At 39.1% G+C, this 125,406-nt stretch overlaps 1 protein-coding gene and 1 long non-coding RNA gene across 8 annotated transcripts; both read left to right on the forward strand.

The window, feature by feature from the left end:
* The first annotated feature begins 30,362 nt into the window (after window positions 1-30,362).
* LOC138922181 (uncharacterized) lies at window positions 30,363-108,079 on the forward strand. 7 transcript variants are annotated; one of them, XM_070259014.1, is made up of 11 exons: window positions 30,363-30,584; window positions 31,494-31,646; window positions 32,523-32,655; window positions 37,547-37,637; window positions 38,411-38,496; window positions 98,272-98,467; window positions 99,659-99,716; window positions 101,753-101,852; window positions 105,209-106,499; window positions 106,711-106,867; window positions 107,033-108,079. In XM_070259014.1, the coding sequence occupies exons 2-9, from the start codon at window positions 31,638-31,640 to the stop codon at window positions 105,238-105,240; spliced, it is 705 nt and encodes a 234-aa protein (XP_070115115.1). In that variant the 5' UTR covers window positions 30,363-30,584; window positions 31,494-31,637; the 3' UTR covers window positions 105,241-106,499; window positions 106,711-106,867; window positions 107,033-108,079. The 7 variants fall into 7 exon arrangements, with proteins under 7 accessions (XP_070115115.1, XP_070115114.1, XP_070115109.1 ...); XM_070259010.1 differs by adding an exon at window positions 32,109-32,286 and having other exon boundaries at window positions 30,389-30,584; window positions 105,851-106,867; XM_070259013.1 differs by having other exon boundaries at window positions 105,209-106,867.
* LOC138922182 (uncharacterized) lies at window positions 33,706-35,526 on the forward strand. Its single transcript, XR_011435258.1, has 3 exons — window positions 33,706-33,847; window positions 35,172-35,246; window positions 35,463-35,526. It is a non-coding gene; the product is annotated as an uncharacterized lncRNA (long non-coding RNA).
* Window positions 108,080-125,406: the final 17,327 nt, after the last annotated feature.

The following is a 125,406-nucleotide window of genomic DNA, read 5'->3' on the forward strand; positions in this document are numbered from 1 at the left end:
GCTGCCGTTCCCCGGAGGGACAGGGAGCCTCCCAGCGTGGCCGGCGCGGCCAGTCTTCCTCAGCAAAAAGAGGAGGATTGGCGGCAGATGTTAGCTCAGGTCTAATCTTCCTCAAAATAAATAAATAATTACAGAGATAGATCAAGGATAGTTGTTTTCCGAATAAAATTTTTATACCATTGCACCAAGTGTTTACATAAACCCAACTTATCCTAAGAATCTTGCATCTGATTGCCCTAGGCTTCTCTAGGAGAATCTTCAAACAAGCTTCCTAAATTATAATCTTAATCTAAATCATCACCTAAATTTTTTTATCCTAATTAACACACATCAACATTCTAGCTAATTTATAATATGAAACATTGTGAATAGTTGAATAATCCTGCTTAAAACCCTTAAATGACTTCTCATTGCTCTTAGAATAAAGACAAAAGTCTTAGCTATGGCCTTCCTCTCCTTCTCAGCCTTATTCCACACCCCCTGCTCCCTCAGCCCACCCACTTCAGCCACATTTGCCTCCTCACACTTCCTGTAAAGCATCAAGCTCCCGCTTGCCTCGGGCCTTTCTTCCTGCAGTTCCGTTTAGCTGGAACGCTGGCCTTCCCAGGCCCACTCTCCCACCCACACTCCTAACTGGTGTGCCTCAGGCCTCAGGTCACACATCCTTTCCTAGAGCCTTCCTGACTCTGCAACCTGAGTCAGCTGCCTCTTGCCCCGCCTCATGGCAACGTGTTCTTTTACTTCAGAGTGCTCATCAAAGTTGTAAACACATATTTTTTGTGAGTTTTTACAAATTAACATCTGTTTCCCCCCACTCTCACTATGATTTATATGCTCCATGAGGGCAGGAATGTGTCTGTTTTGTCCTCCATGGTAACTCCACCACCTAACACACTGCCTTGCACACAGTAGGCATACTGTAAATGTCTGTTCATGAATGAATGAAGTTATTCTGAAATCATCATTTCAGCCCAACTCCAATTTTCTCTACTATTGCTGGTGATAAATGAAACACATTAATGTGCCTTTGAATCCCAGATAACAATAAAAAAAAAAGAAGTCAAAGAATAGCTCACCCATTGGTTAGTTGAAAATTGATTTTACTAACAGATGGAAAACATCAAAGGCCATTCAGATGCTTTTACTTTTTTTTTTTTTACATCTTTGCTCATCTTCTCTTAAGATTATATTTTCATTACAAAGGGAAATTCTTTGCAAGAGCAAACATCTTTTCAAAATGAGTGTCCTGTGTCCATTTTTCTACTAAGATATTTGTCTTTACTTCTACAGTGTAAAAGGTTTTTAATATATTAAGGCTATCATTCCAGTTGTAAAGATATTTCCCATCTTGTCATTTACCTTTCTATTGTTTACAATGCTTTGAAATATAAGGAGCTTTATTTGATTTCATTTTTGTTGTTTATATTTTCTTTTTATAAGGCGAATTCTATCTTTTCCTTCAAAATTTGTGCTGTTTATGTCATGCTTAGAATGGGCAAGTAAGCTTTTTATTCCTCCATGCACAGCAGAATCTGCAATGCACCCAGGGTACTTTTCTCCAGCTATTTTTCCCACCACCCCCAAGACAATGTAGAGTATAACTCATTCATTTACTCATTCCTCTATTTATAACTTTGTCATTTATTCGGCACCAGGAACCTGGAAAACTGACACAATGCCTATCTTCATGGAGCCTGTAGTGAGAAGAACCAATCATAAATATACTACAAATAGACAAATGTCATTAACAAAAGCATACGCGTACAGTATTAATTCCTGTGGTGAACTTGCTGATTGTAAAGTCACGCTTAAGGGGCTGAGGGCCCTTCTATAATGGAAGGAATTGCCATTCTCGGGTTGGCCCTCCCTTTTCCAGAGTTCACTACTTCCACCATGTTGATCTCTTGTCACGTCCACCCCAAATCACAAGCCCATCTCCACCACTCAAGTTATTTAACCTTTTTGTACCTCGATTTTCTCATCAGTAAAATAGATATACTTATCACACCTAATCTATAGGTCATTTTAAGGATTACAGGAGCTAATATACATGAAGCGCTTAGAAGAGTGCCTGGTACATAGTAAGCACCCAATAGAAGTGAATTACTATTAGTTGAAGGGCGTGAATAGATACAATAAGTTTATAGGCAACTCATAAATACAGAGCAGGGTATGATAAGACCCTGCCTGACAGAAGACCTTATGAGGATTCTGAGGAGGAGGCAATCGTACCTGGTTAGAGGGATCAGGAAGGCCTCGTGAAGGGGGGATGGGGCATTTGGGATGGCAGGGTTTGGACGTGCAGAAAAAGGGGGGTAGGACTGGGGGTATAGACTTCCAGAAGGAAGGAATGGCACTCATTCTGTTTGCTCACTGTGTTTCAAAAAGAGGAAAGCTTAGAGGACTAGCAGGAGGGAAAGCAGGATTGGTCCCATGGCACTGTATTTCGAAGAGCTTTGAATAATAAGTTTATATTACTTCATTGGTCATACAGAGAGGCTGGCAGTTTTCGAAAGGGGAACAGTAGCAAGATCGGAATCCGGTTACTAGAATGTGATTAAATCTACTCAAATCCATCATGGTAATAGGAAACGTTTCCTCAGAACTTACACATTGTATTTGCACACCCATGTTCATAGCAGCACTATTGACCAGAGCCAAGAGGTGGAAGCAACCCGCATGTCCATTGACGAATGAAGGGACAAATAAAATGTGGTCTATACATAACACGATGGGATATTATTCAGCTTTAAAAAGAAAGGAAATACTGTCACATGCTGCGACATGGATGAACCTGGAGGACGTTACACTAAGTGGAATAAGCCAGTCACAGAAAGACAAACACTGTATGATTCCACTTACACTATGCGGTATCTCGAGTAGTCAAATTCCTAGAAACATAAAGTAGAATGGTGATTGTCAGGGGCTGTGGGAGGGGTTAATGGGGAGTTGTTCTTTAATGGGTATAGTGTGTCAACTTTGCAAGGTGGAAAAGTTCTGGAGATTCGTTGCACAACAATGTAAACATTCTCAACCTAATGAACTGAACGCTTAAAAATAGTTAAGCTGGTAAATTGTATGTTTTTTACCAGAATAATAAAAATAAAACGTAGATTTGCTGCTGGTGACTTCAGCTTTTGCCACTAATAAGCTGATTTGGAGTCCTTTTTGAAAGAAGAGTCAGCCTTATCAACGTTCATTTAGGAATCAATAGTGTCAGGTGCCTCTTTTCCCCAGTCGTCCTTTGAAACGGGCTCATCACAGCTGGACTTGGTGGCCCCACAGTCACAGTCCTAGGGAAGGTGAGCGCAAACCAATGCGACTTTAGTGCCAGAGTATCTAGAATGACATTAAGAAACAGTAGGTCTCAGAGGTTGGGACAGCCACAACGTGAAGTGACTGCATTTAGGACACATGCTGAAATCCTGGGTACACTTCTGGGCGGAGAAGTTGTGAGCAGACATAAAGTAAGTGTGCTTGCTGGGTGAGACCCAGTTGGAAGTTGAAGAAAAGACCTGATTGCAGTGATTATGTGCCTGAATCTAATTTTAAAATATCCTGAACCTTACAACAGAAAAATCCTGTGGTTTGGTAGCTTAAGAGGGGAGCACATTTTTATTTGAGATTCATCCTGTTGACCTTAAAAATAAAACAGCCAATTATTTTACCTTCAAAACAAGTTTACTTGGGAATAGCCAAAGACTAGCAATTCAGGTTATGCATGCTGTGGGAATCACGGCAAATCCAATGAACAAGGGAGAGGGACGTTATTTTATAAAGAAAAAGGAGAAATTTGGGAGGGGTTGTTTTGCAGGAAAGTCCATTGGAGAAAAGCAAGCATTCAACGATGGTTTCTCATGCTGAGTGTTGTTGGGGTAGCCAATTTCTGTTTTGGATACAAGGCACATTTCTTCCTGTAATTAACGAGTCTTTCCTTTTAACGACTTCCGTTGGGCTCTGTAATTGACTATCTTTCCTGTAATTTAGGTCCAGTGGTGTTCCTGGGGGCTCACCCTTCTGGCCTCCTGACTCCATTTTCAATGAGGGTTTCCCTTATCAATCTTCACAGTCCCAAAGAGTTACAGATACTGAACAATAAAGCCTCCTCGTCATTCACACAGATAATTCTCACCGGGGATGAGGGCAAGGAGGAGAGAAAAGAACACTTATGAGAATTAGATCCGAGGAAGAGGGAGATGTAGTTTGACCAAGCATATTGTTCAAGCTCCCTTTTTAAATGAAATGTGAATGTAACAGGTTGAGTTAAAAAGAAGTAGATCCTTTTACAAAGAATTGTTTTTTATGTTTTGCTCTTGTAGCCTTGAGAACAAAACAACAAAGTGAAAAGGTAACTTCCCTCCTCCTCTCTTGGGGAGGAAGAGCCTCCAGACCTCGGGCTCTGGGCCTCTGGGTCCCTCACACAGGAGGGCACTGACAGCTCTTCAGTGCTGGGAGCTTATTCCACAGACCACCCCGGCGGTGGTTTGGAAGGTCTGTGCCTGTGGAGAGAAGGGGCCTGGAATGGGGGTGGGACAGAGAGTTTTCAGAGAGGTGGAGCACCAAGGGGTAGGACCCTAGCACCCTGGGGCGGGGGGTGCTGTGTGAATTCCTGAGGATGGAGCACCAGGTTCATGACCTTGGGAGCCCAGGCCAGGCTCAGAGGTCCAAGCTGGGGACAGAGGGAGTGGATGCCACGTCAGGATCGTCTGCTGCCTCAGGGTGCAGCCAAGAGTGAGCTGACCTGGGCCCAAAGCCGGGTGAGCAAGCCCTGCTTCTCTTGCATTCGGGGTTCCTTAAGACCCTGGTTGACAGCGCTGCTCTACAACAGTCATAATCCCCAAGCACGCACTTTCAGAGACCCCATCTTACATCATATAAAAGGTACTGAAATGCACCTGTGTCCCACATTAAATAAAATTTTTGTCCAAAACATTTTTTTGAGTTTTCATAATTTTGCTTCCGAGATTTTTCTATGCCTAACTCATTTAATTTATGTTTGGCTCTAATTTCTGAGGAAAATATTGTGTGTATTGTAAAAATTTGTTTTTTTAAGTTTTTTTATTTTCTCTTTTTCTCCCCAAAGCCCCCCGGTACATAGTTGTGTATATTTAGTTGTGGGTCCTTCTAGTTGTGGCATGTGGGATGCCGCCTCAGCATGGCCTGATGAGTGGTGCCATGTCCACGCCCAGGATTCGAACTGGTGAAACCCTGGGCCACCGAAGCAGACTGTGTGAACTTAACCACTCGGCCACAGGGCTGGCCCCTAAAAATTTTTTTGAACTGTTTTCAAATTTGACAGTTTGTCTTGTTGTTTTTTTGAGAAAGATTGGCCCTGAGCTAACATCTGTGTCAATCCCCCTCTATTTTATATGTGGGACGCCTGCCGCAGCGTGGCTTGACATCGGTCCTAGGTCTGCACCCGGGATGTGAACCTCGGGCCTCCAAGGTGGAGCACACAAACCCAATGGCTCTGACACCGGGCCAGTCCCTGTGGCAGTTTTTTAATACTAAATTTAATTACTAATAAATAGGCAACAATAGAACATTTTCCAAAGTTTAATTAAGCATCGATTAATTGTGATTTGGCTAGTTTTTTTGAAATGAGTGGCCTTTTCTCATCTTCAGGTCTAAGAGATTCTCATAGGCCCTGAAAAGCTCATGGGTCCTGGCACTCTGACTCTAGGGTCTACTCGATAAAGTATTCCTGGATGTGTCGCAGGAAAAGGGAAGGGGCTAGAAGGATGACCAACATTCCATCTATTACCAGCCTTGTTGAGTGGAAAGCTGAAATCGCATTTAATTTAGGATGTTCAAGAAATGCAGTATTTCTTGTCTCCAGTGTCGTGGAAGGATCCATGCCTGAGACACACACTGAAGAGAGTAGCTACAGGGGGCACAGCTGTAAAAGTTTGGGAAGCCCTGACCTGGTCAGTCTTACTCCAAGGGTCTTCAGGCAGTACCTAAAAAAGGTGCTGACTGGGAGGGGCTGGCTGTCCTGATGGCCCATGTGAGGTGCCCATACATCAAACTCACCCACTAGTTCCCAAACTGTTTTGAATAGTTGCACGAATTTTGAAGTTATTAGCCTCCAAGAGTAAATATCTCTCTCTATTTTGGTGATGAAGATTAGCCCTGAGCTAACGCCTGCTGCCAATCCTCCCCTTTTTGCTGAGGAAGAGTGGCCCTGAGCTAACATCTGTGCCCATCTCCCTCTATTTTCTATGTGGGATGCCTGCCGCAGCATGGCTTGACAAGCTGTGTGTAGATCAGCTCCCCGGATTCGAACCGGCAAATGCCAGGCTTCCAAAGGGGAGCACACGAACTTAAACCATGCGCCACCGGGCCGGGCCCCAAGAGTAAATATTTTTAAGGACAAAACTCACTTAGCTGGATGTTTGCTAGTGTGTTTAATTTAATTTTATGTTATGCTTATTGCTTGTGTGCTTGTGGTACATAGGTTAAAATGCTGATTTACAAGAGGATATTTTAATTTAGCAAGCTGGCTGTGGTATAAAGTTTTAATTTTCTTTAAAAAATGTAAATTTGCATACCACATAAAATCAAGTGGTGGTTCTGTCTAGCAGCAAGGAAGTAAACTCGAGAGTCTTGTTTGTCCAGATTGATGTATTGTGTCTTGATGACCTGCTCTACTTGGCACCAACACTTTCCCCCTGTGTGTGTTAGTCTCTGCTCTCAGCATGTGATGCTTCTTTGTAAGAGAAAATGATATACTGTCTTACCCCAGGTCCTCTAGAAAACAGAGCCTGAGGCACAACTAATGTGCAAACGCGATACCAGGAAGCAAGAGCAAGGGGAAGGCGTGCTCAGTCACGCCATTCGGCTCTCAAGCAGCTGTATGGGAACCTTACTTCTCAGAACAGTTCGTGGGAGGGAGGGCAGGGAGAAAGGAGAAGTATTCATTTTTCTGCTTCTTCACATTTACTCTCTCTCAGTGGTCAAAGTTAGCCCCAAGGGGCACTCACTTCTGCATTCTTCCTAATTGTTTCCTGGCCCTCTGGGCAGCTGTTGGACACACCAAAGCCTTTGTCAGCAGAAGGGCCTTCCTCTGAGTGAGCTATAGGTCGAGGGAGAGCCAGCAAGATGAGGGCAAGACCCAGGGACACTCCTGCCTGCCTACCTGCAGCCTCAGGACTTGCCTGGTCAAACCAGCACGTGTCAGGAATGCTAGGCAGGTCCTGAGGTGTGTCATGCCTCAGTCGTGACCGTGAGGCCCCAAGGGAGCAGATGAGAGGGATACGGGGTGAGGCCTGAGGTGAGGTGCTAATGAGTTGTTCTGTGAGCACAAGGGACTGGGAGCAACTGCTGCAGAGAGCCCAGCTGGCACCCTGGCGGAGTGCTGTAAGCCCTACTTCCGAGGTGAGCTTGTTGAGAGCCTCCCTCCAAAAATGATCCAGACCTTCTCTCTAAGCCGTAAGAACAAGGTCCATGGCAAGCAACCTTCCCAGAGGGCCATCGGTAGCATTGAGCAGAAAGGCATCTTAGAGGAAAAGTGGGAAGGTTCATAACTAAGTCTAGCACTTACTCCACTAGAAAATAAGTAGAGATCCTTGCAAGGCAGGACAGGTATGTCCCACAAAACATCTTCCCTGGGAGGATGCCTCTTGATTTCAGTGGTTTTTAATATATTTACAAGGTTGTGCAATCATTACCACTATCTATTTCCAGAAGATTTTTGTCATCCCAAGAGAAACCCCATATACGTTAGCAGTCAGCCTCATTGGCCCTTCCTCCAGGCCTGTGAACCACTAATCTAATCTATTTCTGTCTCTTTGTTTGCCTATTCTGGACATTCCATATAAATGGAGTCATACAATGTGTAGCCTTTGGCATGTGGCTTCTTTCACTTAGCATATTTTCAAGGACTATCTGTGTTGTAACATGTATCAGTATTTCATTCCTTTTCATGGCTGTCTAAGATTCCACTGTTCATATATAACACATTTTGTTTATCCTTTGATCAGCTGATAGACATTTTGTTTGTTTCCACTTTTTGATACTTCTTGATTTTTAATGCTCAATTCCATACAATGTCATATCTCTTGAAATAATGTTTTCAGCAATATTTATATAGAACGATTTATATTTCTATCCTGAAAACTTAATACATTTTAAACAAAAGGAAGAAGGAGAAAAGTCATGATTTATATTCTAAATAAAATTGGTAGAATCACACATAGATATTTTGAAAAGTGTGTTGAGTGTCAATGAAGGGGATGTCCATCTGGGACGTTGCTGGAGCTAAGAAAGAGATCAAAACATCATAGTCATCCACAGTGCATAAAGTTTGTGGTTAAATATTTGGTTTAGTTTCCTCAAAAGCAGAAAATAGAGACAAGGATCCGAGTTTAAATATCTTATTTGGTTAAGGATCTGGGAAACACCGGTAAGGTAGTCAGTGTTGGACACATGCCTCAGAGTTACTCCACCAGGAGAGAGGGAGCAGTGGTCTTTAGCCACCCACTCTGTCAGTCATTGGGTGAGAACTGCTCCCAGGGGGCGTTATTGGAGACATTTCGACCCTGTGACAAAGTCCTAGTCCGGGGACTGTGAGCTCAGTGGACTGTGAAGCCCTCAGGCGGAGTCTCAGGTGCTGGCAGCCGGAACTCAGCAGCTGCAGGAAAGGCCCGGGCCACAGACAGGGTCCGCTGCTGCGTGAGTCAGGCTCTCCAGAGAAGCGGAACCGGAAGAACCAACACGTGAAGGGAGTAGAGGAGATCTACTGCAGGAACTGGCTCACGCACTTCCGGAGGCTGAGTCGTCCCACCACCTGCCATCTGCAAGCTGGAGAGCCAGAGAGCCAGCAGAGCCGGTGGTGTCCTTCAGCCTGAGGCCTGAGGCCTGGGACCAGCCCAGTCGGCCAGTGTCATGCCCGGAGTCTGAAGGCCGAGAACCAGGAGCTCTGAGCTGAGGGCAGAAGATGGACATCCTCGCTCAAGAAGGGGGGTGGGGGACGGCCCGGTGGCTGCTGCAGGGGTCAAGTTCGCCCTCTCGGCTTTGGCGCCTGGGGTTCTCTGGGTCAGATCCCAGGCTCGGACCTACGCACTGCTCATCGCGCCATGCTGTGACAGGCGTCCTACATATAAAATAGAGGAAGACGGGCACAGGTCTTAGCTCAGGGCCAGTCTTCCTCAGCAAAAAGAGGAGGATTGGCGGCAGATGTTAGCTCAGGGCTAATATTCCTCAGAGAAAAAAAAGAAGAGAGAGAGGGCATTCATCATTCCTCCACCGTTTTGTGCCTTTGGGGCCCTCAGTGGATTGGATGGTGCCCACACACATTAGTGAGGGCCATCACTTTACGTAGTCTACTCAAGCAAAAGCTAATTTCTTCAGGAACACCCTTGCAGACACACCCAGAAACAATGTTTTACCTGCTGTCTGGGTATCCCTTGGGCCAGTCAAATTGACACATAAAATGAACCATCACAGCAACATAGGACGTGGAAACTGTTCACATTGCTGCATACGAAGCAATCATTAATACAAGAATAAGCCTGTTAATTTTTTGGTGATCCGAAAGTCACAATTTGAGACATTTACATTTTAACATGAACATTGTTTATTACATTTGGGCTTTTCACTGTGTAGTGTTGCATTTTAGGAAAAGCTTAAGCATTGACGCGTAGCCGTTACAGTTTTTTCCTTTCAAAACAATGGCAAAAAGGACCGGTTGTGTTTGTGGCATTTAACACTGGATTTTCAGGACTGGCGTACTCATGTTCAGAGGGAGACGCCTATTTATAAGCAAATGCTATATTCTAGGTCAGATCTCATTCTGGAAAAAGACACCATCCACGTGCACCTTAGTAGGTGGCAAGTGCTTCACTGAAGAGCCTGCGAGGAGCTGTCAGCGAGGAGCAGAGCTGAGGGCGGAGGGGGCGTGGCTGGGGGCGGGGCGTGGGTGTGCTTCCCACGCTCCCCGCAGTGTAGTCACAGCACCCTCTTTATTGAGCTACCCTTCACTAGCGGACATCTAAACTTGTCTTTTCCTGAAACGTCCCTGGAACCACGCTCACATGACCACGGGAACTGTTTACCAAACAACTTTGTCCCATGAACTTTTACAATAAATCAGAGATGAAGACACAGCAATTTATCAGCTACTGAGTAACGTTGTAACAAATCCTTAGTAAGCCATTTATGAAAGATCTTTCCCAACAATGCATTCATAAAATAAACATCAAAACAGGAGATATTTTTCTTTTTCCCATGGTCTCAAACCCTTGTACCAATGCGGAACACGTGAAGGACGTGTCCCACCCTCACTAGCTGCCGGCTGCCCGGCAGCGCTTCCCCCGAGGCCGCAGGGCCCACGGCGTGAGGACATCTCGAGTTGGCGGAGGGGCTCCGCGGGTGATCCAGTTACCTCCTCTGTGGCCACGAGACCGCGCCTCTCCGCCGTCACCCGCGGCGCAACTGACGGAGGGCCCCGCGCTGAGCTCCATCGCCGGGCTTGCGGGGAGGCTGGTCCCAGCCAACGAGCGAGGGCTGCAGGGACGCCGGGCACCACGACGGGCCGGGCCTGGAGACAGGCCTGCTCCAGCGCGGGACGCGGCTCCGGGACTCTGGCGGCCGCGCTGAAGCTCCCTCAGGCTGTGGGCGCCCTGGGACGGCTGCCCAGCCTTCCTCCCGGCTCCTTCCCTCAGTCAGACCCGCAGCAGTTGGACGGGCCCCCAGCTCGTCTGCCTTTCTCCCCGTTTTCTCTCACACAGATGTTTCCCCTAATAAAATCCTTTGCCTTCTAATCCCATCTTGGAGGCTGATTCTCAGCAGACCCAGAATAACACACTTTCTTAGTTTAGAACCACTGAATTAGATTCTCTTTACCCAGAATTTCTGGCTCTGCCTCCGAAATAGAAAGCTTATAATACTCAGTTGTGCGTGTTCCTCCAAATCGTCCTCTAGCCAGGTGGCTGCTTTTCTGTGAAGTCACCTGCTACTGTTTACAAGTTGCCCTCAAAATAAACTCTTCCAGACTTAACTCCTCGGCTTTGATTCCGCTAATTAGTAATTTTCTAAATGGTGCCCTATCCACAAAACCTTAAAAATGAATAAATAAAAGCAATTGTTTTCCTTTATATTTCAATTTTCAAATTAAGATAATCAAAAACGTCTATTTTTCTGTTACTGTTTTGTTCCTTTGTGATTTTTTTAAAAAAACAAAAATATTTCTGAGTTCTGAAACACTGTTCACTGACGTGGTTATTCTCAAGTTTTACTGGGTTCAGGGACCCAGCACTTGCCCCAGAAAAAGACTTAGACATGCAAAATTTTCACAAAAACCCTACACCAAGGGTCTTTCTAGGCTAAGGAACATTTCAGAATGTCCTCGTTGCTGCTCTGAATTTAATGTATTTTGCTTCCTACTCTGAGCTACTTTTGAAAAGGAAAAGTTAAATTTGTTGTTCATGCTGATTCTTTGGAATTCATGTATAAGTCAATGGAACACATAAATGTAAGATTATATAACTTATATTTAACTCAGATGACCATTTTTTCACATAATCTTCCTGTCTGAAGCAGAGAGTTTATGGAGGAAAGTGCAGAAGATAATGTGGGACTATGGAATGCAGGTTCTGGAGACAGACTTCCTAGGTTTGAATTCCACATTGCCATTCCTTACATATAACAAGCACTCTCCCACCTCAGGGCCTTTGCACTTGCTGTACCTTCTTCCTGGAAACCCCTTTTCTCAAATATTTACATGGCTGATTCACTCACTTCTTCAGGTCATTTCTCAAGTGTGACCTTATCAGAGAGACCTTCCTTATGGGCGCCACTCTCCATCAGTCTCTACCCTGACTCTGCTTTATATTTCTTCATAGAACTTGTCACCACCTGACATATCATCTATTTGTTTCTTTACTGTCCATGTCCTCTTGAAAGGATACAAAGCTCCATGTAAGGAAGGATTTTGCACAAACATACACACACATACCCATCAACCCCATTCTAGAACAATGCCTTACACAGGGTAGGTGCTCAATAAATATTTGTTAAATAAATTGTAGAACCTTAAAATAATGTACATTTTGGGATGTTTGCACAGAACAAAGACTACTTCTAATATAATAGTCTAAATTGCTTTTAACTAATAGTGCTATTCGTCTTTTAATGAGATAGATAAATGACCTTTTAAAGCAGATACTTTGGTCTGCAAAAACATAGTATGGAAGTACATATTGATTTAGTCATCTCGAGATTCCAATAAAACTTCCTTCAGTAAATGTATGTGAAAGCTCACAAATAATTATAACTAATGCTTAAATGGTGCTTACTGCTTTAAATGGTCTACCTATGTTAGTTCGCTAAGTCTTTTAACAGCCCTGTGATACAGACAGTGATCCCCAGGTTACAGATAAAGAAGCCCAGGCATGGAAAGCTTGTAATCTACCCAAGATCACCTTGTTAACCAGTGGCAGAGCTGGGATTCAGGCAGTCAAGTCTGGATGCAAGCTCTTAACCACTACCTTATACGGTCTTTCTAGAACATGAAAGAGAAAACTGGAATTAATGGTCAGGGAAATGTCTATGTTTCCATTGTTTGTACTTCCTACTTACAGTGTGAACATAGCACTGCCGTGGTTATTTAAAGTGCTCAAATTGTCTTTTCTAAAACTCGAAGAAAAAAACCCAAAAGGTTAATTGCTTGAACAACCATCCCACACCACTAGTAAAGCACAATCCTTGGCCGCCTCTTTCCTGCCCCTCCTGAGCAGCTTGTTTCTACACACATTGCACCGCACTGAGTTTTCAACATCACCCTTGCAGTTCAGCCCGGGAATATGTTTTCATACCAAAGGCAGTTAGCTTGTAGAATGGTTTTCTGAGAGACAGTAGCAAAGTTGTTATAGTTTTGGGCTTGGAGAGCATTACCTGTCTAGGAATGTTCCTGAGGGGAGACGGCCCCGGGCCGGCCAATCCTGGGAGCACAGCTTCTCCTTCCTAGTCTGTGCTGCCCTGGTCCTTTGAGGGCATCAGGGTCCTTTCTGAAGGAGATATCACATTTTTTACTGATTCCAGATGTCCAATGAATTTGAGAACTGCATTTAGTCTGATCTATAATTTTGTACTGTATGCTGGAATTTTTGCCAAATCAATCTGAGAAAATAAGTTGGCAGTATTTCCAGTTTCAAAAGCAGGTGTGAAATGAATTTAAGCTTTGCAGGATGGTGAGGACCTAGGCCAGGCTCTTGATGACCACGGCTTACCACCGAGGACCGTGTGCCGGGAAGCTGTGCAGACACAGGCTGTGGATTGCAGGTGCCTCTGCAAAGACCTAGTTGTGCATCCGGCCAGTTCTGCTTCATTTTCTGATGCAAATGGCAGCTGTGCCAGTAAGTGTCTATGGATTTGACTGAGTTGCACTGTGTTCTTTTTTTATACTCATAATTTTGGATTTCAGAAAAGTGAAGGTGTTGAAAAGAGTTCACAGATTTTAAAACTTTACATTAACATTTTTAAAGAGCATAGAGTTTGACATTTCTCCTGAAGCAGCTGCTTCATCACTATTGATTGCCTTGACTTCCAGTTCTAGAAATAAACAGAAGTTCTATCTCACAAATGTTCAAACTAGGACTTAGCAGAGGCTCACGGACAACTAAGTCTATTCTCAGTTCCCCAAGAGCTCACCAAACCTCGTGCTTTATTCGTAATCCATGGGCCTAGCATTATTGGCTCTCTCTATCTCACATTCTTTTGAGAATAAGTAGAATATAAATAAATTCCAAACACATTTTTAAAAAGTCCCTTTGTATTATAACCCTCATCCATGCAGTGGACGCTTCATGATTGGGTCCCAGTATTTCATTTCTCCCTTCTAACCTCCACTTTCCTTTTAGGGACCCATGAGGTTCTCGGAATACTGTTTCTATCCTCAGCCCCTAAGATAGAGCAGGTGACACAGGCTAAGTCAATGACTCAGTCAGAGTCTGAGGGGTGGGATGTGGAAATGGGAGGCTTGAAACAAGAGCAAATGTTTTGCTACCATGAAGAAAGCCAACCTGAAGAAGAAGCCAGTACACGGGGCAGACAGAGTTGAGAAGATGAGGCGGGAAAAAAGCCAGAGTACTGATGACATGAAGAAACTCTAGCTCAAACCCCCTGAAGCCTGCCTCCCTCTGGACTTCTCATTTACATGAGCCAATGAATTGCTTTTATTGTTTAGATCTGAACTGTGGCTTCTGTTACTTGCAATTTAAAACTTTCTAATAATAGTCTTTTGCAAGGTATAAACTGGTACACAGAGGCAGTTTCTTAATACTGGAACTCTATCTGCCCCACTTTATGGACTAGGATGCTTTTGGCTGCAACCGCAGTGGCTTAACCAATGAGATCCAGGACCTCCATGCTGTACGACGTGGAGAGTTCTCCCCGGAGTCATGCAACACAGTGGCTCTGATGAGGCTGTTTATAACACCACTCAACAAGAAGTTCAGAAGCAGGCCTGCTCTAGGCTTGGTTAATGTGCAGCTCGAGAAGTCTTTAAAGACCTGGATCCTTCAGCTTTCCACTCTGCATCCTCAGTGGCTTGGCTTGGTTCCTCGTAGCCCCAAGACACCTGACAAGGAGGAGATATTTTCCTCAGAAGTGCCCCAAAGACTTTGACTCATATCTCATTGACCAGGACTGGGTCACCTACCTACACAAAAGCAAAAATAGATGGGGTTGGGCAAATCATAATCTATATTTTTGGGCTCAGGATGGATCCCACTTCCCTGTGTACACTGCCGTTTGATAATCTGAAAAGAATTAGCGTTCTTAACATGGCTGCATTGGCAACTAACAGTGTTTGCCATATCCACCAAGGATGTCATCAAAAATATCTGTTACAAACCTTTTTATGTTCTACCTTGAGAGAAATATTTTTATCAAAATGTTGAAAGCACAATCATACAGTGGAAATAAAAAAGTGATTTCCAAATCCAATTTTTTATGTCTGTTTTATTGTATGTCAATTTTACCTCAATAAAGCTATTAAAATATCTGTTATTAGTAGTGGTATCACAACTGTTATGCTTGACCCATATTTTAATACTAAAACACAAAGTCCCTGGACCTGGGTGAATTCAACATCAAAGATATTAAAAGAAGAGGACGCTCAATTAATCTGTTGTGTAGCAAGATCTTTCAGATGTAGAAGCTACTATCCTCTCCATACCCTCTCTTGAGGAAAATAAGCTGAGAGCCACACAGGAGTTAAAATATTTGTTTCATATGCCTGTGATTCAAGATATATTATTGCAAAACCTAGTTATATTTTTGAGACTAGAAGCAAAGTTTAACCAACAACAACTTAAGAAATGACAAAATGAAGAAACAGAAAAAACTAGATAGGTAAGGAAAAGGAAATTGAACTAAAGAAAAAGGAAAATAGACAAGGGGAGTAATAAAAATATTTTTCAAAAATTACATATGCCTGGCTATCGTTAAAAAACCACCCAAATATAAGTGATATCTATGTTTTCAGAGATATTGCTATTCGTATAATACTCATTTCTTTTGAGTTTTTCAGTATCATCAGTCTCTCGCTATAGAATTACATTTGCTATGCCATATTATTTATTCTGTATTAAATTGCTCTGGCAATAATCAAAGACATGCTGTGGGTTTCTGTAACGTTCTGACCTATGGTTCTCCTTCAGTCCTCTTACTTTGATTAGTATGGTAGTTCTCCTGCTACCCTAGAATGGATTCCAGAAATGGAGAAATTGGCTTTGGCTTAATATTTATTACTTCCACTTTTCTTATAATAAGCTCTTAGGCCCCACTTATTTCAACATACATCTCCTGCCTTTTCATTGTTTTGTTGTTTATAATGTCATTGGCAAACACTGCGGGGGGAAAAACAGCTCTAACATAGAGAAATTCTGTCTGTAATTATCATGGTAGATAGTGGTAACAATTGTATCATGGCTTCTCTTTGTTTAATATAATTCAGCTTATATTTGTTAATCAAACGCTTAGTGACAATATGTTGTAAATTGCTGCTTCTGAGATGCATCATTTTCTAGTGTCACATCCTCTACATCTCTCTCTCCTTGACCGGGCTTAAATTGACACACATTTCTTTGTGTCCACATGTACTGGATGGATTCCAAAGCTGCAGCTGCAGAAATCTCAGGTGAATTGTCAATGACATTTTAAATTGGTGCTTCAACTGGAAAAATCTCAGATGGTGGTTGTGATAGGCAGCCTCTAAAACAGCTCCCAGCAATCCCCTCCTTCTGGTGTTCATGAGCTTGTGCAGGCCCTCCCCTGGAGCGTGGGCTGGACCAGTGCTCCCTTCTAATAGATAGTGTACGGCAAAAGTAAGTGATGGGATGTCGCCCCTGAGATAAGGTTACAAAAAGACTGTGGCTTCCATCTTGGGCTTTCCCTCTGAGGGAAGCCAGCTGCCGTGTTGTGAGTCCCCAGTGGAGAGGCCCACGTGGCAAAGAGCTGAGGGAGGCCCCCAGCCCCCAGCCAGCAGGTAACTGCAGCACCTCAGTCCAACAACCCCTGAGGAACCGAATCCTGCTGAGAACCACGTGAGTGAGCCTGGGGGTGAATCCTCACCCAGTCAAGGCTTCAGATATCACCCTGACTGCAACTGGAGCCCCAGGCACCCTGCTAGGCTGCACCCAGACCTCTGACCCACAGGAACAGTGAGGTAACAAATGTTTCATGTTTTCAGTCTCTAAATTCTGAAGTAACTTGTTAAGCAAGAATTGATAACTAATATAGTGGCCAATTTAGTCCTTTTTTCCCCCAAAGACTGAATTGAGAATATTGTAAAATGGACTGTTAGCTCTGAAAAAACAAGAGCGGTTCAAGATTACCAGCTGACTTCTTGAAGTAGCCCCACTCCCTCTGTTTCAATGGTGAGGTGGGGAGTGCGGGGCGGGACCTCCTCTACCACCATATAATCTGTCCATAATCAGTATTTGTTAAATATATTAGGGTCCATTTTTCATTGCCTCTTTTGCAAAATAGGTTTGAGGCAGTTTATATTAAAGAGCATAAACACAATACAATTAACATTGCAATAGGAAATCAAGGCCAGGAGAAGAAGACTGCATTGCATCTACCGAGGGTGATGGTGGGAGGCAGAACGATGGCCCCCAAAGATGCCCACATCCCTAATCCCTAGATCCTGTGAGTGTGTTATGTTAGATGGCAATGGGGAGTCAAGTTTGCAGATGGAATTAGATGTGCTGAAAGCTGACCTTAAAATAAGGAGATTATCCTGGATCATCTGGGTGGGCCCGGAGTAATCCCAAGAGCCCTTAAATGGGGAACGGGAAGAACCAGAGACTTGGCGTCAGGAGAAAGAATTGACCGGCCACTGCCGGCTTTGAAGATGGAAGGGGCCCAAGCAAGGGAGTGACCTTTTTCTAAGTTTTCAGACCCTTGTCATTTTATCTGGTCATCAGACGAAAAGATTTCAGGGGCAAGTAGGCACCAAGGCAGGCTAATAATTTCAAGCGACTTCAAGCCTCTGCTCTGTCAGTATTGACTCACCGTTTACGTAGAGAGGCTGAGAGTAGTGTGCAGGAAGGGCCCTGCTCTGAGAAGTTCAGCTTAGGCTGCAAATCTGCAAGTCCCACACACTCGGGGAAACAGAAGCCCCATCACAAACACACCGCACAGACCTACACATCTTAGAAGGAGTTTAGCCATGATTTGCTGCTTCTTGAGCAAGCCGCCTTGGAGACGGGTATCCCCCACCCATCACTGTAGAAAAGTGTTCTGACCCATCCCCTTCCCCTGTCTTTCTCCACTGCAGCCACGCTGGCCTCGTTCCTGTTCCTAAATGCCCCTGCAAGCTCCTGCCTCCTGGCCTTTGTGTTTCTGTTTCCTCTTTCTGGTATGTTCTTCCCCATTGCTCCCTCACCCTTTTCAGATCTCTGCTGAAAGTCACCTTGACAGAAAAGCCTTCCCTCTCCATCCTGTGTAGAGTGCTCCTCCCCTGTCACTGTCCCCTTAATCTGCTTTCCTCTCCTTCGTAGCCACTGTCACTGCCTGACATTTTCTATAGTGATTCTGCACCGTCTCATCCCCCACTAGAATGTGGTCTCCACAAGGGCAGGGTTCTGGCTTTCTGATCACTCTTCATCCCCAGCATCCAGGACAATTCTAGGTGTACAGAAAGCACACAGTGAGTATTTAATGAACAAGTGAATGAATGCTTTCTAACCACCTATAGTCATATCCCCCAGAGAAGTTTCCATAAATGGACTTTTCTCCATCTTGCTTCATTTTCACTGCTGTCTATGCCATCCAGTGATGCGGGGAGTTCTCTGGCACCTGGGACGCTCCTTGTAGGCCCCGTCCTTGACTGGACTCTGTGAATCCACAAATTTGACCTGTATATGCTCGTTAGAGGGTCAGTAACATCTGTTCTATTCACCTAGAACTTACTTATCCCAAGTCGAATCTAGATCTCTAATAAATAACAGATCTTAGTGCATTGTTTTCAAACTTGTTTTAGCCCCAATCCCTTTGTTCAAAGGAGGAGCAGAAGTCTAACACGTAAAACTAAATAAAGCAGCTATGCTCATTCCTGCTCCAAACTCACCCCTCCACACCTAAAACTCCCCAGGGGGCTCCACACCTCCCTGCTCTTCTGAGACCACACAGCAGAAGACATCCGTCTCCAGGCATATGTTATTCCTGGGGATCCCTCAGTTCAGGGGTCAATAACAAGGTCTCCTGAGCACTGTATACTCTGAGCATTTTTTTACCACTTTACTACCATCGGAGTCATGGGAATATGTCTAAAGAGTAAGAATTTAGGGAGTTCCACCATCTCTTTCTTTCGGCAGACATGTCCCTTTGGTCTGTGTAATCCAGGGTCTGCTAGTCCTTTCTCAGATTCCACAACATCTTCCCAAAGGTTTAAGATGTTTAAATCCCGGCAACGTTAATGAGACAATATCGTTAATGAAATGGAGGGAAAGCCCTACATAGTCTACTTTTTTCTGTTACAAAAGTCATATACGGTCATTGTAAAAGTTCTCTCAAATACAGAAATGAATGAGATAGACGTGCCCCCCGGCGTCGGGCTGCGGCACAGCTGCAGTAACATCTCCCCTCTCTTCCCTTCCGTCACCTGTGCCCCGTGTGCTCCTGTGTGCAGGAAGTCCAGGGCCTCCTTCCTGAGGCTCCCTCTCCTTCTTCCCCCTATCTGGCCAAGAACCCCGGGCTCACTCAGGCAGAAGTACCAGGCCTGCTGCTTCCAAACAGGACAGTGTCACCAGTCAATAGCTGATCCCTTTCTTGGCTGATTTTCTTGTGTTGCTTCCACTCAGGATTGCTGTGAAAGTGGTGGTCTGCTGCCCTTGCTGAGCCACACTTGACAACGTCACCAGGGTCCCTGTATCCCTCCTCAGCACTGTGAACATTCACCATACACACGCGGCTGAATGTGGCCACTCAGACAGGGAGGAAGACTCAGGCAGGAGCTGCTCCACAGAGGAGTCCTCCTCTGGAGCCCACAGACCCCGGAATTTCACTATAATTTGTTTCTGTGAAATGATATGTATTCAATTTTGTGCTTTTAAAAATGTTATTCTGAGAAAGTGTTCATAGGTTTCACCAGGCTATCTAAAGAGTGCATGGCACAAAAATGGTTAAGAACCCCTTGGAGAATGACAATTCTCATGCTCAAAGTTCTGTATTCTCAGCCACCCATCACATATAATACGTAAAAAGTAAAAGTCTCTTGCAATCCTGGTCTTCATTGTCTCCCCTAAGCCTGGTTCTCCTCTTGAATTTCCTAATAAATTTGAGATTCTTCCTTGAGCCCTCAAATGCCAACCGCTGTGGATTTTCCCTCCTAAGTATTTCTTGAATCCATCTACTCCTCACCTTCCACGGCTACCGTGCTGGGCCACCATTCTTCTCTTCCCAGGAGCATTGCCATGGCCTCCCGGCAAGTCCACTGCTCCCCTACTAGTGCCCATTCCTGCTCCTGAACTCCTGACATTTGAGCAGACACCCAAAGAAGGTGAGGGAGCAAGTTAAACAGATGATGGGAAATCTGGTAGGAGGATCGCGTCCAGGCAAAATGAATGGCAGGTGCACGAACTCTGAGAAGGGAGTGTGCCCAGGGATTGGAAGCCAGTATGAAAGGAAAGGAATGAGTGTGTCAGGGTGAATGGTAAGAAGGTGGGGGACAGTGCACAGATCAACTAGGGCATTCTAAGTCACTGTAAAGACTTTGGCATTTACTCAGAATAAGATGGAAGCCATTGGAAGGCTCTCGGCAAGGAAATAATATGACTTGACTTCCGGTTTTTGTGTTGACAATGGACTGCAGATGAGCTAGGGTGAAATCAAGGAGACCAGTCTGGATTGCAGTAATCCAGGGACCCACGGTGGGAACAGAAGTGGTCAGATTCTGTATATATTTTGAAGATAGAGCCCACAGGATGTGCTGATGGGTTAAGTGTGGGTGAGAGAGAGAGAGAACAGTCAAATATGATTCCTAGGTTTTTTCCCTGTGCACCTGGTAAAATGGAGTTGCCATTTACTGAGATATTAACCTATCAATAATGATGCCTATCTTTCTAGATTCATTTTTTCAATGCACAGAGAAAAATAGGTTTATTTTACAAAAATAGGATCAACTTGCTTTAAAAAGTCACACTTATAAGAGTAACACATCCTCCGGGTAGAAATTCAAACAGGAGAGACGGGACTACATTGAAAAGTGAAGTACTCCCCATCTCACATTTCCACACACTAGACACAGTCACTTTTAAGATTTCTTTTTGTATCTTTTCAGAAAAAAATTTTTGCATATACAAATATTTATGTATGTTCTTTTTCATATTAATAAGATGATACTATTCGTAACATTTTTTATACTTGATTATTTTTATATCATTTATAGATCTACCTCTTCATTCTTAATCTTCGCACAATATGCCACTGCGTGCATGTACAATTATCCCTTACCTAGATAGGTATTTTAGATTAACGACTTTCTTTTTTAAATGCCTCTACTGTCTCAGCCAGGTGATCAAGAACAACATCAACAGTGATAAATCATGTTAATAGCATGCACACTTGATATGATATGTTCAAAGTGACATTTTACCTCTGTGGTCTTCCTCCCCAAACTTATAACTGCAGTCTAACCATGAGAAAAATGTCATACAAATTCCAATAGAGGGGTATCCTACAAATTGCTTAACCAGTACTCCTCCAAACTGTCAAGATAAGCAAAAACAGGGTAAGTCTGAGAAACTGTCATATCCAAGAAGAGTCTAAGGAGATATGGCAAGTAAATATAACATAATATCCTGGATGAGACCCTAGAACAAACAAAGACATTAGGTAAAAAACAAGAAAAAAAAATCTATGTGAGATGATGGACATTAGCTGAACCTGTTGTGGAAATCATTTTACAGTATTTGTAAATCAAACCATCATGCCATATACCTTAAACGTACGTGGGGTTGTATGTCAATTATTTCTCAATAAAGAAATAATACTTTTTTCTCTGGAAAATAACTAAGGAAATCTGAGTACATTACAGACTTTAGTTACTAATAATGTATCAATATTGGTTCATTAATTGTAACAAATGTACTAATGTAAGATCTTCATAATAGGGGAACCTGAGTGCGGGGGTTTATGGGAACTCTCTGTGCTATCTTCTCAACTTCTCTGCAAGTCTAAAACTGTTCTAAAAAATAAAGTCTGGCAAAAAAGGCAAATTTCATAGAGAGAACTTGTGTATATCTTTATATATATTTAGAAAAGTGGAATGCTGAGTTAAAGCATTTCTGCATTTAAATTTTTGATAGTGACAAACTGCCCTACTGTTTACTCTCCTGCCAGCCAGATATGAGTGCAACTTGTTCTTTTCCTCTTAGTAATGTTTAGTAGCCTATGTTGTTAGTTCTAATGGTTACGTACTCTCTTCTATGGATATAGCTTAATTCATTTAACCAATCCCCTGTCATAAAATGTAAGCTGTTTCTGATGCTGCAGTATACATCTTTGTTCATCTTTACACATGATGCTTACTTAGGATTAACTCCTCTAAGTGGAATTGCTGAATTCAAGGCCTTACACATTAAAAAATCTCCACACATATTAACTCTAGAAAACCTCTAGAAAAGCTGTGCCGATTGACATTGCTACCAACAAAGTCTGTTTCCTCACATGCTCACCAACGTGACTTTTCATCTTTGCCAACCTAACAGGAAAAAGAAAAAGGTATCTCACTCTAATTTACGTTCCTTTGATTGTTCCTGAGTCTGAGGTCTTTTCAAACGCTTGTTGGTCATTTGCATTTCTTCTTAGAGTTGTCTTTTCTTGTCCTTTGCTCATTTATCTATCAAGTAGGTTATCTTTTTCATAATTTATTTGCAAAGGCTCTTTGTGCGTTATGAATATTAACTTTATTTCCTGTCATATATGCCTAAGTATTTTCCTCAATTTTGCATTTTAGCTGTTTTTGGTGTCTTTTGATGCACTCGCTGTCAATCTTTTTTTACAATTTCTGGTTTTGGTACATGCTAACAAAACTTCTTCCCTTCAAAGACTATATTTTCTCCTATTACTTCAATGTTTTCCCTTTTACATATAAACATTTCACATTCCTCATAATTATTTTAATGTATGGTATGAAGTAGGAATATGTACATACTCCTGTATTATATTATATATATTTCAAATGGCTATTCAATTAACATATATTGAACGATCTGTGTATTCTCCCCTTGACTGGAAATATGGAAATACACTATCTTCATCATATCATTAATCAATTAGTATGCATAGAATCTCTACATTTCACTTTATTTATTGATTCCTGGATGAGTACCACACTATTTAATAACTGTAATTGATGACATGACCATATGTTTTGATATTGTGTAGGGCAAGTCTCCTATGACTAATCTTCATCTTCAAAATATTCATGGTGATTTTAAGTAATTTATTCTCCCAGAGGAACTTTAGAATGCATTTTTCATCTCTTCTCCACACCCACCCAGACTCTTTTTGAGGTTTGGATTAGGAGTGCATTGAATTTATTAGGGAGAATTGTTATTGAAACTCCTCATTCAGGAATATGACATATTTCTCAAATTATTCAAGTCTTCTTTTAAATTCAATATATTAGTGTCAGATATTCCTTGGTAAGTTTATTCTACTTATTTTATAGGTTATTATTGTAAGTAGAGTTTCCTTCCAGTATACTTTCTTACCAATTATAGCTAAAGAAAAGCTATTGCATAAATGAGATTGGTCTGCGTGTGTGTGTGTGTGTGTGTGTGTGTGTGTTTGCGAGTGTGTATGTGGTGGTGGTGGTGTTGTGATTCTAAACTTCATCAAGTTTCGTATTAATGTTATGCCAGCCTTGAATGTTATGTGAGTTTACCACTGTTGGCTTGCCTATAATCTCTGCTTAGTCCATATGACCATGATGTATATGCTAATATTTTTAAAATATTCATCTTATATCTGGATATCTGATCTTTCCATCGTTCTGATATATTTTTAAGTTGACTATCCTGGGATTCCTAGGTCTATATCTAGAATATATCATTGCAAATAATAGTTTTGCTTTTCCTTTCTGATACTATGCTTTTTATTTTTCTTTTGCATTGACTAGAACATTCAACAGAATGATAAAAAATAGCAAAAATGATAGTGTAAAAGATGATATGAATCGAACTATGTTAAAATAGAGCTAAGGGCAGGCCCCATGGCCGAGTGGTTAAGTTTGCACGCTCTGCTCCCGTGGCCCAGGGTTTTGCTGTTTCGGATCCTGGGCGTGGACATGACATCACTCATCAAGCCATGCTGAGGCAGCATCCCACATGCCACAACTAGAAGGACCCACAACTAAAAATACACAACTATGTACCGGGGGGCTTTGGGGAGAAAAAGGAAAAATAAAATCTTTAAAACAGAGCCAGAGCAGCCATTTCAGAGGAATTGCCTTGCATGTCTTGTTTTCTTTATCTTCCAAACTAGACCAAACCATCAACATTCCAAGAAGTCACTAACAAACAGAATATCTTGTTTATTACGACTCATGAAATTGGACTCTGCTGATGACTGAATCACTAAACAATCAACGAAGTACGAGTCTAGCCTTTTTGCCTGATGGCTGAACCTCAAGCCAATCTATGAAGGACATCCCAACCTCACCTCATCTAGTGTCACTTAACCCTCTTGATACAACTCACCTCAGCTTCCTCCATTTTTCCTATGAAAATCCTAAGCCCCTCTCCTGTAATTGGGACACTATTTGGGTTTCTACCTGAATCTGTCCTCCCCAATTGCAATTCCTTGATCCCAAATAAACACTTTGCCTCTTAAACTGGTTTTTGTTTTTGTAGGTTGAAATAGAAACCCGTGCCTAATTTCTAATCTTAACAGAAATAGGTCTAAGTCTGGTATTTCACTCTTAAGTACAATGTGTGCTATTGATTTCTGGAACATAATTTTGATATTATTAAGGTAGTTGTCTTTTTCTCCTAGTTTACCATCAGGAATTAATATTTAATTTTATGGAATTTACTTTTTCATCTATAGTGATGATGATTTCATATTCCCCCTTTAATTTGTTAATGTATAGTAACTGATTCTATAATATTGAAGCAATCTTGCTTTCCCTTGAGCATCCTCACTTTTGCTGCTGGGCTCCTGGCTGACCAGTACTCACTCTGCCCCTCATCTAGTGGTGTATATTGTTACCTCCCCACCAACAGTGTCTGCTTGGACCAATAAAAATACGCGATCGATGCACTTCAGTCCACAGGCATTATATTACCTGACTGAAAAAGATGAGTTCTTGGGGCTGGCCCTGTGGCCGAGTGGTTAAGTTCGCGTCATCCGCTTCGGCGGCCCAGGGTTTCGCCTGTTAGAATCCTGGGTGTGGACATGGCACCGCTTACCGGGCCATGCTGAGGCAGCGTCCCACATGCCACAACTAGAAGGACCCACAACTAAAATAAATAAATAGAAAAATGCATTTGATATTCTGCAAACCTGAATGATTGGTTATCTGAAAATGTCTTAGACAGATGATGTGTGTGTTTGAACAAGATAGTTAGTTCAGTTGTTCCCTTTTTAATTATAGCATATATAAAAATCAGGTCTAGCTTGTTTATTCCAGACTTCATGGTAATCTGTTTTTATAAAAGTTAGTTTGAAGTTTATGAGAATATAAAATCTTAACTCTTAAGTCTTTGTTGTTTGAGAAAGTGTTTCTGAGCCAGCCCTGATGGCCTAGTGGTTAAAGTTTGGTGCATTCGGCTATAGCAGCCCAGGTTCAGTTCCTGGGCACGGAACCACAACACTTGTCTGTCAGTAGCCATGCTGTGGCAGCAGCTCATGTAGAGGGCCTTAGAAGGACCTACAACTGGGATATACAACTATGGACAGGGGCTTTGGGGAGGAAAAGAAGAAAAAGGGAGATTGGCAGCAGATGTTGGTGCATCTTTCCCCGCAAAAAAAACCAACAAGAAACAAGAAAATGTTTCTATCAAGGAGAAAAAGAACAGAAAATCTGCTATCACTCTCTCATGCTACTGTCATCCTTTTGTAACTTTGGAAGTAGAACTATGTGATTGTGCTCATACTCTTCTAATTTTCTGTATCATCTCCTGTTAATTTTATTAGTGTTTCATGCCTTTAATTTGCCACTAAAATAAGATGTGTATGTGTCGATTCATTTTTATAATGGAAAGTAATTGAGCATGTATTACTTAAAGATGTTTTTATAAAAGTTAGTTTGAAGTTTATGAGAATATAAAATCATGCATATTTTAGCATACTAAATACTATAACATATTGGGAAGCTGTCATAAGGCATACATTTTAAATAACACTTTTGCATAAATTCACTTGATAGAGCAAATCTCAATAGACACTGTGATGATTCCCCTTTTCCCTAAATCATTAGGCTGATGGTATCTTGAATCATTATATTCAAATATGAAAACACACTTTAATAAATAATTGTACTTAGAACAATATAACATCTATACATCATATAGCAGAGAATTCATAGAAACTTTTTTCCTCCCAGTTTGTTTACCATAGAAATCAAATAAAAAGTGAATTAAGCATGTATTTCTTCTTATGCCACAGTGCTCCCTAGGTGCCACTTATAAAATAGGTGACATATAGAGATTCAATGTCAATTCTTTATGTCTACATGATGCTGAAAGTGACTTCAGAATTTATTTTTACCGTAATGCTAAAGTCAACCAATATAAAAAAGAAAGCTCTCTGTAGCTTGTAGTTCACATACTTTTTCTTTATGGATGACTGTTGTTGTTTCTGGAACCCTGGGTCTTTTGGGAATGCAAGGATATTAACAATTTGGTGAATGTGACCTTGATAATAAGGCCAAGTTGCATACTTGGGCTCCTTGCCACTTTAGTGATTTTCCCGGTACCTGGCAGTATCAGAGGTTTTCATTACTGTACCTTCATGGCTCCATTATCCTTTACTGTCACAGGGCAGTTGCAGGAGCACCTTGGAATCAGATGGTGCCCTGCATGTCACAAAGTGATGGTGTTAGAGGTGGGGCCTTTGGGATGCGATTAGGTCAGCAAGGTGAAGCCCTCATAAATAGGATTAGTGCCTTTATAAAAGAGACCCCAGAGGACTCCCTTGCCCTTTCTGCCATGTGGAGACACAGTGAGAAGTTGGCTGCCTATGAACCAGGGAGCGGGCCCTCATCAGACACCGAATCTTCCCGGCACCTTGATCTTCAACTTCCCAGCCTCCAGAACTATGTGAAATAAATTTCCACTGTTTATAAGCTAGCTGATCTGTGGTATTTTTGTTGCAGCAGCCTGAATGGACTAAGACAGTGGTCTTAGGCTGACGGAGCTAGGACAATTTGGAGTCTGCTGAGGTTTGACTTACACCCTCGCTGCAGTGAATTAGGACCTTCCGTTTGGCAGTAATGTACATATCTGAGGCCTCTTGAGGCCCCCTGTCCCTGATTACATGGATTTTGCAGTGCATCCGCATTCTGATGATCTCTTTGACCCCGATGTCATGCTTATTGTCTCCTGGGGTTTGGGGAATCTGATCAGACTTCGGAGTCCTCTGGTGAATTTGGCTTTAAGTCCCATCTCCTATCTTGTGCCTGCCCGCCCACCATCTTCTATTGTCGGTGAAAACTTTCCTCAGTCTTTGTGTATGAGAAGTCGGCTTGGGGAGAGACCTTCTGTCCACCCACGTTGCCTTCTAACCCCACGTTTCTCAGGTTAGCAGTCAGGCGGTCTAACGTTAGGGTTAAAGCCCGAGGCAGACATGGAGTGGTTTGCGTTTGATAGAGCATCAGGCGGCTTTCCATGGGGCTGTCAGCGGACGGACTTGTGCTACCTGCTGGCGCAGCTGCAGCCCGGAATCGTAGTGGCCGCTCTGGGGAACTTTGAAATGAACAGGACTTTCACTGGAGAGGCGCCTTAGAAGAACACACCAACAGAAAAACAGCAGACAAACCCTCAAGAGGAGAGCCTCTGTGTCCTTCGTCTAAAAGAGACCACTTTGTTTAGGTAGACCACTCACCTTTCATGTCATTCTTAAGGGCTTTTTCACTGTGTGGCTAACATTTCAACTTTCTCTTCTCCGTGAAGAGGAAGGCAATCAGCCTTTTCCAGGGGTACTTTCACGGTAGTAGTATCAAACTCAGTAACCGAGGAGGCCCATCAGACAGGGGCTTTAATGCCTTAGCAGCCTCTGTAGGCAAACCAAAGCCTAGGCCTGTAGCGCCCCGGGGCTGAGAGTTGCGACCTCAAACCCTCGGGCCCCAGCCACCCACCAGGCTTCCCAAAGAGGGCGCCCGCGGAAGCCACAGCCCGCCGAGTGATCGCCTTGCTTGGCCTCTGCCTCTTCTCTACAAAGTCTTCCCCTGGCTCCCGCTGGTGGGCTGTTCCTGACCACTTCCCATTTGGTGCTGCCAGATTTCAACCCATTTTTGCTCAAAGTCAAAAATTTTAATATGCCTCAATTTATCTTTTAATGGTATAAAGCTGGCTCTAGCTCACCTTTTTTCCTATTTCTCTTTTTCCTCTCACTTGAAAATTTTTAAAGATGAATTCAGAAAAAAATAATTTTGTCATATGTGCAATCTAGGACTATCTGGTGCAAATGAATATCCAAAATGGCTAAGAGAAAAAAGCCAATAAACTATTTGTGCTGCTTTTGCATAAAATGTGGACGAGCGAATTTAAATAATAGCCTTTGCTATTATGGTTATAAGCAGAAAGGTTTTAAGATAAAAGAGGAGCTTTTAAATATGATTTAATGATTATGAATATAAGGTTTATAAAGTATTTTTAAAAAAGGTTTATGAAATATTTCCGGTAAGTGGATGAATTGGAGCAAACGAATGAATATTTCTTTAAATCAACTATATGTCTTCTCCAGGTTTTATTATTTAAAATTAATGCTAATAAAATATTCTAGCTTATATAAAACTAAGGTTGAACTTCTCATGATTTAAATTTTCTAACTTTCCTATATTCATCTTATAGGTCAAATAAGTTATCACTGACTCACCAATTATGTAAGGTTACAAAATATAAAATGGTGTTTAAATAAAGCTGTAATACAGATATCCTTTAAAGGGGTTTTGACATTATGAAATTGTAATTCTATTAATTATAAGGACCAAATGTGTTAGCTAAAATTGTAATTATTCAAATCCTCAGGTAACTTCTCAAGACCTTAGAAAACGTGCAATTAGCCCTTAGATACTTGCATAATTTATAAGTGAATAATGGTACAAAGCTTTGGTCACTAAGGATAGTTTCAATGTATCTTTATTCTTATACATTTATAAAGTGACTGGATTAAAAGAATATGCAAATGTTTTGGATGATACCATATATGTGTATTTTGCCATTGTAAAACTTAACAGAGGTACCATATAATGTGTACACATAAGAATTTAGCTAGAGACTTCTTGGTTTTTTGTCTTTTAGTTTCCTCTGTGGAGAAAATAGTTGATCCCTTTGGTTAAAAGTGATTAATAAAAATAAGATATAATTTGTGTAATAATTACGGAAAAATATGAAAATATACACACATAGAAGATAATGAGTATGAATTTTTCCTCAAGGAAACTGTTAAAGTGGTAATTTCAGTGTAATAGATGTACTGTTTTATATGTACTATTAAATAATTATATCTTAAAATTTTATTACCATTTACATAATTATGTGTTTATATATTTTAAACAAATACATATAAAGGCTTCTAAGACAATCTTCGAAAGTCTATAAATGAAAAAGTTTATTTAATGGTATATTCAGTGTTAACGGATTTACTCATCAAAGAAGCTTAATCTTTTTTTGTAAATTAATATATGGATGATATACAAAAAGTAAATTCGAAATTCATTACTGAGTCTCTGGTTTTACTTGTCCCTTGTAATTTCCTCTGATTTCTATTTATTCGATCTCGTTCATTCCACAAATATCATTGAGCACCTAGCCCACGCAGGGCGACACAGCGATCCACAGCCCAGTCACTGTTCTCACGGCATTGACCTCACTGGGAAAGGAGACAGCGCTCAGGTGTGTGAGACGTCTGGTCTGAGAAGCGCTCTGCAGAGCGAAGCCACACGAGAAGAGCGACGGGGAGGAGCTCGCGGGCGCGGAAGAGCCGGGCCTGGAGCACCCCGTTGAGCGGCCGCCTGCACGGAGGGAAAGCGCGGGCAGGAGCGGCCGGGCGGGGCGGGGGTCAGGGGGCAGGGGGCCGGGGCGGGAGAGGCGGGCTGGCGCGCGGCCCCGACCCCCGGCGAGGGGTTAAGGCACGCGCTGCCAGGAGACGGCGCGCTCACAGCGACTGAGTGCGGCACCGGCTGCGGTTTATGAGATGAAGACGACTGCAGAAGACGGTGCTGGGAGGGAGATCAGACGCTCCGTTTCGGACATAGTAAGTTCGCGATGCCTCCAAGTGGAATCGTCAAGGAGGCTGTCTTCCATATGAACTGGCCCTAAAACGCCTAACACCGAAGAACGACGGAACGTTCGAGATGAGAAAAAGCACTTGTAATTGATAGTTCAGTCATCATTTTTCCACATTCTTTTCAGGTCGTGTCCTGTAGATAAGTATTTTTTCATATCTGTGATGGTAGCATAGATGACAACTGCTCTTTTTGTCACTTAAATTCTGTTAAAAAACGTTTCTCCAGGTTGCTACAGTTGGCACCACATCCCAAAAGGCTGCAGCGCTCTGGGAGCGTGCAAGGCTGGATGAGCTCGGTGAAGCGACTGCAGCTCCTCTTCCTCGTCGGCAGAGGGCGCCCGGGCAGCGGAGGGCGCTGCTCGGCCCTGAGATCCGGGAGCTCCTCCCTCTTTCCCTTCGTCCCTCCGCGCTCGCGTCCTTCGCCCCGGAAGTGCTCTTCAGGCGCTGCTGGCCGGCGTGACTTTGAAGGTCTCCCGCCGCGGTGCCGGTTGCTGAGCATCCCGGAGCCGCGGACCCTGCGCGCCCGTTCTGCGCCGGCCATGAGGCTGCTGGGGACGGCCGCGGCCCTGGGGCGCGGGCTCCCGCGGGTCCCCGCCGCGCTGGGCTGGCAGGGGAGGCAGGTAGAGTGCCCGGGGAGCGGGGCCGAGCCCGGACTGTCCCCTGGCCGCGTGGCCCTCGGAGCGGCCCGGGCCCCTCTCCCTGTCCGTGCCGGCCGCGGGGCGCGCCCGGGGGGCTGGCGTCGGGTGGCGGTGGCCCGCTGTGCCCGGGCCTGGCGCGCGCGGCTCGCAGGCTTCCCTGGGTTTACTCTGGAGGCGCCCGGCGCCAGGGTTCCCATTAGTTTTACCCGCCGCTTCCAAGTTGTGCTTCCCTCTGCCCACAAGTGACCGCAGTGCACTTGGATGTGCAGCCCTGTGGGCAGTGGTTTACATTGTGTCTTAATTCCATAAAATGCAGGATTCTGCCCTGTCCCCCCCGCCCCGCCCCGAGTAAAATAAAGTTTAAAAAAAAGGCGTTAACTTTGTGTAGAAGGAATTGGAAACCTTTTGTGGGCTGCGTTAGAGCTGTCGGTACCACCGCGTGAAGCACGGAAGTCCTCGGACGGCCTTGCTAGCTGTGAACGAGACTAAGGGGGAAGGGGAAACAGCAGAACTTAAGCTGAAAACTCTAGTTCCTAGTAAAGTAGTTGTTAGGATCTATCTTTCTGATTTTATTATCCCCAGTGTATACTTTCAAACCTATAACATTTGATAAAAGTAGTTGTCCCCTTTTAATTAATTATATAATTAATGCGAGCATCTTTTTCTGATTGGTTGATTATGTATTTGTTTTCAGGCTGTGTCTTCTCTGCTCTCCCCTGCAGCCTTCCCTTTGGTAGCGGGAGTTGCGGTGGAGACGTGCCCTCTTTTGCCTTTCCAAGCTGTGTCGTATGGTGTTTTGTGTCCGTTGAGTTTCTCTGGAGGAGCGATGTCCGCTGAACCCATGCTCTCTCTTAGAAAAGGTGCACTGAATTGATCGCTCTTACTTTTCAGGTTAATTGGAAGGTCTGCCGATGGTGTTCGTCAGGGGTGATTCCCAACGAGAAAATACGAAATATTGGAATCTCAGCTCACACTGATTCTGGGAAAACCACATTGACAGCACGGGTGCTTTAGTACACCGGCAGGATTGCAAAGATGCATGAGGTGTGTGGTTGTGGTGGGCTCCAGAGTAGTTAGAGCTTGGTTTTACTTGTTTTGTAGTTAATGGTTTGATAAACTTCACAAAACTTGAAAGGTTAAAAGAATGGTAACCGTGGATCTTTAGTCAGTCATATCACACAGAGGATTGCTCAAGTTGGCCTGAAATGTTGCTCTCAGGAATCCGTCTAGACCATCACTGTGGGTATCCTGAGTAGATTGTCTTTTAAGAGTGTTGTCAATATGATGTACCCTTCAACAGCCATTAAAATAGTATATACATAATTTTTAATGTTGTTTAGAGATGTTTATAATGTTAAGTGGAAAAAATGGTTTTAAATAATATATAGTATGAGCTTGAGTTAAATACATATAGCAGAAAAAAATTTTTTTAAATCTTGAAACTCTCTTGAAGAAATTATTATATCATTGAGTGACTTAACTTTCCATTTAAAAATATTTCTTCAGATAAAAGATCGTCTTGTTAAATCATACGCTTTAAAAGCTGAATCCTTCCCACCTGGGCCTCAGACTCTACATGCAGCAGAGCAGGGCAGAACCCGTTCTCTGAACATCTGCTCCTGGACTAACACGAGGCTGGTGGGCAGGAGCGGGGCAGAGGGAGCAACAATGGCTCTCAGACCAGGTGATTGCTCTGTGGGAGCCCTTGCTGGGAGCAGCAGTGAAAAGAGGGTTAGACAGTTCACAGAGGGTAAAACCTATTACCAGTTTTCTATTTCAAGAGATGATCTGGTTTGGTGATTAGGCTTCTTTGGAAATTGCCCAGTTAACCATCTGTGTTCTAGTTCCACCTCAGTAAAGACTTCTTTCCTTCTTGGAATATAGGGACAGAGAAATCTGAATCACTGTGCTTGTGTTTAGGTGAAAGGTAAAGATGGCATTGGTGCTGTCATGGATTCCATGGAACTAGAGAGACAAAGAGGAATCACTGTTCAGTCAGCGGCCACCTATACCGTGTGGAAGGATGTCAACATCAACATTATAGATACTCCTGGTAAGCTGAGTTCTTGGTTTTGTTGCAGCTTATTTTGGCAAAAGCCCATTTAGTTCTTTTCTATTCTATGACCCAGCTCATTGTTGAGTATCAAATAATACTCTAAAGTGTGACTGTGAATTTCCTATTAGAGAAATCTGACTTGGGACCTAGAGCATTTCGTCCTTATGTAGTTTCCTTGAAAAATAGTGCAAATAATTTGTGACTGGGAAGGTTCTCACGTTTTATGTGTTGTAGCTGATCCAAAGGTGCCCATGTCCTGGTATCTTTTTGAAGTGATTTGGGGCTCTGGACCTTATGCTGGGTGAATGGTATGAGTGATTTAAGAAATCCACATTCTAGGGGCCGGCCCCGTGGCCAAGTGGTTAAGTTCGCATGCTCTTCAGCAGCCTGGGATTTTGCCGGTTTGAATCCTGGGCGTGGACATGGCACCGCTCATAGGGCCATGCCGAGGCGGCATCCCACATGCCACAACTAGAAGGACCCACAACTAGAATATATATACAACTATGTACTGGGGGGCGTTGGGGAGAAAGAGGAAAAATAGAATCTTTAAAAAAGAAAAAAGAAATCCACATTCTAATTAGAAGACTTATGTCGTGAAAGATAAGAAACTTTTAATTTTGCATGTTATAAAAAAATCAGACCGCTCTTTAAGACTTTCCCACACTTCTTTGTCTCATTTAGGGCACGTGGACTTCACAATAGAAGTTGAAAGGGTCCTGAGAGTGTTGGATGGTGCAGTCCTTGTTCTCTGTGCTGTCGGAGGGGTGCAGTGCCAGACCATGACTGTTAATCGTCAGTGTGCTAATGTGCTAGTTATTGAATTAAGTTTGTTGTGGGTGCCTTCAGTCAATTCTGACTCTAGCGACCCTATGTACAGCAGACTGGAACCCTGCCTGATCTTTTTGTGCCATCCTCTCACCTTCCTTCACTGTATCAGACAAGGCTCTGGTGTTATTCATAGGGTTCTAATGACCAGTTCTTTTGGAAGTGGGTGGCCAGTCTTTCTTCCTAGTCTATCTCATTCTAGAAGCTCTGCTGAAGCCTGTCCCCCATGGGTGACCCTGCTGATATTTGAAACACTGGTGGCATAGCTTTCAGCATCACAGCAGCATGCAGTCACCACAGTACGACAACCAAGAGGCAGGTGGTGTGGTTCCCTGACTGGGAAAGGAACCTGGCCTTAACGGTAAGAGCACAGACTCATAACCAATAGATTGAGCAAAGCACTTTTACTGTACTCTCAAATTTAATTTACAGCAAATTCTTTTCTTTGTTTGTTTTCTGAGGAAGATGCACCCTGAGCGAACATCTGTTGCCAATCTTCCTTTTTTCTTTTTATGTGAGCTGCCATCATAGCATGGCCGCTAACAGACAAGTGGTATAGGTCTGTGCCTGGCACCCGAACCCGGGCTGCCAAAGCACAGTGCGTCAAACTTAACCGGTAGGCCACCAGGGCTGACCCTACAGAAAATTCTGATGAGAAGCACTGCACCCCAATTTTACAGTTAAAAAATGCAGCACTGAGAAAGTAAATGACTTGTCCAATTTTACAATTTTTGCAGAAATTCAAATCTAGGTTTATGTGGTCATAAAGCAGATCTTACAATGTCCTCACCTCAATTCCCTCTTATTTTCAGGTATTCTTTGAAGAAAAATTCAAATAAAAGTAAAATATAACATTTTAAACATAAAATAGAGCTTTTCTTACATTGTTCTCTGACTATTTAAATAATAAATTATCCTAAATTAAAGTTTTCAGAAAGGGTTATGATAAACTTGAAATAAAAGACATTGTGATAAAACTGTTTTATGACAATTAATCTAGATTTTGTGTGGCACTGGAACTTTATTTTCTTCTATAAAATTTTTATTTTTGTTTCTCCTTGTCATTTTTTTCTATTAAAATCCAGAAAATGTTGGGCTTCACAAAGTTATTGGCGTCTTAATTTGATCAAAAGCATTTTATTTTTTAATATCAACTATATAGTTTTCAAAACAGGATCTAAACAAAGTCATTTTAGAAATTTGTGAGGAATAGAGACGCAGTACTATGATCTCTGAAATTGGGCCACAATTTTAATTTTTCAAAGCACTTAGTTTTTAAAATAAAATAAAATCACTTAGTTTTTATTTTGGGTAAAATAAAAGGCTCCATAGATATTTCTACTCCTCAGGCAGGGGAGAAAAACACTAGTAAACTTTATAATAGTTATAGCAAAAATATTGTTTCTGTAACAAATGAATGGCTTCATTTTCTCAAACTCTAAATACATTGTACGGCCATCAGAAGTAACCTAAGAGAGTTAAATGCAAATATCATTTTAAATATAGCACTTATTGAAAGGACTGTACTTACAGTGTGCCTTTTATACCTATAAATCAAGGGAAACTAAAATCTTCTTGACTATCATTATATTTTTAATGTTAGTAGGAGAGGAACTGATGTGATTAACATATTCAGGCAAGGCCAAATTGAACTTTAAAACTTCTGTTTTATATTTTTATTCAAGTTTGTTCCAACCTTTATAAACTGTCAGCAAATGAGCAAAATAATGAAGATCTGAGGAGTCACAGGGTGTTCTGCAGTGAGTAAAATACTGACCTGGTGATCCACACAGTTTCTCTCACTGACACTTCTACTGCGGGTAGGATCCCATCCAGTTATGTAACACTCTCTGCCTGATCTGTGCCTAATGCACAAGCACACGTAATATACTCGTGGGGAGGATACAGTAAAAAAAGAAGACTGATGATGCGTGATATATAGGGGGAAATTACAAGAATCAATGTTTTTGAATTAGGACAATAGAGCTTGAGCTCAAATGGAGGGTTTGATGATGGATTGAAGAGTGAAGACATTGCGGCAGGTGAGAAGGCAGATTCATGGATACAGATACAGGTAGAATTGCAGAGGTGAACTTTGAGGTTCTGATTTACTTCTGTGATTTTTAAAAAGCAGCCCAGGTGATATAGTGAAAAATCATTGTTGAGAACTATTCTAGGGTCAGCCTATGGGAGGAGAGCCTGAGATTGGAATTAGAGGAGAGTGTCAAGGAATTGAAAAAACAAGCATTGGCTGAACTATTGCTATCTCTAGAAGTTAAGATAGGATTTGTGGTAGGGAGGTAAACAGTGACCCCTGTGCTGGGAAGAGCTGCCATTGTCGGAAGGCAAGAGCTTCAAAGGTGCTAAAATCCCCTCAACAGGCTTAGCTTCACTTCACAATTTCAGTCCAATCCTTGCCTCAGTCTAGGTGATAAGTTTTGAAATTGTCTTCACATTACAATAACTTATGGAACATTAAAATAATAAAAACAAAAAGCTAGTGCCGGGTCTCCCCTTGCTTGAGATGCTATTAATTGATCTGATACGGGGTTCAGTCTAGGTATTTTTAAAAGATCCCCATGTGGTTCTAAAGTGCTGCAGGATAGAAAACCCGGCTCTGGGTGAAGGAAATATAAAGCATCAGAAGCACGTTAGTTAAAACAAAACGAAACAGAGAAAGATTTTCGCTGGTTCTTCTGTCATTTTCCGCAGTCACATGCCCACCCTAGTAATCAGAAAATAAAGCATCTATGACCCCTCTCTCCTTCCCTGAATTTCTCGCCTCTTGCCCTCTTCCTCCACCCCTCCTGCTCCTTTTACTGGATGCTATTGCCAACCCCCACTGCAGAGCACATTATGAATAACTTTTAGATTATTGTGAAGCATTCTCGTACCCACGTTTTTGCCTCCCCCCACCTCCTTCCTTCCTTTTTTTCTTCCTTCGTTCTATGGGCTTCAGGAAAATGCCTCAGTTTAAGATATACTTTAATTCAAATTTTCAGGAACACTAAATTAGACTGCAAAGCTCTGAACATGTGCTCTTTTTCAATACTTCTGTCCCTTTTTGGACTAAAAGCATATATCACCCAGCACTCTGAGCCTAATTCTTCTGTCTGGACCTCCTCACTGCATCCTGAGCACTTGACTTGGCGTACAGCTCTCTAATTCAACCTGAAGAAATCAAATTGGCTTACACTTACATATATGTCACATTTTTCAAGCATTCATTTTAAAAATAAATTTATTCTACTTAAGTGTATTTTGTTTGACATAAAGCTTTGATTATTGTATTTGAATAAGGATCACACCCTCAAATATTAAAAGAAAATTTTCATTGAAAACCTCTTTTAAAATATTTAACACTAAAAAATTTGCTTGATTCTTTTCATGGTGCAGTTACCACAGTGAAAATGTGTGAAAACTCAACATTTTAGTTACTGTTTGAGTTTGCAATACCTCCTTGTCCAGTTTGATGAAATGAGTGTTTCATGGAGAATCCACAGCAAGAACGATAAAAATGTCCTTACCCTTCCCACATAAGCTAACATCAAGAAGAGTTTTCAAATATTCCCTCTATGCCATGGAAACACCTAGAGCAAGATCGCTCAAGCTGTGCTGTTTATCTATTTTCACTAGGGCTTTCATTTGATCTTCAGAGAAAGGGGAGGAAGGCTGTGGCATATCACTGGCCCACATTCCCACCTCTAACCAGAGAACCAGAGCTAGTGCAGGGCCACGTGACATTTATTGAATCTACACTTAACATTTTGTTCTTGAGTAAAGAGTTTGGCTATTACAAAATTTTTCTTTTAAAAGTAGAAAATCACTAACTAGAGGCAGATAAGATAGCAAATTGTGAAGAGTCTGCTGAGTACATTGATTATAGACCTGTGTGTGCGTGTGTGTGTGTGTGTGTGTGTGTGTGTGTGTGTGGTCCTAAGTTATTAAGATTTTGTCATGAATTCTAGGAACATTTCGGGCTCCACACAGCATAGGCATTGGTCATCACCCTCCTTACAAATTATACACTTAGAAATTGTTCTCTCTGTTTATCCTGAAGAAAAGCAGAAGGATGAGCCTATCCATGAAGGGAAGACAGGAAAAAAGATCGAATGCTTTAATCACAGTGTTATCTTGGGGAATTGCTCCAGGTACTTATTTCCTCATAAAGTATCTTTTAATGGAAAGCAACAGGAAAACAACTGATATCTGGTAGTGGATACTGCCGTGAATGATGCATGTATTTCTACTTTTGAGAGAAATGCTGATGATCCAAATAAGTACTATTAGTCCTCAAAATAGAAAACAAAATCTTGTCATGGAATTTTGAAACGTTGTTGAGTCTATTATTCTGACAATAAATGGAACTGATTTTTACAGCAGATATAAAGTTAATATAAAGTTAATATTCTCTTAATAGAGAATATTAAGCTGGAAACTTAAAGCAGCCACCAGAGCTTCAGATGTTTGAGGGAAAAAATAGCTCAAATCCTCCACTTTTTTTATCTGTAGACAGCAGTATTTGTATTTAAGAAAAGAAGAGCTTCTACATTATTGAAACACTTCTGGAAGGGGAAATTTCTCTAAATGTTTTTGTCTAAGATTATTGTTATTTATAAGTTGTACTCCAGTCTAATCATAAAGAAGACTTGAAGTCCACATTAATTTTTCAGTATCCAGCAGACACTTGAAGACATGTGATTTTCCTTGTGAAACTAAGTAAAAGATTGGCCTAGAGTGGAAAAAATCCTTCTGTGATAAAAATAATATAGAAAGGCTGAATAAAAAGTGAAATATTATGGCGGTCATGATTCTAAACAATGGCATCAAGAATCATAGAAACGCAGGAAATACAGACCCATCATTTTCAGGTTCAGATATTTACAAGTGACTCTGCAGGTCATTGATATGTGGCTATTTTTAGTTTCTTAGGAGGCTTCTGGATGGGAATGAACAACTGGGCTACGGAGGTAGACAACTCAGTTGCTGACCAGCCACCTCACAAAGCATGTAAGCATGATTTTCTCCTTCGTTTCTGCCTTTGCTAAACGTATTGTGATTAGGCTTACATGGCATTTCTTAGTGCAAATGGAATGAAAAAGAAATCCAAGTGAAGGGCTGTTTACACTAGTGATGAAGGGTTAGAATTGGAATCTTTTATGCGAAGTCGAATAAATTGAAGCGCAAGAGTTGAACTGTGGGGCAGTTTATGCGTATGTTTATATGCATATGTATAATTTTAGACAGTGCCCCAATAAACATAACACTCTTCCTCAATGCATAGATAAAAACGGATGTAAGATGGCTGACTCATTCATTTGATTTCAGGAGATGTTCACAGGAAAGTTGAGACTCTCATGAGACATAATAATTCTGGGTAAAATCAAACTTCCAGGTATTGATTACATGAAGGAGCTGATATTTAGGGCACATAAGCTTGAAAGCACTGATATGAATATACCCTTGCTCAGGAATTACAAGAAAAAACAACTTTATGTGCATAAGGATAAGTTAAGAGAAGAAGAATCATTCTCTGACCACATATTAGAGAGAAATATTCTAATCTAGCAAAGAATCTCTAGAGAGAAGTATAATAAGACATAATACCCTACATATACTGGATGACAAAACCTTCTGAAACATGCACATCTAAGGAAAAACAAGTCAAGGGTACTGATCAGTTTATGGGCAATGGGCCAAAAATTTAAATAGAAAGAAGTTTACTGTATTATTCTACAAACTATAGGTCATTAAGGGATGAAGAATAGGGACCTGTTATATGCTGGATATAATAAAATAAATGATTAGCTGAAAGTACAAAGTGCAAAGTTTCTGTTTTCCTTTAATTGCTTTGGGATCGCAGCAAAGAACAGATATGGTACAGGGTCAGGTGTAAGTCACTTGTGCATCTTAATGTTGCGATGTTTATTTTCCCCTTATAATGTCATATACTTTCAGCCTCTTGACCAAGATACAATACATACATTCAACAGGATCACATTTAGTCTTTGAATATACTGAGTGTGATGTGGGAAGATATTGAATGGAAATTCATAATAAAGAACCATTAGATCAAGGGAGGTCTAAAACATTAAATAATTTTGAAGAGCTCTGTGGAAAGAAAGGAAATTATTTCAAAGGATAACCTCTTAAAAATAAAATACTATATTTCTAAGTGAGCAGATGGTAAAATTATTGAGTACAATGCTTAAACTGAGTTGAAAAAGCTGATTCAAAGGCCACCAAGGAGGAGCTGCTGGCATATCCAGGAAATGGGGTTAAATTTGTCAAAAAAGACAAAACTGCAATTTCAAGAATTAGGAGAAGGTATTTGGGAATCTTTAAAACGTAGTAAACATTTTTTATGCAGTATGCTGTTAACCAGCAGACCATCCAGTTGTGATTTGCTAAGAAAAACAAGCAAACAGAACTTTGAGATCATATCTTTTTCTGATTCCTCTAAAAGTTGCCAATCATAATGCTCTTAAAAATAAAATTTACCTCTTTGTATATGGCTATTTCCATAAATCACTCATAGCCTCCTCTTCAACCGTCTCCCAAATATTTTCCACCAACTAATTCACTTACACAGGATGATGCAGTCACTTATTAGAATGCCAAGAGGAGATTTGATTCATCCTGCTATTTATCCTTTTTTTTGCAATTTTTCATCAACTTCAGCTATATTTACTGTAAGATCCATTAGGACAAAGAGGTTACTTATTTTTATCACTGGAGTATCCCAAGCACAACATCCTAACACAGACTCCAACACAGAATAAATATTCAAAGAATCTCCCTGGATAAATGAAGTCATAGGTACATAAATATGCATTAAATGCAGACATTATTCTCTTTTTTCTTTATTCTCAATTTCAGCATTATCAACAATGTGATTGTCATGCTTCAGTTTAATGAGCTGAAGAAATATATGGCTCATGCCAGTGCATTGAAGAGTATTAATACCATACTGAGAGATGTAAAAGACTGACGTATCCATTCTCGATAAGTATGAACTGAATAGCCCCTAGTCTCATATGAAAGATAATATAAGCATCAGTTTAATTTCAGAAGCCCATGTATGTGGGTGCATGTATTTGTGTGTATACATATTTATGCAGTGAATTTTTTGAAGGCTAATGTGACTTACAGTATTTAAGATTTTGTTTTTAACAGAAAGATGCTGCAATATTAAGATAAAGAAAAATCAATTTAAAATATCTACATTGAGCTTATGTTTCTAGTAATGTGGCAGAGTAAGTATATGAAAGATCCATACTCCTCAAAACAATTGAAAATTCAGACAACAGATAAAAATCACTTTTTAATGAATGGGTGATATAGACAAAATATTAAAGAATCCCCTCTCTGCACCTCCACTCCAAAAAAAGAGAAACTGCAAAAAAAATCCAGAGAAGTAAACAAATATTGCTTCAATAAGCTAGTGGTTCCGGTGGGAATATCCACCGATCAACTGTGACCAAAGGCTTTGGTTTCTATAGCCACTTCAGAGGCAAGGGAGCCTGCAGACCAAACAAGATGAGATATTTAGATTAGTGAACCAAGCCCCAAAATAAACTTGAGACCATGGAGATCTAAACCCTCAATGAAATGGTGAACTAGGGGGAAAAATCTATCTTACAAGAGAAGACAGGTTTTCCTGCTAAGTCACCAACAGCTACTAACTACTGCTGATCTATGATCTACTTCATATGCCCTCCTTGCCTCTCTGGCCGTTAATTTTGTAATGTGACAAGACTCAGTAGTTTGACTCCTTTATTTTCCATCCATATTAATTTCCTTGTGGCATCATCCTGTCTGATAAATTACATTATATATAATATAAAAGATATCATATATAGGTGTATATAGTGTGTGTGTAAAATATATATATAATGATTATTAGAATTGACTTTCAAAATTATATTTTATGCTGTTCTTTTCATGTTGTTGATTTCTGTATAATTACTTTTCAGATTAAAAAGCACCACATTACTATTTGTGTTTTATTTAGTCTCTCCTACATAATGCTGCAGTTTACCTTTATTTCCATTATTATTACATATTTGTGTCTCTTCTGCTGGTGTTTGCATCACAAGAGCAGTATCAAGCCTACTGTTATTCACCAGTGTCCACGGCACACAATAAAAGTTCAATACCATTTTAAAAAATAAATACAGGAATATAAGGAGGATAGTAACCCTGCGTCCACTTGATTAGAATTTGTACCTTCCAAATTATATAAACTCATCTACATCCAGAGAGGAGGGTGTAGAGTTTTTCTTTGACTCCTACTGGATAGTTCTCTGCACCTTAACCTTTTTATTTGCTCTGAGATCCTGGACCACTCAAGTACAGAAGATAAGACTCCACCTTTTTACTCTACTTTGTAAGTTTATCAGTTCTGTGAAGCAAAACACACAGAAAGGCCTAGCAAGTGACTAACCTAAAAGGAAAAAAGAAACCTACATATTGATAAAAGTAAGCAACAGCAAATCCATCCGACCATTTACATTTTCAAATATTGTTCATCTACATTTTAATTTTTATGTTTGTTTTTACTGCAGTAACATTGGGTTATAACATTATATAACTTTCAGATGTATATCGTCACGTATTTCGGATTCTGTGTAGGTTATATCACGTTCACTACCCAAAGACTAATTACAAGTCATCACCACACCCATGTGCCTAATCATCCTTTTCATCCTCCCCCCTCCCCTTCCCCTCTGGTAACCACCAATCCAATCTCTGTCTCTATGTATTTGTTTGTCGTTGTTTTTATCTTCTACTATGAGTGAGATCACGTGGTATTTGACTTTCTCTCTCTGACTTATTTCACTCAGTATAATACCGTCAAGGTCCATCCATGTTGTCACAAATGGCCAGATTTCATCATTTCTTATGGCTGAGTAGTGTTCCATTGTGTATGTACACCACATCTTCTTTATCCATTCGTCCCTTGATGGGCACCTAGGTTGCTTCCAAGTCTTGGCCATTATGAATAATGCTGTGATGAATGTAAGGGTGCATATATCTTTATGCGTTAGTGTCTTCAAGTTCTTTGGATAAATACCCAGCAGAGGAACAGCTGGATCATATGGTAGATCTATTCTTAATTTTCTGAGGAAATTCCATACCATTTTCCCACAGTGACTGCACCAGTTTGCACTCCCACGAGCAGTGTACAAGGATTCCCTTCTCTCCATATCCTCTCCAACACTTGTTATTTCCTGTCTTGTTAATTATAGCCATTCTGCTATACTATACTATAATTAGTATACTGTACTATACTATAATCAGATGATATCTAATTGTAGTATTGATTTGCATTTCCCTGATAGTTAATGATGTTGAACATGTTTTCATGTGCCTGTTGGCCATCTGTATATCTTCCTTAGGGAAATCTCTGTTCAGATCTTTTGCCCATGTTTTAATTGGGTGGTTATTTTTGTTGTTGTTGAGATGTATGAGTTCTTTGTATATATTGGATGTTAACCCCTTATCCAACATGTGGTTTGCAAATATCTTCTCCCAATTGTTAGGTTGTCCTTTTGTTTTGTTGATGGTTTCCTTTGCTGTGCAGAAGCATTTTAGTTTGATGTAGTCCCATTTGTTTACTTTTTCTTTTGCTTCCCTTGCCCAGTCTGATGTGGTACTTGAAAATATGATGCTAAGACCGATGTCAAAAAGCATGCTGCCTATGATTTCCCTTGTCAGAAATTAGCTCTCCATATATTTGTGGGTTTATTTCTGAGCCCTTGATTCTCTTCCATTGATCTGTGTGTCTGTTTTTGTGCCGGTACCATGCTGTTTTGGTTACTATAGCTTTGTAGTATATTGTGAAATCAGGGAGTGTGATACATCCAGCTTTCTTCTTTTCCCTCAGGATTCCTTTGGCAATTCATAGTGTTTTGTTGTTCCATATAAATTTTACGATTCTTTGTTCTATTTCTGTGAAAAATGTTTTTGGAACTTTGATCAGGATTGCTTTCAATCTATAGATTGCTTTAGGAAGTATGGACATTTTAACTATATTAATTCTTCGAATCCAAGAGCACGGAATATCTTTCCATTTCTTTGTGTCTTCTTCAATTTCCTTCAACAATGCTCTATAGTTTTTGGTGTACAGATCTTTCACCTCTTTGTTTAAGTTTATTCCTAGGTATTTTATTCTTTTTGTCGTAATTGTAAATGGGATTGTATTCTTAATTTCTCTTTCTTCTTCTTCATTGATAGCGTATAGAAACACAACTGATTTTTGTATGTTGATTTTGTATACTGCGACTTGACTGTATTCATTTATTATTTCTGAAACTATTTTAGTAGATTCTTCATGGTTTCCTATATATAAAATCATGCCGTCTGCAAATAGTGAGAGTTTCACTTTGTCCTTTCCAATTTGGATCCCTTTTCTTTCTTTTTCTTGCCTGATTGCTCTGGCTAAGGACTTCAAATACTATGTTAAATAAGAGTGGTGACAGTGGGCATCCTTGTCTGGTTCCTGTTCTTAGAGGGCTAGCTTTCAGTTTTTCTCCACTGAGAATGATATTAGCTGTGGGTTTGTCATATATGGCCTTTATTATGTTGAGGTATTTTTATTCTATATCCATTTTCTTTAGAGTTTTTATCATAAATGGATGCTGTATCTTGCCAAATGTTTTCTCTGTATCTATTGAGATGATCATGTGATTTTTTATTCATTTTGTTAATGTGGTGTATCACATTGATTGACTTGCAGATGTTGAGACCCATCCAGGAATCTCATCCCTGCATCCCTGGAATAAATACCACTTGATGATGGTAAAAGGTCTTTTTATTGTATTACTGTATTTGGTTTGTCAATCTTTGTGCTGTCCTTACCTGGTTTTGTTATCAGGGTAATTTTGGCCTCATAGAAAGTGTTAGGAAGCGTTCCATCTTCTTTGATTCTCTTACATAGTTTGAGAAGGATAGTTATTAAGCCTTCATTGAATGTTTGTTAGAATTCTCCAGAGAAGTCATCTGGTACTGGACTTTCATTTTTTGGGAGGTTTTTGATTACTTGTGTTTGGTCTATTCAAATTCTCTAATTCTTCTTGATTCAGTTTTGGGAGGTTGTATGAGTCTAAGAATTTATCCATTTCTTCTAGGTTATCCAATTTGTGGGCATATAGTTTTTCATAGTATTCTCTAATGACCCTTTTTATTTCTGCAATATCTGTTGTAATTTCTTCTCTTTCATTTCTAATTTTATTTATTTGAGCCTTCCCTCTTTTTTTCTTGGTGAGTCTGGCTAAGCATTTGTCAATTTTGTTTATCTTCTCAAAGAACCAGCTCTTAGTTTCATTGATCCTTTTTACTGTTTTTCATTTTTAGTCTCGATTCCATTTATTTCTGCTCTGATCTTTATTATTTCCCTCCTTCTGCTGACTTTGGGCTTGTTTGTTCTTCTTTTTCTAGTTCTCTTTGGTGCATTTTAAGGTTATTTATTTGAAATTTTTTTTGCTTGTTGACATGGGCCTGTATTGCTATGAATTCCCCTCTTATGACCTCTTTTGATGCATCCCATAGGAGTTGGTATGTTGTATTTTCATTTTCGTTTGTCTCCAGGTATTTTCTAATTTTGCCTTTGATTTCCTCATTGATCCAATGGTTGTTCTATAGCATGCTATTTAGTCTCCACATATTTCTGACGTTCCTAGTTTTTTTCTCATGATTGATTTCTAGCTTCATAGCATTGTGGTCAGAAAAGATGATTGGGGGTGATTTCAATCTTCTTAAGTTTATTGAGGCTTGCCTTGTTTCCCAACATATGGTCTCTCTTTAAGAATGATCCATGTACACTTGAGAAGAATTTATATTCTGCTGTTTTTGGATGGAATGCTCCCCATATATCTATTAAGTGCATTTGATCAAGTGTTTCATTTTAATCTACTATTTCCTTGTTGACATTTTGTTTGAATGATCTGTCCATTGATGTAAGTGGGGTGTTGAGGGCCCCTACTACTATTGTGTTGCTGTTAATTTCTCCCTTTGGGTCTGTTAATAATTGCTTTATATACTTTGGGGTTCCTGTATTAGGTGCATATATATTAATAAGTGCTATGAGCTCTTGGTGGAATGTCCCTTTCATCATTACATATTGCCCCTCTCAGTCTCTGATTGCCTTTTTCAACTTGAAGAATGCGTTGTCTGATGTAAATATGGTAACTCCTACTTCCTTTTGTTTGCCATTAGCTGAGAGTATTATCTTCCATCCCTCCACTCTAAGCCTATGTTTGTCTTCAGAGCTGAGATATGTTTATTGGAGGCAGCACATTGTTTGGTCTTATTTTTTAATCCCTCCAGCTACTCTACATCTTTTGATTGGAGAATCAATCCATTTTCATTTAGAGTCATTATTGATATATGAGCACTGAATACTACCATTGTATCTCTTGTTTTCTGGTTGTTCTCTGTATTTGTTGTTTCTCTTTCTTTGTATTCCTGACTACCATTTCATTTCAGTAGTTTTCTGAAGACGTTTTTCTCCATTTTCTCTCTTTTTATGAACTGTGGCTTCTTCTCTGATTTTTGTTTAGTGGTTACTGTGAGGATTGTATAAAAGATAGCATTGATGAGATAGTCCCTTTTCTCATAGCCTGTTATCTCCATTAACCTAAGCAGGTTCCTTCCCTTTCCTCTCCACTTCTGAGTTATTGTTACAAATTTCTCTGTTTTTTATGATGTGAGTTTGTGACTATGTTGAAGCGTTTACCATTACTCTTGATGTTTTCTTTCCCTTTCTCATTTAATTTATAATTCAGTCTTTGCCTCTCTGTTCTGACAGAGAGCTGCAGTTTTCTGTCTATTTATCTCCTTGCTCAGAGCTTTGTAGACCTTTGTCTTTTTGTTTCAGTGTGAGGGCATCTTTAAGTATTTCTTGTAGGGGAAGTCTAGTGGCAATGAACTTCCTCAGCTTTTGTTTATCTGCAAGAGGTTTTATTTCTCTATCATATCTGAATGAAAGTTTCATTGGTTATTTTTATATAAAGTTATTTACTTCTGCCTTGCTGCTCTTAATATTTCTTCCTTGTCATTGGCTTTTGCCATTTTTACTATTTATGCCTTGGATAAAGTCTTTCAGCATTGGTGTGATTACATACTCTATTAGCTTCATATACTTTTAAATCTGGAAACTCCTTTAAATTGGGAAAGTTCTCAGGTATTATTTGTTCAAACAAGCTCTCTGTTCCTTTTTCACTCTCTTCCCTCTGGAATACCTATAATCCTTTTGTTGCTTTTCCTAGTTGAGTGGGATATTTCTTGAAGAATTTGTTCATTTTTAAAATATCTTGGTTCTGTCTCCTCCTCCACCTGTAGAATGTCTATATTTTTATCCTCTAAATCACTAACTCTTTCCTCTATAACATCTGCTCTATTTCTTAAGGGTTCTGGATTATTTTTTATTTCACTAATTATGTTTTTCATATCCAGGATTTCTGCTTGATTCTTTTTTATAGTTTCAAGCTCTTTACTGAAGATATTCATTTTATTTCTGATCTCATTATATTGTCTTTTGGAGTTCTCTTGTAAATCATTGAGTTTCTTATGAGATAGATTTTTAATTCTCTGTCATTTAGATTGTAAATCTCTGTGCCTTCAGGGTTGATTTCTGAAGAATTGTAATTTTCCTTCTGGTCTAAATTATTGCTGAATTTTCTCATGGTGTTTGACCAACTAATTTTTTGTCAGGGCAATTGTGGTATTATTAGGTTGCAGATTCCACCTGTTACTGCTAGGGGGAAGCAGAAGAAGAATTTCTGGCCACCACCCCTTCTGCTGGAAGCTGTGGGGGTAGTGTTGGCACTTGCCCTGGCCTGGAGTGGGTTCAGGCTGTTGTGTGGACTGTGCTTGGCAGGTGGGCCTCCTACTGGACTGATCTATGGCCACTTTTTGGCACTTCAGTGGCACGGTGGTTTCCCTCTCCTCATGGGGAAAGTGATCACGTGCAGGCCAACGGTTGCTACTGCCTCTTCCCACAGCCACCCCAGGACATGCTCCCTCCTTTGGTGCTTAGCAGGACTGTGGGTGCCTGTGCAGGTCCGGAGTGTGCTTTCCCCAGCATTTTGACCTGCTGCACCCTCTGCTTGTGGTCTGGGGAGCTGTGCTTGATGGACTGGGCTTCTTCACTGGGACCAAGCTTGGGCCACTCCTTAGTGCCATAGGTGCTTAGTGGGCTCCCTCTCCCTGCTGGGAAAGTGATCGTGAGTGGGATAATGGCTGCCACTGCCTTTTCCCACAGCCACCCCAGGACATGTTTCCTCTTTTGGGGTTCAGCAGTACTATGGGTGCCTGCACAGGCCTAGAGTGTGCTTGCCCCAGCATGCAGATCTGGGCCTCTGCTCATGGGCCAATGTGCTTGGTGTGTGGGGCTTCTTTGCTGGGACTGAGCTAGGGAAACTCCTTGGTGCCACAGGTGCATGGCAGGCTCCCCCTCCCCACTAGGAAAGTGATCATGAGTGGGCTAAAGCCTGCCACTGACTCCTCCTACTGTCACCCCAGTGCATGTTTCCACTTTCTGCTCACTTGTACCAGGTGGAAAGTATTTGTCTGCAAGCACAGGGCTACCAGGGGAGAGCAGGGAGTGCTCACCTATCTCTGCCACTTACTGGGTGGCCAGTCCATCCAACCTCAGGTGTAGAGCTGGGTGTGTCTCTCAGGCATCCTCTTGTGCTTCATAGGATTCCACCATTGGTCAGTGAATGTCCATTTAGTGATAGTTAAAAATGGGGAGAGACAAAGGGAACGTTTAACTCTGCCATGTTGCTGATGTCACTCCAGTTTTTATTCTTAATATACTATGAAATGTGATTTATTTTGAGTGGAAGACATTTACTATTAATTGCTGCAATTAATTATTATAATTAGTAACTATTAATAATACACAACTTTGCAGTGAAAATTTTTCAAGGATCAATAAAGATAAAATAACCATAGAGCATATGGAGAACTGCAGTATCAAAGTTCAGAGCTTTTGGGGCTTTTATTGTTAAAATATACTTTATTTCTGAAACAATAGGTTATATGTAACATCAAGGCAACTTGAAATACATTCTTTTCTTTCTTTTTTTAGTGAGATATAATTGACGTATGACATTTTGTAAATTTAAGGTGTACAACGTGTTGATTGAAGGCATTTATACACTGTAATGTGATTATCACCGTGGGGTTAGCTCATACCCTGTTTCACGTCACATGATTATATTTTTGTGGTGATAAAATTTAAGATCTAGTCTCTTGCAACTTTAAAGTATATAATACAGCATTGTTGACTACAATCACAATGCTGTACGTTATCTCCCCAGAACTCGTTCATCATCTAACTGGAAGTTTGTGCCATTTTAGCAGCCTCTCCCTATCCCTCCCCCCCCCCCAGCACCTGGTAACCACCATTCTACTCTCTGTTTCTATGAGTTCAGCTTTTTTAGAGTCCACATACAAGTGATAAATCATTGAAAATATAGATGTTATAATTGAACCAGTTGAGCAAGTTTTCATTATCTGTATTTTTCTCATTACTATTATTTCTTATCAAATTTCCACAACCCAGAGCCAGGAAAAAGATCATGGCTATTCCATAAAAATCTCTACCTTATTTTTAAACAATAGTTGCAGAACTGTAAAATTATGGAAATTTGCTTCATATACCTCCTAATTTATATTTAACTATCTTTCCTTTTTTTCCTTTAAGGAATTCAACTTGAATTTGCCATCTTTACTTTCCAAGGTTCTTAATAGGCATTAAACGAATGTATTCATGTTAAAGAAAAATAGTAAATTGAGAATTTTTATTAATTTTTACTATTTTTAAGTAATATTCCTAGAGGGAAATTTAGACAAATTATTTTCTATATCTAATATAGATCTAAGTAATAAACTAGCTCAGAATATTCTCTTTTTATAATGTGTGAAATACAGATTAAATTTTACATAGATTAATTGGAAAATATAAATATAAACCAAAAATTATTTTTGTTAAAATGAACTACTTTCATATATCATGTTTTTAACCTTGGTTCAAATAATAGTAAACCCAGAAGATATTCTAAAGTAGATGTTATAATGTTCTTAAACTTTTGAAAGGAGAAACATCTTGCCTTTTTCAAAGTATTCCTGTTTAATACTACACATATTTGTAGTATTTGTGTTCAGCAAGTGACACCTTTTGTCACTTTTAGAGGAGGAGTCCCACTCCAGCAGGAGCAGCAATCCCAGGATGTCAACTCACTTCATGGTTTGGGGTCACCAAGAAAGGTAAAAGTCACCAGGAACTGGTGATGGAACAGTGCTTTACTCACACTGGGAAGAGACAGAGTGAGATCAGCTTGTACAATGAGCCTGGGTCCCCAGTGGCCAGCAGGTCTTGCCCCACTGCCAACACAGTGTGATGGTCTGCAAGCAGCCCCCCTCCTGCTGCAAGCAAAGGATCCCATCCTTCCCTGGTGGGGTTCACATACCGAAGGCTGGGACTGTGCCTGAGAGCTATCTGAAGCACAAGCTTAAGCAAGACAAAGAAGCACATCAAGCCTGGAATAGGGAAAGAGACTCTCAAGCAAGGCCCTATGTCTAGCAAATGCTGTGAGGGCTCACCATCTCTTTTGCAAGGAAATGTTCCAGGCCCATTACAGGGCCATGCAAAGGTCAAAAGACTGCACACACAAGACTGCATTTTTCAGCAATTTGCAATCCAAAAATATTTATAAACATGATGTGTATAATAAAAGAGTACTAATTCAAAAATAGTTAATAATTTTCTTAAAATATTTTGCATTTCTCCTTTTCTTTAAAGCACCTGGTTTGGGTTATTATAAATCATATTTAAACTACATTATTTGCTTTATTAGTTAAAAGATTCAGCATACTATTAATTCAGTGCTGATGAAATCTACGTTTTCTTTTACAATATTATTGTCTATATTCATTATACTGTGCATTAGATCTCGATGGCTGATTTACTACTCATTTCAAGTTTGTACACTTAAATACCATCAGTCTTATCCCCCCTTCCCTGGGTAGGCCACCCTTTTACTCTATTTTTTAGAGGTTTAACCTTTTTTAGATTCCTCATATAAGTGATATCCTACAGTACTTGTCTTTCTGTGACTGACATCTTGCTTAGCTTGGTGTGCTTAAAGTTTATACAAGCTGTGGCAAATGGAAGGATATCCTCCTTTCTTATGGCTGAACAATATTCCATTGTGTATGTGTACCACTTCTTTTTTGTCTATTCATCCATGATGGGCATTTGGGTTGTTTCCATATCTTAGCTATTGTGAACAGTGCTGCGATAAACGTGAGCATGCATATATCTCATCAAAATGCTGTTTTCATTTCCTTTGGGTGTACAGCCAGAAGTGGAATTGCTGGATTATATGGTAGATCTATTTTTAACTTTTTGAAGACCTTCCATTATGTTTGTCATCGTAGTTGGACCAATACACATTCCCAAGACCTATGTATAAGGGTTCCCTTTTCACCACATCCTTGCCAGCACCTGTTGTCTCTTGTCTTCTTGATGGTAGCCATTCTAATAGGTGTGAGGTGATGTCTCACTGTGGTTTTGATTTGCATTTCCTTGATGACTGGTGATGTTGAACATCTTTTCATGTGTCTGTTGGCCACTTTTATTTTTGAAAAATGTCTATTTTGATCTTTTGCCCATTTTTAAAAATCAAATTTTCTGAGTGTTTTTTGTTATTAAGTTGACTGAGTTCTTTGCATATTTTGGATATTAATCCTTATTAAATATATGGCTTGAAAAGATTTCCTTCCATTCTGTAGGTTGTCTTTTCATTTTGTTGATTGTTTCTTTTGCTTTGTGGATGCCTTTGATTTGATGTAGTCCCATTTGTTGATTTTTGCTTTTGTTGTTTGTCTTTTTGGTGTTGTGTTTAAAAACTTACTGCCAAGACCAATATCACTGAGTTGCTTCCCTGCATTTTCTTCTAGGAGTTTTATGATATCAGGCCTCATATTTAAGTCTTTGATCCATTTCAAATTAACCTTTGTGAGTGGTGTGAGATAGGGGTCTAATTTCATTGTTCAGCATGTGTTTCTTCAGTTTCCCCAGCACCTTTTATTGGAGACTATCCTTTCCCCATTGGGTATTCTTGGCTCTCCTGTTGAATATTAGTTTTCTGGATATACTGGGATTTAGTTTTGGGTCATCTATTCTGTTCCATTGGTCTATATGTCTGTTTTTGTGCCAGTACTACACTGGTTTTATTAACATGGCTTTGTAGGATGGTTTGAAATCCAAAAGTGTGATCCTCTGGCCTTGTTCCTTTTTCTCAGGATTCTTCGGCCATTTAGGGTCTTTCGTGGTACCATGCAAATTTCATGATTGTTTCCTCTATTTTCGTGAAGAATGCCTTTGGTATTTTGATGAGGACTGCATTGAATCTGTAGATGGCTTTGAATAGTATGGCCATTTTAACAGTATTAATTCTTCCAACCCATGGACATGGGATGTCTTTTCATTTGTTTGTGTCTCTTCAATTTCTTTCAGCAGAGTCTTGTAGTTTCATTGTACGAATCTTTCATTTCCTTGGTTAAATTTATTCCCAAATATTTTATTGTTTTTGATGCTATTGTGAATGGGATAGTTTTCTTTATTTCGTTTTCAGATGCTTAATCATAAATGTAAAGGAATGCAATTGATTTGTGTATGTTGATTTTGTATGTTGCCATTCTACCAAAATTGTTAATTAATTACAACCATTTTGGGGCTGAGTTTTGAGGGTTTTCTATATATAAGATCATATCATCAGCAAACAGTGACAATTTTACTTCTTCCTTTCTGATTTGGATGCCTTTTATTTCTTTGTCTTGCCTAATTGCTCTAGGTAGGACTTCCTGTACTATATTGAATGTGAGTGGTGAGAATGGAGATCCTTCTATTGTTTCTTAGAGGAAATAATTTCATTTTTTCTCCACTGAGTATAATGTTAGCTGCAGGTTTGTTGTATATGGTCTTTATTATGTTGAGGTATGTCCCTTCTATACCTGATCTGTTAAAGGCCTTTCTCATGAAAGGATGTTGTATTTTGTCAAATGCTTTTTCTATGTCTATTGTGACGATCATGTGATTTCTATCTTTCATTTCATTGATGTGCTGTATTACATTTACTGGAAATATGCATTTTGATATATTAATGTTTTATCATTTAATACAATTTGTAAGCAATTGCATAGACATTTACAATCCCAAATGTTTGTAAAATAAATATATAATATAAAATTAAATTATATATTATGTACAGTATAAAATATATATATTTGTGTGTGTCTGTGTACACTTCATACTCATTGTCAACTTTGTCTTAATCATACCATCTAATTGCTTAGATGGGGAGAACCCTTATGTAAGAGAATAAGCTGATGTTACTAACTTATATGTATTTATGCCTTCTGAGATCGTATAAGAAATAGCACATATACTCCCTGGCCTGTCTGAGTTGGTTGTACAACTTATGCATATAAGGTTTTCCCTCCATAATTGTTTTCTTGATAGAAAAAAAGAGAAAAACTAATTCTACATTCAGCCTTTGTTCTTCTTCATTTAGTCATGCAATACGTGAGCGTAAGTACTAGTGATAAAGCATTTATTCTTCTTCAACTTCTGCACCAATTATTTTTCCTCAGTTCTTACATTCTTATGTTGTTTCAATTCAAAATATACTGACAGATTCACAATGCAAACTTAGTCTTTGTTTATCTAGTTATAGATATTCAAAACTACCAGAATAGTCAGATGGTACTTCAAATGCACATGAATAGTATAAAACATCTTTTCTTATCTAAAAAGCTTTTTTTGTGGTCATAAAATTCTTTATTTTGATTACTTCAATTAAAAGAGAAAATAAAAAATATTTTTGGTGTTTTGACAACGTTGGGAAGGTAATTCTAAGTTGTAATGATAAGCAATAACAATAAAAGTATATTTGGAGAAACATAGGAATGGTTTAGCCTCAGGTGTATATAGATGAATAGCATAAGCTGACACATTGAAGACATTGATAGATCTCTATCTTTCTAAGTCAAGATATGCATTTAATTTTTAAAAATCTGCATTATATTATTACTTTAGTGAAGCTGTAATTTCAGTGAGAAGTACATTAAATAACCTCAAACAATATATTTCATCATGCTGAATTAGCTTCTTTTCTACCTATTTTGACTTTTTCAGCTTGACCTTAAACTACAGAGAGTAACTACAAATTTAAGAACATAAATAGAATACTACAATGATAACAATTATCAGGTCTATTAAGGAGAATTATAATAAACAACAAGCATATTTTGTGTTATTTATATGCGTCAATGAGTCAGATAAAATACCCTCAAAAAACCTGTCAGCTATTATTCTTATCAATTTATAGATCAGATGCCATAGTTGGATGACGGATAAGCGATCTGTTGACCTTCTCAGGGCTGGACAACGAGCTGGAACTTGAATGCACTTCGGTCAAATTCCAGACCCAAGTTCTTTGCAGCATGCTGTTCTCTTAATAATGCAATCTTTTAGTTCTCAATCATTTGTTTCATGTTTCTGTATAAACAATGTATGATAAAATTAATCACTCTTTCGGAGAAATGAGGGCTGGTGGAGAATAAAACATTTAATACACCTTAGAACGAAAGTTCTTTATTCACGTCTTCTCTTCTTATCCTTCCTAAGAATTATAAATGTTGAAATGAATATTTATTAGTGTAAATTATTTGTGAGAATTTTTGAGAATGTGTTTTAAACTTGCTTTTTCGTCTAAAACCAAAGACAAAAATACATTGCTACCTTCTATAACCTGTCAGCAACTCGAAGTTTATTATCATTTATAACTGAGTATTTAATGTTACATGCATTGTAGAGCTTAGGTAGAAATCTATGTTTTAACACAAATTTGAAAATGTAACTCTAAAAGTCAAATCCTGGTTCAATTAAATAATTTAAAATATTAATTTGGGATATACTATATAGATCTGTGTTTTAGGTATAAATCAGGAGTAACAACAATGATTAAATATGAAAGCATACTAATTTCTGAAATCACGCATAGGCAATAAATAGTGCAATAAAATATTTAAATATCTAAAAATGAGAAAATTTAAGGTAGAATCCGTATCTCTAGAATCAGTATCTTGAACTCCCTAATCTCATCATATTTTGTTTCTCCACTGAGCAGCATGACCCTCATGGCCTGATTAGGGTTGCAGGCATTTACGTTTGATACACTAGAGGGCGGGGATTCTGTTTTGTTTATATTTCCTTGGGCATCACTCCAGCAGGAGTCTTGCTCAAAATTGCTACCAAGCAAGAATCTGACATGTGGAATATCAGTCTCATTCCAGCTTTGAGAGTGAACATTCAAGGAGGTTTCTTATACGCCTTTGTATTCGGTAGCCAACTGTTCTTGGGTTCTGGTGTGGAGTCAAATATTCTTAGATTCTAATGTTTAAATGATACCAAGAGTTTTCTTCTCAATCTGAGAAACCAAGAAACTGTGGCCTTCCAATGTCAAAGTGTTTTGCTGGGTCAAATACCTTAAAATCTGTACAAACCAGTTAATTGAGCACAGCTCAAGAATACTTATGATTTTCTATCTACAGAGGCATTGCTACTTTGATATATGTTCTCAAATAAAAATGCCTCATGTGGCAGCTCAGTGTGTTATTTTTATACTTGTGTTTCTAATGTTTTGAATTTTTTAAATGTCTCTATGTGTGGTGTCTAAAATAAAACTTTACTTGAATTGCTGTGTAAAAATCTAGATCGCACTTGTCAAAATGGTCAAGAAGTGCGTTCCTTGATTTAAAAAAAGCTTATACATTATATTTATTTTTCAAGAACATTTCAAATCTCCACTTGATCATGCCTTATATGGACTTATGTTTTCTCCTCACTATTTTTCTTAAATTTTTGTACATTTGATTTATGTGGTTTTAAGATAATTTACTTTGAATTTTAATTTTTATTCAAATTCTAGAATATGGGTACCATAGGATCTCATATTTGTAAATCCAAGCAAACACCATGTGTCAAGATATCCTAATTAGAACAGAACACTTTGTTTTTAATTGTACAAGTTGTTTTTCTTAAGTAATGAATAGAGAAAACTTGACGTGGCAGATGGTGGGTGGGTGGACCCCCTGTAGGCACAAACTATCTTGGAAAACTAGAAGCCGTGGAGAAGGATTCTGGATAAATTGGCATTTGAGAGGATGATCTGTCGACAAAGAGGTTGGTGTGAAATCAGGAATTTGAATCCAATCTTGATGGAACTCAAATACTGTTTCTTAGAATTGGGTTACTGTTTTAAGCATGATGATTGAACACTTACTTTGTTATATGCTGTGTTTTCATGATTAATAGCTTTTGAGATAGTTATCCATCATCCATACTTCTTGCATTCACTTGTTAACTAGAGAAGCTTTGCAAAAGACAGTGCTTGTAAATATATTTATTTGGTATAAAGAAGTGTTTTCAGTGTTTTATATGTTTAAATATGTTAGGGAAATGGAGAGTTGCTAAAGTACATACACACAGAAGAAATATGAATACATAGACACATACATATATATCTATACGCAAAAGTTTAAGGTAAAATAATCCAGATATGACAGTAAAATTTTGGTCTTACTAAGATTAATCAGGTGTCATATTTTTAATCTTGATACTTTCTCAGTATTTTACAATACAGGAAGAAACAGTGTTACCTATATCATATATGGCATGTATGTATATTAAATGAGACAATATATGTAAAGGTCTTCAGTCAGTGGCTTTCATATTATACATACTCAGCAAGTGGTGCTCATCATTATTAATAAGAAGACTGAAAGGCTAAAATAAATGTTTTAATTAGTTTTATCTGGCTACACAGCTGAATATGAATTTAAAATATTTTAATGTTCACTCTGAACATTTATATTTATATTGTGTTACCATAACACAAAATAACTCAGCAAATTTTAAAATATTAAAACTTCTTCACCCTTACTAGGAACAAAAATGTCTGATGATTTAGACTATTGGCTCTGGAAACATGATCTTGGATCAGATTCCTGATTTGTCACCTAAGAAACTCATCATATTGAACATATTATTTAATCTTTTCAGGTCTCAGATTCTTCATCTGTAAAATTAAGATGACACCAGTGACTACATTATAGAGTTGTTATGAGGATTATACGTATAAATATACATAAACCATAGTCTGAAAAAGATTCATCATGCAATAAATGTTAGTTACAATTTTAATTAATGTTATGTTTTAACACTTTACTAAGAGATAAATGAAATTTTCTTAGTCATTTTCCGTATTATATAAGATGATCTGAATATTCAACATTTGGAGGGCATGTTTACACATGAATTCACTGAAAATTTGATTATTTGGCATTTAGAAAACTTGCCCTGAGAGATTTTGGACATCAATTTAACGAGAGTAATTAAAACCAACAGAAATAAGGGGCCAGTGCAGTGTCGTGCTGGTTGAGTTCACATGCTCCACTTCCGCAGCCTGGTGTTTGCAGGTTTGGATCCTGGGTGGGAACCTACGCACTGCTCCTCAAGCCATGCTGTGATGGCATCCCACATACAAAATAGAAGAAGATTGGCATAGACGTTAGCTCAGGACCAGGCTTTCTCACTAAAAAAAGAAAACCAAAATAACACCAACAGAAATAAAAAACTGAAATTCACCAAAAGTTCTTTTATAAGAGTGTTTGAGTAGAAGAAGTCCATAGTTGCTAAGTCATTTTGTAAAAAGAAAAGAATAAAGAAAACAATGATTTCAAACATGAGCTATAAAGCAAATGCCATAAAGTGTAAAGATATTCATTGAGAGTATGATCTAAGTGCTTCTAATATAGGAACACAAGAGACCGCATTCCTGGAAAAACCAGAAGAGATGCATTTATCGAAAAGTGTTTAATATTTCTTCAAGAGAATGCAAGGAAGCCAGTAATTCTAAGACAATAAAACAACCATGTGTAGTAATCTGTTGAATATCTATTAGTTATGTCCAATTTCTGTATCCTGATAATGTAGACATAATCTTAGCTGTGGTTTTTAAAAGTAAGATAGATCAAGTGGCATCATATATCAAGACTTCAAATGAGAAAAAAAAAATCACAAAGAATAGAATTACTGAGGGAGGGATGTAGCTAATTGAAGATGATTGCTTCAAAATGAAAAAGAAGTAAACAAACAAAATTAAACTACTTTATTTTTGGGAAATGGGCCCAATGCATTGCCTCTTTAAATTCTTACAGCAATTCTTAAGATAGGTAGTACAATTCTCATTCATGTGTGATAAGACTTGACATATAAAAAGTTCAAATAATTCATCAAAGGTCACACAAAAAATCACTGTCAAGACACAATTGCTACCAAACTCTGTGTGTTTGCTGTTACCCACATAAGCAGAAACTGCTACTACTAGTGAAAATATTTGGATATGATGGCACAGCCCAAGGAAAGACCCGATGAGTTCCCTTAGTATCTGTCAGTAATCCTCCACTAGTCACTGCAGTAGTACATCTTAAAAGCCAACAGCATATTTATTCCTATTTTACATTAATTATTTTCTTCCTCACTACTAAAAGAACATATTTCATTATTATTTGGAACATAACGGAAAAGAGTTTTTGATGTTTAAGTAAAAGTATTATTGGAGAAAGAAAATAAAAGATACATATCCAATGATTTACACCACTTATTGAATTCCTAGCATGTGTCTGGCAACTTAGATACATGAACCAGAAGCTACAACCACCTGATCAGACCAGTGTCTATTTTATAGACTAGTAAATGGAAGTTTAGTAAATCTAGATATTCCCTGAAAACATGCAAAATGAAGGAGGCAGATTTAAGTGTCAAACACAGATGTTTGATTTTATAGTCTGTGAACTTTTAAATGAATCTTACCCATGATAAATTTAGTTTCTCCAAAGTAGCACATTATAATAAAGTATTTCTCTCTGAAGAAGAATCATACCAGTACAATCCCTGTACTTTCAATCTCAAGTAGTGGTTAATGTGGTTAGAAGAAGAAATTACCATAGTACATGTCATTGTATCAAAAGTGGAAATAGTTCCATAGGATTAGTTTAGCATGAATAACCCAACAAAAATGATTGTGTGAGTGAGAGAGGAGGTAAGGAAAGAAGAATGACTATGAGGGTAACGAAAACAAATTTCATATATTCACTGCATTTGAATTAGAGAATCTGGGACACAGGAGAAGTCGAATATGAATTTGTAGTCAATGTAAAATTGCTACTTACCTGAAGCATGAAACTTCATCACCCTCATCTTAGCTCCTAGAAATCCAGAGTTATTAATGATTAGGAAATTATCTTTCCCTGAATTTCAGCCAAAACATTTAACTCAATAACCCACAACGTTGGTTAAGTGCCGTGTAAAGAAATGTTTCCCTTTACGGGAACCATCAAAGTGAAGGAATGGTCCTTTACTTTGCTTTATTGCCCACAGTGGTTGCCAATTAATTTTATTATAACACTCATAAGTTTTAGCGCTTTCCTATAAGATCCTCTTCAGATTTTACCCTCTTGGTTTTGCGCTTTTCACTGTACTTAAATTTAATTTCCCTATTTGTATGAATACTTCAATTTCCTCCCCCCTCCTTTTTTTTTTGAGGAAGACTGGCCCTGAGCTAACCTCTGTGTCCATCTTCCTCTACTTTATAAGTGGGATGCCTGCTACAGCATGGCTTGATAAGCAGGGTGTAGGTCGACACCAGGGATCTGAACCAGTGAAGCTGGGGCCGCCAAAGCAACGCACAGGAACTTAACCACTACACCAGTGGGCTGAGCCCTCAATTTTCTTTTAATAAAATATATACTTGGTTTTAAAACAACATTGTTGATTTATTTTTCCATCAACCAAAGTTAAAGATAGCATTTTGCATTTAAAATTTATTTTAATTTTGAATTCTTTTAAATATATAGTACAGTACGGAATTTGATAGAAATTAATATAACATGACCCAATGAACCCTAAGTTAAATTAAAAATATTGAAATATTATATATATTTTAGATATGAGGAAATTTACAGTTATATCTAAAGCCACATGAAATTTATTATTTTTCAAGTCCCAGATCCAAGATGATAAATGACAAGGCTAGATCATGTCAGACCTTGCAAACAGTTTAAAAAATACTTAGTTTTAAATGAAAATTTGATGCTAAATCATTAGACAGTTTTGTGCAGAGCAGTAGTATGACCTGACACATTTCAGTGGAACCAATCTACTATTATATTTAGAAAAGACAAAGGTGAGGAAGAAGATTGACCAAATAGGGGGCTATTGTAATTATTTTAGGGAGAAATAATGGGATTGAAACAGAATGGTAATTGTGGAAGTGAGTAATCAAAGTAATTGAGGAGTAATCAAACTGAATATGGAAATTGTCTTATTGATTTATCTGATTGATGGATTCTGTGATGTTGCAGTAAGAGGGTAAGGAGACAAGGCAAGCATAGTTCTGCTTTCCTGTTTTGTTTTGTTTTGTCTACTTTGGTCCTCTGAATCTGGAAGGGTGGTGTTAGGTGTTACCATGAACTGTGACAGGGAAAATTATGATTAGATCAGCTTATGAAGAAAGGCTTAAGAAAGCATTAAGGTGTTTTAGGATATTTTTCTTTGTCTTTTGGGGTCTTCAATTTACATAAAACATTTCTACGTAAGGATTTGTTCTTATTTCCTGTCCTAGTCTATGTGTTCAGCGAAATCTGTAGGGGAGGGCAAATGTGAAAATGCATCACAGATGTGAATGAAAATGAAGGGTATTGAACCCTGTAGCATTCATTGTTAGAATGCATATGTTACAAATATGCAAATCGTATATGTATTAAACTCTTTCTATTTTTCCTACTAGATTTCTTTAAGAAAGAATATCAAATTGGTGAGGTCCCTAAAGCATTTTTCAAACATGTCTTATATTCAGATTATTTTGTGATTATTTGGTTCCGAAGAACTAAAACTCATTCAGAAATAATGCCTCAAGAAGGAAAGTATAAGTGCTATTCCAAAAATGTGTCTGCAGAAAACTTTACCGCTAGATGAGTGCAGCTGATGTTTCCTCCATTTCTCTCCTCTGGGTCTTCCTACACACTGTTTTACTTACCACCCCAAGCAACTGAATTCCAGGCATCTTCCCCTATGTGGAAATACCTGTTATGACAGCCCAATATAGGATGTTAGGCTGTGAGTGTGCATCAACTTTTGAGCTTGGATCTTTGCAGACAAAATTCACATTTGGGAAGTGAAAGCTAATTAGTTCAGAGTGGCCGAGTTAGCACTCTACAGTGGTGAAGGCGATAGTGTGATGGAGTACTTCAGGAAGGCAGTGTTTTTGCTAAGAAGGAACTGTAAGTGAGGAGCAAGTTATTACTATCTCTAGTGTAAAATATAAGCAATATAACTTTACCATAAAAAATAAGCAGAAAAATAATGTATTGATTATCATAAAAATATCCTGTTTTTAATGCAACTTTCAGAGGTAGTATTGGTTATTAATTGTCATTGTTTACCCTTTTGCTTTATTTCTTAATAAATTCCCAGAGACGTAACTCAGGTTAGTTCTTAACAATGACGTAAAAAATACCGTTCTGGAGACATGAATATTAGAATTGGTGCCACAAAAAGGTTCATTTTTCAGTTTGCTGAGAAATGGGAGCTGAATTTCTTCAACTGTTTTTAAGTTACATCAACTGTGAAATAATTATGTTTCTCCAGCTCCTATAGGAGTTTTTGCTGTGCAATAATTTGAAGTGCAGAAGGTCTAAAATTGCAGATATCTCATGCACTTATTCCTCTCTAAGCTGCTGTGCAAATTTAGAGCAAAAAGCTATAGTGATGTTTTCAAACACTGATTTTCACACATATATTCATAACCAAATCCAGTCTATAAGCAGTACATGAGTACTCACAAAATGCTAACACGAAAATTTATGAGAATGGCTAACAATCTCCTTCCTATCTTAGTGTAACAAATATTCAATTAAAGTTATTATTCTTTAAATATTAATACTACAAAAATGATAAAATTTGAATATATAACAATATTAGCTTTCATTACTATTTCTTGGAATTCCATTAGGCAATTAATAGCAAATTGTTAATATATTATGCCTCTAATTTTCCCAGAATCATAAACTGAATTTTGCTTTGAAAAGGCACAATGTTGATATATAGCTTAGTATTTACGTTAATATCTTTCTTATCACAATTTTCCATTTATTTAAATTGTATTCGCATAAAATATATCACATTAATTAATGTGACCTTTATAATCATAGATATTACCCAGAGAACATTCCTTCTCACACTTACACTCTTCTGGCATCTTCAGAGTCTCTTTCGTTATTGGATCTTTCTGCATTCCATTGTTTGCTGTTCTCAACTATAATACAACCAAGTAAAAATGTAAAATTATTTAATCTAGCTGACAATTCTATATCTCAAACATTCCTATTCTTTAGTTAACAAATCTCTTGAATCTGGTTTCCTTAACTTCTGATAATCTGGGTTCAGTACCCTTCTAGATACATATTACCTCATTCAGATTCAGGTTTAATTCCTGATTCAGCTTCAAGAAACATTTATTAAGCACTTACATTAAGCTTTAAAGTATATAATATTATCTTTAATTCTTATATGAGGGTTTATTATTCATGTACCTATTAAACAGGAGAGTAAGTATCTTCAGAAATTTGAAAGCATTTGGCCTAAGCAGAGCTATATATTTGATTTAGGTTTTGCTGTGTATTAGTCAGAGTCTAATCATGACAGAGAGTCACACAAAATTTGAGAAGGGAAAGTTTAATACAAAGAATGATTCTCCACAAGAACAGATTAAAGTGGTAGGGAATTGGCTGGTAAGATGTAAAGAGAACTGTAAAGTTACAGAAAGAGCAGGTATAAGAAGCAATCACTACACCTACAGCCAAGACCGAGCACCCAGGGAAGAGACGCCCTGGACTGAATCAGACCTCGTTGGAGAATTCTATTTTTCACACTGGCTACCACGCTTTCCTTACTTAGATATTTCAGATAAGATTTGTAGTTTTCTTTGTGGCCATCTTTTCTTCTCCATACTTATTGCCAAAACTTTTGTGTAGTTTTGATCATTTTAAAGCTCTACTATTTCTGCGGACTCCAAATAGTTATTTATTACCCACTGGATTCAATTGAAATTATTGTGTGTTTTTTGTAGTGGAAAGAATATGGACAACTAAAGATAAGGAGATCCCTTTTATGAGTCTTAGTACTGTCACTTGCATATCACGTTACTCTAAATAAATAATTTTCCCTTCCAGATTTTAGTTTCTTCCTCTCAAATTGAGTGAGGAAGATTCAGTATGTATGGCACTTCTAATTTCTACGTAGAAAGGTAAAGAATCAGTAGATAAAGATAAAGATATTGTTACTGCTCTTCAATATTTCTAATTCTTTTTCCCACCTGGGCACGTCAGAGGACTGAAGCTTCTAGTCACCTTGACGTGTGACATAGCCAGATGACTTCATTGACTAATGAACTGTGATCTGAAGTATGAATGCCATTTCTAGATGAAAGCAGTTAAGATATCTTGCCATGCCACTGTGATCTTATGAGTTCATTACATGGATTCATACAGTGGTGCCCCAGATCAAAGCAACCTAAAATAATATGCCCACATAGGGGATAGCATGTATGGCGGGTTGCCCTAACCACAGTGGACATTTCGTAAATGAGAAATGAGTGGATATTATGTATTTTAAGCAACTAGCTTGTTTGATATCACAGCATAACTTATAAAAGATTTTACAAAATCAATGTAGCTAGACAAGAACCCAGAAGGATAGTTATATAGGCAGATAGAACAATAGAAGGTAACACTTATTCAGCACATATGATTATGCCTGGTACCACTCTAAGAGTTGTACCTAAATTGTCTATTTACCCCATCCATTTAAAAAGGTAAATTTATGATTCCTGTCTTATGCTGCTGATAACAAGAAGGTTTAAGTAATTTCCCCAAGTTCACAGATTACAAAATGAATTGACAGGACCCATATTCTGAAAACACAGTTCTTGCTCTTAGCCACTGATGAGTAGATAGCTAAATAGAACATTTCAAATAACATATTTGAGTGGTACCGAAAAGGAATTTCTGTTTAAGAGGAAAGTTTCTCACTTGTAACATGGCTTGGGTTTGGCCAAAAGTAAATCATCAATATATCGTATTTTTCAATTCCAAGTAACTCGTCTATTACATGTTAAAACCACTATGTGAGAAGATATAATAATTTCTTGAAAGTTAAGTAATAACTTAGTAAAATAAATACATATTGAATAATGTTCTTGATTGATTGAATGATGTTTCAATCTGTCTTCCAACAATTGTCTCTTAACACTCATTAAAACACTTGCAGCTGACAAAGCCTTAGGGAATTTAGCCAAATCTACTAACCTGAAATAACAATCCAAGAACACTTCAAGTGAAAGTCAAATCTGGGTGAAAAATATGATATTTATTATTGACTACTTTGCAAATTAACAATTATTTTAAAATTAAAACAAAATTTGGTTTTGGCCTAGAAAATGTAAATCTTTTTAAGCATTTACAGTGAAGTACAATATACTGTCACCTTAACAGAAATTGTGCTACTTGAATTCAGTGGTAACATTATATCAGAACTCATAGTGGAATAATCTTCTACTAAAGTAAATAGAAAAACAAGAAACAATGCTTTCAGACAAGTTATCTTCTTATGTTTCAACATAAGGGGATAAGAAGCCCAATGAAAAGATTAAAAAAAGAAAAGAGAAGAGAAGAAAGATAACTTTGGTAAATTTCACTGCAGGTACTAAAGCTATTTTGAAATATTGTGCATAAGTCATGTAAAGGAAATTTGGCAATGTATCGATGTTTGTCATCTCCATGAAATCAAATGCAGAAATTAAAGTTTATTCTAGGGCATCAAAATGACGGCAATGACAGATGCAATAGAATGATAAAGATGTAACCAATAATTAATGAAGACACTGTTAACAGTGTAAAGAAGGCATATGATGACATAGTCTTTGTTGTAAGTTCTAACTTATAATCAGTTGTATTGTCTACAGGAATCACATACAAAGCTGGGAGTGCTCAGAAGTCACAGTCTTTTGAAGAGTTGATAGCTTAGATAAGTTATACTCTGGATTAGATTTGGTCCGATGCAAAGGGATGTCTCATCACTGAATCCACTTCTGCAGCCTTTGATTCCCTGATTAGCAGAACAGCTGTTTTCACGCGCACAGGCAGACACACACATGTACACACACACACACAAAGATAGGCTTCTGAAATGACTTGATAGAAAACCTAGAAATCTTTCAAATAATCTAAATATACACAAGTAGTCATCATGAGAAACACTTTATTGGCTTCTAAATTTACTTCCTTATATTAACGTGAAGCAGATTAGCGTAAGAATTTAATCAAGTGGAAATCTACCTCATAAAGCATAATCTGTAAACAGGAATATTGATTAAGAAAAGGTTATCTTATTTCTAGATAGAATCAAATTAAAAGTACAGAGGGACCAAAGTCAATTGAAAATTTTCATGTTTTCCAATGGAATACCTTTGAATATTTGGGAATCGTGAAGATGTTTTTATCAGGGAAAATTACGAACATGAGTATTTGAGATTTCTCATCACCGTCTTATGTAAAAACTATGGAGCAAACATGAAGACAAAGTAGAACAGAAGATAAATGAAAATACAGACAGGCAAGGGGACTTCATGGGTAAATTCAATTATCTTTGTTAAAAATAGACTATTTAGCACGTATGTTTTCTTCCTCTTCTCAAAAAGGTACTTGGAAATAATTTTTAAAAAATTTGAGCATCGCTGGGACATAAGAGAGGTTGTCTCAATACAGCGGAATTTTGAGGAATTTCTGGGAGATATGAAGCAGATGGGAACAGATGGAGGGCAAAGCTGATCAGTGCAGAATAGCCTTTGATTCAAAGCAGGCAAAAGGGGAAAACCTGGAGGAATAAGTGAGCAGATTTTCTAAACTGAGCCCTGAAAACAATCAAAGCTCAGAACAGAAGGGACTGGAAACAAGGCAAGCTGGGTAATAAGGTAGAAAGTGAAGGGATTCAGATTCTGAGCTAGTCATTCCCACACAAGTTGACTTGTACAATCCGAGTTGCCAGGGACTATTAAAAATGAACTGAGGGATATGGCACTGAAATCTGTCAATGTTGGCAACAGAGACAAAGAGAAGAAGGGATTTACCACAGCAAGCATTTGGGTGCCATTAATAAAACTTGGAAGACAAAAATGATTTAACATATTTGGAAAACATCCTGAATGATGTGGTATTTCCTTTCTTATTGAATCCCAAGAACTACGACTCTAAGTGGACTCAAACAACCCTAACACCTCAGAGTTTGGAAGATTGCGCTGCCTGGGGAATAGACGAGGAGATGAAGTACAGGACTTTTAAGGTTTCCTCCAGGGACCAACACACTGAATAGTTAACCACAGGCTATGCACTCAGGCTTCATTTGGTGTGAAAAGCAACTTAAAAGGGATCATGCCATTTAAGGGAATTCGTAGGCAATCTCCTGATTGAAGAAGTTTACCATCTATTGGAAGACTTCTAAACAGACCCAAACTCTCATGTCAAACACCTCACTCAACCAACACACACATAAAACTTCCACTAGACAAAGCCCCTGACAATTCATTAATGTGGGATTGGATTACCAGGAGGGATGTGGAAGTGATCTTTGTCACAAATTTGTGCTTGGGTGGATGATGAAGTAGGAAGAACATCTATTTATTCATTTTAGTTTTTTGAAAAGTTAATGAGCTTTTAAAAAGGACATGTAAAAGCTTTACACATCGTATAACCCCAGTAATATTTATTAACTTCTTTTTCACTAAGTCATAGAAGGCAGCCTGATAATAATTTAGGCCTGCATAACTGAAGAGACGCTAAGGTTGATCAGTCATATGAGAAGAAAGCACTTGCTTTGGAAGATAAGTATTGGGACACAGACCAATAGGGGTGGGATTGCCTTATTGAACATTCTGTTCATTTTGATGATATCCTTTAGAATTAGTGTGCCATTTTTGTTCTCTTGGAGCAAGCACATTTGACAGAAACACAAAATAATGTCAGAATGTATGGTCCAGGATGTGGAATTAACCTTCTAACTGATAACCTTCTAATTGATAGCTCCAATTGTCCCAGAGAAAAATGCCAAGAAAATGAGAGGATCCTGCCTTAGGGACAAGAGGGTGACATCAGCACACTAGATGTTTACTGCAACAGATTTGCTCACTTTGTCACCAGTAATTAATGGGTTTAGTAATAGTTATTCATTGCCTTATATTAAGCATGTTCTATTTATTTTCCTGTGAAAGGATTTAGGGAGATAGAAATAAGATTTCTTCTCGATTTTTTTTCAGCGTACACAGGGACCAACTGAAATAGAAAATGTATTCCTCAGAATACTGAGCAATGAGATGATTCATGAAGGATGCTGAACAATCCATCATTCTACGTCAATCTAGACATTCTTTTCCTAAAAATGACAGATTTGAAAAAATAATAATCAGACATACGAGGAGAAACAGAAAATTTTCAAAATAGATGTAAAATGAGTGGATTCATTAGGACAACCAGCTATTGATAAAAAAGCTGAATGCAGAAAACAGATAGGACTTTGCAATAAAAACAACTTTAAGCACTTTTTTCAGGAACGAATCAATAAATAAGCTTGGCAAGAAAGAGCATTTTGGGAAACAAAAGGTATGGTGGTAAAAATAATGGGGAAAAAGTCAACAGAGAAACTGAGTGGATAATATGGAATACTGTCTGTGATTTGGAAGATAAATATTAGATATTCCACTGGAATGCAGAACAAACACACAAAGAAGAGATTAAAATACTGAGGGCTAAGACATGACACACGGGATCTAGAACATCCAAATCCGTAGAATAATACTTCCAGGAGCACAAAATTGGGTGGATAGGGAGGTATAAAAAAATCAAACTAATGGTGAAAACTGAAATAAAGAAATGGTTAATCGTTAATAACAAAAAGGCCACTGAATAATGGACAGTATTGAAAAGAAAACAAAACAAAATATTACTCAGTGAAAGTCACATATTCTAAGGATAAATAGGAAGCCTGTGAGTTACCTAATTCAGGGAGATGGTTACAGAGGAAAGAGAATCAGGTTAGTGTTAGAAAGCTCCTCCAGAACATTGAGCTCTAGAAGACCATGGGAAAAAAATCACAAGGTCTTTAATGGAAAAGTATTGTGACATTTAGATTCCACATTGGAGCAAATGGGGCAGAGTGTAGAAGAGATCTTTTCAGATAGGCAAAGATCAAAATATATATGATCTATAATTACAGTTTTGTCTTTGTTTTGCGTTGTAACTGTTATTCTGGTAGAACTTTGGAATGATGCTCAAATCCCATTTGGCTTTTGTTAGTAGGCCTCCTAAGCAGGGGATGACAAAGCTCTTTTCAAGCAACTTTGTGTATTTTTCTCCATCACCAGTGGCCTCACCTTCTGTGTGACCCTTCCTTTACAGTCTGATCCCTGCCCACTCTGGAATTTGGTATCCAGAACTACGCCCAGGGGCTGAGCAGCTTTCTCAGCCCGCTTTGTGCATGTTGATGTGTGCAGGCACTAGAGTCTTTTATTGTCATTTAGTACAGGCCAGTGATGCTTATGACAGTACAAACAACCTTAACTCAATTAGCTTCTTATCTGTTTGAATTCAGTGAACTCCATGTGCTACATAGCTGTGAGTATAAGACCGTAATACACAGTTCATTTCCTGCATAATGTCTCGTATCTGCTTTATTACTATTAATTATTACTATTATTATTTTGCTTTCTGACCCCAGACCCCGCCCCCTCTCTTTCTCCCTCTTCATCTCATGTGGTTAATGTGAGTTTATTAGGCTTTGGTAGGAGAGTTGTACCTTTGGCCTCTTTTCCGTGAGCTATTTTTGTCTAATTGATGCGATTTAATATTACCACTTTAATTCGTTCATACAATTTAGTAAGGAATTCTTTGATTTGATCATTCACACAATTCTAAATTTTCATTGGCCTCTGTAGGTCTCCTTAGTTTGTTTTTGCTTCTTCGAGAGTTGAGAACAATTTGTGTTTTCCAACCCTGCAAGTCTCTGCATTTCTAGCCTCTCTCTGTTCTTTTTCCATTCTTCTTCAAATTTGCTATATATTTTATCTTGGTGGCATCGCTTTTTTTAAAATAGTACTTACTCTGTTGAAACCATTGGTCACTCATCTATCCATACTGAGAATATGTTTCCTAACATCTTCTATAAATAAAAGTTCAGTAGAACATTAGCACATTCCACCTGATCACAAGGACAGTTGTACCGACTGTTCTGTCGCTGTATAATGTTTATCATTCTCCTTCTAGACTTCAGTACTAATTTCATCCAACCCTTTAAATCAACGGACTCTTTAACCATTGCTGTGTTTCTGTGTTTTGCTTTTGTCACAGTAGCACCTACTTCAAGCATCATTTTTACAAATCAGTCTGCTGCAGTAACAAATAAACCTAAACCTTCATGACATCATATAGCCAATATTGTATTCTTAGTCATACTTCCTGTCATGCAGGCTCTGCTCATCTTAGATAACTAGGTAGCAGCAGAGTTTCCACTTTGACACATGCACCTGTATTCTCCAAGGAAGGAAAAGGGAATTTGGTGAGACATATGCTGGCCCTCAAAACTTCTGAGAGAGAAATATCGCTTATGCTCTCTTTTCATTGATCTGGTGAAGTCTCATGATCTGACCGACACTGTTGAAAGGTAATAGAGAAGTACGATTCTAGTACATGGTAGGCACTATGCTAGCATTTGGGTCTAAGGGAGCAAATCAAACAGAAAAAGTTCTTATTTTTTGCAGGGACAATCAATCTTCCTCATTGTTTTCCCTCCCCAAAGTCTCCCAGTTCATGGTGTACATCCTCATTGTAAGTTCTTCTATTTCTTCAATGTGTGCTGCCACCACAGCATGACAACTGACAGGCGGGTGGTGTGGCTCCACGACCCAGAAATGAACCCGGGTGGCCAAAGTGCTGAGAGCGCCAAACTTTATCCATTAGGCCCTCAAGGCTGCCCCAGAAAAAATTCTTAACATATTTGAAATTTTATCTTTCCTTTAAATGAAGTAAATTGGGTTTGCTTTTGATTCTTAATGGGATAATTTTAGAAATTTTTAAGAAAATTTCTGCTTTGCTTCCTTTATTTAAAACTTTTATCTTTTAAAAAAATTTCTCCTAGGTTTAATATGTCATAGAGAATTCAGTTGCTCATTTGCCTAATTTTTAAAAGTGTATTATCTAACAAGTTATCACAATTTTAACAGCGAAAAACAGCAAACATTTATTATCTCACATTTATTAGCTCAAACTTTCTGGGGATCAGGAGTCTGGGGTCCTCAGTCAGAGTCTTAAAAGGCTGGAATCAGGTGCAGGTTGAGCTGTGGTATCATCAGAGGCTTGAAAGGGAAAAAAAATCTGCTTCCAAGCTCCCTCAAGCTGTCGGTGGAATTGATCTCCTTGCTACCATGGAACTGAGGGGTCTGTTTTTTGCTAGCTTTCACTGGCCGCTGCTGTCAGCTCCTAGAGGCCACCAGCAGTTCCACGTCTCATGGCCCTTTCTGCAGGCCCTCTCAGAACATGGTGGTGGAATTCTTTAGAGCCAACAAGGGAGACTCTCTTCTCAGAGGGTCCAGTTCCTCTTCTAACGTTTTTCGATTAAGTCAGACTCAACTAGGATATTTTGATTAACATAAAATCAATTCATTTGGGATCTTAATTACATCTTCTAAGCAATGTCATCTTTCCCATATTCTGTTGACCAGAAGAAAGTCACAGATCCTGTCCACTCTCAAGGGGAGGGGATTATTCAGATGGTGAATACCAGGAAGTGAGGGTCATGGGTAGTCAAGGTAGAGTGTGTTCACTACAGGAAGATTGCTGTTGTATTCCTCATGTCCAACTATATAATCTAATTTGGTCACATTCGTGAAATAATGTTATCTATCAAGTAGCCCTTATGTTTTCCGAATCATTTCTTATTGTCCTTTTTTAAACTGTTAAAAGTTTCCCAATAAATGTATCTTTTAATTTCTTCTATTATTTCTAAGCATTTATCTTTTATATACCACTTATTGTTTTGTGTAATAGAATTGCTTAATTTTATTATAATTCTCAATTAATGAGTTGTAATTTTGTATCAGGCGCTCTGTTAAGCACTTAAATATGTTATCTTATTAATTAATTATAATACATCCAATTTAGATATAACGGTAAACGTTTCCTACAGACACCTAGTGTGTAAGTGATAAATTACAGGGGCCAGTTTACGTCTATCTATTTAACAAGGCAATTCTTTCATGTGCTATATATTTGATCCCTTAAGTTAACAATAGCTTCAATGTCAATTAAAAGATATTTATAAAAAGTGACCTTCATTTAGTCACATAAACTAATGGTTTATTAGGATGGTTGTGTTTTGATACCTATCTTCTCTTTTGCATTCCCTATAGTAGCTTTATAAATTAATTTTCCTTTAAATTTTCTGTGCTATTTTGAAAAATTCCGTATAAATTTATTTTGTGACCTAACTCAATCTGAATGCCTTTTTATTTCTAAAAGCAAGGTTAGATTATTTAAATTATTATTACTTCTCTTTGGTATGGTTTATGTGCCGAAATAGTTTTTATTTGTTTCAACACTACCACTCTGTTTCCTTGACATACTTAATTTTACTATGAGAATTGTGTTTTCCCTGTTTATTTTAACCTAGATTTGAAAATTTATGTAACATTTCCAGTATTGCTACTGGTTCTGCTTATGTCACATTTATTTGGGCATATGTTTTTTAATTATAGAAGACAAAAGTTAAAGTGCATTTTTCCATAATCTATTTTATATGAATTTTAAAATCTTATGCTCTCGTGTGATCCCCTCCTTTTGTGTGTTGGCTCAGTCTAATGATTTACTTCTAACAAGAAGAATAAGACAAAAAGTAACGGGATAAGGCTGGACTACAAAAGATTGTGATTTCCATCTTGATGATGCCATTTCTGGTTCCTACTTGTTCATTCTGATGAAGCCAGCAGCCATGTGGTGAGCTGCCCCATGGAGAGGCACAGGTGGCAGGTAAATGAAGGCAGCTTCAGGCCAACAGCCGTGAGGAACTGAGAGTCTCTGTTCCAGAGCTCCTCCAGCCGGCTGAGCGGCTATGGTGCTGCTCCACTTCAGAGGCCCAGGGTTCCGCTGGTTGGGATCCTGGGCCTGGACCTACTCACTGCTCATCAAGCCATGCTATGGCGACATCCCACATCGAAGAACTGGAAGAACTTACAGCTGTGATGTACAACTATGTACTGGGGCTTTGGGGAGAGAAAAAAAAGAGGATGATTGGCAATAGGTGATAGCTCAGGGCCAGTCTTCCTCACCAAAAAAAGCATCCTTAAAAAAAATAATAAACACAGCTCCTCAGTGCAAGAGCCCATGAAGAACTGAGTCCTTCCAACAACCACAGGAGTGAACTTGGAAGTGAATGGTCCCCAGGTGAAACCCAGCAGACACTGCAGCCTTGTGAGAGACCTTGAGATGAAGAAATCAGTTTAGTCATCCTGAAATTTCCGAGTCATAGAAACAGAATAAAATAAAGGTATGTTGTCCTAACCCGTTAAATTTGGGGAAAATTTGTTAAACAGTGATAGATAAGCAATACAATTTTTTATATGATTGTTTTCCTCCAAGTATGTCAAAAATATATTATCTTGTATTAGTTGTTTCCAACAGTACGTTTCTCTCAGTCTGTCTATGGAACAATCTTCAAACTGAGGTAGTTGAATAAAAAAACTAATACCGTAAACGCTTCATTGAACAAGCCTCATCTTTTTCCAAAGAAAAGGCATGTAAATAAATTCATTAAATTTAAATAATTATACATGGATTGGGGAATATTTTATTTTAATATTTTAATAAAAATTTTACATATATTCCACCTATGAAATACTTTCTAGTTTTGAGTTAAATGATAAATAAAATAACAAAAATTGATTCAGAAGCATGAAATGCTTAAAATACAAAAACAAAATTAATTTGAATTACATAATTAAATTTGATTTATTGCAAATATATGAAGAATATTTAAAAATAACACATTATTTTAGTAAGTCAAGTAGACACATATCTGCTTTGAGATCCAAGGAGTACTCAATAAATAATAACAAGGAAGTATTCTTTAATCTGATGTTATTAAGCCCAGTGTTTTCTTATAGAATAGAAGTGTGCATTTAAATTTTACCCTGGATTCACTCATTGACACTGGATTACTATATCAAGAATTCCCTGAGCCCTGCTTAGGTTTATTTCATGCTATAAAACACTTGGGCTGATTTCGTTTGACATTTAATTCTGTGCAAGCTCTAACAGCTCAGTAACTCACATGAAAAGTGCAATTGCAAACATCCAGGGAGTGGAATTCGCTGCGATTCATACGAACAAATATTGTATGCCACTAACAATGTGGGAACATTGCCAAAACAATACAGCTGATGAATGCTTTTATTTTCTGTCTCCTATAAACTGCCTCCTAGAAGGATTACTGGCAACACTCACATTTTTACACTCTTGGTGCATATTGTTTTGTACCCTTCAAGAACTAGTAACAGCAGAGGAGTAAGAAAGATACAACTTGGCATGAATATTACAAAGCACTGCTTGTGAAATTTTAGCGAAGACTTTATACGTGATCAGATTCAGAAGTAAAAACGATGGGAAACTATTTTTTACTTAATATAAATCCATGTAGAAAATACTATTTGACACATTTATATAAATATTTCACATATTTATTTGTCAATACATGAAATAAATACTACGTATAATATGAACACATATTTATACTTTTTGAGGTTTTCTTAAACTTAGCAATATGTATGGAGAATGTTGAATAATATATTTATTTAACGTAATCATATTCAATTACTTGATATAGAAAATTTTGCATAAATGCATACATTATGCATGTATCCATGTGTTACTTTTTAAAATCATACAGTAATACTCATGAGTTCCTTCATTTTGAATATATTATTTTTGCTTCAGAGGAGGATTTTAGAACATAACATAGAAATAAATTCTACTATCCTTTCTTCCAAAATGTTCAATATAATTAAAGTTTTAAAAAACGTCTTTCTGACAAAATATGGCTTTGGTAAATCCCCATGAGAAAATATACAATGCTCCATTTTCATATTACACCATAGCAGTGTATTGTAAATATATCTAGATTAGCCATGAATACGGATCCTTTATTTTAAGATGATGCCGTATATATTATTACACAGGATGAGTTGCAGGATGATTGGAAATGAGGGCAAAAAGATATAATCACATAATGGTTAAAAACTGAAAATCTAATAGAGAAGCACGTCATGTTCATAAAATATAACATACATCAAATTTTATATTATAAATTGAAATATGTATATCATTACATTTCTTCTTTTTCTGTGATTTCTTCTCATGAGTTGAATGTTCAGAAAAACATTTTCACCTCAGAGTGCTCACAATAATTTTTATTCTTCCCCCACACCTAATACATGGCTAAAATTAGACATTGAGCAGTTTTTGAGGGTCAGTGTAGATCTGGGATTCTTTCTACAGAAGGAAAATATTGTTAAAATGGATCAAACTTACTGAACATTAAAATCATAGGATTTTTTTAAAGTTTCCTCAATAAATCTCAGCCCTCCAGAGCTTTCGTATTTAACCCTAATATCCTTTCAATCAAATTATCTATTAAGATAGTATCTTTTATAGTTAGATTTTATGCATTGTCTTAAATTAATTTGCGAATTCCAGACTACATTGTAGAGATGCCAGCCATTATTTTGGGGGAATGGCAAGGTATATATAATTCCCAATAGGTTTTAGCCCCCATAGTTTTGTCACTTTTTTAAGCACTTGCTCAGTTCTTGGGAATTGGCACAATTGTTGAAAGGAATAGGAAATAGCCAGGGTTTTGACTTTTACTACTACAATATAAAGTTGGGGGACTCCCCCACGAGGTAGTGGTAAAGTTCAGAGTGCTCTGATTTGGCTGCCCAGGTTCCCAGGTTCGATTCCTGCACATGGACACACACCACTCATCAGCAGTCATGCCGTGGCGGCGACCCACGTTCAAAACAGAGGAAGATTGGCACAGATGTTAGGTCAGAATGAATCTTCCTCAACAACAACAAAAAAGGCGGCATTATCACTCTCTTCTTGAAAATCATGCCAGAGCAATGAGAGTGGGAAACATAAACACAGATCTGTTTTAGCAAAACTAAGACACTGAACTTTCAAACTTCAACCCCAAGTGAAAAGACTCTAGAGGTGTAGAGAGTGAGCCAGCCATAGTATACATAAAAAGGGGCAAAGAAAGCAGCACTGAGCAGCCAAGTAAAGGTCTGGAGGTCTGCATGGAGAAGAGTGTTGTTCCCGCAGCAAAAACATTAAGTGCAGCCTAAAGAGTCATTTTTCTTGTGTGGCTGGGCTAAAAGAAATTTGGAGCAATTACAGGTGGCCAAAAATTAATGTAAATTTGTAAAACAAACATTAGTGGTGATCCACACTAAGTGCTCAGTGAGGACTGAGCTCTCCTGGGAGCAGGTACAAATATCTGCACTGTGGTTAAAGGCTGGGCCTGGAGTCAGTCGCACGGGTGTGTGTAAGGTGTGTCTTCTAGCCCATAGAACAAAACTTTATTTATTTATTTTTTAATTTTAATTTTGAGGAAGATTAGCCCTGCGCTAACACCTGCCACAAATCCTTCTCTTTTCACAGAGGAGGACTGGCCCTGAACTAACATCCATGCCCATCTTCCTCTACTTCATGTGGGATGCCTGCAACAGCATGGCTCGACAAGCAGTATATAGGTCCACACCCAGGATTCAAACCAAGGAACCCCGGGCTGCTGAAGTGGAATGTGGGAACTTAACCACTGTGCCCCAGGACAAAACATGTTGATGGCACAACACAAGCATTCTGATATGGGTGGCTATATCAGCATCCCACAAAATAAATTCTAAGAAAAAAATAAAACTATCATTAAATGATACACTACATCATGAATATAATTGACTATAAATTACTATGTACCTAACATGTGAAGTAACTACACAGTTGAAAAAACAAAAGAGTGGTTGACATTTACACACCGCAGATTGCAAATACCACCACAGTTTATTGATAGGTCAGTCAAGCCTGAATAAATACTTTACATATAAATAGAGATCATTTAAACAACAAATGGAACAAGCTTGAATATTTTAGACATGCATAAAATATTGAATGAAACAAATACAGTATAAGGAGTATTAATCCCAAAAAATGGAAAATTTTAAGCAAAGTTGGTCATACGTAGCTAGCAAAAAATTTCTCAAATGTTTCAAGAATCTATATGTTTACAAAGCAATTGAAAAGTAAATAACAGAGAGGCAAATAAAGAATTATCATCCATAAATTATAAGTAACTTCTGTAAACTAATAAAAACAAATCAGTCTGATAGGAAATGCATAGAAAATATTTTAAAATCTTGAAAATAACGTTTTATCAAAGATAAGCCTAAAAGATAATTCTTACCCACTGCTGGGGAGGTGGAATTTAACTTCAAGAAAATAGTCTGGCACTATTTTTTACAGCTAAACATTTGCCTATTCTTCAACACAATAATTCTGTGTTATGGAATTACTTAAGAGATCTTTTGTACATAGGTACCAAGAGACTTTTATAAGAATATTCATAACACCATTGTGAGGAATAGAGACAACACCACTGATTTCTATTAAAAAAAAGAATGGATATGAAAATCTTGGTTTATGCCTATATATATATATAATACTGAACAACTCTAGAAACAAAATTTTTACATGTGGCTATCCAGTTTTCCCAACTTCATTTATTGAAGAGACTGTCTTTGCCCCATCGTGTGTTCTTGGCACCCTTGTCAAAGATTAGCTAACCTCATATCCATGGGTTTATTACTAGGCTCTCTATTCTGTTCATCAGTCTATAACGTCTGTCTTTATGCAAGTACCGTATGGTTTTAATTACTTAGTTTTGCAATATATTTTCAAATCAGGAATTGTGATGCCTCCAGCTTTGTTCTTTTTTCTCAAGATTGCTTTGACTGTTCTGGGTCTTTTGTAGGTCTGCCAAGATTTTAGAATTGCCTTTTCTATTTCTGTAAAGAATGCCACTGGGATTTTGATGGTGATAGCACTGAATGTGTAGATTGCTTTGGCTACTATAGACATTTTGACAATATTAAGTCTTTGAATTCATTAACATGAGATACCTTTCCATGTATTTGTGGCTTCTTAAATTTCTTTCATCATTAACTTATCATTTTCAGTGTACATATTTTTCACCCCCTTGGTTAAATTTATTCCTCAGTATTTTATTATTTTTGATGCTATTGTAAATTGGATTTTTAAAAGCATCTTTTTCAGATGGCTCATTGTTCGTGTATATAAAAGCAACTGGCATTCGTATGTTGATTTTGTGCCCTGCAACTTTACTGAGCGCACTTATTCTAATAATGTTTTTGTATTAATTTTGTATAGTCCTCAGGGCTTTCTACATATAAGATCACGTCATCTTCAAACAAATAATTTTACTTCTTCCTTTCCAATTTGGATTCTCTTTATTTCTTTTTCTTGCCTACTTGCGCTGGCTAGGCCTTCCCTACTGTACGTCATACACAAACATCAACTCAACATGAATTAAAGCTTTAAACATAAACCATGAAACTGTTCAACTAGGAGAAGCAGGGTAAATCTTCTTGACATAAGTCTTGGCAAAGATTATTTGGATATAACACAAAAAGCCCAGAAAACAAAAGCAAAAATAGACAAATGGGACTATATCAAACTGAAAAGCTTCTTCAGGGCAAAGGAAACAATCAACAGAATGAAAGAGCAACCTACAAAACAGAAAAAAAAATTTGCAAATCATGTATTTTCCAAAATATACAAGGAAATCCTACAACTCAATAGCAAAAACAAAAAATGTTCAATTAAGAAATAGGCAAAAAACTTGAATAGATATTTCTGCAAAGAAGACAAATGAACAGGTATATGAAAAGATGCTTAATGTGACTCATTACCAGGAAAGGGCAAATCAGGACTAAAATGAGATATCACCTCACACCTGTTAGAATGTTTTCTATAAAAAAAAAAACAAAGGATAATGGGTTGGCAAGGTTGTGGAGAAATTATAATCCCCATATACTGTTGGTATGAATGTAACATGGTGCAACTGCTATGGAAAGCAGCACCGAGATTACTCAGAAGATTCAAAATAGAATACCGTATGATCTATAAATCTCATCTCTGGTATATGTACCAGGGAAATGAAACTAGTATCTCGAAGAGATATCTGCATTCTCGTGTTCATTGCAGCACTATACACAATAGCCAAGATATAAAAATAACTCATCATCCTATGAAGAGATAAAGAAAATGTTATGTATACGTACAACAGCATCTTATTCAGTCTTGAAAAAGAATAAAATCTTGAAATTTGTGACAATATGGATGACCCTGGAGCCAGTCAGAGAAGGACAGATATTACATGAATCTACTTAAGTGAAATGTCTAAAATACTTAAACTCATAGAAATAGAAAATACAATAGAGGTTGCCAGAGGCTTTGGGGGGAAACGGGGAGTTATTATTCAATGAATACAAAGTTTCAGTTGTACTAGATGAATGGATTCTAGAGATATGCCCAACACAGGGTCTATAGTTAACAATATGGTATGGCAGCACAGAACACTGCAACATTTGTTAAGAGGGTAGATCTCATGGTAAGTGTTCTTACCACCAAGAAAATAAATGTCCCACACAAAACAAAACAAAAAGCCCACAAAGGGACAGAGGGAAGCTCTGGAAGTTGTTGGATATGGCTATTACATTGATTGGGCTATTCTCATACATCTAAATTAAACAAATTGTACACATTAAATATGTGCCGTTCTTTCTATATCAGTTATACCTCAACAAAGCTGTTAAATCTAGAAACAATATTCAATGAAAACACAAATCAAAACAGAAAATGTACAGTTTTATACTTTTGATAATGTTCTAAAATAATATTAAAAATATAGTGTTAAGAAAATCTACCTGTGGGATTTTAGCAACAAAGAGGTATCAAAAAAAAACAAACAAAAAAACCCCAGGGGAATCGGAATAGTGGTTCCCTCTAGAAGGCAGACAGCGGAATAGGATGGGCGTCTTTTGCATGGGTTCTTGGATGAACATTTCGTGCTGGATTCTGTATAATATATAGAACATAGCCCTAGTTCCAGAGGCTTCTGTAGATGCAAAGCACTTCCCAGCCACAGGGGCTGCCATTTACACAGTCTGCAGCCTGAGTGGGGGCCCCGTGGCTGAGCGGCGCGGCGGGCTGCCACTTTTACTTTACTCACTTGCGCCATCGGCCGCCCGAGTGGGGACCCCCCCAGGGCTGAGCGGGGCCGCAGACTGCCACTTTGACCCACTCTGGTGGGCGGCCGCCTGAGTGGGTGTGGGTCCCCCAGGGCAGAGCAGCGCGGCGGGCTGCCAGTTTTTCCCACTCTGACCTTCGGCCGCCTGAGTGGGGGAGGGGCCCCCAGTGCTGAGCAGCGCGGCGGGCTGCCACTTTGACCACTCTGGTGGTCGGCAGCCTGAGTGGGTGTGGGTGGGCCGCCAGGGCTGAGCAGCGAGGCGGGCTGCCACTTTGACCCACTCTGGCTGACGACCGCCTGAGTGGGAGTGCGGCCCCCAGGGGTGAGCAGCGTGGCGGGCTGCCACTTTGACCAACTCTTGCGGTCGGGCGCCTGAGTGGGGGGAGGGACCCCAGGGCTGAGCAGCAAGGCGGGCTGACACTTTGACCCACTCTGGCGGTCGGCCGCCTGAGTGGGGGGAGGGCCCCCAGGGCTGAGCAGCGCTGTGGGCTGCCACTTTGACCCACTCTGCTGGTTGGGCACCTGAGTGTGGGGGAGGGCCCCAGGGGCTGATCAGCAATGCGTGCTAACACTTTGACCCACTCTGGTGGTGGGCCGCCTGAGTGGGGTGTGTCCACCAGGGCTGAGCAGCGCGGCGGGCTGCCACTTTGACCCACTCTGGCGGTCTGCAACCTGAGTCAGGTTGTGTCCCCTGGGCTGAGCTGCGCGGCGGGTTGCCACATTGACCCACACTGGCGGTCGGCCGCCTGAGTGGGGGAGGGGCCCCCAGGGCTGAGCAGCACGGCGGGCTGCCACTTTGACCCACTCTGGTGGTCAGCCGCCTGAGTCGGGGGGGGGCGGCCCTAAGAGCTGAGCAGCGCGGCGGGCTGCCGCTTTTTCCCACTCTGGCGGTGGGCCGCCTGAATTGGGGTGGGGCCCCGAGGGCTGAGCAGCGGGCACGCTGCCACTTTGACTCAATCTGTCAGTAGGCCGCCTGAGTGGGTGATGAGGGCCCCAGGGCTGAGCAGCGCGGCGGGCAGCCACTTTGACCCACTCTGGCGGGCGGCCGCCTGAGTGTGGAGAGGTCCCCCAGGGCTGAGCAGCGCGGCAGGCTGCCACTTTGACCCACTCTGGCGGTCGGCCGCCTGAGTGGGTCAGGAGGGCCACAGGGCTGAGCAGCGCGGCAGGCTGCCAGTTTTTCACACTCTGACCGTCTGCCGCCTGATAGGGGTTGGGGCCCCCAGGGCTGAGCAGCGCGGCGGGCTGCCACTTTGACCCACTCTGGTGGTCTGCCGCCTGAGTGGGTGTTGGGCCCCCAGGGCTGAGCAGCTCGGCGGGCTGCCACTTTGACCCACTCTGGTGGTCGGCAGCCAGAGTGGGGGGGGGGATCCTCCAGGGCTGAGCAGTGCGGCGGGCTGCCAATTTGACCCAGTTTTTCTGTCGGCCGCCCGAGTAGAGGGGGGCCCGCCCGGACTGAGCTGCGCGGCGGGCTGCCACTTTGACCCACTCTGGCCGTCGGCCGCCTGAGTGGGCGTGGGACCCCCAGGGCTGAGCAGCGCGGTGGGCTGCCACTATGAGCCACTGTGGCGATCGGCCGCCAGACTACGTGGGGCGCCCCCAGTGCTGAGCAGCGCGGCGGGCTGCCACTTTGAGGCACTCTGGTGGTCGGCAGCCTGAGTGGGTGGGGGGGGGGGGGCCGCCAGAGCTGAGCAGGGAGGCTGGCTGCCACTTTGACCCACTCCGGCTGACGGCCGCCTGAGTGGGAGTGCGGCCCCCAGGGCTGAGCAGCTTGGCGGGCTGCCACTTTGACCAACTCTGGCGGTCAGCCGCCTGAGTGGGGAGAGGGACCCCAGGGCTGAGCAGCGCGGCGGGCTGCCACTATGACCAACTCTGGCGGTCGGCCGCCTGAGTGATGGTCCGGTCCCCAGGGCTGTGCAGCGCAGCGAGCTGCCACTTTGACCCACTCTGGCGGGCGGCCAACTGAGTGGGCTTGGGTGCCCCAGGGCTGAGCAGCGCAGCGGGCTGCCACTTTGACTAACTCTTGCGGTTGGCCTCCGGAGTCGGGGTGGGGCCGCCAGGGCTGAGAAGCTCGGCGGGCTTCCACTTTGACCCACTCTGGCTGTCGGCCTCCTGAGTGGGGTGAGGGACCCCAGGGCTGAGCAGCGCGGCGGGCTGCCACTTTTTCCCACTCTGGTGGTCAGCCGCCTGAGTGGGGGGGGGGCGGCCCTAAGAGCTGAGCAGCGCGGCGGGCTGTGGCTTTTTCCCACACTGGCGGTGGGCCGCCTGAATTGGGGTGGGGCCCCGAGGGCTGAGCAGCGGGCACGCTGCCACTTTGACCCAATCTGTCAGTAGACCGCCTGAGTGGGTGATGAGGGCCCCAGGGCTGAGCAGCGCGGGGGGCAGCCACTTTGACCCACTCTGGCGGGTGGCCGCCTGAGTGTGGAGAGGTCCCCCAGGGCTGAGCAGCGCGGCAGGCTGCCACTTTGACCCACTCTGGAGGTCGGCCGCCTGAGTGAGGTGAGGGACCCCAGGGCTGAGCAGCGGGCGGGCTGCCAATATGAGCCACTGTGGCGATCGGCCGCCAGACTACGTGGGGCGCCCCCAGGGCTGAGCAGCGCTGCAGGCTGCGACTTTGACCCACTCGGGCGGTCGGCCGCCTGAGTGGGAGTGGGGCCCCCAGTGCTGAGCAGCGCGGCAGGCTGCCAGTTTGACCCACTCTGGCGGTCGGCCACCTGAGTTGGCGGTGGCCGCCAGGGGTGAGCAGCACGGCGGGCTGCCACTTTGACCCAGTCTGGCTGTCGGCCGCCTGAGTAGAGGGGGGCGCGCCCGGGCTGGGCAGCGCAGCGGGCTGCCACTTTCACCATTCTGGTGGTCTGCCGCCTGAGTCAGGGTTGGACCCCCAGGGCTGAGCTGCGCGGCGGGTTGCCACTTTGACCCACTCTGGCGGTCGGCCGCCTGAGTGGGTGGCGGGGCCCCAGGGCTGAGCAGCGCGGCAGGCTACCACTTTGACCCAGTCTGGCGGTAGTCCGACTGAGTGGGTGGTGGCCGCCAGGGCTGAGCAGCGCGGCGGGCTGCCACTTTTTCCCACTCTAGCTATGGGCCACTTGAGTGGGGGTCGGGCCCGCCCATGCTCAGCACCTCGGAGGGCTGCCACTTTGACCCACTCTGGCGGTCGGCCGCATGGGTGGGGAAAGGTCCCCCAGGGCCGAGCAGCGCGGCGGGCTGCCACTTTGACCCACTCTTTTGGTCGGCCGCCTGAGTGGCGTGAGGGACCCCAGGGCTGAGCAGCGCGGCGGGCTGCCACTTTTACCCAATTTTCAGATTTCAGCTAGTGTTCACATCGTGATTTCCTCTTCCACTAATCCAGTTTATTTCAGTGAATTCACCTTAGTGAGTTGCTTCAATTCTCCAAGACTGATATATTTCAAAACCAGTATGCCTCATCCTAATGCATTACGTTCCCCCCAAATAAGAGATCCTAGTCTTGATATTTTTTTTTGGTTTAATTTATGACAATCTTAAATAAATTCTAGTGAAGTAGCCGATATTACAGCCAAACCACTCTAATATCTTAAAACGGTATTTATGAAAATGCGCATTTTGTGGCATCAGTTTAAAGAGTGGAGATGGTGTGTCTGTGTATGTGTGTATATGTAAATTCATATATACTGTATGCATGCATATATGTATGTATGTGCGCATATTAAATACTATTTACTATTTTACAGTTTACACTGTTTAAATATATAGATGCACATATTGCCTCTATTGCTTTCTTCTTTCTACTATCTTCCAAAATCCAAACCCTTCTTTCTTCAGGGTTCAAGAAATCAAGACGTCGTTTAGAAAAAGAAAATAAGGCTGATTTTTATTGAACATATATGGTGTGCCAAGTTGATTAACCCTTGGTAAACATTAGGATCACTGGATCGATTTTAGCTTTTCAGTTTCTCTTTTGAACAACTCTGTTTTCAAGGGTCCATATTTCATGACTTTTATTCTTTGAGTCCTTCCAAAGAACAAAAATAGCCTTTACCTTTTTTCGTAGAATATAATTCATACTCCCTTGCGATTATCATTTTGGTCCATTGGATTCTGTAAAGAATCTAAAATGAATTATGAGATCATGATTTTATTTTCTCTGTATTTGAAACATTTTTCTAATTCATCATCTTAAGAATTCTTCCATCATTACTCATGATTACTCATCAGTTATTCCAACTAAGCTGGAAAAAGATAAGTAATAAGAAAACAAAAGAGTGGTGAGATCACTTAGGAGGAGGACACAAGAGTGGAATAAATTGTTATTTTTCTGTGTTTTTATTGTGTTATCCAACTATTGCATCATCTTTTAAGAAAGTGTTAGAAAATACTAGGGGCAGCATCTCTGTAGTTTGCTTTCAGATCCACTCAATATGAGAATTAGAAGTTTTTATTTTCCAACCATGATGACAAAGAGAAGAAATTTCACATTCCATAGCCATAAGGTGAATACGATCAGAAGAATGAATGAATGTAAAGGAAAAGACTGCAGCACTTAGGCTCTAACGGTACGATGAAATTTTCATATTAATGAAATCAGACTATGTGTCTTCAGATGACGATATTTTAAATAAATTTTCTCAAACTTAAGAATTGATCCCTAAACAATGTATTTCCAAGAAAAAAAAATGGAAATACAGTATTCTCCTCCAGTTAGTCCTTCAAAGGAAAGTACTTCACGCAACAGTTTGAAATAAAAATCTGGACAGTCCCACATTGTTAAAAGATGAAAGTATTCTTTCATCTCCAGTGATGTCTATGGACAAAAATTTACTGATTAAAATAGTTTTACTATATTTAAAATGTATTAATATTTAATAAAGTTGATTTCAGTAAGTCTTTATGATATTTGTAAATTCCTTGTAAAATGACATAAAATTATATGAAGTTAAAATGTGCCCAGAGGGTAAACAGCAATAACTATTTGCCCTGTAATCTGAGGGTTAGATATCCCATCTCAATTCATTTTCACAAAAATTCTCAAGGAATCATTATCCTTTCACCTCCACTTTGAGTTAACTCATCTAAGACTACAGCATAAGACAACATTAAAGGCAAAATTTAAGCTCAAATTTCCTAATCTTGAATTACACATAGCTTCACTTATGCCGTGGTACCTCGCTTCAAAGGAGAAAAAACACTTACCTATGTCCTCTGATAACTCTGAGGACCTCTTTCAAAAGAAGTCGGACAGAGATGATATTTAATATTCAAAGGAATAATGGAAATTGAAATCTGCATTTCTTTATCACTTTCACATTGTGGATATTTATTTACTGAACAATTTCCATAACCTTGTGATAATGTGTAGTATTAAGACAAGTAAAAGGAGAAGCCCATGTTATGCTTGTCCTCAAAATAATCTTCTTAGTTAGGACACTATAGCTTAATTTCCCAGAAAAGTTATAAGACTTTGTAGGAGTTCCCAGGAATGGTCCAGATTGAACCCTGTAGAATGTTAGGCAACAAGTAGATTCAAGTGCCTTAAAAATCATCTAGTGAAGCATCCGAGAATGTAATTCCCCTTATGGAGGAAAAATATTACATGGTACGATTAGATTTTGATGAATAGAAGATAGAAGGTAACCAGCTGGTTTAAATTATGTTGTAAATCTAGTAAACTAAAGGAATAAATATATTAGTACATTGCTTTCATATTATAGGTTTTGTGCAGATGTTTGCTGAATAAACTAATCACTAATTTAGAAAGAGATCACTGCTCAGCAATGATGGTTAATTTTTTGTGACAACTCAACTGGACTAAGGGATGCCCAGGGAGCTGGTAAAACGTTATTTGTGGGTGTGTCTATGAAGGTGTCTCTGGAAGATATTAGCATTTGAATCAGTAGGCTGAGTGAAAAAGATCATCCTCACCAATGTGGGTAGGCATCATTGTATACCTTGGGGGCCTGAATAGAACAAAAAGGTAGCGGAGGGCAAATTTGTTCTCTGTTGAGGTGGGACATCTGTCTTCTCCTGCTCTTGAATTTCAGCACCCCTGGTTTTTGAGCCTTTGGACTAAGATTGGGACTTACATCATTGCCTCTCCAGTTCCTCAGCTCTTCAAATTTGGACTAGAACTACACCACCAGTTTTCCTGGGCTTCCCATTTGCAGGCTACAGATCATGGAACTTCTCAGCCTCCATAATCACATGAGCCAATCCCTCATAATAAATCTCTTTCTGTACACCTCTATCTCTGTCTCTGCCTCTGTCTCTATCTCTATATCCTGCTGGTTCTGTTTCCCTGGAGAACCCTGCCTAACACAGCCAGCATTCCCTTTTACTTATGGAAATCTCAGACAGGAGATTAGTCATTCAATATTAATATACATTGTGCACATTACATATACAACTATCTATCTAAATATCTATTTTCAAACAAATTTTATTTGTAATTCTAAAAAGAACAGACTTTATAAAATGCTTATTCCTATTTTTAAAATATTTGCCTGGAGGAAGATACTATTAGTATTTTCATTGGTACGTTATTGTTATTATTTTAGTGTTCTTGAGTTTATCTGAAATTACAAAAAAAAGGGAAAGGTGTTTAGGTAGTAGGTTGTCTGTGGTGGATTGATGAGTATGTTTAGAATACTTCTGAAAAATACAGATTGATAAAGCCCACACTGTATGACTCTTTCTTTCAGGACATGAAAAGGCTATGCAAATTTTTAAAGGCTGTAGTGCAGAATATTTGATTGTTTAAGAAAATATCTTGTAAAACTCTGTATTTACTTTTTAAAAAATATGTATTTTACAAATCACATATATGGATATATATCAGAGTTAGCACTATCCTGATTCTAACGTGGTATACCTAGATCTTACTGTTCAAAGTCAAATGGCTTGTATCCATCTCTAAACCCATTTCTAGGTATTCTGAGCATTAATAGCATATTAATAATTAGGTAAACATACCAATGTAGCTGCCATACTTTGTATCTGCCATTCTTTAAAGCTTTTCAAAATTTATTGATTTACCAAAGGAATATCTAGTTATAATGATGCTACTGATGATAATAGCTAGCATTTATTTTTTACAATATACTCAGCACTTTGTTATGTGCATAGTTTTCCAGTATAAGATTCACAGCATTACAGAAATGTTGATGAGGGTTTAGATTTCAGTATTAAATAGAGGGTCAGGGTAGGACCCAGTAATCCTAGTGAATTCTCGAGATAATATTCTAGGCAGAGAGAACAGGGTGGGAGCACCAGTCCTGAAGTAGATGTGTGCCTGGCTGCGTGGTGTGTTTGAGGAACAGAAAGGAAGTGCGAGTAATGAAAACAGAATCAACACAAAGAAGAGTGATGGCAGAAGAGATCAGATAGGCAATGGGGGCAAATCATCATGCACTTCAGTAGTAGGGCGAGGAAACATCCCACTTGTCCTGGCCAACTTATTTTTATGTCTACTCTTCTGTCATAATTGCTATAAGTCCTTCTTTCACTCTCTAATCTAGGTTGGATCATAAATTATGTGATCACTCTACTGATAAGCATTGCAGATATCTTGGCTTTTATGCTGAATATAGAGTAGCCATACAGAGTTTTAAGCAAAAGAGTGGTGTGATCTGATTTATGTTCTAAAAGATTCACTTTGGCAGCTGTGTTTCAGGGTCTAAGCTCTTGGGCATTAGGAAGAACTCGTAGAAGGCTCTTATGGAAATCCAGGCGAGAGGTGATGGTGGCTCAGGCTAGAGCGGGAGAAGTAGAAATGGGAAGAAGTGGTTGGAGTTCAATATATTTTAAGGTAGAGCTGGCATGATTTTCTGATGGTTTAGACGTAGTGTTTTAAAAATAAATAAAGGATTCTAGGGTAAAACAAAGATTTTTTTTGGCCAGAGAAACTAGAAGGAAGAATTTTCCATCAACTGAAATAGTTAAGGCTGCAGATAGATAAGATTTTTGTGAGATCATCCTGAGTTTATACTTGGACATATTAAATTTAAGATCTCTAAGAGACAACCAGGTGGTGATGAATATACGTTTTAAGTACGAGAACCTAAGTGTGGGAATTCACAAAAGAATTGTGGATTAGAGATACACATTTGACAGCTGTGAGTACACAGGTAGTATTTAAGCCATGAGGATGAATGAGATCAGCAAGGACTAGGCTTAAGGCCTCTGCAAGTTTAAAAGCCCAAGAGAAGAGGATGCAGCCACAGAAACCGAGAAGCAACTCTAGCGATAGGGGAGAAAATCCCACAGAGTATTCAGTCCTGAAAGTCAAGTGAAAAAAGTAGAAGAAGGAGAAAGGAGTTGTGTCAGATGCTTCTAATAAATCAAATAAAACCAGGATGCAAATAGATCACTAAATTTAAGAAGCTGTATATCATGAGTGACATTGATGAAATCAGATTCGTTGGAGTGATGAGAGGTCAAGAGCCTGATTGGATGGAATTAAGAGAGAAGGAGGGGAGAGAAGTTGGAGACCTGGAGTCCATTACCAGAAAAATAGAGCAGACCAATTAAAGAAAGAAAATCTTAATAGTAATAGTAATGCAGGTCGCAGTGAGGACAGTTCCAACCATTTACTCAGTCCCTTGGTTCTTTTTTCATTTCCACCGTTTGTTAGGTGTTTAACATTAAGTAAGACAATAACTTCTCTAAACCTAAATTTACAGTAAAACGTATACACTATTATCACCCACCTCAGCATGTTGATAGGGTTGGTGGTGTTCAATAGAGTGGTGTTCAATAGAGTTTATTAGAGTGAGGTCGTCTATTGAAAACATCTAAAACATATAAATAATGAAAAGAAGTCATTGTTATTTCTGTTTTTCTTATCATTACTTATACTGCTACTACTGCCCCTGCTATTACTATTTTCTTCAATTACTGTTCAGTTTTTACTTAACAAGGAGTGGTAAGTAGTGCCCTGACCCTGCTTGCTCCTTACATTTTTGTACTTCTCTCATTCTTCCTCCTGTCACCACCCTGCCAACATCTCCTTCTCTGAGAACTATAACAAGCATACAAAGAAAACAAAATTTTCTTGCTTAATTTTAGGAAGGCACTAGGTGTTTTTATATTCTTCTTCAAAGTACATCCATATGGTAAAGAATTCTCTTTATTAATAATATTTCTCCTATTTTATATTACAAGTGCCTGCCAGGGTGAGGCTGAAGCAGAAAGACAGACATGAAGGAGGTGTATGTGTTAGCTATGTCTCTGACGTTCCACATTCCCTGACTCAAGATCTGTTCATAGGCCGCATGCTCTGCTGAAAATGTCCACCTCTTTCTTCTCTTCACTAATTATCACTTGCTTTACTCCAAGGTTCCACACTCAAATGCCTTCCAAACTAGAATTCAAATTGTCCCTAGCCCACATAAATATTTCAAGTGTACTGAACATCTAAACAATCTGTGTTTTTTAAAAAGGTGCTACAGTGAGTGTGGGAAAGAGAAACAGTCAAATCCTTTGTAGCCAATCTCCCTCCCCTCCTCTCCTCTTTTCCAGGCCCTTCACAAGGCATTCTGACATTCCTGTCATTGGAATGGGTGAGAATGCTTAGAAATATGGTTCATTTCCACAAATTACAAATCTTACTATTTCATCTCACTTACATAAATTTTAATCAGAATTGTATATACTTATCATCATCTTTGGTGCTTCTACTGGATGGAATTCCTAGACTGTAAGATATATTTTCTTTATGATGAGATTCCAAGTAATAACATTCTATTTGGAATATAGTTAATATTTACATTTTTAACTAAGTTGAACCAAATTCTGTTTCATCACAACTTTGATATAAATATTTCCTATATTTTGACATAATGACATAATTATTTATACATAGTTGTTATGCCTGTTACTGTGACTTCTATTCTTACTCTATGACAGCGTAAAATATTTCTCATCAATTGTTTTATCAATATGTAGGATGAGGAATTTGTCTTTAACTTATAGCCGTGAAAGAAGCCTCAGATTCTCTATATTAGTGAAACTTAATGAAGAAAGGATGATAATGTTGCTTAATTTTCACTATATACACTTCTTTGGTTACAAGTTCTGATAGTTGTTTCGATTGTTGCATATTGTTATGGAGCTACATGCAAATATGTATAAGAGAGTATTTTACATGGTAATGTGATGTTGAGTTCCAATATATGAAATATAAGATGTTTAAAAGTCTCAATGTACTAGAAGATTGCTAAAGGTGAGAGATGTAACTATTGTCATACAAACAAGAATAAAACCAAAGGGCCCACTCCATTGTAATTTAATTGGAGATTGTAAAAGTGGATTTCACTAGTATCTGTGTCTGTGGCTACTGTGAAGTGTTTACATTCCCCAAACAGTATAGAACACCAGCAGCAAATATAAGATGGCCATCTGGCCTAAATTGGAACAGGGATATTACTCTGCCATGTTCAATGGCAGTTTCCATGAGATGTTCATGTTTCCTCCCGCTCTTTACCTCCAGCACCAAAGGAGATTGACCTTAAGGAGGATGGGACTAAAAAGTGTCACAAAATCAGGTTTTGCCTTTTATCTCCCAAATCACTATCGCCATTAAACTAGAGGTATGTTTTAAGTCTGCATTTGAGACTGGGAAAGATATGAAATGTAAATTGAATTTGAGATCAAAGTCTTAAATCAGACTTGACTTTTCATAAACAAAAGTGACGAGAGTCTGGAACATCTTATAGTGCCAGAAAGTATGGAAGAACTCACAAAACAACAAAATGAAGGAATATGTCAAAGGGACACAGGAGCTAACTGAAATAACAAATTGGCACAATTTGAACAACCACATAAATAATGCATTATTGGATTATAATCTAAAGTACAAAATAAATATCCATTGGTGTATAGTGATACAAATAAATGATTGAATAAATAAATTAGTGGGAGAGAATAGATAGATCCCCATTGGAGAGGAATCCAAATAATTTCTATAAATACTTCCTCTTCCAGGAAGGAGGGCATAACTCTCCACTCCTTCAGTGTGGGCTGATTACAGTGACTTACTTCAAAGAGTACAGTACAGAAAAGGGGGAAAACAGTAACTTTACAGTATAGAAACCTAACCAACACTCTCTTAGTCAATTGTTCAAGGTTAAGATCAATAGTCGTAAGACATACTTTTGATATGATATGAAGAGAATGGCAATTTACCTCTGTGGTTGGCCTCCCCAAAACCCATTACCCTATTACCCTAGTCAAAAAATGAGAATTATATCAGAAAAATTCTAGGAGATATTTTTCAAAATATCTGACCAGTATTACTCAAAACTCTCAAGGATATTCTGTAAACTGTCACAGTCTGCAACTAAATGTGATGTGACTACAGCGATATGACAACTAAATGGATGGAATCTTGTAACAGAAAAAGGACATTAGAGAAAAACTAAGGGAATATGAATAAAGTGTGGACTTTGGTTAATTATATACCACTATTGGTTTATTAATTGTGACATATATACCATGCTAATGTAAGGTATAAATAATAGGAAAACTGGATGTGGGGTGTATGTGAGTTCTCTACACTACGTTGACAAATTTTCTGTAAACCTACATCTATCCTAAAATTTTAATAAGTTTATTAAAAAATTCAGAAGAATAGGGTATGTTAAAAGAACACATTAGCCAACCTGAAAGAGCACCCGGTAAACAAAGCTGGGTCAATTTGAGGAATGAATGAATAATGCAGTATTGGATTATAACCAAAAATAGAAAATACATATTCATGAGTCCATACTAACATAAATAAATGATTAAATAAATAAATACACGAGGAGAAGCAGCAAATCTTCCTGACAGAAGAACCACATTAATATATGGATACATCTCCTCTTTCAGGAGGTACAAGTTAATCACCTTCTAGGCCCTGCTTGAGGGAGGGCTACACGTAGTGACTTGCTTCCAAAGAATATACCATAGAAAGGTCGATTAGTAAGTTTTGTGTGGATGAATTTGGCAAACACTACCTTAACTAAGTGACGAAGGTTAAAATCCCCAATGAAATCTTGTTGATATCATGTAGCACCCAATATGATGTAACGAGAAGAGTACTGTGTGTTATTTTTTCCAAAAACCATATACTAGTCTAACCATAAAAAAAAAAAGAAAAAATCAGAGAATCCCCAGTTGGGTACATTCTACATAATTGGTCAATGTTTCTAAACACTGTCAAAGTCACAGAAGATTAGGAAAGACTAAGAAACTTTCACAGACTGGGAAGATATTGAGAACTAACTATAATGTGGTACCCTACATTTGAATCTGGAACAAAAAGAGAAAATTAATGGGAAAACTAGTGACATCCAAATAAAGTCTAGAGTTAGTTAATACTAATGTAGCGATGCCAGTTTCTTTGTTTTTGCAATTGTTCCATTTCACTGTACGACGTTAACAGTGGAAGAAATTGAGTATGGAGTATTTGGGAACTCCCTGAACTATCTTGCAACTTTTCTGTAATTCTTGAAGTATTCCAAAATAAAAAAAGCTTATTTATAAGGAAAGATATGTGACATTATTTTATAAATAGTATACGTGGTGCTACTAGTATCACTAGTTCTTGAGATGGTGTTCTACTGGAACAAAAATCTAAAACTTGTGGAATTAGCTTTGAAATGGAGTGGTGGGGAAAGCTCCCAAGGACACTATTGGTGAAAGCTGGAAGGACAGTGATCTTGCTATTGAATATAAGAGGAAAGTGAAATAACATTTGCCAGTACTGTTGCTTGAGATGTTCTGGAAAATAGAAATGGTATCTAATTAACTCACAGATATGGCCTACAAGGTTTCCAGGAAGAATGCTGCAGCTACTAGCTGACTTCTCTGAGCTTCTTATGAAAAAGTACAAAGCTTTGAGAAGAGCCAAGATGAACTCTCAGTCTTCAGGTGGAATTTAAAGGAAAAATAAAAGAGCAGGACTGTGTTTGAAAATAAAACTTTCTCATTCCAAGTCTTTAAACAACAATAAGTTACCAAAGTAATAAAAGGCTTCAGGTAAAAGATTCAATTCAGTGGGACTTTAAATCCAGTAAAGTGGTCTCTGAGTCAAAAATGTCAATGGTGGATCTTGTAAGACCCTTTGCTAAGACCTCAGAAAGATTTATGGCCCTGTCTCACAGACCCGTGCAGCTAGATGAAGAGCTTCTGAGCAGCAGAAGAGTGTTGTCCAATGGCAGCCTAAAACATGATGTAGGGTAGAGAAGGGCCTTCCTTAGAAAGAAATCTGGGCTTGTCTCACACTTCGTCTCATTGAATTGAATATAAATTGCAGAAAAGAAACTCACAAATTTTCAAAAGATTAATCCACTTGAACTGAAAGGGACAGAGAGAGTTTAAAACAAAGAGTGGTCTCTACGCCCTTAACTTCCCAGAACCGTGACCCAGACTGAGAAAGCTATGCAGCTGCAACTTTGGAATATTTCTAATGGCAAAGGGCAGAGCCAAGAACTTAGAGAGGGAAACGAAGAGCCATAGAAAACCATTCCCAGAGTGCGGCACTGAGCGCTAATCAAGCAACTGGCAATACACACCCAGAGATTTCAGAATCGCTATGAACTAATGATTTCTCTCTGCCTCCCATTCTCCTCCTTTTTGAATAAAAGTGTCCATTACCTTTTTCCTGTATCTGTCATTTTATTTGGGTATATGGAGGGCACAAAACTTTTCATGTTACTTCATGTTTTTTTAGACCAATAGAAACCACATCTAAAAACAACCCCCACATCTGCATCTCCTGAAACAAACGAAAATACTCCAGATTTGAGTATGATGACTAATGAGATAAATCTTTATGTCTTATAGGGTATTTTAAAGGTGAGTGTTATGTAAATAATTATGGGTAGAGGGTAGACTATTGCAGATTAAGGAGAACTATAAATTCTTTGTCTCTCCCCTCAGAAACCTGTAGTCTGTTTCTCTACCCCCTTGAATCTGAACTGTGTAACCAGAACGGAGAGTGTTTCATAGAACATAGCGGAAGTGACTCTCTGCTGGTTTCAGCCCTAATTTCTTAGAAGACTGTCAAGTTCTGTGTCCTCTCTCTTGATATCTATCCTGCTATGAAGTGGAAAAAAGCCCAGATAACCATGTGGAAGAAAATTTAAGCCTTAGTTGATAGTCCCGGCTGAGTTTCCAGCCAACAATCAGCCACGATGAATTACTGGATATCTTCTAGCCCCAATTAAGTTGTTTCACATAGATTAGAGATATGCTGTTCTGGCTGAACACTGCTCAAATAAAAAAACTAAAAACTCAAGAGCAAAGAATTTGTTGTTTTAAAAAACTTCGCATTTAGGGTAGTTTGTATGCAGCAGTAATAATGAAAATACTAGGTCTCACGTCTTTCTCTTTCATGACAATGCCAGCAAACTTAATGTAGGTTAGAGTAAATTAGATTGAAAACATTATTTTTCTAGTAGCATTATTAAAATACATAACACGTGAATGACTGAAATAATTTCAGCATTCACTATATGTTGCACATAAATGTTTCCCCCTTTATTAAATTGAGGTTTTTTAAAACAAAATTATTTTCATTCATTTGATATTTATTTCAATGTAACAGTCTTCCAAGTTTACTCTACACTGGAATATAATGATTTTTGTATACTATATCCATATTGGTGCTTAAAAATGAAAATTTAGATTTACACATGATTATCATTAAATTATTGTGACAAAAATAACCTTGAGATAAAGCCTTACATAATGAATTTTAATTTTAAAGGGGTTATTGTTACTTGAACTAAACGGTATTCTCTGACAATTTACACAATTGCGTTTATTTGCCATTAATTTAATCTCATTACTGTCATAAGTTCTTTATTTTTACATATAGTATTTTGCCATCTAGTGACAAAAAATTAAATATAGCAAACATACTCTTTTAAGTCATCTTGAAAAAAAAACTGTACACTATGCACTTGCTTCATCTGGTACAGAAAATAAATTATGTCTTTGCTTTTTCTTTTTAAAATTATTTTCCACTTTGGAAAACCATTTAAAATGTCATCACCTTTAAGATACTCCATGTCATATATATCCAATATACCCACGTCTGTTAAAATCCAATTCCACTGTAAGGAAAATAAAGTGATGTTAAATTTACTCTGTCAAATAATAATATTTTTGTATTCTAATCTGGATAAAAGTCTTGTCATTTATATTTACTATTCTGTTTCTTTTATAAAATAGAGCTCATTAGCTTGTTTATTTACCAATTAAAAATATCTAACACATCTTCTCTCTATAGAAGTCTCTACTAACACTCACAAAACAGATTTTTTTCAGATGAGTATATCCTTAATGTTAATACATACAATGGGTATTTGTGTTCCAAAAATAAAACATTTTTTCCATCTGTCTCATATATTGTCCACCTGAGCCATTTCAGAGATACAGGTATTGAGACTTAGAAAGAGTAAGTGACTTGTCTCTAATAATAAGTGGTATAACTAGTACTTGAAAAGAAGCATTCTCATGCAAAAATCAAAATTAAAATTCTACTTGGCTAAGAAAATCTCAAATATAAAACATAGTATCATATTCGACAGAGATGGTGGCTAAGGTTTTTTTTACTTATAATTCTAAGTTCCTCCTTTATTTTTATAGGCAAATGCTTTACCATCTTTCAGATAAGGGGTACAAAATATGGATATTCCAATATGGATATCCCATAGCTATTTCCCCCAAATTACCCCTTGGCAAGAAGCTAGAAGATTAAGCAATTTAGAGCAGAATTTGTAAAACTGTTTTTTCAGTTACTTTAAGATTCTAACAAAATTTGTGGGAATTTTCTCCTAAAAAGAATCACTCTTGTAAAGCCCAGCAAAGTGATCATTAGGGATATTGCATGAGGGAGCCTTTCCCTTATGGATTGCCTCCGTTTATTTGCCACTAGCAAGCTTCTACAACATTTTTTCCCTTTCTTAACATTTTTGACAAGTTTTCTTTAAATGTGATCATGTTCCCCCCAAAAATGTGTAGCAGCTGAGAATTCTGCTCTCTCTACATATTAATGTACCAAAGGAAATATCTTGAAATACACATATATATGTATATAGGTATATACGTATATACAAATTAACATTGAACTCATCCTTTGTGTTCTTAAATATCTTAAAGAATTCATTAATTATATGCATGAATGGATTTTTTTGCAAGATAGTGAAGAATAGAAAATTACTTAGCTTTTGAATATAAAGCTTAGAAAAAAATTATTTCCTATATTCCTATTCTTTGCATTTATCGTATCAAGAGCTAAGCTTTGAGGACCTGATCATAGACAGAGTTTAGCATAAGGGAATCCCCAACCAGACAGTGAAAGAAAAGAAGGAAACACCACCTGTCCTGGTCCCAGGATTTTATGGAAGTAAGCCACATATATAAAAGCAAGAATCTAGGCAGATGTCTTAATCTGACTTGTGCAAATTTCAAACCTGTAATAAAAGTATTTTATATGTCTTTAGACACTGGATATCTGAGATTTATGAAGGAGATACTCCACACAATGCTCTTCTCCCACGTCGGTGGGTTCCAGTAAAGAAAAGAGAGAGGATCAGCTTTGTTATCTGGGAAGAGGGAGTAGCTGACACTCTTGAATATCTTTCATCTCCTTTCAGCATAGTGAGACCCAGAAATCTCCACGTGCTTTTTAGAGTCAATAGACGTAACCATACTGAGAGCCAAGAAGACCTCAATAAATGTGCTAGGGCTCAAAAGGTAAAAGTCACTGTTGAAATGGAGGCCGAAGGCAACCCAGGCAAGAATCCAAATGCAGAACCTGGCAGACATTGAGAGATAAGGGCCAAGGGATGATGAGGCAGCAGCAAAGATTACTAATAAGGACTACCAGCCTAAATTAATGTAAAAAGAGATGAGATCCAACATAAGGAAGCCGTAAACATGAGACACATCTACCAGCTGCACACCCAGGGATAGGATTGAGCCAAACCCTCTTTGGAGTACACCAGCCCAGGAGAACCTAGAGGCCACCTTATGCATCTGAAGATTCTCTATTTTCTTCATTGCCACATTCTCTTTCTATCTTAACAGTCTGAAGATTCCCTGTTTTCTTCATTGCCACATTCTCTTTCTATCTTAACAGCCTTTTTCAACTCTTCCGCTCCATGAACACAGGGCCAGGTAAAGGGAACACATAGGAAAAACACCGAAATTTCCTTGCATTTTCCAAGCAGAGATTGTGTATAAAACATTAAAATAAATCCAGTGGATTCTGTTGACTCTTTCAAAGTCCCCCAAAACTCCCATCCTATGCCTGCTACAGAAAACTACTTACGGGTAGAGAATTCACAGCAAATAACAGATTAGTTAGAAAGAAATGAAGACACTAAACTTTTTCTTAATATCTGCTGTGGACTTTCTGTTTATGTTGCCCCAAAATTCATATGTTGAAACTTAATCCTCACTGTGAGGGTATTTGGAGGTGCCGGCTTTCAGAAGTAGTTAGCAATGCACTTAGTGCCCTCATCAAAGAGGCACCAGCGTGCTCCACCACGTGAGGTCACAGCAAGAAAACAGCCATCGAAGGAGCTGGGCCCTCACAAAACCCCGAATTGCCAACTCCTTCATCTTGGACATCCTGGCACCCAGAACTGTGAGAAATAAATTTCTGTTGGTTATAAGCTGCTCAGTTTATGGCATTTTGTTATAGTGACCTGAATGGACTAAGACAATGTCAGAATGCCGAATAAATTTTCAGATTTCACTAGATACCTAATTACTATATTATGCGGTTCTTACAAGGAAAAGTGGAATAAGAATATGCATGGAACTCTCTTTCTCTGCTATCAATACATATGATAAGATGATAGAGATTGCATCAATATAAGGTTTGATTAGTATACTTCCATTTTGTTCCTTTGATAGTCTCTAATTTTCAACTGGACCTTAGTCTGTGAGAATATGCAGATATATGTGGCTACTGAACAATTATGGTAAGGAACTTGTGAAGATGAGGTTATGACATAAAGCTACGAATAATTTAGTCTTATTATTTACAGAAATTATGAAACAATGACTTTTTTTAATAGTCACATTTTTACAGGTGTCTGGTGATATTTCATTGTGGTTTTTTTTTCAGGAAGTTAGCCCTGAGCTAACATTCACTGCCAACCCTCCTCTTTTTTGCTGATGAAGACTGGCCCTGAGCTAACATCCGTGCCCATCTTCCTCTACTTTATATGTGGGACACCTACACAGCATGGCTTTGCCAAGCAGTGCCATGTCCGCACCCGGGATCCGAGCCAGCGAACCCCAGGCCACCGAAGTGGAATGTGTACACTTAACTGCTGCACCACCGGGCCGGCCCCTCATTGTGGTTTTAATTTGCCTTTCTCTGATGCTTAGTGACATTGAGCACGTTTTCAGATACCTGTTGCCCATTTGTATGTCTTTTTTGGATAAATGTCTATTCAAGTCCTTTGCCCACTTTTAGTGAGAATATTGTTTTTATTATTATTGCTATTGAGTTATAGGAGCTCCTTATATATTTTGGATATTAATCCTTTATCAGATATATAGTTTGCAAATATTTTCTCACATTCTATAGCTTGCCTTTCATTTTGTTGGCTACTAACTTTGCTGTGCAGAAGCTTTTTAGTTTGATATAGCCCCACATCTGTTTTTGCTTTTAGATTTCATATCCAAAAAGTAATTGCTAAGCCAAATGTCAAGAAGCTTTCCCCCCGTGTTTTCTTCTAGTTTTACAGCTCCAAGATTTTTAAGTCTTCGATCCATTTTGAGTTGATTTTTGTGTATTGTGAAAGTTAAGGTTCCAATTTCGTTCTTTTTCATATAGATGTCCAGTGTTCCTGCCAGCATTTGTTGAAAAAACTATCCTTTCCCCATTGTGTATTCTTATTACCCATGTGGGCTCTCTTTTCTGTTCTATTGGTCTATATGTCTATCTTCATGCCAATACCATACTGTTTTAGTGTGTTGGCAAGGATGTGGAGAAATTGTAACCCTTGTACACTCTTGGTGAGAATAGAAATGGGACAGCCACCATGGAAACCAGTGTGGTGGGTCCTCAAAAGATTAAAAATAGAACTACTGTGTGATCCGGAAGTCCCATTTCTGGGTATATGTCCAAAAGAATTGAAATCAGGATCTCAGAGGGATACCTGGACTCTTGTGTGATTGTGTGATTGCAGCATTATTCATAACACTCAAGATATGGAAGCAACATGAATGCCCATCAATGGATGAATGGATTAAGAAAACGTGGCATATACACACAATGGAATATTTTTCAGCCTTAAAAAAGAAGGAAATGCTGCCATATGGGACAAAAGGGATGATCCTGGAGGACATTATGCTAAGTGAAATAAACCAGCCACAGAAGAACAAGTAAGTACATTATTCCACTTACATGAGTTATCTAAAATAGTCAAACTCATAGAAGCAGAGAGAAGAATGGTAGTTGCCAGAGGTTGGGGGAGGGGGAAATTGGAGCTGTTATTCAATAGGTGGAAAGTTTTCGTTACGCAAGATGAAGACGTTCTAGAGATTTGCTCTACAACATGGCGATCATGGTTAACAATACTGTATTGTACACACGACAATTTATTAAGTAGATAGATCTCATATTAACTGTTGTTGCTACAATAAGAAAATTACACAATTGGGTACTAGCTAAACTTCAATAAGTATCTAAATTGATGTCCACAGCTCCAATAAATTTTCTTCCAACAAAATGCTCAAGAAACATCAGTAAAAATAAGTTTTAAGGGTACTCTTCCACTCGGTCTAAATTAGGACATTCATGAATTAATGATAATTCATTTGTAGATTTTCCAAAATGTCATTTTGAGGTGTGTTTTCCTTATGCTGATTATAAGATAAAGATTTTCTATAGGCAAACTACTGTTTAAGTACTTTATATACATTAAATAAAAACTATCATGAAGTAGATACTATTATAATGCCAGTTTCAAAAGTGAAGTAACTGATGCACAGAGGGGTTAAGCAGCTTGCCCGAGGTTACGTTGCTAACACACAGAAGATCCACACAGTGTGGCTTCAAATTCTGTATTATTTAAAATTATGTTACATTGCCTCTGCCATTATATTTTGAAATATAACTCTTGCTGTCACTTCCTCAACAGTTAGCTAGTATCCTACTCTTCATAACCACCCAAAATTTTAGGGTATTATGGTTATACTTCTCGGAAATGTAGTGCAACATGCAGCTCAGTCTAAACAAAACATTCAAAATCTCATCTCCTGAGAATGATTACTTATTCAGGTATGATGCATGACAAAATTGAGAAAATGAAACATGACAAGATATTTTGAGAGAACTTCTGAAAAGAAGTTTCCTCAGTTTTTAAGAGTTTCCCAAAGCAAAGCTGTATTTCTTCCCTTAGTAAGATTGCCAGACTTAGCAAGTAAAATACAGGATGACCAGTTAAATTTGAATTTTAGATAAACAATGAATAATTTTTCATAAGACATACTTATACGAAAAAAAATGCTGTTTATCAGAAATTCAAATTTAACTGGGTGCTCTGAATTTCATCTGGCAATCTTACTCTTTAGTTCATTACAGAATAATGAAGATCTGGGAACTCTTGGCAGACATCTTGTAATCATAACGGTAAGTCAGTCTTCAGACGAAATGTCAGCTAGTAAAAGAGAGAGATGGAAACAAACAAGATAACGATGGCATACTTTAACTGTTGAAACAAAACAAGCCCGAAGCCAGCCTTACTTCATATTTTTCACTAACATGGCCAATATGTTCCATTAGTGTTTTAGCTAGGCTAACTTGAGCACTATGTTACTATAATAAAATATACCTACTGTGATACACACAAAAGAATTATCATGGATTGTGATTGATCTAATAAAGTTGTTCTGTTCTCCTGAACATGCTTCAGCTATTCAAAGTTTACACTCTCCACACATGCAAAGAGAAGTGACTTGGGATCTACAGACAGGTTACAACATATAATATAATTCCTTTGCTTTATTTGGCTCCTAAAACTTGAAAGTTCAAGACAGAAGGCCAAAGGGGTAATAAGAACTCTATTTTATATCATGCAGGGAACATCACGAATCAGTACCAAGGCCAGCAATATTCAAACATCATATCTTGATGTTAGAATAGTGTACAATTTGTTCCATCACTGCACATGACTGATGTTGTGTTTTGGTTGTTGTCATTGCTCTTTCCCTCAAATCACCTCTTGGCTCTGTATCTCTATGTTGTGTTAGATCTATTATTCAACTGCTATCTTTATTATCAGCTCATTATCTCACTGATGGCGTGATGTTTCCCTGGTGACGCTGGAATGGGCCTGCATAAAGATGTTCACACACTTGGGTTTTGGTTAGAATTAGAAAAACTTGACACCAGTATCCCCCAGAAACAGTGATAACCACTCTTTTATACGTGTGAGATGTGTTTCAGTGGAGGAATGTTAGAGATAATAGAGATGAATACTTAGTAATAAGTAGCTTGAGTAAGGAAACTCGGGTGAATATTTATTTTATTCAAATAGTCAGCTTTGTCTTTATATATTTTCAAAGTAGACAGCATAAAAAAAGACTAGCAAAAAAGTGTAACCAATCACATATCTTTTCTTCAAATGCAATCCTATTTTTCTCTTGTATTTACTAATATATATATATATGTATATAGATATGTATATTGTCCCACTATCAGCCCATTTATTATCTTTCCCCTATAGGAATTCATATCTTATTGTCTTTCCCCTATAGGAATTCATATTAGTTGGCTGTTTTCAGGAACACTTCTCTAAAACTAGATTTAAACCCTGACAATCTCCTCTACTCTATATCGAAAAATGTCTTCTAGTTGCTCGCTTTTCTTGACCTAAAAATCAAATTTTATTTTGAACTTGTTATCACTCAATACTGACTTATTCCTAGGTCATTTTCATAGTATTTGTATTTTCCTCTTCAGCTTCTCCTTTACGTTAGTGAACATATATTCACCAAATGCTTATATATCTGGTTACTCTTTCAATTGTGAAAAATAACATATTGCCATGGACTTTCTTTACACAGAATCTGAAAAGAATTCTTGTACATTTGTGGTAGATTTTATTATTCTTTTTTTCCTCTCATAAGAGTATATGTCATCAGTATTAAGGTACATCAAATAATCCAAAACCTGAGATTAAATGGTTAGTAAATATACTTGAGCTAGACAAGCACAGAGCTATTGCCAACAAAAAGAACATAATAAAATCCAATTCAGTTCTTAGAAGCAATACAAATGAGCATTTTACAAGGGTAAATAAATAATGAGATGTACCCATATATTCATTTATTAAAATTTTCCTACAAAGGAAACTTACTAACATTAAATATGTACCCCAGAGTACTGTGTGCATATGTATGTAGGTATCCACATACACACTATGCACCACACACCTACACACACATATATATGCGTACATACACACTTTATATATATACCTAACAGACAAATATATATATGTACACATGAATGAAAATATATACATATAAATTTATTATTATTATTTTTGAGGCAGATGTGCTAACATCTGCTACTAATCCTCCTCTTTTTGCTGATGAAGACTGGCGCTGAGCTAACATCCATGCCCATCTTCTTCTACTTTATATGTGGGACGCCTACCACAGCGTGGCTTGCCAAGCAGTGCCACGTCCACACCCAGGATCCCAACCGGTGAACCCCGGGCTGCCAAAGCGGAACGTGTGAACTTCACCGCTGTGCCATCAGGTCTGTCCTATATATCTAAATTTGATGCATAGTATTATGTTGAAAATTATTAACCTAGCATCAATTTTATCATGAGAAAGGTGTTGAAAGCAACATTTTATTGGAAACTAGTTGAAAAATTATGAAAACTTCAGGAAGAATAGCCACTGCAATGATGAAAATGATGACCTTTAAGATTCATTTAAAAGAACAGCCTTAGTTTAGGCTTGTTTGAAAATATATATATATCTATATATCAGAAAGGGCATATTTGGTGAGATATTCTTCAGTGATATCTGCTTTTTTTCAGAGGAAAAATGTTAAATAGACTCTAATTCATAAAGACAAAACTGTGTCATGGGAATTAGGAATATTTATCTTGCTGCTCCCCATATGAACTTTCTGAATATTCCAGGAAGACAGAAACTTTTAGAAAGAAGAATGACAACTAAAAATAAAACAAATTAATATATATATGTGTGTTAATATATATTATATATATATGTACATATAAAGTAGGTAAGAAAAGGATGAATAAACCATTAATATATGTCAAAGAGAGAACACTGTCTTAAAGATCTTGCCACAAAGGAAGTGTGGCTGCATATTATTGTGAATTAAAAAAAAATAATAATGAAGCAATTATCTTTATAGAAGCGAATGAGTGGCTCACAGAAAAAATCTAGGAAAGGAATAACAAAATGAAATAGAATAATTCAAGAACAAATGTTGAAGAGTAAAATAAGGCCATCACAGAAAGGAAGGTCAAATCAGAAGTATGAGTAACAGAATAATCACTAATGAAAATAAGGCAAGTGCTTGAATAGTAGAGCCAAGGAAAGCAGACACAATTAAGGTGAAATGAACAAAATATTAACATGAGTAGAAAGAAAATGGTAAACTGGCAAAGGGATGTCAGCATGCACATTATTGGCACCTTTTAAGGAAAGAACTGTAATAATTAAACCAAAAATATAACCAGATATAAAAATCTAAGAAGCCTGAATTAAAAAGTTGAAAATGCACAATGTGTTCCAAGAAAAATAGAGGAGCAACTTCTGTGAAAATTAAATATTTATACATCTTTCATTCCGTCAATTCTTTTCTTAAGAACTGTCTGCTGGAAATAAAATGAATATAAAGATAAATTATAAGTATATTTTTGAAATATTGGAGTCAAAGTGACTAGAATCAAAGTGACTATTAATCAATAAGGAATAGCACAAATTTTTGTGTTTCAAATATTTGAAAATGATAAATTAGCTCTACACCAGATAACGTTTAGAGATCTTCACCAGATATTGCTGAAGGGGAAAAGCTTGATTTAAAATAGTTTGTAGCATCTTATTTTTATAGAAGTAGCAATAAACTAAGAAATGAACATGCTCTATATGTGTAGGATTTTTCCCCTTTACTCTTCCCTCTGTTTTGTATATTTTCTAGAATGAACCTCTACTTTTGATAAAGATAAAAAGTTATGTTTGAACATATAATAACTTTCAATTTTTGTGCATGCATACACATTTATAGAGAAATATACTAACCAATTTTCTTTGTATTATTAAATATACCTACTTTTAGCAAGAAATTCGAGTTCTTTTCTTAAAATTTCTCTTTAAAAAATAAAAATTCTAAGAAGTACTGCATTGAGGAAATATATTCTCTGAAGGCAGAGATCCAAATTTGGATAATCCCTCAGTGTATGATAGGGAACTTTTACTACTTATTCTCAACACTAAACAGTTTCTACTCATTAATAAAGTGAAATTGAAAGTTATTCCAGTACTTTGTGAAAGTACAAGTAATGTATAAGCAAAAGAGGAGAATAAAAATTTGGAAAAATCATTTAATATCAGTAATACCAGATTAATCTGGTTTTAATTTTTTAAAACCTTTCTGATGTTAAAAGACAGTTAAATAGAAGCTGCAATCTTTTCAGAAAGATTCAGAGTTAATGGGATTCTGAAGTACACCTGTTGGGATGAACAAGGCTTTTTAGTGGAGGTGATATCCTAAAGTTGAAAGTCTGCATTTGACTTCAGTTCACCTTTCATTATTTTCTCCCTAGTTACTTTTTAACTAACCTAATGAAACAATCTATAAACAAGGAGCATTTATAAAGCATGGGTAATTAACATAGGTCATGGGTTAATAGCAAGAAATAGCCATCATTTAAATATTTACTTCTGTTGTAAAGGCAGGAAGATCAGGGAAATGAAAATCAAAACTACACTAAGATATCACCTTACACCTGTTAGAATATCCAAAACCAAGAGTGACAAATGTTGGAGAGGCTGTGGAGAAAAAGGAACCCTCATATACTTTTGGTGGGAATGCAAACTGGTGCAGCCACTATGGAAAACATTATGGAGATTTCTCAAAAAATTAAGAATAGAAATACCTTATGACCCAGCCATGCCACTACTGGGTATCTATCCAAAGAACTTGAAATCAGCAATTCCAAAAGTCCCATTCACCCCTATGTTCACCGCAGCATTATTCACAATAGCCAAGTCATGGAACCAACCTAAGAGCCAAGCAACTGATGGTTGTATAAAGAAGATATGATATATATATACAATGGAATACTACTCAGCCATAAAAAAGAACAAAGTCGTCCCATTCACAACAACATGGATAGACCTTGAGGGTATTATGTGGAGTGAAATAAGCCAGACAGATAAGGACGAACTCTGTATGACTCCACTCATAGGTGGTAGTTAACATAAAGACAAAGAGAACTGATCGGTGGTTACCAGGGGAAAGTGGGGTGGGGGGAGGGCACTAAGGGTGAAGTGGTGTACCTACAACATGACTAACAATAATGCACAACTGAAATTTCACAAGGTTGTTAACTATCATAATCTTAATAAAAAAAAGTTAGGAATCATTACTCTGGTCATTTTCCTCATTTTATAAATGACTCACAGGGGCCACACCCATGGCCGAGTGGTTGAAGTTCCACATGCTCTGCTTCAGCAGCCCAGGCTCAGGGGTTTGGATGCTGGGTGTAGACCCACACCACTCGTCAGCCATGCTGTGGTGGTGACCCACATACGAAATAGTGGAAGACTGGCACAGATGTTAGCTCAGGGCTAATCTTCCTCAAGCAAAAAGAGGAAGATTGGCAACAGATGTTAGATTAGGGTGAATCTTCCTTGGCAAAAAAGAAATTAAAAAAAAGACCCATTTATAGTGTATCTACAAGCACATATATGAGATGGATCCCTGTCCTCACCCTCACTAGAGTCCTTTGCAAGAAGCTGGCAAGAAACTTGGTTTCCTGCCAAATGTGCCGTGATTAGGATAAAAATAAAACACAGGAGACAGCAGAGCACAGGTAACTGGAAGGCTGACAGTTTTGTTTTCGTTTTTAGGCAAGAAAAACTATTTAAAGATGAAGAAATAGGGCAGAAAAAAATCCACTGACATGCTCCTATGAAAGAAACAGGATGACCTTCTAAAAGAAAACAATGTCTAGGTCAATGTTGCCTGACACCTAAGACCGTTTTCCCTTAAAAATAATCTTTGGGGTCCATTGCCAGTAACATGGGGGCCAAAATCACCTGCAGGTCCTCCCACAGGGCGACACACTTAGAAATAAGGATTAAAAAACAGCAGCCTGTTAAACATACAGCTGAGTTTGCAAGTAACTGAAGAAAATCCTAGGGGTCCACGCCCAGAGCATTTAGCGGACGTGGAGTTCAGCAGCTCTGAGGCTGTGCCGCGGTGGCTTGGTCATCTCCCTAGTGAGGTGCTTAGGTTCTGGTGGCCACGTGGAGGCAGGAGACAGAGCCTTGGACCTCAGTACGGCCGGGGTTGGAATCGAGACCCCTGTGGAAAGTTGGAGCCTTCACAGGCCCACAGCTTCAGTGAGGGCGAGCGAGACCAGAACCGGCTCAGGAGCGTGGAGACAGCCTGGGCCTGGTGAGGTGGAGGGAAAGGTCCCCCATGAGGACAGGGAGCTCCAAGCCTGCTTGCACGCGGGCCTGGGCCTCAGGATGTGTCTCTCCTGCAAGGTCCAGTGATCCTCCAGGTCAAAGTCAGCATGAAGGACCCCTCGCTGTTGGTCTCCCTCGAATCCCGCCAGAAGCAACAAAGACGGTTCCAGAGAGACATCTTTCCCGCAGGATCCCCACAGGAAAAGCCGCTCTGAGCACGATGCACAAGAAAAACTCACAGAGCACACGAGAGCGCCACCACGAGCCCCTGTGAGAACCAGCAGCCGCATTCGACGCCAGCCATTCAGACGGTGGAATCCTCTGACCCACAGGCTAAAACGGCCGTGTTAAAACGATTAAAGGCGTGGTGAAAACGGGAGGAAAGAACAGACTTTTGTTTTTAAAAAGACCAAGTAGTTTTGAAAGAGAATTCCAGAAATAAAAAAGTTTCATATTAAAAACTCAATGGACAGGTTAAACCGCAGATTGAGCACAGCTAAGGAGAAAAGTGGTGAAATGGAATACGGACACAGAACACAGCACAGAGAGAGAAATAGAAACAGGAAAGAGAGGGAAAGAGACACAGAGAGCTAAGGGAAAAAAGTCACCTTCACAGAAGCAATGGGGAGAGTGTTCCCAGACAGATGGAGTGCGATGCGAATGCTCAGCTCAGGAAGTGAGTCCTGAGCAGGAAGAACACAGCTGCCTTCACACCCAAGGCGCTTAGGTGAGTCACCAGAACACCAGCACAAGTGATCACAGCGAGAACACAGCATCTCCTATGTGCTCAACGCTTTACTCAAAGATCATCCTTTTAATATGTTGGCCTATTTCCTTCCAGTCTTTCATCTATGCGTGTTTAGTACACATACAAAAATTTCAGGGGAAAATCAGATTGATACAGTACATATAATTTTGTATGTACTTTTTTTACTCAGCGTTTTCCCATGAGCATTTTCGCAGGTCATTACGCAGCAGCAGCGGAACTGCATCAATAAGAGCGAAGACTTGAGTTGTGGTTACGAACGTGGGATGTGAAGTCAAGCGTTCTGTGTCTGAGTCCCAGCTCACGACTCACCAGCTGTGTGACCTTGGGTAAGTTACTCGTCCTCTCTCTGCTCCCATTTTCTCATCTGTAAGTTAGTGTCACTTGCTATTTACTAAGCTATCTGGCAGGCACTGTGCTAAAGACTTGAATAATCCCATTTGATTTTCACAAAACCCCTATGGATTACATGTGTTATTGGCCTTATTTTACAGACGAGAGACTGGGCCTTAGAAAGAATGTGAAGTGATTCGCCCCAAATCACACGGCCGCTGATGGTGCTTCAACTTGAATTGAGATGTGTCTGCAAAACCTGCGCCCTCGATGCCACACTCTTCTTCCATACATTTGAACAGGCTCAGAGTACGCAGACCATAAAGCTGACGACAAGAGGCCCCGAGTGCTGCACGTCTCCAATTATTTCCTATCACACACAGCCCAGGAAGAACGTCTTTGCCCATCAAACTCTGTGTGCACCTCAGGTCGTGCCTGCAGGGTGGTTACTCTGAAGTGGACTCACTGAGTTGAAAGGTGTGAACATTTTAAGGCTCTTAATCCATGTTGGCAAACTGCTTTCCAGAAGCGACGAAACCATTTACAAACCCAGTGGCAGTTTAGGAGCGTAAAACTGATTTATTCTGTTATTTACCTATTTAAATGCTTTGCCCAAGTTTCTTTAGATGTTCATTTGTCTAATTTGTATGTTGTATAGTTATATATTATGTTACGTTATACATTATGGTATATGTATTATATGTTATGTGTGCATGTATGCATATGTTATATATAATATAAGTTCTCTATTATGTTTTATATAGTTATATAGTATATGTATTAGCCAGTTTTATCAGGAATATGTTTAATAAACATTGATTTTAGAACAGCTCTGGAGTTGCAGGAAAGTTGGGAGATAGTAGAGAGAGCTGTCACATGCCCCACACCCAGTTTCCCCGCTGTGAACACCTTCCGAGGGATGGCACATTTGCCGATATTAATGAACCAGTACTGACGCCCTATTCCGAGCTACAGTCCACACGTCACTCTATTTCCTTGTTCCCACCTATGGCCCTCACTGTCCCAGGGTCCCACCCTGGATGCCGCCGCATGGTTAGCCGCCAGGGCTCTCTGGGATCCTCTGGCTGAGGCGGGTTTTGCCTAGCATTCATTTTTGCAAATCTTTCTTCCAATTTATAATTTCCCTTTCTCATTTATGTGTGCTGTTTCCTGATGTATATGAAAAATAAACTCTATATTCAAATGGATCAGTCTTTTGTTCTGTGGTATCTTCTGCTGCATTTATTCTTAGAACGTTCTTCCCTACATCAGAATGGCAGAAATGTTTACCTATAGAGATTCTCACTGTTTCACGTTTTCACTTTTTATGTATATCTAATTGACCAAACCATATGGGATTTATTTTGGAATATGGTATGAGGGGGGTCTGATTTGCTCTTTTCCAAATAGTTACCATTCCTCTGAGCACCACCTCTTACAGAGTCCTTCCTTTGCCCCTTGATGTGTGACCCTCTGTTCCCTGTGAACGTTTGCTTCTGGGCTGCCCGCTCTTTCCCACGGCTACGCAGACCACTCACCCCAGTGTGCTCAGGACTGTGTCAGTTTTATCGCTGGCAGCCCCGGTCCTGGGCACCCTCAGTCCCGGGCAAACTGGGACAGTTGGTCACCCACCCACGACCCAGCCTTGCACCACTGCCATGCTGTCCTGCTTACTGTTGTACGCCTTTTGTGGTCCCCCAAAGTGGGCTGTTTCTCTTCCATGAAATACAGAATATTTCACCAAATTGCAACATAAGAATCCTACGGGAGCTGCAATCCAGGGAAAAATAATTTGAGAGCAGACAGTGTTGCAGTATCGAGTCTCCTCCTGGGAACACGCAATGCCTCTGTCCAGCCTTCTTTATGTTTCTCAGTAAGACGCAAAGTTCTCTATACACAGGCCTCTACATCCACCTCATTCCCGGGCAACCTAAAAGTTTACACTGCTATATTAAATGGCAACTTTTCCCCCATTACATTTGCTAAATAATTTTTAAAATATTCCATGTATATTCACACAGTTTTTCCTACATGCACAAGTGTGAATATGCGCGTGCTTTATTGATCAACCACAGCCTTTTTTTCTTTTGCTTTTTCTGGGTTACCCTAAGTCTTCTCCACTTCTACCCCCTCCCCACATCTCAACAAGCTAGTGAGTATCTTTTTATTTTCCCCATACGTAGATACGCCTAGACAGACAGATGGATAGATAGGTAGATACATAAAGTAGGTATGTTTTTTGGATCATTGACTGTTTGGAAAAATGAGATGATATTACATGCATCTTTCAAATCTTTAATGCATCTCGCCCGATTGCTTACCATGGCTGTAATGCTAAATATTTCTCCCATCAATGTGATGGTGCCTGTACGGGAAAAACACTCTTCCTCCCGGGTGCCTCCTGACTCTCACACCACTGCCACACAGCACTCCTGACACCAGATGTGAGGGTGCTCCACACACCAAGCCATCCTCCGACCCCAGCTGGGTGTCCCACAATTCAACTCTGTTCTAACGCTGACTACTCAGAGTGGGCACCACAGCTCACAAGTTAAGGGCTCAGTCCCACGAGACCATCCTCACTGCAGATGCTAGTTGAAAAGGCCCAGGTTGTCACCTGCACTTCTGACTGACCAGCTATCAACTGGGGTACCCATGACCCCCTCCCTGGGTGTGACAATTTGCTAGAATGGCTCACAGAACTCAGGGAACACTTACATTTACGGGTTTATTAAAGGACATTATAAAGGATGTGAATACAGAGCCAAATGAAGACATATATAGGGCGAGGTCAGGAAGGGCCTTGAGCATAGGAGCTTCTGTCCCTGTGGGTTTGGGATGTGCCACCCTCCTAGCATGTGAATGTGTTCACCAACTCAGAAGCTCTCCAAACCCTGTACTACTGGGATTTTTATGGAGGCTTCATCACATAGGCCTGATGGACACTAATTCCATTTCCTGCCCCTCTGCCCTTCCTGGAGGATGGGGTTGGACTGAAAGTGCCTAACTTCTAATCACCCCTTGGTCTTTCTGGTGATGAGCTCTGATCCTGAAGTTATTCAGGAGCCCACGAAGAGTCACCTCGTTAGAACAAATGATGCTGTTACCACCCAGGACATTACAAAGGATTCAGGATCTCCATGTCAGGAACCAGGCTCAAAGAACAAACACTAGAACAGACAATGCTACTGGTGCTTGTGTCATTTAGGAGAGCACAAGGGTTTGAGGAACTCTGTGCCAGGAACTGGGAGCAGAGGCCAAAATAGATATTTCCTATTATTTCAGAGTACTTTTTCCCCACACACCCAGCAGCAATAAATTTTGCCAGCATGAGTCCATCATAAAAGATTTCCTGGATAAAATATGGTGCATTGGAGCAATGGAACCCCATGCAGCTGTCAAGGGAAATGAGGAAGGTTTCCATGTATTGCTACAGACTGACCTCCAGGACATACCAGGATGGGAACGAGCAAGGTTCAGGACAGTGTTACAGGAGGTACTTTTCACGAAAGAAAAGGGGAAAATAAGACCAGATATAACTACTTGTTTATGTTTTCAAAATAAACAATGGCAGTAGGAACTAAGACCTAACAAAAATGGTTACCTCTAAGAAGAAGGAACAGGACATTGGGGGTCAGGAGGGGAAGGTAGACTTCTCCGAATGTGTTTCATCATTTTCACTTTGGAATTATGTAATTTTTTTCACAATTATAAAAATTACACCAAAAATTCCTAAGACATGAAAACAATAAAAACAACAAATGACTCCTAAACATACATCAGCTGTTGACAGGAGCAACACAGAGAATTATTCCATGTTTCTTTAAGGCACAGTAATTGCACAAAACTGGTAGGAGACACCCCAAAGACAAAAGGAATCCAAAAGAAATTGTAAATGACATTCAATAATCATATTTGTTAATACTGGAATTGTTATTTTTAAGCTGTAAGATATATATTATAGAATAAAGTAAAGAAATAATTCTATCAATGTTATTAGCAACTGAGATTTCAGCATAAAAGAAATATGAATATAAAATTAAGGAAGTTGAGGGGCCGGCTCCGTGGCCGAGTGGTTAAGTTCGCGCGCTCCTCCGCGGCGGCCCAGGGTTCGGATCCTGGGCACGGACATGGCACTGCTCATCAGGCCACGTTGAGGCGGCGCCCCACGTCCCACAACTAGAAGGACCTGCAACTAAGATATACAACTATGTACAGGGGGAGTTTGGGGAGATAAAGCAGAAAAAAGAAAAAAAAAAAGATTGGCAACAGTTGTTAGCCCTGGTGCCAATCCTTAAAAAAAAAAAAAATTAAGGAAGTTGAGTACAAACCCTATAATCTTAATGTTGAACTGGAAATATCAGAATAAACTGATTTATATTTCTCTTTCTAAAAATACACTTTTAATGTTTATAGTTGAATAAGTCTCTCCTCTTTTCTGGAGCTTCTGGGTACTCGGTCTTCCCTAGAAAGAGTTCCTCCAGCCCTGCGCTGTACCCACTCTACCAGACTTGCCATGTTGACCATTTCACTTTGATGTTCAGGTTAAGCAGGCTGAACTGAGTTTTCAAAATTGTGTGAGATAAGAATCCACTTTTCTTTTCTTCCAAATGGACAGTCCATTGTGCCAGTACCAACGATGACACATCTACGCTTTTCCTGCTGAACCGATCCATTGCCTTGCTCACACGCGAACTTTCACACATCCTAGGAACTCACTCTGGATGCCGTTCTGTTACACTGATCGAGTTGTCTAACCTTATATTCATATTCTGTCACCTTGATCACACTGGCTTCAGAGCATCCCCTGACACCCAGCGAGGCAAGGTATTCCTCAGAGTTCTTATTTTTCAGACTTTTCTTGACTACTCATTTGACCCAATTCCCACTCAAAAAATTTCACAAGGATTCTAAGCAGAATTACATTACATTTATTTGTTAATTCTGGGAGAATTGGTATTTTTATGATATTAAGACTCCTCATTAAAGAACACTGCATGATCTTTTTCATGAGTTCACGAAGTTGTTTTCTATTTATAAAATTTTTATAATGATGGTTTATAGTTTTCTTCATATAGGTCCTGTGTCTTTCTGGTTAAATTTATTCAAAGTATTTTATGTTATTTTTACATTTTTTTTCCAGCTTTCCTAGGGTACACTTGACTAAACAAATTGTATATATATAAATATGGTGTAAGATGCAATGTTTGATATATGTATACTTTGTGAAATTATTACCACAATCAAGGTAATTAACACATCCACACCTCCCACAGTTATGATTTTTTTGTGCTGAGAACACTGAAGATTAACTCTCAGCAAATTTCAAGAACACAATTCAGTATCCTGAGCTGCAGTCACCATGCTGGGCATTAGATCACCAGCACGTGTTCATCCTACAGCCCTGGAACTTTGTACCCTTTGACCCACGTCTCCCCATTTCCCGCCAACCCCCCAGACCCAGGGAACCACTACTCCACTCTGCTTCTATGAGTATGACTATTTTAGATTCCACACATAAGTGAAATCAGGCAGTAGATATATTTCTGTGTCTGGCTTGTGAGTTGTTTTTTCAGCTCTTGTAAATGTAATGATTGTCTCATTTCCCTTTCTAGGTGTATACAGCTATAACACAGATAATTAGTCGTTGTGTGTTTATCTTGGATCCAAATTTTCTCATTCATTAGAGATTTTTGTTACTAAAATCTCCTGGGTTTTTACGTATATAAACATATGTTAAGCAAAAGAGATGGATCATTTAATCTCATCTTTCATACTATATATACAGATATTCTTCTCTGACTTCATTCTCTAGAACAGCATGGCCCATGGAGTTTTCTCTGATGATGGAAACGTTCTATAGCTGTGCTAACACAGTAGCCACTAGGCACACGTAGCTGTAGAGCACTATCAATGTGCCTAGTGAGGGGCCGCCCGGTGGTGCAGCGGTTAAGTGGACACGTTTTGCTTCGGCGGCCCGGGGTTCGCCGGTTCACATTCCTGCTGCGGACGTGGCACCGCATGGCAAGCCATGCTGTGGTAGGCGTTCCACATAGAAAGTAGAGGAAGATGGGCACGGATGTTAGCTCAGGGCCAGTCTTCCTCAACAAGAAGAGGAGGATTGGCAGCAGGTGTTAGCTCAGGGCTGATCTTCCTCAAAAAAGAAACAGAAAAATTAAAAAAATAAATGTGCCTAGTGAGACTGAGAAACATTTTGAATTTTATTGAAGTTCAATTCCTTTACATGTAAACAGCCACATGTGACTAATAGCTACCCTAATGCACAGCACAGATCTAGAATATCTGAAACAATGTCAAATAATAATGAAATAGTAGGAACGTCTATATAGCCCCGGCTTTTAATCAAAATAGTTTGAGTCTTTTGCTACTTAGCGTGCTCTTTGCTGTCAGTTTTTGGTAAACAGACTATCATATGTAGGTATTTTTTTCTATTTCTGTGTTACTTAGACTTTCTATTAAAAATTCTGGCTGAAGTTTAGCAAATTACTTTTCACTATTTATTTATGTGATTGTGGGACTTTCTCCCTCATTTTGATGATATAATGGACTATGATGACAGATTTTCGAATATCTCACTAGCGCCAGTGCTGAAATAAGCCATATTTGGTCATAGTCTAACTTGTTTGTATGTGATTTGAAAGTAAAAATTAAAAGGTGACTTTTAACTGGAAATTATGTTCCAGCTTCTTCAGCAGCACCTGACTCTTTCCATTTCTTCCCCATCAGTGACAAGGGAGGACTCTGCCCTCCCTGTTGGGCAGAGACCACCCTCACTGCAGAGTCAAGAACATCACGATGCGGCCGCCTTCCCAGCATAACCAGTTCCTCATTCCGAAAGGAGGAAGGTATTTTCTCCCACTTAGTGGGATGTCTTTTCATTTTGTGTGTGGTTTCCTTTGCCTCGTGGAAGCTTTTTAGTCTAACATAGTCCCATTTGTTTCTTCTTTCTTTTGTCTCCCTTCCCTGAGTAGACATGGGATTCAAAAAGATACTGTTAAGACTGACGTCAAAGAGTGTACTGCTTCTGTTTTCTTCTAACGTTTTTATGGCTTCATGCCTTACATTCAAGTCTTTAATCCATTTTGGGTTGAGTTTTGTGTTTGGTGTAAGATGATGGTCTACTTTCACTCTTTGGTACGTGGCTGTCCAGTTTTCCCAACACCATTTTCAGAAGAGACTTTCCTTTCTCCATTGAATGTTCTCGGCTCCACTGTTGAACACTGTCTATCCAAAGATGTGTGGTTTTATTTCCAGGCTTTCAGTTCTGCTCCATTGACCTGTGTGTCTGACACTGTACCACTGCCATGCTGTTTTGATTACTGTAGCTTTGTAGTATATTTCCAAGTCAGGGACCGTGATACCTCCAGCTTTGCTCTTTTACCTCAGGATTACTTTGATTATTTGGGGTCTTTTGTTGTTCCATATAAATTCTAGGATTCTTTGTTCTACATCTTGAAGAATGTCATCGGGATTCTGGTTGGGATTGCACTCAATGTGAAGATTGCTTTTAGGTCATATGGACATTTTAACTATCTTTAGTCTTCCAATTGAGGAGCATAGAACGTCTTTTTGTTTCTTTAAGTCTTCTTTGATTTCTTTTAATAATTCCTTACATTTTTCAGTGTATAGGTCTTTCACCTCCTTGGTTAAATTAATTCCTAGGTATGTTATTCCTTTGGTTGAGACTGTAAATGGGATTCTATTCTTCATTTCTCTTTCTGCTAGTTCATTACTAATGCACAGAAATGCAACTGATTTCTGTATCTTGCTTTTGTATTTTGACTGTGCAACTTTGCTGTACTTTTCGATTATTTCTAATAGTTTTTCTGGGATTCTTTAGGGTTTTCTATATATACAATTGTGTGAACAGACATTTGTTCAGAGAAGATATACAGGTGCCCGAGAGCCACATGAAAACATGTTCAACATCACTAATTATTAGGGAAGTGCAAATCAACACTGCAATGAGATATCAATTCACACACATCAGAATGGCTATAATTAACAAGACAAGAAATAACACATCTTGTTATTTGTTGAGAGGATGTGGAGAAAAGAGAACCCTCATACACTGCTAGTGGGAATGCAAACTCATGAAGCTACTATGGAAAACAGGATGAAGATTTCTCAAAAGATTAGAAATAGAAATACCATATGATCCAGCTATCCTGCTACTGGGTAGCAATCCAAAGATCAAGAAACCAACAACGGAAAGAAATGTATGCACCCCTGTATTCATCGCAGCATTATTCCCAACAGCCAAGATATGGAAGTAACCCAAATACCCATCAGCGGAAGAATGAATAAAGAAGATGTTGTACGTATATACAATAGAACACTACCCTCCCATAAAAGTAGACAATTTGTGCCATTTATAACAGCACGGATGGACATTGAGGGTATTATGCTAAGCAAAATAAGCCAGACAGAGAGAGATGAACACCATATGATTCACTCATATGTGGAAGATAAACAGAACACATGGAGAAGGAGAAGAGATTAGTGGTTACCAGAGGGGAAGGGGGTGTGGGAAGGGCCAAAGAGATAAAGTGACACAAATGCACAGTGATGGATACAAACTAGACTATTGCTGGGGAACATGACTCAGTCTGTACAGAAGCTAATTCCTGATGATAAACACCTGAACTTTACACAATGTTATAAGCCAATATGACTCATTAAAATAATTAAACTTTTTTTAAAAATTAAGAAGATTAATGGGTGGAACAAACAAAAGGTAAATAAACCAAGAGCCCCTTCTCTAGACTTAGGCCAGGCAGTTCTTGTAAAAATGCTTAGGAGGACCAAGTTAACTACAATTTCCATGTGCCACAAACACTTTTTTCTAGTGTTTCAATACAAATAAAAATGGCTAATTAGTTCAATTCTACCTGGTAACTCCTAGGAATAAAGTAAGGAGCAGCAAAGCGCATGTAGAACATGTAAATTAAAGTAAAGAAAAATGTATTTCCTCTTTATTGCACAGGTACCAATTTAAGCAATGTCAGATGGCAGGCATTATATATGGGCAAATATTCATTGAAATATATAGTATTTTCCAAACACTCTAAAAAGTAAAATATCTCCTAAATAAAGAAAGAGGTCAGGGAAATAAAAGATCACCCTCAGCAGAAGTAAAACACTATCACCTAGAACTAATTTGGGAGTATCCACATTAGAAACAGGAATGAGGAAGATAAAAGAAAACTTAGGACGATACTAACAGGGGTCCCAGATAAAGCATCTTTGTGCTGCGTACCTGACTCCCACTCAGTCCACCCAGGGCTTGTGAGGACAAAGGCACAGGCTAAACAACCGGCAGCCTCTCCACTTCCTATGGCAAAGAAGACACGAAGTCCATGGATAAGTGAGGGAGGCGACTATAGACGAAACCTGGCGTGTCTGTAATATTCTTTACATTGACTACGCTTCTGACAGTTCAGTCCAACCCATGTGAAGAATCAGAGCTCTTAAATAGAAACACGTGCTGCAGAAACCCTGAACTCTTACCAAACCCCAGTTTAGTGCTACCTGTTTTCCTGATGGAATAAATTCAACAGCAGCTATAAAACAAAGTTCTTACTGATGCCCTGGTGGTTTTTATCATCATTCCAGTGAGCCCAGAGTGAGGTTTTTTACAGATTGATAGTTTCTAATATGTTATGACCCACTAATAAAAGCAGAAAAGCCACAAGGTACAGACCATACGAAAAAGTTCATAAGGAAGCTCAAAGGCAAGAGAGGAGACAAAAAATAAGGACATTAGTGGAATCTCATGCCCTGTCATGTACAGTGGCCGCTACAGTAGAGATTAGACACAGCCAGAATGCTAGCCAGGTTAACACGATACCTCAAGCCAAAGACCTAGTTCCATCAGTTTCTATTATCTGATCCAGCATGTCTACCTTTCAAACAAAAAACAAGACATGCTAAAGGCGAGAGAGATCACAGTCAGAAGAGACAGAGCAAGTATCGGAACCGTGCTCAGATATGGCAGAGATTTTGGAATTATCAGACTTAAACTGTAAAATTACTGTGATTAATATGCTAAGGATAATAATGGAAGCAATGGACAACATGAAACAACAGATGACTAATGCAAGAAGAGAGAGGAAGTGGTAAGAAAGAAGCGAAAGAAAATGCTGTACACCAGCAACACTGTGAGAGAATGAAGAATGCCTTTGATGGACAAGGCTGAGGAAAAAATCAGGGAATCTGAACATACACCAACAGAAACTTCCCAAACTGAAATCCAAAAAGAAAAAGAACGGGGGAGGGAGGAAACAGGATATTGAACATTTTTGAACAATTACAAAAGTGATACCTATCCACAATGGAAATAACAGGAGGAAAAGAAAGAGAGAGGACAAGACAAACATGTGAAGTATTAATAGCTGAGAACTTTCCCAAATGGATGACAGATGCCAAAACACAGATCCAGGAAGCTCAGAGATCACCACAAACAACCAATTCCAAAAAATATACATACAGACATATATTTAAACTGAACAAACACAAAGACAAAGAGAATCTTGAAAGAACCGAGAGGAACTAAAGCCTTACTTTAGTTCAAAAAGGGTAAGAATTACAGTGCCCTTCTCATTAGAAGACACGCAAGAGAAGAGGAGAATTCTACATCCAGTGAAGCCATCCTTCAAAAGGAAAAGAGGAAATGAAGAGTTTCTCAAACACAAACTGAGGGAATTGCTTGCCAGAAGACATGCCATATGCAAAATATTAAAAGAAGTGCTTCAGGAAGAAGGAAAATGATATAGGTCAGAAACTCGAATCTATATAAAGTAAAGAAGAGCATTGGCGAAGGAATCAATGAAGGTAAATAAATCTCTCCTTTTTCTTAATTGACCTAAGAGATAAAAGTTTGTTCAAATTAATAGTAATGATGTGCTTACAGCATAGGCATGAGTGAAATGAATGGCAACAATTCTATAAGGAATGTGGGAGAGGAATTGGGAATATCCTGTTACATGGGAATTGCACGACCCAAGAAGTAGTATTGTGTTATTTGAAAGTGGACCTAGATTACTTGTAAATGTATAGTGCAAACTCTAAGACAAACACTTAAAGGATTTTAGAAAGAACTATAATTGATATTCTAAGAAAGAAGACAAAATGAAATAAAATTAAGTGCTCAGTTTAAAGCAGAGAAGGAGAAAAGAAGAAGAAGAAAAGAAGGAAGTAGAAAGCCATTACAAACGTGACAGATATTAATTCAAATGCAGCAATAACCAGACTAAATGTGAATGGTCTGAGTACACCATTACAAGATGGAGACTGTCAGAGAACAGAAAAAAACACTATATGTTGCCTATGAGAAACCCACTTTAAATATAAACACAGATTAAAAGTAAAGGGATAGAGAAAGATATGTCCTGCTAACACAAATTACAATAAACCTGGAATAGCTATATTATTTCAGACAAACCAGACATTAGGACAAAAAAAGTGATCAGGGATAAGGAACTACGTAATAACAAAGGTGTCAATACTTCAACATGTAATAATCCTTACTATCTATGTACCTAACAACAGAGCATCCAAGTGTGTGAGACAAAAACTGATAGAACTGCAAGGGTAAATAGACAAATCCACCATCATATTTGGAGACTTCAGCATCAGCCTATTAGCAATGGACAGATCCGGCAGGCAGAAAATCAGCAACATAGTTGACCTCAATAGCACCATCAATCAACCAGACTGGAGTGATATCTACAGACTACTCTCATGGCGCGTATTCTGTGTCAACTTGACGGGGGTAAGAGGATGAGCAGACAGCTGGTAAAAGATTATTTGTGGGTGTGTCTGTGACGGGGTTTCCAGTAGAGACCAGCACTTGATTGCTGAACTGAGTAAAGCCGATGACCTCCCCTACATGGGTGGGTACTGAAGGACTGAATAGAAGAGAGTGCTGAAGGAGGGCACATGTGCTCTCCCTGTTTCAGCTGGGACCTCTGTCTTCTGCCCTGGGAAATCAATGCTCCTGGTCCTTTGGCCTTCAGATACAGACTAAAGCTTACACGATCGCCCCCACTCCCTGACCCTCATACCCTCTGCCAATTCTCAGGCCTTTGGACAGGGACCGAAGTACTCGACCAGCTTTCCTGGTTTTCCAGCTTGCAATGCATAAATTTGGGGGCCAATACCTATAATAGTGTCCTTTACATATGTATATGTGTACATCCGATTGGTTCTGTTTCTCTGAAGAACCATGACTAACAACTGTTTCATCCAAGAACGGCAGAACACGCATTCTTCTCAAGCTCACGTGGAACATTCCCCAAGATAGACCACATTCAGAGACATAAAACATATCTTTACAAATTTAACAAAACAGCGACTATTCAACACATGTTCTCAATGCAATAGAATTAAACTAGAAATCAGTAACAGCAAGATAATTTAAAGTTCTCAAGTATTTGCAGACTAAACAAGACACATTCTAAATATCAAGTGAGAAAATGAGGAAGCCTCAAGAGGAATAAAAGTATATTTAAACTAAGAGGTAATGAAAAATACAACTCATCAAAATTTATGGGATGCAGGAAAAGCAACATTCAGAGGGAAATTTATAGCATTGAATGCATATGTCAGGGAAGAAGAAATACCTAAAATTAAAAATCTAAGTTTTCATGTTAGGAAAGTAGAAAAAGAAGAGTGAGTATGTTGAAGGTAAGCAGAAGAAAATAAAAAGTAAAAATTAGGGCAGAAACCAATGAAATTGAAAACAGGAAATGAAAAAGATCAACAAAGTCAAATGGTTTTTTGTTTTTTGTTTTGGGAAAGATCAATAACACTGACTATCCTAGCCCAATTAAGTGAGAAATAGAAAAAGAGAAGACACAAAATACCAATATCATCTACAAAAGAGAGATATAACTACCAATCCTATGAACAGTAAAATGTTAATAAAGGGATAATATGAATGACTCTATTCCCACAAACTGGATAATGGGGGTAAAATGGACAAATTCATTAAAAGTCAAGTGTACTATGAAAGTTCACACAAGGAGAAACAGATAATCTGAATAGGCTTATATCTATTAAACAAATTGCATCAATAATTCATAACCTTCCAAAACAGAAAGTACCAGCCCTAGGTGTGTTTATCAGTGAATTCTACCAAAAATTTAAGGAAGAAAGTATACCTATTCTCTACAATCACTTCTACAAGGTCGATGCTGGGGAATATCTCCTAATTCATTCTATGAGGGCAGCCAGACATAATACCAAAGCCAGACAGGGTACAAGAAAGGAAAACTAAAAACAAATATCTCTCATGAAGACAGATGCAAAAATCCTTAAGAAGCATTAGCAAATTGAATCCAACAATGTAAAAAAGGAGTTATATACCATGACGTAGTGGGCTTATTCCAGGAATGCAGGGCTGGTTCAGTGGTCCAAAATCAATTCATGTAATCCATCAATCAACACACTAAAGAAGAAAAATCACATGATCATATCGATAGATACAGAAAACATATTTGACAAAATCCAACACCCATTCATGATAAAAACTTTCAAACACTAAGAATAAAGGGTAACATTCTCAAGGTGATAAAGAGCATCTATTGCAAAAACCCTACAGCTCACATCATACTTAATGGGGAGAAACTCACAGCTTTCCCCCTGAGATCAGGAAGCAGGCAAGGATGCCCCTCTCACCGCTCATACTCAACACAGTACTGGAAGTCCTTGTTGATGCAATAAGACAAAAAAAGGAAAAAAAAACCACATAAGATAGGGACAGAAAAAACAAAACCGTCTTTATTTGCAGATGACATGACTTTCTATACAGAAAATCCCAGAAAATCCACAAGAAAAGGAATGAAATTAATTAGCATTTACAACAAAATTGCAGGATACAAGGTGAACTTATAAAAATCTACTGTTTTCCTATATACCAGCAATAAACAATTGGAATTTGACATTAAAAACACAGTAACATTCATACTTGCACCTAAAAAAGAGAAATATTTAAGTATAAGTCTAACAAAATATGTGTAAGATTTAGATGATGAAAACTATGAAACTGATAAAAGAAATAAAAGGTCTAAATAAATGGATGGACACGTCCCATGTTCATGGGTTGGAAGACTTCACATTGTTAAGACGTCAGTTCTTTCCAACTTGATCCATAGGTTCAACACAATCCCAACCAAAATCACAGTAAGCCATTTCGTGGATATCCACAAACTGATTCTAAAGTTCGTGTGGAGAGAAAAAGACCCAGAACAGCCAACACAATATTGATGGAACAGAATAAAGTTGGAGAACTCGCAGTACCCTAGTTCAAGACTTACTAGAAAGCTATAATAATCAATACAGCATGGTACTGACAGAAGAGTAAATACATAGAGGAATGGAAAACAACAGAGAGTCCAGAAATAGACTCACACAAATACAGGCAACTGATTTTTGATAAAGGAGCAAAGGCAATACAGTAGGGAAAGAACAGCCTTTTCAACAAATGGTGCTGGAACAACTGGATGACCATACCAAAAAAAAAGAAAAGAAAGAAAAAGGAATCTTGACACAGACCTTACAGCTTTCACAAAAATTGACTCAAAATGGGTCATAGACCTAATGAGAAATGCAAAAGTACAAACACCTTGTAAAAACACAGGAAAAACATCTATATGACCTTGGATTTGGCAGTGAGATTTTAGGTTTAACACCAAAGGATAATCTATGTAAGAAAAAATTGGTAAATTGGACTTCATTAAAATTTAAAATTTCTGTTCTGCTAAAGACACTCTTAAGAGAATAAAATAAAAAGAGAAGAAAAAGACAAGCCAGAGAGAAAGACTGGCAGAAAATATTTGCAAAAAAAAAGGAAAAATGCCATAGCTGTCACCCTCCCCATCACCTCCTTGGGCTTGCAGGCAAAACATCTTCCTTTGGCCCCTAGTTTTGGAAAAACTCATGTTCTTGACCCAGGTTTAGTTTTTTCTTGCCATTTCTATTCCATACATTATCATACATTTAACTTGTAAAATAGACTGTGATATTATGTAGTGAATTAACGCAAAAAAGGACTTGTATCCAAAAAACATAAAGAACTCATGACACTCAAGAAGAAAATCAACACCCAATTAAAAGATAGGCCAGGGGTCAGCCAGGTGCTGTAGTGGATAAGTTTGCATGCTCTGCTTTGGCAGCCCAGGGTTCCTGGGTTCAGATCCCAAGCAGGGACCTAGGAGCGCGCAACAAGCCAGGCTGTGGCAGCATTCCACACAAAATAGGGAAAGATTGGCACAGCTATTAGCTCAGGCCCAATCTTCCTCGCACAGAATAAATAAATGAATAAATAAATAAGTGGGCCAAATATCTGGATACAGCCACACCCTACTCTCCACCTTCATCCCCTCTGATCCCACACACGCCAGCCCGGCCACACCATCGGCTGGGATCATTATCAGTCCTGGTTAACTCCATTCTGTGTCGACTGGCGCTGTGGCAGGCAGAATGGTTCCCATGCCCTCATCCTCAGAACCTGTGAATATATTATGTCAGAAAAGTGATTTTGCAGGTGAAATTCTGGTACATATGCTAAGCAAAATAGGTCAGATGGGGAAAGACAAATACTGTATGATTTCACTCAGATGCGGAGGATAAAAAAGCCATAACAAACACATGGATATAGAGAATGCATCGGTGGTTACCAGAGGGCAAAGGGGTGGGGAGGGCAAAAGGGGTGAAGGGGGACATTTGTACAGTGACATTTGTAAGGTGACATTTGTGCGGAAACTAGACTTTTGGTGGTGAACACGATGTAGTCAATACAGAAGTTGAAATATGGTGATGTACACATGGTATTCATATAATGCTATAAACTAATGTCATCTCAATTTAAAAAGTTTAAAACATTTTCAAAAAAGAAATGCAGGTTAAAGCTTTTAAAATGGGGAGATTATCCTCGATTGTCTCTGTGACCCAATCTAATCACATAAACCCTTAAAAGTCGAGAACTTTCTCCAGCTGGAGCAGAGAGATGCTGCCGAAGGGAAAGTCAGAGAGACGCGAAGCGTGAGAAGCACTCGAGGCTTCTGCTGGTTAGAAGATGGGGGAGCCAGGCCACGAGGAAGCCAGGTGGCCAGGTGCTGAGAGCCTCGCGGCCGTCAGCCAGCGAGGAATGGGGACCTCAGCTCCACAACTGCAAGGAACCGCACTCTGCCATGCCTCAGAGTGAGTTTGGAAAAGGATTCTCCCCCAAACCTCTAAATAGGATCGCAGCTGGCTCACTCCTGACTCTGGCCCTCTGAGCCGTGGGGCAGAGGAGGCAGCCAAGCCCGCCTGGGCCCGTGATCCCCAGAACTGTGAGGCAGTGAATGTGTGTTGTTTGAAGCCTCCAGGTCCGTGATAATCTCTTACAGCAGCAACAGGAAGCTGTTACAAGCACCCACCGTTTCTGACCCATCATGTACTTCCCAATATGGTGGGCACCTGACATGAGTTGACAACCATGACTCCATTTTGTACCCTGGACTCCATCTTGCTAAAAATAGGAAACTGTGCTGACATTGCTGACTTACCAAAAGGTAGTTATTTGCTGAGAGACGACTGTCTGAAGAACTGTGCCAAAATATACTCTTTCTGGTCACAAGCAGATGCCCTTGAGCAAGCCCATGAGCTATGACATGAATGGACCCTCCCTGACAAACAGTGAGGTGGCTGCTCTGGGCTCTCCTTTGTGATGATAAAAACTCCTGACTTTTATGACTTGGGGGACCCTTTTCTGGCTGCTGCCAGAACCTGTGTTCCCCAAACTTCAATTCGAAGATCCCAAATAAAGCCTCTCTTTTTCTTTTAGGTGCCTCTTTTTCTAAGCACCGTCATCCCCGTCATTCAGGTGAGGAACCTGAGACTGTCGCACAGCAGGTGTCCAGGCCAAAGTTTCACAGGCGGAGCTCAAGACATCACAGGCTCTGTTCCCCAGCACCCCAATAAAGCCACTGTCGCAATAAAGCGAGTCACACGAATCTTTTGGTTTTCAGTGCATATAAAAGTTACGTTTACACTACACTGTTGTCCATTAAGTTTACAGTAGCACTATATTTTTGAAACATGCACATACCTTGATAAAAAAATAATTTATTGCTAAAAACACTAACCCTCGTCTGAGCCTTCAGTGAGTTGTAATCTTTTTGCTGGTGGAGGGCGTTGCCTCAGCATTGATGGCTGCTCACTGATCAGGGTGGTGGTTGCTGAAGGTTGGGGTGGCTGTGACAATTTCTTAGAATAAGACAACAATGAAGCTTAGCACATTGATCGACTCTTCCTCTCATGAATGTTTTCTCCGTAGCATGTGACGCTGTTTGATAGCGTTCTACCCACAGTAGAATTTCTTTCAAAATTGGATCAATTCTCTCAAACCCTGCCTCTGCTTTATCAACCAAGTTTATGTAACATTCTAAATCCTTTGTTGTCATCTCAACAGTCCTCATGCATTTTCACCAGGAGTAGTTTCTCTCTCAAGAAACCACTTTCTTTGCTCGTCCATAAGAAGCAACTGCGCACCCGTGAACATTTTATCAGGAGATTGCTGCACTTTAGTCCCATCTTCAGGGTCCACTTCTAGTTTAGCTCTTCTCCTGTTTCCACCGCATCTGCACTTACTTCCTCCACTGGATTCTGGAACCCCTCGAAGTCATCCATGAGGGTTGGAGTCAACTTCTTCCAAACTCCTGTTAATGTCGATATTTTGACCTCTTCCCATGAATCACGAATGTTCTTAATGGCATGGAGAATGGTGAATCCTCTCCAGAAAGTGTTCAATGCCCTTTGCCCAGATCCATCAGAGGAGTCACTATGCATGACAGCTATAGCCTTACAAAATGCAGTTCTTACACAATAAGACTTGGAAGCCAAAATTACTCCTTGATCCCTGGGCTACAGAATGGATGTCATGTTAGTGGGCATGAAAACAACATTAATCTCATTGTGCCTTTCCATCCGAGCTCTTGATTGACCTGCTGCATTGTCAATGAGCGGTAATATTTTGAAAGGACTCTTTTTTTCTGAGAAGTTGATCTCAACAGCGGGCTTAAAATATTCATTAAACCATGTTGTAAACAGATGTGCTGCCATCCAGGCTTTGTTGCGCCATTTATAGAGCACAGGTAGAGCAAATATAGCATAATTTTTAAGGGTCCTGGATTTTCAGAATGGTCAATGAGCATCGGCTCCAACTTAAAGTCACCAGCTGCATTAACTCTCTAACAAGAGAGTCGGTCTGTCCTTTGAAGCTTTGAAGCCAGGCACTGACTTCTCTCTGGCTGTGAAAGTCCCAGATGGCGTCCTCTTCCAGTAGAAGGCTGTTTCGTCTATGTTGAAAGTCCGTCGTTGAGTGTAGCTGCCTTCACTGATGATCGAGCCACATCTTCTGGATGACGTGCTGCCCCTTCTAGTAGAAGCAGCGCTTGCTGCTTCCCCCTGCCCTTCCAGGTTATGGCAAGGGCTTCTGTCCTTAAACCTCATGAGCCCACCTCTGCTGGCT

The sequence above is a fragment of the Equus caballus genome, unplaced genomic scaffold (genome assembly GCF_041296265.1).
Source record: "Equus caballus isolate H_3958 breed thoroughbred unplaced genomic scaffold, TB-T2T haplotype2-0000563, whole genome shotgun sequence".
Lineage (NCBI taxonomy): Eukaryota > Metazoa > Chordata > Mammalia > Perissodactyla > Equidae > Equus > Equus caballus.

Excerpts from the sequence above, each read along its gene's own strand:
- LOC138922181 (XM_070259008.1), top strand. Across the intron at positions 37,638-38,410 it reads ATCTTGGGGAATTGCTCCAG|TTTCTTAGGAGGCTTCTGGA; the intron begins GTACTTATTTCC and ends GGCTATTTTTAG. Across the intron at positions 101,853-105,850 it reads CTTCACCGCTGTGCCATCAG|GTCCAGTGATCCTCCAGGTC; the intron begins GTCTGTCCTATA and ends CTCTCCTGCAAG.